Raw genomic sequence first — 144,179 nt, 5'->3', positions numbered from 1 at the left:
GTGGTGAACAGGTGTCAGTGGAACATCCAGACTATGACAGAGTAGGAAGAAAGGGCTGGTGATTTACTTCCAGAAATTAGCCAGTGAAAACCCTATGGATCAGAACAGAGCACTGTCCAACTCACTGTGGACACATCACCAGGAGGGAACAGTCACTGGAGAAGGTCAGGATGAGGGCACCCTCGGTGAGCTGGACTGGCACAATAGCCACCATGATAGATTCCAACATGTCAGCAATCATGAGGATGATGATGTAGGGCTGGGTGATGTTTCTTCCTATTGTACATAAGGTCACCGTGAGCCAAAGCCAACTCGATGGCAGATATCTACCTGTCTGTCTCTCTGTCTACCTACCTACCTACCTGTCTGTCTGTCTACCTACCTGCCTACCTGCCTGCCTACTTACCTACCTGTCTGTCTACCTACCTACCTACCTCTCTATCTCTATCCATTGATCTATCGATCATATCCATCCATCCATCCATCCATCCATCCATCCATCCATCCATCCATCCATCCATCCATCCATCCCTATCCATTGATCTATCTACCTACCTACCTACTTGCCTGCCTACCTACCTACCTTCCTATCTATCTAAAGCAGCCAATCGTAGTGCCTGGCAAAAAGTAGATAATTTTTGTTCCTGATCTTTTAATAACCTAGTTCCAGAGATGTGAATTGTTCAAAATTGAGTGAATCAATCTCTGATGATTTTTTTTTTTTAGTTGGGGAAAACTAGAATAGTATTTAGCAATTTTGTTTACCTCCAAATTTTAAAGCCCTTCATAAATGGATATCTGTTTCACATATGCGGATTTCAACTTCCTTTTAAATACTTAGATATAAATTTCAATGAAATAATATCATTTAGATGGACTCCAACTATTAAACTCTCTTGTTTTTTTTTCTTAAACCTTTTTTAAAGAAATACACGCCTCAAATTTTTTGAACAGTAGAAAAGCAGGTATGATCGTAAGGAGGCGTCCCTACCACACAACCCTCCGTCTGGTTGCCCTCTCAGAAGCAGTCACTGCTACCAGGACCTACCTTTTGAATAAGTCTAACTTGGCTGCTTTTGTCCCTCCCAGTTATAATGTTTAAAACGCCTGCTTCTCTTTCCCTCCAGCTTGGTGATAGGTTCAGTTCTCTGCAGGTGCTAGTCCTGTTCCTGTGTGTGCTGACACAGCTGTTTACTTGGCCCAGGAAAGAGGATCAAGCCTGGAGACTGTGAGAGGATCTATAATAGCAAGCAGGGTCATCAATTAATACATTTTAGTATATACCAAAAAAAAAAAAAAAAAATCCTGATGTGAGGTAAGCAAAGAGATGGGTCAAGAACAGGCAGGGGTGAGGTACAGAACAGTGAATGGATGCTCTCAGAGGGCAGAGGCTGAGGGTTGCTAACCAAGAGGAACTTATGCTTCCTGAATGGGCCAAGAGAATAGTCAGCACATGCACTGAACTGCCATTAACTCTCCACTGTTTCGTAAGTTGTTCAGAATATCGGAGAATCTTAGAGACAGAACGTTAGATACAGGTCATCCAACTGATCTCATTCCTGCTGCTCCTCATTTGGCCAATATGGCTCTATCAAAGTGGTCAAACTTACCAAATAAAAACCCCCCAAAAAAGGAAACCCATTGCCATTGAGTGGATTGCGACTCATGGTGATCCCACCTGTCACAGAGTAGAACTGCTTGATAGAGTTTTCTTGGCTGTCATCTCTACAGAAGCAGATCGCCAGGCCTTTCTCCTGTGGCACCATTGGGTGGGTTTGAACCATCAACCTTTAGGTTAGTAGTTTGAACACAAATCATTTGTGCCACCCAGGGACCTTATCAAATAAAAGAATAAGCTAATATCAAAATTTAGTTCAAATATCACCTGCAATAATCAAATTCCTTGCTTCATGCCAGTGATCTCCCTCTGAAATTCCATAGAATATCATTTGTACCTTGCTCGTGGCACTTAGTACTTTCTTTCTGGAATCTTTTCTTCCCCCACAGGACATAGTGCAGTGCCTTGCACTGGTAACTCAACAAATATCTCTCAAGGTGTTGTATGTGGCGGCCACGGAAGTGCACCACCCAGATCTTACTTCCAGAGACCCTGCTGTGGGGAGCCTCCAGCTGCCACAACTTCAGATCCAACACCCACTGTAGCATTTACACTAAGGCCATGCTTCCCCCAAGCTGGCTTCAGACAATGAGCATAGCAGGGGTTCTAGAGATGGGCCATTCCTGTTTGACACAACTCCTCTACTGGCCAGCCTTTCACTGGGGACCCCACATCAGCCTGGCTGGACTTCTCAGAACCGCACTGCAGTGTGAGGCTCTTCCTACTCATTCTCCACCTTCTCATTCTCCTTTCACAGGTGTCAGACCTGCACTGTTCTCTGAAGGCTCTCCCTGTCTTTCCGTGTTCCCTCCCCTTGATCCTTCACAGGCATTTCCCCCAATAATTCTGTTACACATTTCATCCCTTCTTTACATCTGCTTCTCAAAGTACCTGAACTGACACAGTATATAAATAAATGGATGGATAATGAATGAATGAATAAAATACAAATGCTGAGAAGGGATTAAAACATGGCAACTCTTAGTCTATACAGAGTTCAAATTAGAAAACTGTGACCCCATGCAGGTGGGCTGGTGGCCACAGGACTTGGTGAGCACTAATTCTTTCATGTAAATAAATAACAATTTTAAAGGAGCACATTCTTCTCTGGTGGCCACAGGTTGGCGCTGCAGCACACAACCTGGCCACCAGAGGTGGGCCTGGATTCAGCACCATTTGCCCAAGGGTTGAGTGCCTTTGTGTGGGGCACAAACTACATGGCTGTGCACATTGTCCCTGGGCTAGAAGTTACATCCATAATGTTACCAGAAAGTTCTAGAAACTTTGAAGTACCCCCAAAGTTTTGAGCTTTAAAGGCAATTTTAGAGGAAAGAAAGGAAGATGATACCCACTTACACAACATTCCTTTTTAATCACAGAGCTAGTGCCCCTAGGATTGATAAAAGCGGAAAATACAAACAGGTTGAAGAGAGTTTTAGAAACCTGCCTATGCTAAGGGCCATTCCTCCCTGTGCTCCTCCAGTACCTTGTACTCACCCCTCTGGGGCATTCATGCCACAGTGCTATTGACTGGCCCAGCGGTAGCCTCCTACAGGGCAGACGTTGGGCCATATTTGTCATTTTTAATATAATTTTAAGATGCATACAATAATCCCCCAGCTTTTCATTTTGGAAAAATTTCAAGTGGAAAAAAAACAGTGCAATGAACGCTGTTACACTCGGTACCAGGTCAGGACCTACTGGAGCCTGAAGGGAAAGGAAAAATCAGTAATATCCTGTCTTCATTTACAATTTTTATATATTTTTTAAAAATATTGTTCTATTGTGGTAGGTATCTAGGTGACAAAACACTTGCCATTTCAACCATCTTTAAATGTAGAGTTCAGTTACAGTAACTGTGTTTGCCATATTGTTTCTCTGACACCTTTATTTGTTCTCAAATATTTCGTGACCCATTTTTTTTTTAATTGTACTTTAGATGAAGGTTTACACAACTAGTTTCTCATTAAACAGTTAGAACACATATTGTTTTATGACATTGGTTAACAACCCCACGACATGTCAACGCTCTCCCTTCTCAACAGCTTTCCTGTTCCCTCCTGCCTTCTAGTCCTTGCCCCTGGGCTGGTGTGCCCCGTTAGTCTTGTTTTGTCTTATGGGCCTGTCCAATCTTTGGCTGAAGGGTGAACCTCAGGAGTGACTTCATTACTGAGCTGAAAGGGTGTCCAGGGGTCATACTCTCAGGGTTTCTCCAGTCTCTGTTAGGCCAGCAAGTCTGGTCTTTCTTTTTGAGTTAGAATTCTGTTCTACATATTTCTCCAGCTCTGTCCGGGACCCTCTATTGTGATCCCTGTCACAGCAGTTAGTGGTGGTAGCTAGGCACCATCTAGCTGTACTGGACTCTCAGTCTGGTGGAGGCCATGGTAGATGTGGTCCTTAGTCCACTTTGGACTAATCTTTCCCTTGTATCTTTAGTTTCTTCATTCTTCCTTGCACCAGAAGGGGTGAGACCAGTGGAGTATCCTAGATGGCTACTCACAGGCTTTTAAGACCCTAGATACTACTCACCAAAGTAGAATGTGGAACATTTTCTTTATAAACTGTTATGCCAATTGAGCTAGATGTTGCCTGAGACCATATTTCCATGACTCTTAAGGTGTTAACAGAAGCTCAGTGTCCCCTAAGCATTGTGACTTCCTTTTGCTCTTCCTCACGCCTGCCCCTGGCAACCACTAAAAAAATTTGGTCTCTATATATACTTACCTATACATTTCATGTAAGTGGGACCATACAGTATTTGTTCTTTTGTGACGGTCTCTTTTCACTCAGAATAATGTTTTCAAGGTTCATCCATGGTGCAGCACGTAACAGGAAAAATTTGGGTATTTTAGGTGTTTTATCACTATGAATTTTTTGCATTAACTTTGATTTTTTTTTTTTTTTTTAAAGATTGAATTAAAATATTTTCCTTGCCTACTGAGTTTTTAGGAGCTTTGGTGGCACAATGGTTAAGCGGGGCTTTGGTGGCACAGTGGTTAAGCGGAGCTTTGGTGGCACAGTGGTTAAGCATACAGCTGCTAACCCAAAGGTTGGCAGTTCGAACCTACCCAGCAGCTCAGTGGGAGAAAGACCTGGAGATCTACTGTCATAAATATCATTGTTGTTGTTAGGTGCCGTCGAACTGCTTCTGACTCACAGCTACTCCATGTGCAACAGAATAAAACACTGCCTGATCCCGCACCATCCTCACAGTTGTTGCTACGTTTGAGTCCATCGCTGCAGCCACTGTGTCAGCCCATCTTGTTGAGGGTCTTCCTCTTTTCGCTGACCTTCTACTTTACCAAGCATGATGTCCTTCTCCGCGGACTGATTCCTTCTGATAAAATGTCCACAGTACATGAGACGAAGTCTCGCCACCCTCTCTTCCAAGGAGCATTCTGACTGTACTTCTTCCAAGACAGAGCTGTTCATTCTTCTGGAATTCCATGGTGTATTCAATATTCTTTACCGACACCATAATTCAAATTCATCAATTCTTTTTTGGTTTTCCTTATTCGTTGTCCAGCTTTTGCATGCATATGAGGTGACTGAAAATACCATGGCTTGGGTCGGGTGCACTTTGGCCCTCAAATGACATCTTTGCTTTTTAACACCTTAAAGAGGTCTTTTGCAGAAGATTTGCCCAATACAATGCATCATTTGATTTTTTTACTGCTCCTTCCATGGGTGTCGATTATGGATCCAAGTAAAATGAAATCCTTGACAACTTCAATATTTTCTCTTTTTATCATGATGTTGCTCATTGGTCCAGCTGTGAGGATTTTGTTTTCTTTATGTTGAGGTGTAATCCATACTGAAGGCTGTGGTCTTGGTTGTTCTCAGGAAGTGCTTCAGACCCTCTTCACTTTCAGCAAGCAAGGTTGTGTCATCTGTATAACGCAGGCTGTTAGTGAATCTTCCTCCAAACCTGATGGCTCGTTCTTCATATAGCCCAGCTTCTCAGGTTATTTGCTCAGCATACAGATTGAATGCACACCTTTCTTGATAAACAGAGAAAAATCAAATGACATATTGCATTGGGCAAATCTGCTGCTAAAGGCCTCTTTAAAGTGTTAAAAAGCAAAAATGTCATTTTGAGGACTAAGGTGCACCTGACCCAAGCCATAATATTTTCAGTCATCTGTATCCAAAAGCTGGACAATGAATAAGGAAGACCAAAGAAGAACTGATGCATTTGAATTACGGTGCTGGCAAAGAATGTTGACTATACCATGGACTGCCAGAAGAATGAACAGATTTGTCTTGGAAGAAGTACATCCAGAATGCTCCTTGGAAGCGAGGATGGTGAGACTTCATCTCACATATTTTGGTCATGTTATCAGAAGGGATCAGTTCCTGGAGAAAGATATCATTCTTGGTAAGTAGAAGGTCAGTGAAAAAGAGGAAGACTTTCAATGAGATAGATTGACACAGTGGCTGCAACAATGGCCTCAAACGTAGCAACAATTGTGAGGATGGTGCAGGACTGGGCAGTGTTTCATTCTGTTGTATATGGGGTTCCTATGAGTCAAAATCGACTTGATGGCACCTAACAACAGCATACAGTCTGTATTCAAATTTCCAAAATTATTATAAAATCGTCTAATACTTTTTTAAATCCAGGATCACATCAACGATCATGCATTGCCTTTTGTAAACATATCCGTTTAATCTTCATTCTAGAACAATCCTCATCTCCCAATTTTCATGGTCTTTCATGATACTGACAATTTTTAAGAGTTCAACCCAACTGTCTAGTAGAATGTTTCACCATCTGGATTTGTCTTGTTGTTTCCTCATGATTAAATTCAGATGAAATATTTTCAACAATGGTACAATAAAGGTGATACATACTGCCTTAAAAACTTCCTCTACTCAAGAAATTACGCTGTCAAATATCTGTTCAATCTATTTAACTGTAAGGACCGGGCCAACCTTTAGTATTTCCGTAATCCAGCAGCCAGCCTGGAGGCTTACGTGCCATACAGGAACTATTGCTATTTAACAACAAACCAAACACAATAAGGTGATATAACACTTCTTAAAGTTCAAGAAATATTTTCCAAAATAAAACAACAAGAAATAAACTACAGTTCTTCAAAAAACATCTCAAGAAAATGGCTCACACAATTGTGGAGGCTGACAAATTCCAAATTCGTGGATCAGATGAGGCTTCTCCCAACCCATGTGGCTGCAGGAGCTGATGAACCCAAACTGGCAGGTCAGACCACAGGCTGCTGGCCCACAAGGCTGCAAAAGCTGGCGAATCAGGTCAGACAATAGGCCGCAGGCCCATGGGGCTGTGGAGGCCAGCGAATCCCAGAATCAGCAGGTCAGATGGTACACTGCTGGCTCAAGTTCCAAGAACCAGAGATTAGATGATCATGAACTGGACGCAGGATCCAGATGCAGAGAGAGAGAGCCCTACCAGGACACACATACCTTAGATGCAGGCCACATCCCAGGGAAGGGCGTGACTTGAGTAAGGGTGGGACTTGAGTCACACCCTCCTGCAAGGCTGTGACTCAAGATACAACCCACACCAATCCTGACTCGTCAACATGTAGAGGTCAGGATTCACAACATGTAAAATGAAGGACAACCATACAATACTGGGAACCATGGCCCAGCCAAGTTGACACATAACCACAACCATCACAGGTTCTACATACCTTATTTGCATATTCTCAACCAATCATTGTGTGTGAGTCACAATGACTTTCATAAACATTTTTCCTGTGGCTGTCTAGAGTCTTCATTGAAATAGTTTCTAAGCAATAAGGAGCCATACTTTTTTGTGAGTGTACGCATCAAGAGGACAAGGTACCAGGCATTGGGATAACTCATGATCTTATTTGGCATAAGATTTGTTGTTGCTCTGGGTAGAAACCTTTATGATTCCTGGAGCAGAGGCTGCAGGCTGTCCACCACGACTCACTGATTCCTTCTTCTACAGCAGTAGAAATGAGCTGGAGCAACAAGATAGAAAGAACCTGAGTCCCTAATGATCCATGGAGCAGAAGTGCCCTGTCAGTCTGGTCTGCTTTCTCAGGACCATTATACGAGAGAAAAAGAAATCTCCATTTATAAACCACTGGATGGGAGGGAGCCCTGGTGGCACAGTGGTTAAAGCGCTCAGCTGCTAACCTAAAGGTCAGTGGTTTGAACCCACCAGTTGCTCCGCAGGAGAAAGATGTGGCAGCTTGCTTGTGTAAAGATTACAGCCTTGGAAACCCTATGGGGCAATTCTACTCTGTTCTTTAGGGTCGATATGAGTTGGAATCAACTCAGTAGCAGTGGGTGTTTAGTTTTGGTATGGAGCAGGCTGGGGGGACATAACTCTGTTACAATAGGTTAAGCTTTACCCTAATACAACTCCCTCCTAAACCTGATAACATCACTGAGCCAGGCACCATATTAAGAAATCTCTCTCTATATTTTTATATATGCACAGATATTTTTATCCCCATTTTATAGATGTGGAAACTAAGGGTCAGGGAGTTTAAGTGTCTTGCCCAAGGTCACATTTAGAAAATGGTAGTGCCAATAGTTGAACTCCCACATTCCTGGTTTCAAAGCCCATGTACTTTCTACAAGATCACACACCACTGCTCCCCAGCCCTCTGCTCTGTTCAGAATGACTGTTCCTTTGTGAAAGCCTGAGGGCTGGCTGACTTTGGATGAGCGTATTGCCATCTGTGCCTGCTGTAGTGTTTTCCAGGTCCATGCTCCCCTGCTCCACCCCGAGTCTTTCGAACCAGCCATCTCTCTCCTTGGCTGCCTCCATTCTGGCGGGATGCTCAGGTGTGATCCACTGCTTTGACCCCACAGACTGTCCTCTCAAGCTGTTTTGCCCTCCCAGGGTGCCTCTTCCACTTAAAGCCAGGGAGGTTTCAGTAAGTGGTTTCAGGATGTTTTCCCATTGCACCTCCTGATGGCCTCCCTAGTGCTCCTTGTATTTCACTGCAGGGGCTCAATTAGGGGGAACTGGTTCTGGGAGCAAGATGTTCTAAATGCACTGTGCTTGTAAGCTGCACTCTGGGAGTGTTTTAGCTCTCAGCTCTCATCCCACAGCCCTGGGTGCTTATTTCCCCCAGGAAAGAACGGGTGCTGTCTTTCATCCCAGCATGGCTGTGACTCGCTCCTTCCCTAGCCCCTCACCTCCGTTCTCTCCCCTTGCATTCCTCCTCTGGCAAAGACGATAACAGCCGTGCTGAGGTAGACACAGGGCAGCCAGGGTCAGGCTGGTCATCTTCACGTGGGCATGGAAGAGCCAGCTGCAAGGCACCGTGGGGAGAGGGAGGAAGTCAAATAGCTCTGAAACAAATGAACGCGCCTTGTGTTCCTGATTTCTGCGACTGAGGGCAGAGGTTATCTGCCATCTAACCCCAGCAGCCTGTCTCCAACTACTGACAAAATCGCAGTGATGTTTCAAGGAAACACAACCTCAGAAGGGCTGCTCCCCGAAATAAATGCTTGACAAATACCCTAAACTTCCCTTGTAGAGCGTGAAGCTGAAGAGAAACACAGGCGATGTCATCGCAAAGTGTATGTATAATAAAATGTCTCTAAATGACAGTGTTTTAATTATCTCAGTATTCAAACCGCTTATGCTTTTCTTTACATTTTCATACCATCTGTTAATTACCTTTTCTCCCCTTCACCTTGGGATGAAACATCGCCAAAACCATTCACTTATCACCTTGGGGTATTTGTCACTGTTCCCTTAAATCGGGAGTCAGCAAACTACTGCCCATGTGCCACACTTGGCCTGTCACCTGTCTTGGTATGGGCTGCAAGCTAAGAAAGGGTTTTATATGTTTAAATATGTTTATATGTTTGAAAGGCTAAAAAGAGAAAATGAAGAAGAATGTGTTTTGTGGCATGTGACAATTTTATGAAATTATATTTTCAGTGTCCATAAATAAAGTTTCATTGGAACACAACCACGCTAGTTTGTTTGTGTATTGTCGTTGGCTGCTTTCACACTACAAAGGCAGAGTTGAGTAGTTGTAACAGAGACCATACGGCCTGCAAAGCTGAAAATATTTACTGCCTGGCCTGTTATCAGTTAGCCAGCCCCTTCCTTAAACCTGTTCCCAGAAAATAGGCTCCAGAGAAGTGCTTGGTGTGCCTTATTTTCACTTGACTATAATAGGCTATGGAGCCCTGGTGGTGCAGTGCTTAAAAGCTCAGGCTGCTAAACAAAAGGTTGGCAGTTCAAATCCACCAGCTGCTTCTTGCAAACACTATAGGACAAATAGGGTCATTATGAGTCAGACTCGACAGCACACAACAACAACATAATAAGCTATAGGATCTCTGTGAGTCGGGATTGACTCAACGGCAACAGGTTTGGTTTTTTGTTTTTGTTTTTTTAATAATAAGCTAGGGAGAACTTTAAGAGTAAGAAAAGTCAATACGCTTGCTTTCCATAGTTAAGGGTTTTAGTTCAGGAATGTTCCACGTCTCCTCCCCTTGTTCGCTGTAAGAGGGACCCTAGGCCAGTCAGAGCCCTGAATAGAGGACTTTCCTGCTGAGACGTCCGCTGCTGGGATGCCTCACTCATTGGGCTTGTCTTGCATTGCACCCAGACACCCAGGGTCAGCTACTCCAGGTGTGGTCTGAGGACGAGCAGCATCCATAGCACCTGGGAGCTTGTTAGGAAGGCAGCATCTCAGGCCCCACCTGAGAACCCCTGAACCAGAATCTGCATTTCAGCCAGATCCCCAGCTGATCCATCTCCACATGAAAGTTTGAGAAGCACTCAGCTGGGACAGTGGCGGTGCTTTCTGAGCCCCGTTATATTCACAATGTTCAGGGAAAGGTTTCCTTTCCTCAGCACTTAATTTTCTGCAGACCAGCTGCTGCTTTCAAGAGCTCCATGGAAACTTGAGGAGGTCCGCAATGACCACCTTTTGACACTTCACAGTCTCTTTGAAGTTCTATCATCCCTTAGCTTCTGTGACCCCATCCTCTCCTGGTTTTCTCCCTTCTTCTCTGGTTGACACTTAGCCTCTTTTGCAGGCTCCTTGCCCCCTGCATGGTCCTTAGTTTCTCGGTTCTAGGTTCTCTTCTCCCTCTGCATGCTTTCCTTGGGCAATCTCACCCGCTCTCATGGCTTCTGCTACCATCTACACGCCCATAAACCCGTATCTGTTATAGCCAAGTCTTTGTTTTTCCTGCTGAGAGTCCTCTCCGGGCATCAGAAACTTGCATCCCACCACTTATAGTACATATGCACTAACCCGAAAAGCAAACCCATTGCCGTCAGGTCGATTCCAACTCATGGTGACTGTACGGGACCTAGTAGAACTGCCTCATAAGGTTTCCAAGGAGTGACTGCTGAATTTGAGCTATTGACCTTTTGGTTAGCAGTCCAGCTCTTAACCGCTGCGCCACCAGGGCTCCACATTTGCACCGACAACCTGATATATACAAACCTGAATTCCCATTCTCCCCAACCCACACCTGCTCTTCTTGCTGAACTCCTAACCAAAGGTTGATAGTTCAAATTCACTGGCCACTCCTTGGAAAGTGGGCAGCTGTCTCCCAACCACCCAAGTTCCACCGGCAGGTAAAATCCTTGACTCTTCTTAGCCACCACAAACAATAATAATAGCACACATTTATGCTGAGCATTATTACCCACTGCTACGTTATTAGGAACACTTTATATTAATTACGTCTTATCTTCACAACAGGGGTCCCTCGGCAGCGCAAATGGTTAAGCGTTCTACTACTAGCCAGAAGGTTGCTGGCTTGAACCCACCCAGACGCACCTCAGAAGACAGAACTGGCAATCAGCTTCTGAAAGGTGCCAGCTTGGAAAACCCTATGGAGCAGTTTTACTCTGTACATGTGGGGTAGCATGACTCAGAATTGACTCGACAGCAACTAACAACGACAACAATAATCTTCACAACAATCATATTGAGTACATGATATATATAGATATTCCTTTAATACAGGTAAGGAGCCCAGGAAACTGAGGCCAAAAAGCTTCTATCTGTACATGTGATGCCATATTTTTAAGAAAAGTGATGTCCGTCTGCAGAGAGAAACAGCATGATGCAAAGGTAGATCTGACTGGCGTTTATGGAGCAAGTGGGTGAAGATCTCTGGATGGCTGTGCCCCAGTGTGCATCACCACAGACATGAAGGGAGAAAGTTTCCAGCACACACAGACAAGTCACGTTAACTATGTTTTCCACATCAAATGAAGACATGGGCTGGCCAAAGTGTTTATCTGCCTATAGGTACACCTTAGTGGCCTGACATATTTACTGATGATCTCTTTCTTAACTGAAGAGAACAGTGGCAAATGCCTGATCTGTAGATTTTAGAGATTAGACCTTTGTTGGATACATAAAAGCCAAAACTTTTTTCCCAGTCTGTAGGTACTCTTTTTACTCTTTTGGTGAAGTCTTCTGATGAGCATGTTTAATTTTTAGAAGATTCCTCTTATCTAGCTTATCTTCTGGAGTTTGTGTGTTGTTCCTTCTGGTTTATAGCCTGTTCATGCTGTGTATTAGGGCCTCTAGCATTGATCCTATTTTTTCTTCTATGATCTTTATAGTTTTTGGTTTTATATTTAGGCCTCTGATCCACTTTGAATTAGTTTTTGTGCATGGTGTGAGGTATGCATCCTGTTGCATTTTTTTACAGATGGACATCCAGTTTTGCCAGCACCATTTGTTAAAAAGAATGTCTTTTTCCCATTTGATGGACTTTGGGCCCTTGTCAAAGATCAGGTGACTGTAGGTAGATGGTTTTATATCTGGGTTCTCAATTCTGCTCCACTGGTCAATGTATCTGTTGTTGTACCAGTACCAGTACCAGGCTGTTTTGACTATCGTAGCTGTATAGTAGGTTCTGAGGTCAGGTAGTGTGAGTTCTCCTACTTTATTCTTCATCTTCAATAGTGCTTTACTTATCCAGGGCCTCTTCCCTTTCCATATAAAGTTAATGATTAGTTTTTCTATTTCTTTAAAGAATGTTATTGGTATTTGGATTGGGATTGCATTGTGTTTGTAAATCGCTTTGGGTAGAACTGTCATTTTTCCAACGTTGAGTCTACCTACCCATGAGCATGGTATGTTTTTCCATTTATGTAGATCTCTTTCAGTTTCCTGCAGTAGCGTTTTGTAGTTTTCTTTTTATGGGTCTTTTACATCCCTTGTTAGATTTAGTCCTAAGTATTTTATTTTTGGGGGGGAATCTTCCTATATTTTACTGTTTTGTTTAACTTAGAGTCAGTGTCTGTTGCTTACTACCAAAGAACCACAATAGAGAGACAGGTAAGTTTTCTTACCACCATTTTATAGATCCAAGGAGACCAAATATAGGAGGAATTATGTGACCCACTGGAAACTGTACAGCTGGTGAACAGCAGAGCTGAAATTTGAATGCAGGTGTTTTGGTGACAGGTTCTTTGCTACTTTCTAAACATTATGCTCCCTCCAGAACAGACCAAACTGAGCAAAGGGCGTACACTGTGCAGTGCTTTAAAGAAATGCTTCCCCTCATGATGCATTTTTGGTCTTTATTACTAAAAATATGACACATGATTATTCTCAAATGTGATTCCTCAAAATGGCACATATTCAATCTAAAGAAATGGTGAGTGCACACACTTATACAAAATATTTGAAATGACAGAGCTGTTTATTATCTTGAGCATTGTGCTCCCACATTAAAGGTCTTTCACCATTCAGCTTCCTAACTGATTTCTTAAATTTCCTTCTCTGTCCCATGTCTCACCCACTTCACTTAGCTCTTTGATGATTCCTTTTTGTTCCTTCATCCATTCCTGTTCTCCTTGTTCCTCTGCAGAGCGTTCCCTGTCTGCTCCACCAGCTGCTCTCTCCTGTAAGTCTCCTTAAAATTTTATACCATATTTCACAAGAGTGAGCATGACCTTTGAGGAAAGAAAAAAATGTATTTTTTTTTTTTTTATAGGATCAAAAGGAAACCAGGAGACTTGAAGTCAGTATCTTCAGGTCCACATGATCCCTTTATCTTCCTGTATATCTACAGCCAGGAAGCCAAATCAAGCCACATCCTTTAATTTACGGATCCTCTCTGTTTGCCCTTGAGCTACAATGGTATAGTTAAGCAGTTGCCACAGTGACCCACAGATCCCCAATGCCTGTAAAGTAGAAAATACCTGCTATCTAGCTCTTTTACTGAGCAGTTTGCTAGCCCTTGCTCTAAAGTTGCCCTTTTAACTTTGTTTTGTTCATATTACTTTGACTCTCATTTTCACTAGAAAATTTTATTAATTTTCCAACAGCATTTAATATGGCAGACATACATGGAGCATACATTTCAAAAGGTACTAAATATCGAGATCCCATGATCCGCTTTATTCTTCCTGTGAGAGCCACTCTGCCCACACTTGGCAGAGGCCATAATGGCCTGAGAGTTTACATCATCCCACATGGCCCTGAGGCAATGACTGACAAATTGTGAGATGTCACTTATGCTCCTGAATACCCCTATAGGATCAGCTGAAGTTTTTGTGGGACTGCCTAAAATCACACCCTTGCTTGGCTGCTTCTCCTCCCCTTCTTTCCCCCACTTCCTTACTAGTTTCTTCTGGAAGAATTTCCTAACTAAATCCCTTGCACAGGAATCAGCCTTTAAGGGCCTGCTTCTGGGGAACCTCCACAAGATAAAAGTCTGCACAGCCTTTGTTCCTCAGCCCCAGAGATAATCACCCTTACTGCTTTTCATACATCCTGAGGAATACAATCACACTCACTGTACCAGATACATTATGCTTTAAAAAAAAAGGAAAAGGAACTATGATCAAAGACAAAAAAGGACTTAGTGAGGGCACTGGCTGCCCTCTTGAACGGAGGGGTCTTCGGGCAGTGTCTTCAGTTGAGAGCCAGATTGAATTTTTGATTCATGGACCTCTTTGGCTGTTTGTGGTAGGCAGGATTCTAAGCTAGCTCCCGAGATTCCCACCTGCTGGTAGGCACAGTCTGTATAATCCCTGTTTCTCAAAGGTGGGCAAAACCTGTGAACGTGATGGGCTATAACTGTGATGGGATTTCACAGATGTAATTATAATGATTTAACCTAGTCAAATGGGAGATCATCCCGGGTGGGCCTGTCCTCGTCAGTGAAGCCCCTTAAGATAGGCTTTGAAGGAGGAGAGGAACTCTCCTCCTGGCCCTGACAAAGTAGCGGCCATGTTGTGAGAGGGTCCGTGAAGGTCATGTGGCAAGAAACTGCAGGATACCTCCAGATGCTGAGATCGGCCTCTGGCTAACAGCCAGCCGGGAAATGGAACCTTAGTCCTACAAGCGGAAACTTGGTGGCGTAGTGGTTAAGTGCTACGGCTGCTAACCAAAGGGTCAGCAGTTTGAATCCGCCAGGCGCTCACTGGAAACTCTATGGGGCAGTTCCACTCTGTCCTATAGGGTCGCTATGAGTCAGAATCGACTCGACGGCACTGGGGTTTTTTTGGAACATATTTCTGCCGACAACCATGGGAGCCCAGAAGAGAACCCTGAGCTCCAGAAAGGAATGTAGCCTGATCAATACCTTAATGACAGCCTTGTGAGACCCTGGTCGGATGACCCGGATAAGCTATGTCCAGATTATCTTTCTGGTAACCTAGTCCTTAAGCTTTTTTTTTTTCTTTGACTTTACGAACTACCCCACAGCCTTCCTACATTTACCCAAGGAAACTGGAAGATAAAATATGTATTGTTTTAAGCCACTGAAAGTGTGGCAATTTGCTATGCAGCAACAGGAAACTAATACACTGTGAAATGGGTTTCAGGGAATTTGTGACCTCTCTAAAGCTGCTCATCAAAAGGCCAGCAGTTCGAATCCACCAGCTGCTCCTTGGAAACCCTGTGGGGCAGTTCTACTCTGTCCTGTAGAGTCTCTATGATTTGGAAACGACTCGATGGTAATGTTTTTTTTTTTTTTAATTTAAAGCTGTAGGCAACATTTGTGTGTGTGTAATGGGGTAAACCCAAACCAAACCCGTTGCCATCTAGTCGATTCCGACTCATAGCGACCCTATGGGATAGAGTAGAGCTGCCCGTAGAGTTTCTAAGGAGTGGCTGGTGGATTTGAACTGCTGACCCTTTGGTTAGCAGCCACAGCTCTTAACCACGAGGCCACCAGGTGCTGGGGTATGTGCATATTTTTCTTATTTTGAAGAAGATGCTATGCTTTCGTGTGATTCTCTGAAAAGTATGTGCCCAAAATGAGGAGACACACTTCCCTGGAGATTATTCTCGGACATGAGCTAGAGTTGGACAAGGAAGAGAAACACAGCAGTGATACAGTGGTCACTGGGTGGAGGTCAACTCAGGACAGGTTTTGTTTTTCTTTCTGAAAACACTGCAAACAGTGCAGCAACTGGGCCAGGGGAACAAAGCAGGGGAAAGCTTGCATGCATACACACTCTCACTACTTCAAGTTGCCAGGAAACATAACACCAAGATCACAGGACTGCAGTCGAGCATTGCTGGGCTTAGAAAATACCATGTTTCTTCCTTCTGGCACAATGGTCTTGGTATTATCAACCTAATAAAAATTCCTCACATTTCTTGAGAGGTTCCTTCTCTTTGTCTTAATTGATACGGTTAAGAGAAAATAAATTACATGAACTGATTATTTTTACCCTATTGTAAACGATAAATTGATCTAATTACTATCCAACTTCAATCACAGTGGGATAAACAAGATTATCATATTTATGCTGACATATTAGAGACAAGGTTTATTTGTCTTTCTTTTCCAGAGGAGGCGTTTTTCCTTTTTGGAACTAGAGGGGTACACAAAGCCAACGAAGCCTAATCGCCCCACCAGTCCTAATTATATCCCTACTCTTCTATATTTTTTGAATGTGATCAGGGAAATGGATGGACAAGGTGTCACTAAGTAAAACCAAACAAGGTTATAGAAAGAGGAATAGAGTTTATAGGGACTCTGTGCTGAGAACAGAAAGAAATCAAGCAAAATTAAAAGAAATCTGATCTATAAATTAGAGGTTTTTTAGTTTTTCACTCCATCAATAGTATTTTAATTTACTTGAAAAAGATGTAAAATTGTTCATAATTAGGAGACACAAATTAGATGTTCAGATTTAATAAGAAAGCTATGGATTTGTCAATATTTATTTTTATATTTGCTAATATGTACTATTAATTAGAATGTGCTTTAAATTGGAGGATTCCAACGTGGTATATCAGAAGGCCAAGGTTCCCTGAGGCACATCCAGGAGGCTCTTAAATGGATACAGGGAATCAGGAAACTGATGTGTTAACTGGTGTTTTATGATGACGAGGCCATCTGTAGGAGTGTTATGGATTGAACTGTGTCCCCCTAAAATGTGTGTGGAATTCTTGGCCCTTGTATCTGTGGAAATACTGGCTTTCTTTTGTTATGCTAATAAGATCACACCAGAGTAGATCCGAAACCTAATCTCTTCTGAGTTATAAAAAGACCAGAAAGATACAGAGACACACAAAGGGGAAGAGGGGTGCCATGTGATTGTCATCTACAAGCCAAGGATGGCCGAGGAACCAAGGAACACCTGGCGCTACTGACAAGGAAGGATTTGACGTGGCCAAGACCCTGATTTGGATTCTGAGCCTCCAGAACTGTGAGAAAGTAAATTTCTGTTCTTTAAAGCCACCCACTTGTGGTATTTCTGTTATGGCAGTGCTAGGTAACTAAGACAAGTGGGAACATGGCTCCCGAGGCCTCTGACAACTCTGATATTTCATGTTTATTTATACATAACAGGTAAGAGGAGGAAGAAGACAGTTAGTGGGATATGCCATAGCAGGCTATACCTTTTCTAGAGTGAGCGAAATAAGGCAAAGGCTATCCAGAATGTGGAACAATGGTGTTTTCTTGTAATTCCAACCTCAAGGTGTGGCCTTTTCCCAAGATACCTGATCTGAGTGTCTGCTTTATCCTGATCCAGCTATATAAAACTATGCACTTGTGTATTTACAAAATGAACCCTGTTTTGCCCCTGATAATTTCTTTCTCAAAGACAGAGCACCATGAGTGCAGTGGGAATATTTTAGTGTCAAGTTCTGATTTGCTGCTTTGCTTGTCAACCTTTATTAAGCTTGGAGTGTTACACGGCAACTAGGAACAAGCTAACTCATCTCTAGAACCGCTAATGATTCTTCTCTCTTTCACCCTGCTTTCAGAAGGTCCTCATTAGTGGAAAAGATGTCTTCTAAGCAACCAGGAGGGGAATGATGAGTGGCAAGAGGACCAGAAAGTGATGAAAATACGTACTCAAGATCTCCTTTCCTCTCTTTTGAAGCTCCAGGTTTGGAGCACTGCCACTGTTGGAGAAAGACGGATTAGGCAGTTCCTGAAGTCTCTGTTTGCTGTTCTTGTGAATCTCCTCTTCTTAGAATTCCAAGCATAAAATTATAGACCTTAGGATCTATCTAAAGGGCACAATCTATTCTGGGCAGTTTTCACGTATCATTACCCGCTGAACAATACCAATTCTATAATAGCAGTCAGGGTCTGAGACTTGAATCACACATTTCAACTGCATAGTAGAGTAGGTAGTCAAAGATATTCTGGAAAGTACCCTGGTTCATTTCTGAGAAGAGGTGGGATGGCCATCTCTTCAAGTACTTGCCCTTGGTAAGTTCTTCAAGTTTCACAAAGAATGTTAACACGGCCTCCTATTAAGTAATATTAAGCATCCTTTTGGCACTTGCCAGGTAATATTATCTCAAATTCACTATTCCTCAGAATTTGTCAAAGGCTCTGGTTCAAGATGGTAGAATCCACACATCCAACAAACACCATCCCTCTTCTAATTCTTCAGATCTCATTGAGATGACAGAATGTGAAAAAAGGAACCCATAGCAGCCAAGAGAATGGAAAAGATAGGGATGGGGGCGGGGGTTTCATCAATGAATGAGAGACACGCCTTTGAAAATGCGAAGCATATGGGATACTGATGGATCATCCAGCAGAGGAGGTCAGAGGTCAGAGTAAAGGTACAAAATGGCAGAAGTGGCAGTGGGAGCCGATTTTCCAGCAGAACATTAGTGAGGCTTTGGGCTCAAGCGTAGAGTGAAGGTGCCAAGTGCAGCAGAAAATGGACTGATAATTAAGATTTTTAGAGAGGGTTAGGAAGATATGGCATCTATAAATGCAGAGAATACTAAAGAATAAAAAAACTCTGGAAATTAAAACCTATAATTGAAGAAATAAATCAATAAACATGCTAAGAAAATAAGTAAGAATGTAGAGCAAAATTACAAAAATGATGGAAAATTATGGTGGTGGTGGTGGTAGGAGTTTGCAAAGAAATCAAGACATCTTCACCGTGTTAAAGAAAGATAAGTTTTCAGAATGTAAGGGTCCTCTGAGTACCTAGAAGAAAACAGAAAAGGCCTGTACCCAGTCACACACAGAATTTTAGTAAGCTAAGGATCTTTTTTTTTTTTTTTTTGAGGATCTAAAGACTATTCTTTAGATAATGCAAATGATTATGAAGACGGCTCAGAACCAGGGCAACGTTTCATTCTGTTGTACATGCGGTCGCCATGAGCTGGTGCCAAGTCCATGGCAACTAACAACAAAAACTTAAAGACTACGCTAACGGTGGAAACCCGGGTGGTGCAGCGGTTAAGAGTTCGGCTGCTAACCAAAATGCTGGCAGTTCGAATCCACCGGCCACTCCTTGGAAGGCCGATGGGCTGTTCTACTCTGTCCTATAGGGTTGCTGTGAGTCGAAATCAACTCGACGGCAACAGGTTTGGTTAGTTTTTATTCTAACAGCTGTCAGTGAAAAAAAAAAACAGGTCATCTACAAAAGGATGAGAACGAGATTGATATCGGACTTCCTATCGACTACCCTGAATGCTAGAAGATAATCAGAGCAACTACCTTAAAATGCTGAGGAAAAATAAATCCAATCTAGAATTTTATGTGTGGGCAAATGATAAATCAAGTCTGGAGTGGAATAAAGGCATTTTCAGACATTCAGTAACTCTAAACATTTATTTCTCATGCACTATTTCTGAGGAAGTCATCTGAACAGTAAAATGGGAGTGAAAAACAATGAAGCAGGTAGATGGTGGAGACCCCAGACCCTGTAGAGTGCTTCTATCCAAGAAAGTACTAAAGAGAAATTCCAGGGGAGACTGTGCAGAAGGCTATGAGCATAACAGGTCCCTATTATAGGCCAAAGGGTCAAAGAAGGGGTGTTACTGGGAGGAAAGTAGATTCAATAGTGGGCATGAGTCTCATGCTGGAAAATTTAGAGAAAGACAAGAAGGCACATCAATTAAGAAGGAAATTAGAAGCCTCAGGCAAAACAAAACAGTGTTTGGAAGTCTTGATCAGCAAGGTGCTCTCTTTTATTATACACAAAAACAAGACAAGCTTAGTCTAAAAACAAAAAAATTAAATCAGTGAGAGGAGACAGTAGGATAACAGAAGATCGAGGTGGACTGTTATGAGAGGATCCATGAATGTATTGGAGTCCTAAAAACCCTGTGGGAAAGAAGGTCCAGGTGAGGCTGACCTACACACCTCTCCTGGCTGGGTGGTTATAACCTTGTCCCGTAAAAAGAATGAGGATAGCTCTACATACATTTGGGGTGGTGGTATATCAGGTATCACTAGCTCTGTTTTTGAGGAGAAGTTTAAGAGGGACTTATGCAGTGGCCAAAGGGTTTGGATTATTAAAAAGGGAATTGTTACTGAATTTTTTGGCCTCAGAAATATCTGGGCATTGCAGAACCTACTGCCTTTCACGGGAATACAACTCAACCTTAGTGCTTCCATGAGGCTTTCTTATCTGTTTTACCAGATGGCTACTCCACAAGTGCCATGGATTGAACTGCACCACACTGCCCCCAAAGTTACGTTGAAGTCTTGACCCCTGTACCTATAAACATGGCCCTGTTAGTAAATAGGGGTCTTCTTTTGTTAATGAGGCCATACTGGAGTAGGGTGGCTCCTAAACTAACCCCTTCTGAGCAGCATCTCATAAAGAAAGCAGGATAGACAGAGACACGCCAGGGGAAGCTGCCATGTGAAGATGGCGGCAGATGAATCTACAAGCCCAGGAATGCCTGGGATTGCCAGCAGTCACCAGAGGCCCACAGAAGGAATCAACATGGCTGAGACCCTGATTTGGACTTACTGCCTCTAGAACTGTGAGAAAATAAATTTTATTCTTTAAAGCTACCCACTTGTGGTATATTTTGTTAGGGCAGCACTAGGTAACTGAGACGGTATGGGCGTAAATGAGACAGTGATGGTGATCACTTCACTGCCTATTGGTGCCACCAAGGGCGAGGAGGAGTAAGGGGGAAGAGTCTGAACACTGTACAGAAAAGTCACAGTTCAAACCTGAAGCAAAAAAACAAACATGTGGCATGATTCTGAACATCCGAGCATGGTGAGGAGACCTCCGTCCCACGGGTGCTTCTCGAGCAGTGGCTCAGAGGTAGCCACACAAAACCCAGAAACAAAAAGCTGTAATCTGATTTTACTTCTGGGTCTTGGATTGAACAGTATTTACAAGGTCAATACTTTTTATTGCTTTTAACATTTTAGAGTCAAACTATAGACAAAAGAAGAAGAATTGCAGTTAACTATTAACCAGAGTGTGACCATTATGAATTATTAAAAAAATCAAAAACAAAACCCAAACCTGTTGCCATTAAGTCAGTTCAGACTTATAGAGACCTTAGAGGTTTCCAAGGAGCATCTGGTTGACTTGAACTGCGACCTTTTGGTTAGCAGCCGAGCTATTAACCGCTGCGCCACCAGGGTTTCCTCATCAACTGTGACAAAGTGAAAATACAGCAGACAGAAGAGAGGTGCAAGGGAGTGAGGAGAGGTGAGGGAAAGCCAAGAGGGGAGGCACAGCAGACATCGAGATGCTCTCAAGGGTCTGAAGCATATTGTTTAATATAACAAGACAACCTGTTGCTGTCGAGTGGATTCCAAACTCCTAGTGACCCTATAGGACAGAGCAGAACTTCCCCATAGGTTTTCCAAGGAGCACCTGGTGGATCTGAACTGCTGACCTTTTGGTTAGCGGCCTAGTTCTTAACCGCTACACCACCAGGGTTTCCCAACATAACAAGACTGGAGCTAAAATAAGGAGCACTGGATAGCACAGTGGTTAAGCACTCGGCTGCTAACTGGAAAGGTCGGTGGTTCCAACCCATTAGTTGTTCCCTGGGAGAAAAGACCTGGCAATCTGTTCTTATAAAAATTACAGCCTAGGAAACCCTATGGAACAGCTCTACTTTGTCCTGTAGGGTCGCTAGGAGTCAGAGTAGACTCAACAGCACACAAAAGCTAAAATAATTGTAAAATATCGGGGGATGGACAGTAGTAGTTACGATTAAAGCCTCACCCTGCAGAGAAGGAACTCAATGGATACACTATTCAGCCATGGAGGCAGCCATCAGAAGCATTAAAAATATTAATTTCTAAATGCAGCTTCTCTACGTAGAGTCTGGAAGCAGGGGTAAGACGGGAAAATTTTTTAATACAACCCTCATGTACTTTTTTTGTTTTAAAACCATGTACTTGTATCACTTTGAATCACTGGGATAAAAATAAAGAAAAGACGAAGAGGGTTCACTGGGTAGAGGTGGGTAGAGTAAGGGGAGAAAGGATTAATAAAAAGCTATTTTTTTTATCTTGGGTGAGGAGTATTCAAGACAAACTGGTTGAAGGATACACAGGTGTAGATCAGCACAGGGCTGGACGGTGCTGGGCCCCCACTGGACTTTGCAGCTTCGCTTTCATTGATCTGCCTTTACGCACATGCCAGGGCCCTGGTGGTGCAGTGGTTAAACATTTGGCCGGTAACCAAAAGGTCAGTTTGAATCCATGAGGTGCTCCTTGGAAACCCTATGGGGAAGCTCTACTCTGTTCTATAGGGTCACTATGAGTCAATACTTGACAGCAACGGGTTTTTTTCGGGGGAGGGCGGGGAAGGTTTAGGTACATGCCAACACCTGAGCGCTGAGGATCAGTGTTATGAAAAAGGGCCCCACAAACCACCTTCAGCCATATAAGGCTATTCATTAGATCGACTGCCATCTTCTTGGGCAATAGCTATTTGGTCTTAGCACCAAGAACAGCTGTACTTCTTATTAGCAATTGGCTGTTCTTTATTTTAAGGACATTGTGTTCAGCTAACTGACTGAATTTCTCTTCCTGCTTTGGTTTTGATAGTTGAGATGTTGGGAGGCCATTTTAAGACTTTTGGCTTTTACTCTCTGGTAGGAAGACATGGAGGGTTTTGAGGAGACATACCAGCTTATATTTACCGGATCACTCTGGTTGCAGTGTTGAGACAGTCTCTAGAGGAAAGAATCTACCCACCCATGTATACTAAGGTTATTTTAAACTTTTACAAAAATTAGGATACTTTTTCCACTTTACAATTTATCGTAAACATCTTTCCATGGCAATATCTCATTTATTTTAAAAATAGCACCTTACTGCCTTATTGTATTTTGTGAAAATTTTGTAATTTGTTTAACCTCCGAGGTTAAACATTTAGGTGGTTTGTGTTATTATTTTCTACACTAACAATGCGACCAGAAGCCCCTCTGTGCATGTACATTTGTCAGAGTATTTCCTCAGGATAAAAATCTTAAAAGTTGAACTGACGGGCTAAAGAGTACGCAAATTTAGAAATTTTCACAGACAGAGCCAATGCCCTCCTAAAAAGGTGTACCGATGAACAGTGTTTTCAAAACACACTGAGAGTAGAAACTGGGGGCTGCTTCCAAGATGAAAAGAAAAGTCAAACAGGAAAAACAATTTTTATTCTCAAAGTAGAGAAGAGGAAAAAAAGAAGAAATTCAACTATAATCAAAGTACTTAAACCAGAACATTTTAATTTCCGTAAAGCACTATTAAAATATAAACGTTCTGATATGAGGTGATTTAAAACTTTACAAAAATATAACAGCCTCAAGCTATACAGTTTATTCAATTTAACAGAGTGTCCATTTTCAATTTTTACAGGAATTAGAAAAACAGATTCTCTATGTAGCAATTCAAGACATATACAGCTACCCATAACTGAAAAATTTTTCATTTTTACCCAATTTTTTCATTTTAGGTCTCAGATGACACCTGACCACTGTGTAGAAACACATGACTAAATAATACAGTACACATGTCTTCAAAGTTCACAGGTTTTGCAGTGCAGAGAAAAAAACAGGGAATGTCATCCTCTTTATATACAGGAATTAAGTCTCAGCTCCTTCGTATTTTCTTGTTAAAGTTTAACTCTTCTTAGATACACTGATTTTATTCACTGTTTCTCTGGGGAAGAATATGTGTAACCCAGTAATTAAAGAAAGTTGAGATTACTCTGACATGATCTGGAAAGCAAAAAAAAAAAATAATCATAAATTACGAGTTTGCTATTTTTTTTTAGATGTTAGCCTTCGGGCCAGCCCAAAGTAAACCTTTGAAATAATCATCTAATAAAATGTAGCTCTGGTAAAAAAAGGATGTTGGTGGTGACTTACCAGACTAGTGAGCCTTACGTTATATACAAGTATGGCAACAGAGAAGGATAAGTTCTGAATATTTGCTATCGCCTCTTTATGAGTCCTACGTCTCCCGTGAGGCCTGAACTTCACAGAATCAGAGTGCAAATACTGCCAGTGTATAATCTGGTTTGAAAGAAAACCATGTACAAACTGAAATTAAATGCAAATTGAAGGCTACCTCGAAGATGAGCTAGAAAAATTGGAAGTGAAAAGTGATGCCTAAGTGGTACAATAAACTGATTACGCAGCATTCCAACGTCACGCAAGCTGACGCTACGCCAGGAGCAGCCAAACGCCAAGTATCAATTGACAGCCTTCAACATCACCTGCCAACCCTTCTATTGTTTCATGGGAGAATTACAGCCCTGAATAAAGATTAACCTCAAATGTCAGGCTTTATATAACTTGTAAAGGCACTATTCAAATCCTGTCACGTAGAATTCAGTTTATAATGGACTTCTACTTCTAAAGTTATTAATCACAGAGAGCACGCACTAAGTTCTAAGGGAAAAGGGCAAAATCGATCGGCAACCTTTCCGAGTCAACTTCAGATCCTAGGATTGTCCCCAGGGAATTCGTCTACTGCTGCTGATGCTAGAGGCCTGACTGGCTGCCAACTCCTGGGCTCTAAGCCACTGATGGGAGCCTCCAGGCTGGGTCTACAGACCTGGGGAACAGCGAGGAGAGGCCTGACTGGCTGCCAACTCCTGGGCTTTAAGCCACCGATAGGAGCCTCTAGGCTGGGTCTACAGACCTGGGGAACAGTGAGGAGAGGCCTGACCGGCTACCAACTCCTGGGCTCTAAGCCACCGATGGGATCCTCCAGGCTGGGTCTACAGACCTGGGGAGCAACGAGGAGAGGCCTGACCAGCTGCCAACTCCTGGGCTCTAAGCTGCTGACGGGAGCCTCCAGGCTGGGTCTACAGACCTGGGGAACAGCGAGGAGAGGCCTGACCGGCTGCCAACTCCTGGGCTCTAAGCCGCCGATGGGAGCCTGGGGGATCCAAAGAGAAGTGGACCTCTAAGATTCTTCTAAAGTAGACTCTATTCTGCCCCAAGGAAGTTACCTAACCTCAGTAACCCTCTGTTTCCTCAACATGTGGACAATAAAAACTTAATTTATATATCAAACCAAAACTAAATCCATTGCAGTCCAGTCAATTCCTATTCATGGCGAACCCATGTGTTACCGAATAGAACTGCTCCATTGGGTTTTCTTGGCTGTAATCTTTATGGAAGTAGACCACCAGGCCTTTTTCTCCATGGTGCCACCGGGTGGGTTCAAACCACCAACTTCTTGGTTAATAGGCAAATGCAAACCATTTGTGCCACCCAGGATTAAATGAGGAAATAGGTACAGTACCCTCACAGTCTGTGGAGCATGATAAAAATGAAATAAATGGGAGCTACGATTATGATGGAGCCCCGGTGGTTAATAGCTCAGGCTGCTAACCAAAGGTCAGCAGTTCAAATCCACCAGCTGCTCTTTGGGAACCCTATGGGGGCAGTTCTACTCTGTCCTATAGGGTCCCTGTGAGTTGAAATCGACTCATCTGCAAGGGGTTGGTTTTCTAGGGGCCCTGGTGACACAGTGGTTAAGCGCTGGGGTGCTAACCAAAAGGTTGGCTGTTTGAAGCTGCTCCTTGGAAACTCTACGGGGCAGTTCTACTCTGTCCTACAGGGTCACTATGAGTCGGAATTGACTCAATGGCAATGGACTTTTTTGTATTATTATGATAGCACATATATATATCATAAAAAAAAATTTTTTTTATCATATAAGATATAAATGTGAGATCATTTCAATTTACTGAGTGCCAGCTGTGTCCCAACAGTATAAAAAGACATGAATTTAACTTTTGAAAAGGCTATCTATATTCTAGTCAAACGAAACGTCTATGATTCAGGAAAAATAATTGTTCCATCAGCGAAGAAGATAAAGGAATTACAACTGGTAGAAAAAACCCTACACCTAATTTTAAAATGTTATTATTTTCATGCTCATCCTACAGAGATGAGAGATACATTGACTAAATTTTATTAACTAGTCTTATGAAAGAGAAAACTCAATTTCAGAAAGCTCTTTAAGCGAAACTGGCATAAGATATATCTAATAACTGAAAGTATGCCTTTGCCATTTCTAAAATATTGTTTTACAGAATAACTTCACGTAGGAAAACTTTCACTGTGCATCCTATATGCACTAAAAGGGTATTCATTTATACAGAAAATTGCTTCATATATAAATTTTAGTTCTATCAGCTGTTAAAGTAGTTGTGGTCAGAACCAGTCCAATGATTTTAACATATGAAACCGAGGGAGCATTTTTGCTAAACTCCCAACAGTGGCCAAATATTCTCTTGACGCATTTCAGAACTCTAGCGTAAGAAAAGTCTTGAGCATGAGGGACACAATACAAATATTTTCTAATTAAAGTTTTTAAATGATTTTTTCATCTTTCATAAAAATCTTGTATTAGTTTAGCTTACTGGATTTTGCACAATTTGGGGTAAAAGTCTATTACAGAGGTCTAAATTTGTTAAATATTTAATACAATTTGGCCTCTCAACTGACAGAAACTAACAGGTGCTGGATCACTAGAGTAAAATGATCTTTTAGAGTAACTTATTCATATGTTAATTACATATTAATATAAACACAAAAAGCTCCAACTACTGTTTTCAACAGAGGGACGTGGCTTCAGCAGTTCTCCCACCTCTGTGACAGCGTCAGTTTCTCCTTCTCACAGGCTCTGTGCCATCTGCAACCAAAAGTGCTGCCATCTTGCCCATCTTAAACATAAAACCTCTTGACCCCACCTCTTCCTCCAGCCTCATTTGTCATCTTCTCTCATGGTAAACATTCTTGAAAGCATTATCGTTACTCAGTCTCCAGTTTCTCCACTCTTATTCTCTCTTGCACCCACTCCAAGAAAACTTTTACTTCTTCTTGTCCACCCCCGCCAACACTACTATCAAGGCGACCAATGGCTTTCGCAATTCTAAATCTCTTCCTAGGTATCTATCAAACAAGCATCTCAAACTTAACCTATCCCAAGCTGAGTTCCTAATATGTCTCTTCTCCCCAAAATCTGCTCCCTCTAGCAGTCTTTCCTGCCTCATAATTGGATACTTGATTCTTCCAATTGCTCAGGCCAAAGATGTGTCTCTTTCTCTTACATCCTACATTTGGTCTGTGAGAAAATCCTACTGAATCTACCTACAAAATATTGACAGTACTTCACCATCCTGGTCTCAGCTACAATTACTGTTACCCCTTACTGGTCGCTGCTTCAATCCACTCTCAACACAATGGCCAAAAAGGTTCTGCAAAGTGCAGTCAGATCATGTTGCCCTTCCACTCTAAGCCTTCCAGTAATTTCCCATTCTCTTAGAGCAAAAGCCAACAAACTTACCACGACCTCTGGGGCCCGACATGACACGATCCCCCTGTCACCTCTCTCTCTTCATCTGCTGCTCTACGCCCCATTTCACTCTGCTCCAACCAAGCTGGTCTCCTCAGGTGCCTCACAGTAGACATCTCCTTTCGACTCCTTCAACAGACTAGACGCATCTGCACTTGGCTGCAAGAATATCCTCCTTCCCTATTTATCGCTATCAAATATACTACACCTTTTGTTTGTGTATCTTGCTTATTTTCTGTCTCCCCCACTAGCACGTAAGCACCAAAATGCAGGATCTTCATCTACCTGGCTCACTGATACTATCTCTATGACCCACGACGGTGCCTGGCATCAGGAGGATGAACAGTAAATATCTCCTTAACAAATAATTAACATACCTGTGAGGCAGTCTCTCCTGGTTATCCCAACCTACAATGACCTCTTCCACTTAAGAATCAAAGTACTTATTATCTATACCATTCACCTACTAAATAAGAGCAATGTATTATAATTGCTTTATTGTTATTTAACTTTAATTTCTTTTTGGCTTTTGTTTTTTCATACATTAGTCTTGACTTCAGCTGTACTGTAAGGTTTTTGAGAATGGACACTATGCATTTTATTTATTTTGAGATTCCCTCAAAGTAATCTGCAGAGTACCTTTCATGCATACATTTAACCGAGTTTGTCAAGTGCCTGTTCTGGTCAGGCTCAGTGTCCTGCAAACAGTGGTGTAGAGGTGAAGCAGTTCTCCAGAAAAAGCCTTGATTTTCTGTGTTGGCAGATTTTCATGGTCTAAATACTCCCACCATGGCCCGTTTCCAGCCACCAATGTGATGTCACTGAACATGGAGCTGGGAAGACATGAGCAGTATGGGCTAGTGGCTGGCTCCAGCACAGTACTGTTTGCACAGAATGGGCACCCAACAAAGGTTGAGTAAGTAAACAAAATAAAAATCATCATAATAATTCAACTGTCTATCTGTAGGGGTTCAATAAGTCATACCAAGACGCCTGGAGACAGAAAAAAATGTACGCTCTACCAATCCAGCACAGGAGAAGAAAAAAGGGGGAAGAAATTAATTTTCTTGTTTCCATTTAAACTTATGGAAATTTGGCCCTGAGAGTTGATAGCTTGGGAGGCTGGAAAATTAGTTTGTACATATATTTCTGCATCTAGTATGTGATATATTTTTATATCAAGCAGAGACACAAGAAACAGATTCCTCTGGGGGACCCTACTCTTCCAAGCCATATGCGCAGCGTTATATTTTCTGACTCATTACTGTCTGGGTAAAGCGTCAGTGGCTCAGAGGCTAACCGTGACGAGAGTACCTCAAGCAGTAACGTACACACCGGGAGGCATCACGCACTGTTCTGGGAACATGTCCAGGGCGCTCTTCAATCCTTCAGTATCTTGCAGAAGTAACAGCGTTTTCATGTGATCCAGAATGAACACATCTGAGGGCGACAGGCTGTGAGATTCAAGACGTTTAAATAGCTCTTCCGTGGTTTCCATAAAGACAGCTGACTCGGAATCTTTGGAGAGACCTAAACAAAGTCAATATTATTATAAATAAAAATGTTAGGTTTTTTTTTTTTTTTATAAACTAAAGATAAGCTTTCCTCTCTTAAGGAAAGCTTCAAACACGTTTCTACTGAGAATGAGATGTTTGGGTTATACAAAGCTACAAGAGATAATCGGAAGAGGACAAAAAATAATAAAAAAAAAACACTACTTGTTGAATGACATGCAAACCTGATTAACCGTTCACATGTAGGAATATTTCTGATCTTTTAAAACACTTTCCCAAATATAACATGCAGCTAAAACCTAAGAACGGCAGCAGGACATATTTAGGTCATATATCTAAAAAAATTTAAAAAAGGGCTAAGGCTACTAGGTGTTTAGGATAAATCAAGGGGAACCTATAAAACGGGGATACTGGCTTCTGTTGTTTCTATTGAAAGATCAACCAGCCATCTTATTGTTGCTCCTGTAAAAATAATGTTTTTTCCTTTGGCTGCTTTTTAAGATTTTTATTATTGGTTTAATTCTTCAATGTTTCATCTTTTTTCCTCCAAGTTCTCCCTACTTTCTTGAATATTTTAATTACAGCTATTTTAAGTTCCTTGTCTGATAACTTCAATATTTTCTAAAAACCCAAATCCAAACCCATGCTGTTGAGTCAATTCCAACTCATAGAGACCCTATAGGACAGAGTAGAACTGCCCCGAGAGTTGCCAAGGCTGTAAACCTTTTTGGAGGCAGACTGCCACATCTTTCTCCCTTGTAGTGGCAGCTGGTGAGTTTGAACCACTGATCTTTTGGTTGGCAGCTGAGCACCAGCTGGGCTCCGTAATATTGTCTATGGCTGTGGTATATTTCTGCTTTTTTTTCTTCTTGGTATCTGGCTATACAGTCCTATCTCTTGACGTGCCTGGTAAATTTTTATTGACTGTGTATGAAAAGGACACCCTGGTGGCATAGTGGTTAAGAGCCATGGCTGCTAACCAAAAGATCGGCAGTTTGAATCCACCAGGCACTCCTTGGAAACCATATGGGGCAGTTCTACTCTGTCCTATAGAGTTGCTATGAGTTGGAATCAACTTGATGTCAATGGGTTTGGTTTTTGGGTTCATGTATGAAAAACTGTAGAAGTCTTCAATGATGATATTTTCCTCTAAAGAGGGTTTACCCTTTCTTCTGGAAGGCAAACACAGTGGGAATTAATCACCTTAATCCATTCAGGGACTGAGCTCACTAGAGGCTGGGTTGCATGTTTGGCAATGAATATCTACCTCTGGTTTGTCTTAGATTCTAGGATGAGGCCCCTAGGTATTCCACTCGAGGGTCTGGGTTAATTCTAGTCTCTTCAACACCTCAATACGGCCAGAGGTGTCATCCGAATATTTGTTAAGTATCTTTTCAATTTACTAATACCAACTGCTAATCAACATGTAAAAGAGGAAAGAGTTAAAGTCACTTGTGGCCATCTTCTCAGTAAAACTGATCTATTAATAAGGGTAGTTTTGTATCATTGTTTAATTACCTCCCAAATGATTATAAAGCCTGTATTTCTCAATTTATTCATAAGAAGACTGTCAAATTACCTAGTGAAATCTGGAGATGCTAAACTTGAATTTACCAGCAATGTCATTAAAATAGAAAAAGAGTTAATCTTGAGTGCCTTTGTTCCTGGCATGGAGCCCTGGTAGCACAGTGGTTAAGAGCTACGGCTGCTAACCAAAAGGTCGGCAGTTCAAATCCACCAGCTGTTCCTTGCAAACTCTATGGGGCAGTTCTACTCTGTCCCGTAGGGTCACTATGAGTTGTAATCAACTCAGTGGCAATGGGTTTGGTTTGGATAGCAGAGGAAAAATAAAAGCAGGTTTATTCTCACAAAAGATAAGTCCTTCAATTTGTATTGAGTTTTATTAAAGCCTGACCTAAGGATTAGAAAGAAGTACTAACCAGGAACCAGTATGGTTACATCAAGAGCAAAAAAAAAAAACCAAACCTGTTGCCATGGAGTCAATTCCGACTCACAGTGACCCTGTAAGACAGAGTAGAGCTGCCCCATAGGGTTTCCAAGGAGTGGCTGTTGGATTCAGACTGCTGACCTTTTGGTTAGCAGCTGACCTCTTAATCACAAGACCACCAGGGCTCCTCATCTACTATAGCAATACAAATAACAGTCACTCAAAAACGCTCATGGAAAAATCTTAAATCAGTATGTTACATGTTAAAGAGTACAATACAACATGTCCTAAAGGAAATAACTGCATTTCTTTTACTTCTTAGCTTATGAAAATGAAATGAGTTTATCAAAGCCTCAGATGTGTAATTATCTTTCACACAGAAATAGAGCCCAGAATACCAGCATATCCCAACACATGATTTTAGAGAAATAAGTTGATCATGAGACCAACCCACAGTTGAAGTCATAATTTTACTGAGGTTGGCTATATTCTATTTCTTTCGATAAGCACTATGTAATGTGCTAGTCTAGATCTTTGGTAGAAAGAATTCAAACATTCTGATTTTTATCTCTGAACTAATTATTTATTTTCAATATTTTAATACATTTTATAGCTTAAACATTAAACATTTTACTTTTTTCCCAAAATTTCAAGATAATATTCAAAAGAAAAATTAAGGAAAAAAGCATACCATCATAAAGATAAATTTCACGCGTTGACTTCAAAAAATTTAGGATACTATCTGCCTTTTCGTTGGTACTTTTAACACCTTCCTCATTGATGCCTTTAACATCTTCCGCGTTGGTGTCTTTAATGTCTTCCTCTTTCTCGTTGGTGTCTTTAACATCTTCCTCATTGGTGTCTCTAATGTCATGCTCATTGGTGTCTTTAACACCTTCCTCATCAGTATTTCTTAATTCTTCTTGTTCACTGTTGCTCTCCTCAGGCTGGTATGTGAAATTGATGCCAGAAGCTTTTGTTAGTAAGCCAGCTGCTTTCTTCTTTTTAATTTGCTGTTTCTTTTTCAGTTTCCTTTTTTTATTTTTGCTTATTGTGGTGCCATCTGTGTGCTGTGGCTGTAATTGCTCTTGTAAAAGACTCTGCTGTTCCTCTAATTCTGCTTGTTCTACATGGACATTATTGGGATTTTTAAAATTTTTCTTTGACTTATGCTTTCTAATTCTTTTTCTCTTTGGTTGATCATGAGGACCCTCATCTATAAAAGAAAAATAAAATGCAGCAAGTTTCGGTAAAATGGAACCATAACAGACATGATAGGTTAAGTAAAATTTCTATTAGGATCTTGTATTTCCAGTAGAAAACAAATTTAAAATATTTACTTCAAGGATTCTCAACCTTAGCTCACACTAATTACACTATCAAAGACCCCGGGAATAACCATAATATAAATTAGCAGTCTACTTTTTTTCCAAGAAAGGCACGTATAGCAACACCACATTTTTACACAAATAACAAGCATCTTCTACATTTGTTTGCCAACTGGGTCCTCCCCCGACAAGGTATTTTTATTTATTTGTTTTTAGTTTAACAACACTTTTTCATTATTGTGCTTTAGATGAAGGTTTACAGAACCAGCTTCTCACTGAACAGTCAGTACACACACTGTTCTGTGACGTTGGCTGCCAACCCCACGACGTGTCAGCACTCTCCCTTCTCAACCTTGGGTTCCCTATTACCGGCTTCCTTGCCCCCTTCTGCCTTCTTGTCCTTGCCCCTGGGCTAGTGTGTCCCTTTAGTCTCATTTTGATTTACGGGCCTGTCTAATCTTGGGCTGAAGGGTGAACCTTAAGAGTGACTTCATTACTGAGCTAAAAGGGTGACCAGGGGCCATACTCTCTGGGTTTTCTCTAGTCTCTGTTGGGTCAGTAATTCTGCTCTTTTTTTGGGAGTTACAATTTTGTTCTACGTTTTTCTCCAGCTCTGCCTGGGACCCTCTATTGCGATCCCTGTCAGAGTAGTCAGTGGTGGTAGTTGGGCACCATCTAGTTGTTCTGGATTCAGTCTCCATGAGGTATTTTTATAAGCATGATATGCTAATTTTTTGTTGCTGTAAAAAAAAAAAAAAATTAGCATAGCATGCTTACAAATATACCTCATGAGGGCATAATATGCAAACAAATGAAGAAGGGGCATGTTATTTGCACAAAAATACAGTATATACACTCACAGTTGTTACACTTTATAATATATGCTGTGTTTTTAAGAATAGAAGAGTTGTTCAAGTTTTATTGGGAGTAAAATTTCATTCCTATGGCTGTGGTAAAAAACAAAAAAAAACAAACATGAATTCTTATGTTTTTCACATCTTATTTTGGTATCTTCTAAGAGTTACTTGTATGAGAATAAAAAAATAATGATGACTGGTCATTTGAATCAACAATAGTTCACATGAAATGAAGATAAAGTTTGGGCTCTAGGTTAGCAGTAGCTGGTATATAAAATGAAATGTTATCAGTGATGTGCTCGTGAAAAGTTAATAACAGCTAATAACTCGGGGAGGCCCTGAGTTGTAGCATTTGTCAATTTCCCTGGTGTAAAAACTCCCACTATGGCTAATTTCAAACAACGGATGTGATTATTACTGAGTGGGAAGAGATACACACAACTGATTCTCCTGAGCTGGCAGGAGTCCGTTCTAGCACATCACTGAAATAGGTGGCCAGGGAGGAGAGAATAGGTAGGAAGCACAGTGGATAAGTCCTGACTCATACGATCAGCCAGAAGTGGCGTATCCAAAACATGAGTCATAAGGAGAAACACCCAGTGCATGAGGTTACTACTGGAATGATGAAGAACGTCTCACATGAGTAACTGGCACCAGGTGGAGCTGGCAGGAGATGGCACATAACACTTGAGGATGGATATGGAGACTGAAAGAAAATAATTATTATAAAAATTGTGCGCTACATCTAACCAGGTCTGCATACCCTTGGTGGTGTGTGCCAGTTAAGAACACAGATGTGGTCTACACCTCATCCTTTTGTGGCATAACACGTGGCTCTCCAGCCTCTGCCTGAATAGACTCAGAACTGCAACGCTTGTTACCATGCCATGAAGTGGTTGCATTCTCAATTTTCAGCTTTGAAGTTCTCGTTAGATTTTTCTGAGCTGCACACTACCACTTATCAAAGATCATTGTGAAAAATCAAGATTAAATGACATATATGAAATTTTTGAAACATGGTATAAAAATAAGACTTTATTTTATTGAATAAAAACTTGTTTCCCTATAGTTTCTGTTCAAGGACTTAAATCTTGTCCTCTGGAATTAGATACAGCATGTCTAGTTTCTCTTCCATGCTGGAGTTCCTCAAGATAGCTTTCATATTTCACCTAAGTTTCCTCAATAGCCTCAACAATGCTTGGCACCACAGAACTCCAGGCAGCCACTGGGTCAAATGTGCCTAAAGCAGGCACATTTCCTGAACAGAGCACCTAGAACACTGTAACTAGAATGTTATAGTGTTCTAGATGCTCTGTTCAGGAAAGCTACCTCTTCCTTTGTTCTAGACACTAAGAGTCACATCATACTCACCTTGCTCTGAAAATACAGTCATCTAAAACACGGAAGTATTTTAACAAGTATTAAACTTCATCTCTCTCATCTGACATAGACACAGCGCACGCACGCACACATACACATACAGGCTTGTTAAGTTAGATACTATGCTTTGGAAATGATGAAAAATCACTGTTTTTTTTTTTTTTTTTAACAAGAGCTCTCATTTTTCTCTTGATACATTTGGCGACCATACCTACAAAACCTATTGCTACCCTGAACTTTGCATGAAACCTACACTACTCTCCATAAAATCATGATACATAAGATTACTGTCTGGTCCATGATTAGTATATTTAATCTCCTCCATCACTGCTGGGTTTTTGAACACAGCATTTTAAATTTTCATTCACAAGTGTTAATAAATGTTAAGGAGTTGGTAAGTATAGCTGACAGACTAATACTGCATGAATGTCTTCCAACAGCTGACCCTTTAGCTGGTCTTTGAAAATACTAATGTTAACAAAATAACCACTGTTGATGAAATTTGCTTTTTTATTTCCCAGGTTCAGTTAAAAAAAAAAAAGAAAGAAAAAATATTTTCTCATTGGTATCTATTCAAAAAGTCTATGCTTGACTTCAATGATATGCAGGAAAGTAAGCCACAGAGTATTTCATGATTCAAAGTAAACCCATCTGGGAAATGATGGTACAGATCGTTGTGGGGAGCAAGGGGACGCACCCTTATTATTTACCAAGAATAATGCACAGAATGCTTCTCTCACGTCTCCTCTGGCTTCTTTATGAGCATCTTCCTTCTCTGTATGCTCTTCCAGTCTATCTAGCTAATTACCAATTTCATACTCTGTGGTTTATCTCCCTTTGTAAGCGGTAAGACTACAATATAAACTGTTCCTCTGTTGAGAATCGTAACAGTATTGATCGGTTTGTTTTTAAAAAAAGACTATAAAATAGTAATTTAAAAAGGCGAGAGTGGTAAAAAGGGGTTATAAAACGATAAATATATCATACCTTTATGTACGTGTGTGTGTTAGTATATGTGTGTATTACTTTTTAAACAAAAATTAAAATACACATTAAAGAATATTTTTAATCCATATCCCATGATGTTAACTGTGGCTATTTTTGGGTGGTTTGAGAGTCACTGGGTGGCGCAAAGGGCTAAGTGCTCAACTACTAGCCAAAAGGTTGGTGGTTCAAACCCACCTAGAGGCACCTCAGAACACAGACCCGGCGATCTGCTTTTGAAAGGCCACAGTCTGAAATCCTATGGACCAATTCCACTCTGCACACATGGCGTTGCTCTGAGTTGGAATCAACGCGAAGACAACTAACAAAAACAAGTATAGGTGTTTTGTTTTTTCCAGTGTACTTTCAGATTTCCAAGTTTAGGGCATTAAGCAGATAGCGCTTTTATAATAAGAAAAAAAAACTTGCTATTTTAAACTTGATGATGAAATTATGACATCTCAAAACTTATGGAAATGTCACTAAATCCTGCTTACGGGGAAATTTATAGTCTTAAATATATCAGGGAAGGAAAAAGGGTAACTATCAATGATGTAAGCACTCATCTCAAAAAGCTAGGAAAAAAAAAATCCAGCAAATTAAACTTAATGAGTAGAAAGACAGACATAACAAACATAAGGACAGGAATAAAGAAAAACAATACAAAAGAGAGGAGTCAACCAGCACTGAAACTTTGAAAAAAGAAAATGAACAAATAACTAATAAGACAGGTTGAGAAAAAAAGAGAGAAGGAATAAATAACCAGTATCAAGAATAAAAAGGGATATACTAATATACATCCTATAGACATTAAAAAGCTAATAAAAGGGTATTATGAACAATTCTATACAAATAAATTTGGTAATTTATATGAAATGGAGAATTCTGAGAAAAGTACAACTTATCAAAACAGACACATGAAGAAACAGAAAATCATAATAGTCCTATATCTATTTAAAACACTGATACTTAAAAATAATCCCGGAAAAGAACTTCAGCCTAGCTGGGTTCACCTGTGACTTGTGCTAAATGTTGAAGGAAAAAACTAACACCCCTCTTACATAAACATTTGCAGAGAATAGAAAAGGCAGTGGCCAGCTCATTTTATGAAGCCAACATAATCTTCACCCCAAGGCTGGACAAGGATAAAAAAGGAGAGCTACAGGCCAATCCCTCTCATAAACAGTGATAAAAAAACTTCTAACAAAAGATTAATACACAAATTTCAGCAATATAAAATATTTAATCAATTTTAACACCAATACATGCTAAAAACTCTCAACAAACTAGAAGGAGGAAAATTCTAAATCTGCTGCAGGATATCTACAAAAAATCAATATGAAAGCTTCTCCTTTGATATCAGGGAAGAAACAGAGATGGCCACTGTCATCACTTCTAGTCACCACTGTACTGGAGGTCCTAGCAGTGCCACAAGGTATGAAAAAGAGATAAAATGTCTAAGAACTGGAAAAAAAAAAAAAGGACTATATAAAAGTAACATTAATCACAGATGGCATACTGGATACACAGAAAATCCAAAAAGAATCTCTAGAAAAACAGGTGAATGGATAAGCAAATACAATGGATTACTACTCAGCAATAAAAAGAGTGAACTATCAATACGCGACGACATGGATGGACCTTAAAATAATTATGCTTAGTGAAAGACAGACAGACCTTCCTCTGAAAAAAGAAGTTGAAATGGTATGATTTTTTATATAAAATTCTAGGAAATGCAAGCTCATCTACAGCGACAGAAACATCAACAGTTGCCTGGACGGGGCAGTGGTGGGAAGGGGGAGGGACTACCAAGAGGCACAAGGAAGCTTTGGGAGGTGGTGAATATATGATTTTGATTGTGATGATGGTTTTATGGGTGTATGCATATGTCAAAAGGATTCTAGTGGTGCAATGGTTCAGTGCTCAGCTGCTAACCAAAAGGTCAGTGGTTCAAACTCACCAGAGGCCTCCTGGGAAAAAAGACCTGGCAACCTGCTCCTGTAAAGATTATAGTCTTGAAAACCCCATGGGGCAGTTTTAACCTGTCTACGGGGTTGCTATAGTTGGAACTGACTCAACAGCACACAACACATGTCAAAACTCATCAGATTTACACTTCAATCAAGTACGGTTTATTGTATGTCAATTATCTCTTCCAAGTTGTTTTTATATAAGAGTGTGTCTTCTAGAGTCAGACTACCCGGGTTTGCCTTGACTCTGCCATCGACCAGCTGTATGAGCTTTGTAGCTCAGTTTTGCCATTTGCAAAGTGGGGATATTAATAATACATCCTTCATAGCGCTATCGCGAAGATCCATGAGTTAATATACACAAAGCACTCAGGACACTGCCTACCACTCAGTAAGGGTGCTGAACTTGCACAATGATGTGGGGCAAGTTTGGTTAGATGGCATTACAGCTGCCTTTATTTCCATTTGTGCACATGTGGTTACTCCCACTCCAAGGTCTTAAAGGTACCAGGTGACCAAGAGTTTCCAATGTTTCTAGAAAATGAAATATAAAGTATCTTATATATCAGCTTACATAGAAAAATAATATACTCTAACCCTGCCTTATTTAAAACATACACCTACAACTGTAGTGAAACACACGACTGTGGGTTACACATATTTAGTCATTGATTAAAAAAAAAAAGATGTATATGAATAATTTTAGCATGAAGGAATGATTCAGCACCAAGGACAAAAGTTTCCATGTGTACTGGAGTTAAGAAAAAACTCTTAGCATAAATGTAAGGGCAATATCCTGGAGAAAAAAAAAAATTAAACACAACTCTAGAGGCGTTTCACAATTTAATTGAGACAAGCAGAGTAAATTTCTGCTGGTGAATTCTATCATAAGCCACAAAACTCATCTATTTTGCAATTACTGAACTTCTGTTTATCCAAACACTCCAGTTTCTTTATGATGTTTTTCATTACATTGCTCTGTTTCTTGCCAAACCAGGAAACATTTAATAAACAAAAGTCACATTTAAATGTGGGTGGCAGGATATCCGTGGTATACCAGTCCCTAATTACTGCTTTCACACATTCGAAGTCTTATCAAAGGGTGTGTTTCTCTGCCAGGCTGGCCATGATCATCTCTCAGATTTATCAAAGAAAAGAGAACCAGAGAGAACGACTTGCCAAAGTCAGAAATTGAAGGATTGTGATACAGTTAAAATTTTTTAAGTTAATCTGATGGCCATTTTCTCTCCCAAACTGTAGGCTTCCACAATGTATAAGGTGTATATAAGAAACCCCTCGCCGTTGAGCCGATTCCGACTCACAGCGGCCCTACAGGATAGAACAGAACTGCCGCACAGGGTTTCCAAGGAGCGGCTGCTGCATTTGAACTGTTGACCTTTTGGTTAGCAGCTGAGCTCTTAACCACCGTGCCACCAGGGCTCCAAATTGTATATAGAACCTTAATAATCACTAAGTTTTGGATTTATATTTCTAATGCCAGTATCTATGTATAAAGTGTTTCTATGTGGGAAAAGAAACTAACCAAGAAAAGCAGTGATCTGGTTCTTTCTTCTTATTTCCCAGTCAAATAACCCTTTCTACTTTTCATCTTCTTATATGCTTTAAGTGTTTCATCATAACCTTTGAGTGGGCCGTTTTGCTCCATTAGCTTGAGAAGGAAGTGAAGTTCTCAGGATTGATTCCTCTGTGGGAAAAGCAGTTTCTAAGAAGGTGTGTGTGTGGGGGGTGGGGTGGGGTGGGGTGGTGGTTATTCTATAACAGGAGGGTGTACCCTGGCCCAAAGTGCTGTCTCAAAACTGTATGCCATGGGCACAGGTGAAGTAGGCAGTAAATGGTCAGGCAGACACCCAGTTCCCATAAAGACAATGGGAAGATATGAAGAAAACATGAAGGTATAGTTTATGGAAGGACACACACTTTGACAATAATAACAGCTGCCACCTGGTTGATGTACTAGAGGTACTGACAACACTGTAGTCCAGACCATTTACTCTAGCTTGGATTAATTTAACAGCCTGAATTATTCTCCTGCCTCTGCCATCTTTACTCCTTCTGAGACACGTACAACTTGGCAGCAGGCATGAGCCTTCTAAAATGCACATCTCTCAAGTTCACTGCCCTGCTTGAAACGCATCAATGGTCAACTACACTCCTTGACGCACAGACTCAGTGCAGCACACCATTCTGGATCTGGTTCCCGCTACTTCTTTGTTCCAGGCATGCTGCTGACCTGCAGCTGTCTCTGCATGTCTACACAGGCTGGACAACCCTACTGCCCGGAACACTCTTCACTCACTTTGGTTCTATGTCTGGCTAACATGCCTCAGGCCTTGGCTCCATTTCATTAAGGGTTTCCTTGCTTTCACTGACCCTTGATTTTACCAGTCATTACATCCTTTTCTTTTCTAGCGATTGGTCTTTTCTGATGATATGTTCAAAGAAAGTGAGCCAAAGTCTCGCCATCCTCGTTTCTAAGGAGCATTCTGGTTGTGACATCTTCTAAGACATTTGTTCATTCTTCTGGCAGTTCACGGCATATTCAATACTCATTGTCAACACCACAATTCAAATGCATCAATCCTTTGATTTTCGTTTTTCACTGTCCAGCGTTCCCATGCATATGAGACAGCTGAAAAGACCATGGCTTAGGTCACCTGCACAATAGCCATCAGAGTGACATCTTTGCTTTTTTAAACTTTAAAGAGTTTTTTTTGTATTCTCTGACTACAAATAAAATTATAATCGATCTTATTTATTTTTACTATAATCGATTCCGACTCATAGTGACCCAACAGGACAGACTAGAACTGCCCCATAGGGTTTCCAAGGAGTGGCTGGTAGATTTGAACTGCCGACCTTTTGGTTAGCAGCTCAGCAATTAACCACTGCGCCAGCACGGCTCCATGTTAGGTAAGTGCGTACTAAACCCTGATCCTAGTCTCCTGTCTGATATGACCATATTGTCAGGTTCCTGTCAGTTTAAGAAGGCTTTTGAGGTAGCTGTTGGTTTGGTTGCCTCTATTTGTCAGGTAGCACCCATAAAATTCACTGTATGCCTAAGTAGAATACAGAGATGCAATGTTACTCATAACAACATAAAGAAAAATGTATTAAAAAGCTTTTAAATTTTATTTAAAGGAATATTTTATAGAAATCCTAGCTTTTTACACGATAGCCTTCAAAGTTGTTGCTTTTCTCTGACTATAAAAAATAGCTTAAGAATTAAAAAAAAAAAAAGTTCCACTTAAAACTACCCAGGCAATTCCCAAATTTAGATAGCACTTATACACTCAGACTCAAGCTACAAGTTACAGGAGTCACCAGTTAAAGACAACATCTCATAAAATGTGTTGTTCCCAATGTGAAAGATACTAACTTGTAAATAAATACATGGTACAAAATGGTTTTTGATTGTAACCCAAAGGCTAAAGTCAAGCGATTTGATTTCTAGGCTGACAAAGTGCATTCACCTGTCTATAGTAACTAAACGATAAAAAGACGTTGGTATTGGGCATGATCAAGTGAATGAGGCTGACTGGCAATATCAATTAATTAAATATACAGTGCCTGTTTATAAAACACATTAGAATGGAAAACCTCATCTTATAAATGATATCAATAATTTCAATTTTTAAAGAAATCTTAGTCTCAAATGACATTGTTGTTGACTTCTTGATGAGTAAATACTGACCTGAGAGACCATTAGAAGGTCCAGAAGATGAAGAGTCACCTCCTACCATTACTTCCCCATTCCCCTAACACAGGAGAAAGGAGAAGATGATCCTTTAGTTAAAGGGCTATGATGTTCATTCATTCCTCAAACATCTGAGTGCCGCGATGAGCCAGGCACCGTGCCAGGTGCTTCACAGGCAGAAGTCTATTAGGCATGGTTGCCGTGCTCACGGAACAGCAGGTGAGACAGATTTTGTTCTGATGAACCGTAGTACAAAGAGTAGGAACTCTGTTGGAGATCTGAATATAGTGTAGTGGGGATGTCAAAGAGGCAGTGACTAAGTCTACCCGGGAAGCGTTGGGGAAGAACTCTTCAAAAGGGGTGACATTTGAGCACTCTTTTACCATTTTCTAAATTCAGATATCATATCATAAAACTCTAGAACTATAATAAGAATGTGAAAATACAAAAAAGAAAGAGAATGATGATAAATGTAGAAAGTTAGAAACGTTAAGGTCACCAGAGATGGTCGTTAAGAAAAATCTGGGGGAAGGTAAAAAACCCTCATTAAGGCAGCCCTGGCGGCTCAGAGTCCGGATTCTCGCCTTCCACGTGGAAGCCTCAGGTTCCGTCCCGGCCAGGGCACCTGATGGGCACCCACCAACCACCTGTCAGTGGAGGCTTGTGCGTTGCTATGACACCGAACAGGTTTCGGCAGAGATTCCTGAGTAATAAGACTAAGACGAAAGGCCTGGCAATCTACGTCTGAAAATGAGCCGATGGGAAAAAGGATCACAATGGTCAGATCCACGACAGACCGTGGGATGGTGCAGGGCTAGGCAGTGCTTCATTCTGTTGTGCCTGGGGTCACCGTAAGTCAGGGGCCCACTTGACAACAGCTAACGACAACCACTACCAAGACTTTCATTATTGGATTCGTTAAATTTCGATTGTTTTATTTCCAATTTGGGTTTAAATAACTCATATTCAATCACTTGTTAATTCATTTATACATATTTCAGTTAATTTCTGTGCAAGTAATAGTATAAGATGCAAAATTAGAGCAACGCTATCTTTTCTAAGTACAGCATTCATATTATCTGAAAACCTTATGGAACTATCTTATGTTAGTATACCCAAACCAAACCCACTGCCACTGAGTCAACTCCGACTCACAGTGACCTTACAGGTCAGAGTAGGACTGCCTCATAGGGTTTCCAAGGCTGGAATCTTTACGGGACCAGACTGCCACATCTTCCTCCTGTGGAGTGGCTGGTGGGTTTGAACCGCCGACCTTTTGGATAGCAGCCAAGTGCTTAACCACTGTGCCACCAGGGCTCCTTCTATTACTGTATCTAATAAAAATCTTCAAAAAATAAAAAATATTCAAAGAGAAATAACCTTGTGTGTGACGCCTATCAGACATATTATTTTAGAAACCTGGAAAATAATTGTTTCATTTTATTGCTAAAATGGAATGGTTACCACGAAATGACCCAGGTTTGACCTTGTATTTATACTACCACTGCAGTCACCCAGAAAAAAGGGTTAGAAGTTTCCTGGAGTCACTAGCTTCCTATGTTTCTGTCCTTCTAATAGGAAGACGATCAGAAGACGGTTCTGTTGACTTAAAAGACCTTCCCATAGTTAAATGACCACAATCTTCAATCTTTCATTAACGTTTGAGTGCCTGGTGTGTGTCACGCAGAGCCTGATGTTGGTGATACAACAGGGTGTGGGGCAAGATCCCTGCCAGTAAGGAGCTTGCCTGGCAGTATGGGCACAGACAGACACGTGGTCACAGTCCACAGTGCTATGAAGGAGGTATGTGGTGGTGCTCTGTGCTACCCAAGGCTGTGGTGGGCAGAACCTGTCAGTACAGAGTTCTCAGAGGTAGTAGTAAGAGTTGAGACCTGAAAAAGGCGAGAATTAGTCAGATGGACAAATCCGGGGAGGGGCTAAGAACACCTTCTAGGCAGAAGGACCAGCATGCAGAGAGAAAGAGGTATACTTTAAGCCTGGGTAAGTCAATAACTTCAGGACTGCTCATTTGAGACCATTTAAGAGCATCTAGGAAATATGCCCAGGTCTAGGACATTACATCTTCACTAGTGTCCATTCCATCATTTGCCTCTAGTGTTCAAAATACACGTTTTCCAAGTCCACGCATACTAATGCTTTTTAAAATTGTCAGTAGGGGTTTTAGAACATTTTTACGTGTTTTTTTCACTTTGGAATTCACTGCTATGACCGACTATGCAGATCATTAAATTACCTGAAAGTGCAGCTATCAAAACAAGAGAATCTTTACACCGGAAACCAAAAATATCCCCTGAAGTCTTGTTCAAACCAAATGATAGTTTAGCTGAACTAGTCAAGGATGTCTGCCTTGAGCGCTGTGTTCTATGAATATCTATCTATCTGGGATCAAATTGATAACAGCAACTCGAAAGATTAGCTAGGAACCTTAGGGGGCAGTGAGTTTACGCTAATAAGCAAGGAAAAATCCAGAAAAGGCGGGGGGGTGGTTGCACAACTCAAAGAACGAAATCAATGTCACTGAATTTGTTGAATTGGTGTTTTCCCTGTGTATATTCTCAACAACAGTATAAATAAAACAAATTATTTAACAAAATCAATTAGAAGCTTATATTATCTTACTAAAGGCACTCCAGAACTTGACAGCATTATTCTTTCTGTCTGCAGGTAAAGATGCTTGTTTAAGTTGTCAGGAGTCAGCAGTCTATCTTGCCGTATGTACAAAAGAGGACCATAGGCCAGGTGCTCCTATGAAGGAGCCCACACGGAAGCCTGCCCTTTTCTATTCCCCATTCATTTCCCAGTGCTACAAGGAACAAGGGAAGAACCTCAGGGTACCATCTTACAAGGACTCCGGACCTCCAAATCTAGGGTAATTTGTGACACAGAGAATTTCAGACTTATCTATTATCCTAGTCTTTCCTTTGACTAATTCAGGAAAGCATCTGAAATGTACACTGGCAAAGTCCAAGTCCACTTAGGGAGCTTAAGAAACTGGCACCACTGAGTATAAATTCTCTGTGTTCACGGAATGAGGGCAACGCTGGACAGCCTGACTGACTGAACAGATGTGGGACTCCCAGACAGGAACACTCAGGGCAACGCTGGACAGCCTGACTGACTGAACAGATGTGGGACTCCCAGACAGGAACACTCACTCCTTTACAGCTGTAAGTCACACAGCTTCCTCCAGAGAGCTACGGTGTCCTCCTCTCTACCTGGGGGCAGATCCCTGGTTTCTGTCAACTGTCTGGCTCCTATTCACTCTCTGATGTGTCTGTGGCCTAAGCGAGCAATGCCGTAAAGTTAAAAAAAAAAAAAAAAAGTCAAGAGTCAGAGGATCTTGGTTTGCATCCCAGTCCCATAATTTATCCTATGACCTTGAACCAGTCACCTGAGTCTCAGCTTTCTTGTCTGCAAAGGAGAACAATCCTGCCCCTATTCACTTCACAGGCTTGCTGAAGGGATCAGATGTGATGATGTTCATGAAAAATATGCAGACTCTAGACCAAAGAACTTGTGTTTTTTAAACATGGCTTTATTCATATCACTCATTAATTCCATTCCCTGAAAAACATAGGCATACGGCAAATCTAGAATCATTGTCCTGTTACCACAGCCCAGAGAGCACCTTGAATATGTAGTACAGATCAAAGGCCTTTAATGACTCTGGTTGCCTCGGAAGAGGAAAACAGTCACAAGAAGTAGAGAGACCCTGACTTGCAAAAATAAGGAAAGATGGTAAACAGGTAAATGGGGCCTGTGATACCCTAATGTGTTCTGCAAGTCACCATAATGACTTGCAGAAATGATTATGCTAACTTGCTTTCTGAATGAGTCCTCTACCCCATAAAATAGCCATGTACATGGATTTGTGAAAATGTTTGTCTTGTATTGGAGTCTGGTGTTGAACGCACTGTATCTGACCCCTGCCGTCCCTAGATGGTCGTTACTACTATCGTCTTCCTCACCATTTCTGTGAGGACTTAGCCCTGCGTGGGTCCCATGGTTTGCTTTTGCTGGATAGGGACATTTACAAACTGGGATTCTACAGGGATATTATCTTTAACACCACTCCATTATTTATTTATGTTAACACACATGTTCATTGCAGTATATGAAGAAAATGAAATTCTGACCAAATATCCTTGTATACTGCCAACATAGATACCTGATATAAGTTAAGGGTTAATTAATTAGGTAATTGGTGGTGTAAATGTTTTGCGTTATGCAGAAAATCTTGGTAGATTGTTACATAAGTATTTACAAGTGTTTAGTGATTCTGGGGTAACTGCTTGGGATTTTTGGATAAGATGGAAACGTATTATTATTTTCCCAATTAATGGCATATACTATCATGCTGTCTTAAAATTTGCCGTCCATCACCTTTTCAAGCACAGATTAGACTTGGACAAGAAGCCATGCCTGTTTTTTAATTCATTTTTAAATTCTAAAGCCTCTCCCCAGGAACTTTCTGCTAATAGGTACTCATCCACCCTGAGATTCCGTTACTTTGCTTCCTCATTTCTCCTTCCCAGAAGAAATGCCTAGGGCAGGGGAGTTCCGATTAATGCCCCTTTATCTTTCTCACTCTCTGCAGCACACTGTTTGTTGGTCTGCAGCAGACTGGTTGTTAACCCAATCACCATTCCCCACCTCCTCCTCCCCTGCCAGCCTGGCACTACAGGGCTGAAAACGCCTGGTAAGGTGCTTGTTTTCCCAGGCTCCCTCAGGAGGCAGCCACAAGAAAAGAGGGAGCCTGAGGAGAAAGCCCTGTTACCAATAACTGAGAGAATATGAGCGATGTCGACCCACCGAACAATTCTTTCAGGCTTGTGGATTAAGTAGCATATATCCTTATGGTTGAGACTGCTGTTAGTCAGGATTCCTGACTCTTGTAGCCAAATGCATCCTGATACTCATCTTGGCTATTTCCACTGTGCACATCCTAAACCAAGGGGCCTTCCCCAGGCCCAGGTCCCTACAGGTATAAGATGATTAGCCTCTCTTTGTCTCTTGGACATTTTAGTCTTATCATCCTCAGCCTCACTCTCCACACAGCTGCTGCAGTGACCCCTTTAAACTACTACCACGACGGTCTCTCTCTCCCATTTTAAACTTCTAAATAGTTTCCCATCAATGAACAACAATCTTTCAGCTAGGCTCTGAAGGACAGATGAGTGGGAGAGAAAAAAAGAGAGGGAGGGGGGAAAAAAGGAAAAAAAAACCTGGCAATCAGTGATCTCAAGTTTTTCTTACCATGGCAGTCAGGCCTCCTGACTCTTGCCCAAGCCCACTTTTCAGCTTCATGTCTTCTTAGCCCTTGCCATGCCTGGACTCAACCTACAATTGCCCTCTACCCCTTCCCCACAATTCTCCATCGCTCTATCTGCCTAGCTCCTAATTAACTTCTTTTTTCCATTCCTTTTTTTCTTTAATTGGAGTATTAATATATATAACAAAACCTTTGCCAATCTAATAATTTTTACATGTATAATTCAGTGTCATTAATTATGTTCTTCATGCTGTGCAATCATTGTCATTACCCTTCACAAAATTCACCACCTCCATTAACATAAACACCACGTCACCTAAGCAGTAGCTCCCTCTCCCCCTCTCCCTCCCAACACTAGTAACCACTGATAAGCTTTGGTTTCTGTATATCTGCCTACTTCATATAAAGAAGATCATACAGTTACTCGTCCTTTTGTGACTGGCTGATTTCACTCAGCATTCTGTTTTCTAGGTTCACCCATATTATGGCATGTATCAGAACTGCATGTCACTTAATGGTTGAGTATATTTCATGGTGTGTATTTATCACATTTTGTTTGTCCATTCATCTGTTGATGGACATTTCAGCTGCTTCCACCTTTTAGATATTGTGAATAGTGCTGCAATGAACATTGGTATACAGTTTTCTGCCTGCATTTCTGTTTTCAAATCTTTTGGGAATATACCTAAGATCAGGACTGCTGGGTCATTTGGTAGTTCTATGCTCAACTTTTTAAGGCACTGCCAAACTCTTTTCCACAGTGCCGGCACCATTTTGCATTCCCGCCAGCAATGGATGAAGTTTCCAATTTCTCCAATACTTGTTTTTTTTTTTTTTTTTAATCATAGCCATGCTAGTGGAGGTGAGAAGACATTGTGGTTTTGTGGTTTCGATTAGCATTTCTCCAATGACTAACGAAGGTTGAGCATCTTTTCATGTGATTGTTGGACATTTGTATATGCTCTTTGGTGAAATGTCTATTCAAATCTTTTGCCCGTTTTTTTAATTGGGTCTTTTCTCTTTTTGTTAAGTTGCAGAATTTTATATATATATACACATACACATATATATATACACACACATATGAAATACAAAATATATAAAACCTTATCAAATATACAAATATATAGTTTCTGAAAATTTTCTCCCAATCTATAGGCTATCTCTTTACTTTGTTGACCAACTTCCATTCACTTTTGATCTTTCAGAAACATGTTATTTCCTGTTTGTTGGTAAAGTATGAGTCCCTCCCAACCATTTCCCTACCATGTTATCTTTTCTCTGTGACTCTTCTATCGGTAGGGGTTTGTGAGGCCCTAATTAACCTTTCAGTGCAGACATTACCCTTTTCTACCTCTCCCTGAGGAGTGCTTTTTTTCTCTTTCACCACCATCAGAATGCCTTTCCTGTGTGCCCGTAATATCCCACACCTTCCTCTATCTCCAAACTTCTGCCTTATTCTATAACTGTCCGTTTTTCCCACTAAATTACAAGTATCTTGAAGTCAAGGACTGTGTGTTAACCTCCTTGTACTTCTACTACCTATCACAAGCATCTGACATGATCAGGATGACCATGTAATTCATCGTTCAAACTGGAGAATGTCATATTGATAGTGAATACTTTTTAGGGTGAAAGACAGGGAAAGTGCATTGCTTATGGGTATAAAACCGGAGTATCTACACATTCTGGTTTTACACCCATAAGCACTGCTTCTTTCACTCTCAAAAGTGTTCACTATCTGTCATGGATTGAATTGTGTCCCCCAAAAATATATGTGTCAACTTGGTTAGGCCATGATTCCAAGAATTGTGTGTTTGTCCTCCATTTTGTGATTGTAATTTTATGTTGAGAGGATTAGGGTGGGACTCTAACACCACCCTTACTCAGGTCACCTCCTTGTTCCAGTGTAAAGGGAGTTTCCCTGGGGTGTGGCCTGCACCACCTTTTATCTCTTGAGAGATAAAAGGAAAGGGAAGCAAGCAGAGAGTTGGGGACCTTATATCACCAAGAAAGCAGCACCAGGAGCAGAGCGTACCCTTTAGACCCAGGGTCCCTGCACTTGAGAAGCTCCTCGACCATGGGAAGATTGAGGACAAGGACCTTCCCCTGGAGCTGACGCCTTGAATTTGGACTTTCAGCCTATTGTGAGAAAACAAATTTCTCTTTGTTGAAGCCACCCACTTGTGGTATTTGTTATGGTTGCCCTAGATGACTAAGACACTATCAATATGACATTTTCCATTTGAAAAATAAACTGCATGGTCACCCTAATGAATGAATGAATGATTCTACCACTAACATGAAGTTTAATCACTTTGAGTCTTGGTTTCATGACCTATGACATGCAAATAAAATCTGCCTTTCCTACCTCACAACTTTCTGTGAAAATCAGGTTCCACAGAGTACGCTGTAGTGGACCTGGAGTCACTAACGTTTATATCCTGGAGCCTACCTAGAGCAGTGTCTGGTACACAGAATTGAGCTCAAATACAGTGACAGTCACTTGGCTCTGCTAGACAAAAGGCTTGCTCCACTCTTCTCTGCCATTCTAGTCTACCTTGATGTTGGAATAAGAGAATATTCTATGATAAAAATAACCAGTTACTAGCCCTTGAAAGAACAAAAGGCCCAAACTTTTGCATGTTTTCATGGCTAGACATGTATAACCTTCTGACCGCTTCCTAAATCTTGCCAATAGGTTCTAGCAGACATTAAAGACAAAAAAAAGGTAATTAACACTGACAATTTTGCAGATGTTCCCCCTTCCAACTTAGAATATAATCAGTGTCTTATTAAGCCAAATTCTCACTTCTGGAGCTGTTATTGCTAGCTCCATCCAGTAAGCCCCCAACTCATGGGAACTACATGCACATTGGAATGAAACACTGCCCAGGACTGCAACATCCCTGTGGCCAGCTGCACATCAGGACCACTGTGATCCATAGGGTTTTCAAAGTCTGACTTTCTGAGGTCGACCACCAGGCCATTCTTCCTAGTCCATCTTAGTGTGGAGGCTCCACTGAAACCTGTTCAACATCATTACAACACACAAGCCTCCAGTGACAGACGGATGGGGACTGCACATGAGGTGCACTGGCTGGGAGTCAAACACGGGTCTTTGGCACGGAAGGCAAGGCTCCTACCACTGAACCAGCGATGCCTCATGATGGGAGTAAAGAAGATGGTATTAAGTCTTCAGGCCTATCATGTACTTCACTTCAGCCCAGAATATCAGGCAGAAAACAACAATAAAAGCTTTATTTAAACGACTTTGAAACCTTCTGGCCCTGAAAAAAAAGCCTATTTTACAGTGTAAAGTACCTCAAATACAATACTAATTTTCTGTGACTTTTTTTTTCCTTATCATTAACTAAAGAATCTGGAGTGCATCTCCTTAAAGTGATTTTCTCCAAATTTCAGAACCTCCACACACTCTAGAAACGTCAAGTCTTCAGCAGAATATCAAAAAGCCCATCATCTGAGTTTCTTCATATTCACAAGCACAATAAAAGCTATAAGAAAATTTATATTAGGGAACTAGAAGCTTGTCTATTTATAATCTAAGACGCACGCTAATTTTGAAAAGCTGCCATCCCCAAAACATACCTTTTAGACATGCTAATTTTAAAAATAATCACAGTTTGTCAAAATTCTCTCAGCTACTATTTGGCACCTACATTCTGATGAACCACTGTAGATACCAAAAATAGCCATAGTCTTCAAATTATTCCAATTCTCACAGGCTGTACCATGTTAGATTAAAATAAAATAAGTTATGTATTTTAATGTAACATGTAATTGACCAATTGTCCATCAGTTTGTTCACTGTGGTGACTTGTGTGTTGCTGGGATGCTGGAAGCTCTGCCACCAGTATTTCAAATACCAGCAGGGTCACCCTTGGTGGACAGGTTTCAGCTGTGCTTCCAGGCTAAAACAGACTAGGAAAAAGGACCTGGCAGTCTACTTCTGAAAAAATTGGCCAGTGAAAATCTTATGAATAGCAGCAAAATATTCTCACACATAATGCCTGAAGAAAAGTCCCTAAGGTTGGAAGGCACTCAAAATATGACTGGGAAAGAGTTGCCTTCCTCAAAGTAAAGTTGACCTTAATGACATGGATGGAATCAAGCTTTCTGTACCTTAATTTGCTGATGTGACATGACTTAAAATGAGAAGAAACAGCTGCAAACATTTATTAATAATTGGAAAGCAGAATGTATGTAGTATGAACCTAGGAAAATTGGAAGTTGTAAAAAATGAAATGGACCATATACACATCGATATCCTAGGCATTTGTGAGCTGAAATGGACTGGTATTGGCCATTTTGAATTGGACAATCATATGGTCTACTATGCCAGGAATGACAAATTGAAGAGAAATGACATCGTGTTCATTGTCAAAAAGAACATTTCAAGATCCTTTCTGAAGTACAACACTGTCAGTGATAGGATAATATCCACACATCTGCAAGGAAGGCCAGTTAATATGACTATTATTCAAATTTAAAAACCAACCACTAAGGCCAAAGATGAAGAAAGTAAAGATTTTTACTCACTTCTACAGTCTGAAATTGACCAAACATACAATCAAGATGCATTGATAATTATTGGTAAATGGAAATATGAAAGTTGGAAACAAAGAAGAAGGATTGGTAGTTGGAAAATTTGGCCTTGATGATAGAAACAATGCCGGAGATCAAATAATAGAATTTTGCAAGGCCAACAACTTCTTCATTGCAAATACCTTTTCCAATAACATAAACAATGACTATACACATGGACCTTGCCAAATAGAATACACAGGAATCAAATCGATTACATCTGTGGAAAGAGACGATGGAGAAGCTCAATATCGTCAGCCAGAACAAAGCCAGAGGCTGACTGCGGAACAGACGATCAATTGCTCATATGCAAGTTCAAACTGAAGCTGAAGAAAATTATAACAAGTTCTCGAAAGCCAAAGCACAACCTTGCGTATATCTCACCTGAATTTGGAATAGCAGTGAACCCACGACCAGATGAGTTATGGGATGACATCAAGGACATCGTGCCTGAAGACAGGAAAGGAAGACCAAAATGGATGCCAGAAGAGACTCTGAAACTTGCTCTTGAACATAGAGCAGCAAAAGCAAATGGAAGAAATGATGAAGTAAAAGAGCTGAACAGAAGATTTCAAAGGGCAGCTCTAGAAGACTAAGTGTTATAATGACATGTGCGAAGACCTGTAGTTAAAAAACCAAAATGGAAGAACACACTCAGCATATCTCAAGCTCAAAGAACTGAAGAAAAAATTCAAATCTCAAGTTGAAATACTGAAATATTCTACGGACAAAATATTGAATGATGCAGGAAGCATCAAAAGAAGATGGAAGGAATACAAAGAGTCACTGTAACAAAAAGAACTGATCAATGTTCAATCCATTTGAGGAGGCAGCATATGATCAAGAACTGATGGTACTAAGGGAAGACGTCCAAGTTACACTGAAGGTACTGGCAAAAAACGAGGCTCTAGGAATTGACATCATACTAACTGAGATGTTTCAACAAGTGGATGCAGTCCTGGAGGTGTTCATTTGTCTATGCCGAGAAATCTGTAAGACAGCTAGCTACCTGGCCAATCAACTGGAAGAGATTCATATTTGCGCCCATTCCAAAGAAAGGTGATTCAATAACGCAGAAAGTATCAAACAATATCATTAACATCACACACAAGTAAAATTTTGCTGAAGGTAATTCAAAACTGGTTACAATAGTATATTGACAGAAAACTGCCAGAAATTCAAGCTGGATTCAGAAGAGGATGTGGAATGAGGGATATCATTGCCATTATCAGATGGCTCTTGGCTGAAAGCAGAGAATGCCGAAAAGCAGAAAGATATTTACTTGTGTTTTATTGACTATGGAAAGGCATTTGACTGTGTGGATCATAACAAATTATGGATAATATTGTGAAAAATGGGAGTGCCACAACACTTAATTGTGCTCATGAGCAATCTGTACATAGACCAGGAGGCAGCTGGGGATGCTGCATGATTTAAAATCAGGAAAGGTGTGCATCACAGTTGTATCCTTTCACCATACTTATTCAATCTGTATGCTGAACAAATAACATGAGAAGCTGAATTATATGAAAAAGAACAATCAGGACTGGAGGAAGACTCATTAACAACCTGCGATATGCAGATGATACAACCTGCCTTGCTGAAAGTGAAGATGACCTGAAGTACTTACTGATGGAGATCAATGACTACAGTCTTCAGTTTGGATTACGCCTCAACATAAAACAAGAGTCCTCACAACTGGACCAATAAGTAACATCATGATAAACAGAAAAATATTGAAGTTTCAAGGATTTCATTTTACTTGAATCCACAATCAATGCCCATGGAAGCAGCAGTCAAGAAATCAAATGATGTATTGCATTGGGCAAATCTGCTGCAAAAGTCCTCTTTAAAGTGTTAAAAAGCAAAGATGTCACTTTGAGAACTAAGGTGTGCCTAACACAAGCCATGATATTTTCAACTGCCTCATATGCATGCAAAACCTGGACAATGAAAATGGAAGACCAAAGAACTGACCCATTCAAATTGTAGTGTTGGCAAGGAATACTGAATATACCAGGGACTGCCAGAAAAACAAACAAATCTGTCTTGGAAGAAGTACAGCCAGAACGCTTCTTAGAAGCGAGGATGGCGAGATTTCGTCTCATGTACTTTGTACGTGTCACCAGGAGGGACCAGTCCCTGGAGAAAAACATCATGCTTGATACAGTAGAGGGTCAGCAAAAGAGAGGAAGATCTTCGGTGAGATGGACTGACTCAGTGGCTGCAACTATGAGCTCAAGCATAGCAACAATTGTGCAGATGGTGCAGGACTGGGCTGTTTCATTCCATTGTACACAGTGTTGCTATGAGTTGGAACCAACTCTATGGCACCTAACAACAACAATAACAAGATTTTTAAAGGAAATATGAGTTTTATTCTAGATTCACAGCTGAGGCTACAAAATAGTTGTGCCTAATAATGACCCTCAAGCTATCAAGTTTCTTCTGTAGCCTAAATAAAAAGCAGTCAGTGCAACATTTAGTTTTGATCTAAACAATATATATGAAAGAAAATTTTTAAAATACAATAGTATAAGGTGCTTCAAATTACTTTAATAGTGTACTGTTTGTCTAAAATTCAGTAGAGTATGTTGTAATAACACATACTGATTTTACACAGCAAATTAAATACTTGGGTGTCATAGATGTGGACAAATACAGCCCTGGTGAGAGAAGCACGAGTAGGCTACACAGAGGTCTTAGATCAAGGTCACATGAAGTCTTGGGAAGTTTTAGATTGGCACGGGGAGGGAGCCACTGTTGCAGAAGGTGGGAGGTGGTGGGATATGGACTGGAAAAACATGGTCGCTGTCTCCAGTATCAGACGACCTACCATATGGAAGACTAATTATTTTGTTTGATTTGGCCTTTGCAAATAAAACTTGGACCAAGTGGTACAAGTAAAAGGGAAAAGGATGTAGCTTAAACTAATTTTTAGGACAGAATTTTCTAACATAGTGACTCAAAAATGAAATTAGCTGCCTCTGGAGATAGGAGTTCCTTGTCATATGAGCAGATCAACTACTTAGCAAAGATGTCAGGGTTCATCTGAGTAAAAAGGACTTTAAAAGTTCCCTATAACTGTAATATTCGCTTTTCAAAAAAAAAATTGCATGATTCTTAATATCTAGAGCAATAGTTTTAAAAGACAGCAGGAGAAGAGGCTGTAACAAAAATACAGCAGTTTTGTCCCACTGCTTTGCTTAAGTTACAAGATTAATTCAGCTTTTAATTAAAAATAACACTGAAAGAATATATGGGACATTAATGTTATCAAAAGGGGGGTTGAGTTAAAACACAACAATGTAGATACAGAAATTTTTATGATCCTAAATTTGGATGCTTGACAGTAATCAGATATCATCTAAAGAAAGACTGATGAGCAAAGATCGTCTTCTCTATTGTCAAATATCTATTTTATGAGGACATAATAACTTTGTGGTGAATATATACATTACCTGATAATCTTCAACAGAACGAGTTCGGAAGACGTTTTTACTTTTCATTGCTATTTGGGTCTTGAAAATTGACTTAGTGGGATAATAATTAGGTAGTGCCTCGCCCATAAAAATACTTGATGTATATTTTTCAAAACAATTCACATATACCCAGTTCTAAAATAACTTCCAATAAAATGATCAACAAAATGCTGAAAAATTTATAAGTAATTTAATAAGTGGTTTAAAATAGGGCAATAAAATGCTAAACTTCCTTAAATAAAATGTTAAAACCATGAAGCAAGTCATTATATTAAAATTAAAATTCGATGAAAGGGAAAGTTTCTAGTTTAAAAACCAGGACAGCTAGGAAGGTCACTGAAACAGTATAAATCATAAAAAGACATGCTAAAATTCTTCAGTAAATACAAAGCTACAAATGGTTCAAATAAAGTAAATATATCCTGAATGAAAATGAAAGAGTGAAGAAAGCTACGGCAAAACCATACAGGTGGTATGCATGCGTGTCAGATAAAATTCTTCACTTTATTTCTTGATTTCAGGAGTCCTTTTCTGAGTTGAAGAATGAAGCAAGATAAGCCACCTCTCATCAAAATAAAGGGAGCATGATGTTTAACTAAGAGAGCCAGTGAGTTCAACAACAGGCCAAAAACAGGACCTAAATTAGTAGACATAAACGTGTTCAGGCAAAGGGCATTGGCTAGAGAAGATGGCAGAACCAGGGCAAATATATAAAAATTCTAAACTGAAAATACTTCTTGTCCAATCCACAGAATACCATGCATGACTCAGTCCATGTATGCATGCTGATAACACTATTGTATGGTAGTAGGTTGTTCATACTTGTGGAGTTTAGGATCAGACCACTGGTGGCTTTTTAGCTGTACCTTCCCCGAGAGTTGCTCAGGGCTCTTGGTCTCAACACTGCACAGGAATTCCAAGATTTAATACTTTTTGATTGTTTGAACCCATTCTTTTATTAGGATGTCACTGGGTTTTATAACACTTTTTTAGACTGCTTGATAAATAATTAGGCATAACTAAAATTAATCTGGATATGTTCCCAGTATTAGATGGTAGACTGTCAGATGGCATTTTTTGTGTCTTATTCATGGGAATCGACAGAACGAATTAATTAAGCTGAAGAAACTCTCATGATCTAAAGCCCTTTTAAGGCGACATTATTTGTTCATTGACTCTCATGTCACATTTTTACCTTTCTTAGATATGACTGACAGTAGTTACTACAGGAAAATTTAACTCTCCTATTTTTTTTTAAGTTTTCATAGTGACCCTGTGAGTCGGAATCGACTTGATGGCACTGGGTTTTTGGGTTGGCTAAGTTTCTGTTAGCTGGCTATCTTCTCACACATACTATGGAAGCCAGCTACTTAGAGATTATTTCTCTAATGGGAAAAATTTTCACAATTGTTTCCTAAGTACAACATCTTGATGTCATTTAGCTTGAATTTCTAGTTAACTTAGATGCAGACTGGCTCAAAATTTCTTTTGAAAGATAGTAAATGTATGTTAACGAGATATGACATGTATCAACACAATCAATACAACTCCCCCCAAACAAACAAACAAAAAATTGTTGACCTTGAGTTGATTCCTACTCATAGTGACCCTACACGACAGAGTAGAACTGCCCCATAGAGTTTTCAAGGAGCGGCTGGCGGATTTGAACTGCTGACCTTTCGGTTAGCAGACGAGCTCTTAACTACTACACCACAAGGGTTCCCCATTTATTATTTTCTTTTCTATTAAGTATTAACATTTCCTACAAAACCTGTAGCCTGTGTCTCTTAGGTAATGGCTACACATATATGAACATAATTATTATTATTATTTTTATCTTCAGCAAGATTTATTTTGCTTTAGTCAAGCAAAAGGAGTCAGCAGGGGACTAAGCCTCTCCAAAAGGCTGATTTGAAAAGGGAAGCAAGGCTAGGACTTACATGGGTTGGGTGGAGACAATAGAATATTGAATATTTAGTGGGCTTCTTTCAAGGGGCAGGTACTTCTCAGAATGGTGGTGCATGTTAATTAGGTTGTGCGTGCATCCGGAATCCCAGGAACATAATTATTTTTTAAAAGTGTACAATGTAGCTGGGTTACATGCTGAGCTCTTAGTAAAGTAAAATGATACATAAAATACAGAGGAATCATGGAGTCCAGACTTTCTGGACCATGGAAGCTGGACGAACCCCCAAAACTATTGCCCCAGGATAATCTTTAAACCTTAAATCAAAAATATTCCTAAAGTTTTCTTAAAACCAAATGATAGTTTAGGTTAACCAGTAAAGAATGTCATCCTTCAGTACTGAGCTCTTTCAAGATGTACCTATATGGGATCAAACTGACAACAGCAACCTTATAGACAGGAAACTTAAGGAGTAGTGAGCTTATGTAAATGGGGGAGAAACAACTCAAAAAGGAGGGTGAGAATGGTTGCACAACTCGAAGGGTGTAATCAATGTCACTTAATTGTACATGTAGAAACTGTTGAAATTGTGCATGTTCTGCTGTATATATTCCCAACAAAAAAATAAATTACAAAAAAAAAGTGAAATGATAAATTTGATCTCTCACAAAATATTTTAGCCTGAACATGCCAGACCTTTACATGATTATTCGTCTCTCTGCCTAAAATTAAATCGTTCCTCCTGTTTACCAATTTTTTTCTTACCTTTCAAGCACCAGCTAAGTCTTTATAAAACTGCCCAAATTTCTCAAAGTTAGTTACTCTACTTTTTTGCTCCCACAACACTTATAACACTATGAGTCAAAATCAACTTGACGACAATGGGTTTAGGTGAGGCAAGGAGCCGTGGTGGCACAAGGGTTAAGCACTGGGCTGCAAACCGAAAGGCTGGCAGTTTGAACCCACCCAGTGCCTCCGCGGGACAAAGACCTGGTGATCTGCTCCCATAAATATTACAGCCTAGAAACCCATTGGGATAATTCTACTCTGTCATATGGGGTCGCTATGAGTCAAAATCAACTCAACGGCACCTAACGACAACCGGTGGTGCAAAGGGTTTATGCGGGACTGCTAGCCTGAAGGGAGCGGTTCGAGCCCACCCAGCGGTGCCATATGAGAAAAGGTCTGGGGATCTACTTCATTAAGATTACAGCAAAAAAAAAAAAAAAAAAAAACCCTTTGGAGAATTTCTACTCGACCACACGGGGTCACCACAAGTTGGAATTGACTTGATGGCAACTAACAATAACAAGTACTTAATTATAAAATTTGTTATTATATTTATCCCACTGACTAACCTATAAGCCCTATATGAGTAAGAATCATATTATAGTCACTTTTGTATCTCCAGTGTCTGACATACCAGGCTCTTCAATAAATAGCTCATATTTCAGATATAACCATGCTACAGAAATAGACAATGCAATTAAAGGGCAGAACTTCTTGTGCTCTGAAAGTCACAATAAAAAGCTGTTTATCTTCTCCACAAACATGAACAAGCTGTCTTTTGGAGCTGAGAGCAGTAGCTGTATGTCGTCCACTAAACCCACTGAACATCAGAGTTACTCCTTGGTACCACTACCATCAAAAAGGCACTCACTTAGTCAGGGTTTCTCCGTCCAAATCAGTTTGATTATGGTGAATTTTGGTATGAAATCTGGGTCTCCTTAACTTTTTTTTTAAAAAAGGAATCCCTTGAACTATCAATAAATTAATCTAAGTCACTCAGTCAATAGGTCGATACATTGGCTTCTACAACCCAACACAAAACATCAAGAGTCTCAAGGCTGATCTTTGGGAACCTGGTGGCCTTAGGCATTCCATAAAGAAACCAAGTTAGAAGATGAGAGCCATCTGGTGGAACTGGAGTGTAAAGTCACCTTTTATCAGAACGGTCAACCAACAACTGGAAGCAGAAGAAACATCAACTTGGTTCATTCGTGGCCAACTACAAGTTCACAATGACTACTTTTAGAGAAAGCAGTGCTTCTTGTGTTTTGATTACCTTGAGATTAAGACTTTGACTACCAGAATGCAATGGAATTTATATACCAAATTGACAGAATTCTCCTACTAACCGTTATCTTAGGGTATACCAGTTGTCATATGCGGTCAAGTCAATTCTGAATCACAGTGATCCATAGGCTTTCCTAGGCTGTAATCTTAACAGGAGCAGATCACTAGGTCTTTTCTCCCATGGAGCCACTGGGTAGGTTCAAACTGTTGACCTTTCAGTTGGCAATTGAGCACTCAACCATTGTGCCACTAGGGCTCCTTAGGTACACTACAATCTTCTAAAAATCCCTAATTCTATCCTCCTATTTATCTTTATACGCTGTCCGTCCATAGGCTGATCATAATAGCCACACAAACTTGCCCCAGGTTTGAAAGTACTTTTCATTCTCTATTTCATATGAATAAGACCACTTGTAAAAATAAGAATTCTTGTGAAGAATTTGTACAAAATACATGTGAAACTACATGCAACCAAATTTGTATGCATGTGGAGTATGAGAGAATATGTAAGTCTGGACGAACAAATGCTCACGTTCTTCTGTTTTACAAAATGAGAATCTTTGGAGTAAGCTGTAGGGGTCCCGGAAAGGTACCAATCGGTTCAGAGTTAAACAGTACACTCTTTGAGAACACAGTCTGCATCTTTTGCTTCCCCTAAATACATCACAAAGTTTTTAGAATGGTGTTTTGCACATGGGGGATATTTATCAATGAACATTTTCACTGTGACTATTACACGTTAGGAAGTAGAGCTACAATGGAGAAACTGATAGATGTGGACCTGGTCCTCATGAAGTTTATAGTTTAATGGGTTAACGTACAGTCGAGTCTGTAGACAATATTTACTGAATGAAAGATTGGGCTCTGGGCTTGCTTTACCTTTGTTCCTTTCACATTTTTTTCATCTAAGTTTTTCACTCTTTTTTGGTTTTCTCTCCTCCTTGCTCTTCTACTTCTTTCTTTCTCGTTTATCCTCGTCTCCTGGGGAATACACTATTTGTTAAGGAATTTGCTCACTGTTTGACAACAGATATTAATTAGTGTTAAGCATACAACTTTCCCTGGTCTGTTAGCTGTGAGGCCATAACAGACTCTACATCACACATTAGTTATCTGACCAGGTTAAAGGATGGAAGATCTATGTTAGAATTAAAACTGTTCTAATGAATCATTTTTATCTGCTATTTTTTTGTTTGCTTGTTTTACAGGAAAATTAGTCAAGGAAATCTAAATGCACTGAAGCTTAAAACTAGCAGAGAATTTAAAAAACCATCTAGTTCAAATACCAAATTTTACAGATTAGAAAACAGAGACCCAGATGGGTCAGGAGACTGGCAGATCAAATAACGAGGATGGAATAAAACTCAGGTTCCCAGAGTGCCTACATATTATTCCTTCCATTTCACTATCCCACTATTAAAAAAACCAAAAAACCAAACCCAGTGCCAAAGAGTTGATTCCGACTCATAGCGACCCTACATTAGCCACCAGGATTTTTCCTCTTGCCCAGTGACTGATTATTCAACCAATTATTAAAAGATACGCACATAGGCATGATCATAGCATCGAGTGATTATGTACATGGAAGGCTCTGAAAACTATGAGGTGTTATATAAATGTAAGTTAGTCTTTCTGGACATGGCCTTGCACAATTTCAGACTCAAAAACTAACTTAGCAACCGTGTAGCTCGGGGCTTTTAAAACGGTGCCACAGAGAAAGCCACAGGGTACTAACGCCCGAAAGGGCTAATTCTCATTACTTTAGTAAGATATCTCTGTACCATTTTAGCATTTTTTTTTTCATGCTTGGTGCTTTGACATTTCATGAGAATACATCTGAACGTGGGTCTTTTTTTCATTATTGTAGTGGGTACTATGTTAGTCTTTCTAGATTTGTGTCTGTCTTTAGCTCTAGGAGACTCTCATGTTATTTCTTAGCTAATTTCTTACATTCTTTTCTCAGTTGTCTCCTTCAAGAACGTCTATTCAGTTGAATCAACATTAATCAGTATCTAATAATATTATTCATAATTCACTCTATTGTTGTAATACATTCATTTAAAGCTAACATAAAGGTTAACCAAAACCTAAATATGTCTCTAACCCAAATTTCTTATGAATACGTACCAACAATGGTTTAGGAATTAAGTTTCAATAAAATAAATGTTACCTTGAACAGATGAGTTTTTTTTTTTTAAGTAGGCTAAAAAGCTGTGTAGATTCCACCAGTGAGTAATTTCAAAATTAATATTCCGATATTCTATACGCATATAATCCTCAATCGATGACATAACTACGGTTATGCTAGCTTACTTAATTGAGACAGAGGAATCCAGAGTACCAGATATAAATGGTAATAAGATGACCAAGGGGAAAAAAAAACACAACCATACAAAACAACCCCAGCCTTTCAGAAGTAACCAGGAGCCTTTTTAGACAACTAAGCATGCATGGACCCCTTTCCACGTCTAGCTTTTTATTTCAACTTGCTGACAGAGGCACAGCAGCTGAAGCAAATCATCTAAATGAGAATTCTTATAGAACATCAAGAAAAATACCAGCAGTTCAAAATGACTGCAGGCTCCAATATCACTCACAACCATCCTCAACCTGTGAGGAAGAAAGGCTTTCATAGAATTAAACGTTTTAAGTCTCATTTCAATAAATCAGTCCTAACAAGAATAAAAAACTCTGGCACTCAGTCTCTCTTGCGTGAGTGTCACAGACATTTTAAAGTCTAAGACCCTTAAAGAAACGTGATGTGTATGGACTATGACCTGTCATTGGCTGATGAAAGGTGGAAGAGAAAACCTCTGAGCTCTATCTTGACTCTGGTTGCATTTTGTGATAATTGCACCTTATTAGGCAAATGGGCTGGAATGCCAAGCTATGCATTACCATAATCACTCTAGAATGACTCAAAGAAGTCATGGACCAGGATTTCTTCAGCAAAAAGCTGAACAGCAGCAAAGACGGTGCCACTAAGACCTGAAAATCACCTTCATTAAAGCTAAGGGCTCACTCTGTCAAAACACATTTAAAAAACGAATAGTCAACTCACGCTGAATCCGTATCGGAACTGTGTATTCAGTTCATGCTTCCAAAAGCCACGAAGTAATAACTATTTCAATTTGTGCTTGCTATTAGAGAATAATAATTATAACTGCTTACCATAAAAATGACTTGATTTTAATGGCTTTGCAGCTTGATCCAAGTATAAAAACCATGTAAATATACCCCTTGTGATTATGTACTAGGGAAGAGAATTGACATTGGCCTTATAGGCTGTTTTTATAAATAATTATTTGACTCAATTCACCAAATATTGACCAAAGACTTAACTATAACAAGGCACTGGGCTAGGTGCCTCAGGGAACAAAAAGTTGGCAATGTCTTACATTTGCACAAGCTTTGCAATAAGGCCAATTTGATCAGCACAACAAACATGTAAGTTTGTTAGGTAGGCCAGAATCATTATTCCCATCAGGTGGATAAGAAAACTGAGTTTTAAAGAAATTGAGAGGAGCCACCTACACAGTAAATGTCTAAGTCTGCAAATCCAGTGTCCTTTACACTAACATGTTGCTGTTTGGCAAGTCGAAACCGACTTGTCAAAGAGTTGGGCAAAAATCAAGAAATGGTTTACGAAAGTTGAGAATTCAAGAGGGAAAGATGTAGAGGAAAAGGAGAAAGACCTTTCCACAGATGGAACATCAAGTAAAGGAACACGGGTGAACAAGTAGAGTGTGATCTGGGATTTGTAAGTTGTCCAGTTTGGCTGGATCAAGGGGTAAGCATGCAAAGGTAGACTGCAGCGTACTATGGTGACTGAGGAATCTTCTTAAGTCAGTAAATAAAGAGGAAGGGCTGCAGGTTTTAAGAAGACCTCTCAGTGAGCATTTACTGAGTGATGTGTTGCTATATGTTTGGAGGACTAACTTGGTAACAACTGTGAACGGCCAGGATTGGCACTGAGTGACCCTTGGCCCAGGAATTGGTCAGCAGGCTACTTCACTAGGCCTGGGGAAGCTGTGACGAGAGCAAATAATAAATTCACAGGAACTGCAATGAAAGGTATTTGGGGTGATAAAAGAAGTTGAAAGAAAGTGTCCTAACCAAAAGCAGGATGACACTGGCTGGGGCTGGGCATCAAAGAAGACAATGCAAGCAGGGATTGGCTGTTCGAGGGATAAAGGGGAAGTGTTAATTTGTGTTCCCCAAAAAGATAAGTTCAAGCCCAAACCCTGGAACCTGTGAATGTGAAGATGTTTGGAAATAGCATCTTCGCAGATGTAATTAGTTAACATGAAGTCACAGTGGAGTGGGATCGGCCCTAATCCAGGATGAGTGGGGTCCTGATAAAAGAGAAGAGACACAGAGATAGACACATAGGGAGGAATACCATGTGAGGACAGAGGCCAAGAATGGAGAGATGCAAGCCAAGGGAAGCTGAGGATTGTGGGAAGCTAGGAGACAGGCATGGAGCAGACTTTCCTTTGGAGCCCTCCAGAAAGATCTAACCTTGGTGACACCTTGATTTCAGACTCCTAGCCTCCAGAACTGTGAGAAAAAACTACTGCTGTTTGAAGCCACCCTGTTTGTGGTTCATTGTTATGGCAGGCCCAGGAGACGAATGCAGGGAGGCTCACAGAACAAAGAGCACCTGCTAATTAGAAAGGGTAATTCCTCCTCAGCGTCTCACAACACAGTCTTGCGCAGGGATAGGATTCTCCAACCCTCCTCCCTCTGCCCCATCACAACCGAGCCAGCTGCACTCATTCTGTGAAATGCAGAACTGACTAGAAAACAAAAATCCTGCTGCCTGTGTTACAAACAGCAATACGGAAAACCCTACACCGGACTCTACTTTTGACTATGAGGGAGAAAATTACCGGAGAAACGGAAGCAACAAGAACCTTGAAAATGGGAGGCCACTTTAACTTAGACAGGAAAACTTGTCATACACTTTAGAGACAGTTGGAAAAAAAAAAAAAAAAAAAAAGTTGAATTAGATTTCCAAGACAAAATTTGAAAAAGGTAACACAGCTTTAAGAAAACTCTCAAAACACATTCTAAGAATACCAGAGCAAATAACTCCAGTGAGGAACAAGCCAAATAACGAGCAACAGAAAATGTAAAAAAAAAAAAAACAAAAAACTGAAAATAGCTTTATGAAACACTTTTTAGTCATTGAAATTGTAAATATGAAAACTCATATTCAGGATTGTTAGCACTCAGCCAGCAGCAAAATTGTTATTAAAAAAAAAAAAAGTGGGTACCATCACGAAATAAACAGATAAACTCTGGAAAAGTCATCAAGAAATGTAAGTAGTTATGTGTGTATTTTATTGTTAAGTTATTTAAGTGTTAAATATATTTTATCATTATAAAAAATACACAAAATAGGATGGAATAAGGGATGTGTAACCGAAAGGGGAACAGGAAAGGCTAACAACAGTCTGACGGGCAATGACACAAATGCTGGAGACATAGCTGGCTTTCAGTGAGAGGTCAGGCAACGTTTCTCATACTATACATACAAGTAGAATAAAAAAAATTGAGTGTAGATTACATGTAGCTTTAAGAATTCTCTAGAAGAGAACTGTCCGATGCAACAATATCAGCCTAAAGAGAGATGGTGACTATGGGAGAGAGAACTAGTATTCAGAATGAGGGACGTGACTGCCTGCTCGTCAGACCATACTCGGGAAATTCTGCTGAGTAATGAAACCCAAAGTTCAGTGGCCATATTGGGACAAGAACAAGAAAGTAAAGATTGTGAGGACTGGGTTTTGGCATGGTCCATGCACCTTTCTGTCTGGTGACAAGCGCACTCGTATAATGTTGAAGAAGAATGGGGAAGAGAAGTGAAACAGGTTGGTACAAAGCTTCAGGAAGCTTTCGGGTGGACCTACACGCTGAATGAACACCTATGTTTACAGCACTAAGTCAAGAATAAAGAGAACTGTGAGTTCAGAGACTTCTGTCCAAGGTTTTGTTATAACAGAGAAAAGCTGAAAACGATCCAAATGATGAATATCAAGGAAATGCATAAACAAACTATGGTACAGTAACTTTATGGAGGTTGTTTCTTATTGTTACTGATATTATAAACACGAAAACTAGAAAACCATGTAATTCCAAATCATTAGCTTTCATCAAACTTTGGTGCCGTCATGAAATAACGCAGAAATCAATACTGGAAAAGGTCACAGAGAAATGTAAATAGTTATCTAAGATACCAAAACTGATCGATTCATAGAGTGGTAAACTTGGCAATTACTCAAGATGATAGAGCACTTCTGAAAAGACAAAACAGATAAAAGAACTGGGGGGACAGCTCAGATTTCTCCAACACAGGCAGCCCGCACTTTGCAGGATACCACGTTAACTAAAACTTTTGCCTGCTGGGACAGGGTCTTATCCTTCGCCTGCTTCTGTGATACCTGAATGTTCCCCTGGAGAAGGTTTACAACTCCGTGACGGTGTTCTTTGGCTGTCCTGTTACCTGGGACGTGATACTGCCATCTACCAAATGTCCTATCAGAAAGCCCTGCCCAGGGAAGAGTGCCCCAAATGTCAATAGGGCGGTTGTTAAAAAATGTGGGTCTAGAAAGATTAATGAAAAGGAGAGTTAAGAAAAAGACGAGGTGTAAATGGGAATTTAATCTATTATAAAGGCGTTTTTTTAAATCAGTGAGATTAATAGATACATGTTGAATTAAAAAAGGCAGATCAATGAAAAACAAACAAAAAAGATGGATTTATACCTTGTTCTAACAAGATGTATTTCAGATTGGTCAAATATTTCATGTCAAAAATATAAAAATAAGGAACCAAAAAAGGATGCTTTCATATGTTTATTGTTAGAGTTGTTGCTATTTCTTCTTTCAGAAATTGCCATTTCTGTTTTGCTCAAGAGGAGCTCTGGTGGCACAGTGGTTAAAACACTCGGTTGCTAACCAAAAGCTCTGAGGTTGGAGCCCATTAGCCGCTTCTCAGGAGAAAGATGTGGCTTCTGTAAAGAATTACAGCCTCTGGGGCAGTTGTACTCTGTCCTGTGGGGTTGCTATGAGTCGGAATCGACTCAACAGCAACGGGTTTTGCTCATTCCACGGGGGCGACGGTTTCTTCTTATTGATTTTTAATAGCTTGTCATATTTTAAGAAAATTAACTTTTATCTTCCATGCAATGTGCAAATATCATTTTCCATTTTCTTCGTCTTTTAACTTTCTTTATAGCGCCCTTTGCCATAAAGAAATTTTAAATGTGGTTATAATCAAATCTGTCAGTTAAGCTATTAGGCTTAGAAAGAAATTAACCTAACGCACAATTTTCTAACATAAGAGATATGTTGTCCAAAAAATGGGCAAAAATTAAAAAGACTGAAAATGCCCAGACTATGGAGGGCAGGGAATTTTCTTGGATTGCCTGTAAAAATATAAATTGGAACAGCTATTCGGACAGACAGTTTGGTAATATGTCTCAAAATTTAGGAAATATATATACTCTTGGGCTTAATACTTCCACTTCTAAGAATCTATCTTCAGGACATCAGCAGGCTGTTGCAAAGGTACCAATGTATGTACAAAGGCATTAAATGCAGCACATGGAGACCTTCTGAAGGTCTATCAGTCAGCGGGGAGGGCAGGCTAGTTATATAAACCCAGGCACATTCATAAAACAGCTTTCCCCTACTGTAAGAAATCATTAGCAATCTATCTCTATAAACTGAAAAGGGGAAAACCTCCACAATACATGGAGGGCAAAAAGCAGCTTATGGTACAGTACACACAGTATGGCACAGTTTACATAAAGCTGCATGTATACATGTAATCTATGTGGGGAGAAGTCTTGAGAGATATTTACTAAAAGGTCTCTGGCTGATTAGTAGCTTCATGCGATGTTTTCCTTCCTGCGTGTCTCTGATATGAGTTTTCTATAACAAGTATTTTTACAGTCAAGAAACACAAAATTCTCATTTTGGAAAAAAAAATATCAAAGATCAGAGTATACAGAAAAGGAAGGACTATTTTTTTTTTTTTTAATAGATTGCCTGTTTTTTTTAGTACATAAAAACTAGGGCTCCCCTTTGTAAAATTCCTATGTAGAGGCTCCAGGATTTAATATTTCGCGAATGGTAAGCAGGCACTTGTACTCTTTTCACGATGAAAAAAGGGACTGTTTTCCTAGCTGGTGAGGTCACTGGTATGAATGGGTAAGATGAAGAAGGCCATTGCTGAATGAGTAAGCCAGCATCTGGGGCTCTGGCAAACAGGGCTCCATTCACTTTCCTTCAAATGACAAGTGCTTGCTAATAAGGGAAGGGAAGAACATTTAAAATCGAAAGAGGGAAACAAAAGAAGGTGGCTAATAAGAATATTTAGTTTAATTAATGGAGAAAAAAGAGGTTAAACCGTAGAAAGTAAATTCCCAACTAGTTAAATGGACTTCAGACAATCATGGATCAAGGTCACCTGTATTTTCAATAATGCATATGCAAGGCATTAGGCCCAGGAGTCACTTGAGGGTGGGTTCACTGCAGAGCTAAAACTGAAATTATAAGACCAGAGTTATACCCCTGTTTCTAAGGAGATGGGGCGGGGGGTGGCGGTTATTAAGGCTTGTTGCTATCTGTTGTAAAGCTGAATTCTTGGTTCCGCTACTCAAATGTGTTTTTAAAATGTGGGGCAAGAAGGAAGCAGCATGAAGGCTGGCACTTGAGGTATAAAAGATGTAAATCTGAAAGACTACTTTGTTGTAAAATTAATACAATATAAGGCCAACTGAACCACAGTGCATTCACGCTGGGAGGGACGATAAAACAATGAAGGTCCATACAGCTTAAAATTAGGACTTGCTGGAGAAGACTAGAAATTTGTAAGATATACGTGAAGAGAAATTTGATTTAGAACTTAAAGGACACTGGTTACTTGACTGACATACGATAGTTTCAAACAAAAAGAAAGTTTTTACAAAATACAGAACTCTCAACAATGGAAATGCAGTGTTAATTCGGTTTTCAATGTTGGCCTCCCTCATCTGACTCATAGTGGTACTTTAAGTATAAAACACTACAAAGTCCATCAGTCTTGGAAAGGGATCTCAAGTGTTGGTGTGTGGGAATGGATAGGTTAATTCTGTGTAGGATGTGAGTAAGCGAAATCTTCTGATAAACTCTGTTGTAGAACACAGGAATGTGAGGCACAGAGGGCAAACCAGTGATAGTCTGTGGTGTGACCGAAATTTTATTAAACTGAAGGCGAAAGGAATTAACTTTTAAAGTTCAATATAGATGGCTTGGGAAGGGAGTTCAAGTCTTGTTGTTAGACCCTAGTAGAACGATCTGCCACAATTAAATTCAGAAGCGACATCTCTGAATGAAACGCAAATTCATTAATTAATAATTGGAGATTATCATACAATTCTTGGACTACTGTTTTAGATTTGTTTGGCTTCGGGTATTTACAAAAGAGTTCCAAAAGCCTTTATTCTAAATTGTTAAATTAAGTTATTATTATGTTTTTTTTTTAGCTCTCACTATAGGATGAGTTGAATCGACTCCATGGCAACAGGTTTTTTTTTTTTTTTTTTTGGTATGTATCAGGCAAAAAAAAAAAAAAAAAATTTTTTTTTATCAGGCAACGTGCTAGGATGAGGCCACTGCAAAGAAGACTGGAAAACAGTAGGGGAAACAGTACATGCCTGAGACCAAGATCTGTTATGCCACCTGCTTACTGGACACCTTCACCTCCATGTTGTGAGAGTACCTCACGCTCAATATCTATTCACATACCTCAAGACCAACAGACCAACCAACAAAAAAGGGGAAAAACTCATAAAACAACTATGATCTTTCTCTATTCCCTCTCTCATCTACTGGTATCATCATCTCACATAATGAAGAGAGTTAAAAGCCTTGGTATCATCCTTAACTCTTTTTTCCTTCAACTTACATTGGCAAAATGTCACCAAACTTGATTAGTTACGCCTCAGACACATCTTCAGACCAGTTCTCTGTTCCCTCTATCACTTACCTCAGTTCAGGGCACTTGCCATAGTCTAACCGGTTGTCTTCTCCCCACTTGATGCCCTCTCTCATTTACTATGCCTCCAGACTTATGTGTCTAAGCCACAAATCTGATCATGCTACTCCCTGAATTCACAGTTGGGCATGGTTCGACTACATGACAAAGTCCAAGCTTCTTTGTCTAAAGCCCTTCACACTCTGGTACCAAATTACTTGCCACCAGCTCACCTATCCCCAGTAATATGTTCAGCCCCCACTAGGCTAAGCAAGAATGGCTTGCCACTCTGGAACATGACATGTTTTTTTCTTTTATTTTGTGTCTTGAAAGCCCTAACCTGAACCAGTTCTATTACCCTTTTCCACCTGTTGACCTGCTTCAAGATCAAGTCATTACAGCACTATTCACAATAGCCCAAGGTGGAAACAACCCAAGAATCCTCAACAGATGAGTGGATAAAGAAAATGTGGTAATTACAAAAAATGAAATGTTATTCAGTCATAAAAATGAATAAAATTCTAATACACGTTACAACAGGAATGAACTTCTACAACATTAAGCTAAGTGAAATAAACCACTCACAAAAGAACAAATATTATGATTCCATTTATGTGAAATATCTAGAACAGGCAAATTTATAGAGACAGAAAGTAGATGAGTGGTTACCAGAAGCTAGGGGGAGGAGGCGGGAGAGTTATTGCTCAATGGGTCAGAGTTTCTGTTTGGCGTGATTAAAAAAATTTTGGAAATAGATGGTAAGGAGCCCTGACAGTGCAATGTTTAAGCACTTGGCTGCTAACAAAAAGGTTGGAGGTGTGAACCCACGCAGTGACTCTGCGGGAGGAAGGCCTGGTGATCTGCTGTCATGAAGATTACAACCAAGAAAACTATGGGGCAGTTTTGCTCCGTCACATGGACCACTACGAGTCAGAGTCGACTCAACAGTACCCAACAACATCACAACAGTTGTACAACATTGTGAATGTAATTAATGCCACTGAATTGTACTCTTAAAGGGTCTCTGAAGATGTGAAGTTAACATGAGGTAATGCTGGAATAGGGCTGGTCCTTATCCCATCCTTATAAAAGAAAGCAGACACAGACGCAAAGAGGAAAGATGGCTGTGTGAAGATGTATCTCCAAGTCAAGGAATGCCTAGGATTGCCAGGAGCCAACAGAAGCCAGGAGAGAGGCACGGAACAGCTTTTCCCCCTGAGTCCTCAGAAGGAATCAACACAGCTAATAAGTAAAATTCAGACTCCTAGCTTCCAGAACCATGAGCCAATACATTTCTGTTCTTAGAAGTCACCCAGTTCATGGTGGTGTTTTGTTAATCACAGCCCTGGGAAACTAACACAACTCTCAAATATTGGTTGACTCTCTCCACATCTCTTATTCACACCTGAGTGGACTGTTGACAAGAGCCTGACAGAAAACTAACATGTAAGCTCTGGGACCACCTACTAACCCACTGCCCTCAAGTCAATTCTGACTCATAGCGACCCCGTAGGACAGAGGAGAACTGCCCCCACGGGGTGTCCAAGGCTGTAATCTTTCCGGAAGCAGACCACCATACCCTTCTCCTGCAGAGCAGCTGGTGGGTTTGAACTGCTGATCTTTCAGTGAGCAGCCAAGTGCTTTAATCACTATGCCACCAGGGCTCCAGTTTTTGGTCAGTGTATAGTATTTAAACATTTTTTTTTTTATGTTGGGGATGCTATATGTATTTACTTCTAAAAGTTAAAGGGCTCAACTTGGTTCTTGTCTAGCTGCTCAGGGACAAACGTTTGGTCTCTGTGGGAAGAGTATGACATTTTCTAATTAACTTAAGTATTTCAACTAGTAGTCAACTGAAGGCTCAGGATCTTGTAACATAAGTCATGCAAAAGATGACTGTGATCTGGTATATTCTGAAGACAAACATTACTTATTATCCCAATTGCCACAGAGGAATATTAATACTATCATAATAGACTGTGTAGCTTCACGTAGGGTAGCATCTCATAGATGTGCCAAGATAGTGAGCAAAAAATTGTTTCTGCCAGATAAATGAGTTAACATGCTAAATAAGGTTGTTTAGCATTTTCCACTGAAAGTCTGCCAAAAGGATGGTTTTCTTCTGGCACAATATGTATTCGGTTGTTCTATCGGTGACAGGCCAAAGGTTTACTGGCTTCTCGAGAACAGTATGTAACACCGTATCAACAACACAAAGGGGAATGCTTGTAATTTCTAAGGCAGGAAGGAAGATGCATTCTTTTTTATCTAAAGCTGTACCAAGTTATTTAAATCCATCAGACATAAGCGGGGAGAGGTTCTAGAATAAAAATAAAGTCTATTATTACGTCATTTAAGATTGAGATTGAAGTTTAACAACACGACCTCCTTCTCCTACCGCTACTTCTAACCTAAAAAAAAAAAAACAAAAAACCTAGTCCTAACAAAATTGAAGCCTAAGGAATTCAAGGTCTGCATCTGTTAGACTCAGGGACTCCGCTCCAGAGAGATTGATTACCCAAAGGATGAAACCGAGACAGAACAGACAGAGTGAAACAAATGACTGATACTTAGGTTTATCACCTGATTTCCTTCAAGTCTGTCCCGATTTCTGGGGAATATTCCTGACTTCATAACAAATAGGCTCGGGTCCTGAAACAAACTAATTGACATAGTTTATAAACATTCGAGTTTCATTTTTTTTTTTTTTTTTACAAGGAACTGTGTCAGGTACAGAGGACAAGTGGATCAAGGGCCTGGCCCTATAAGGTAGCTTAGGGCAGACAGATAAGCAAGCAGGTACTTCCAGTAAGTGCTACTTATGGGAGTGCATGCAGGAGGGATACCTGACCCCCCACTAGGGGGCTCACAGAAGGCTTCAGAAGTAACAGAGAAGCTGAGACTCCAAGGGCGCTGAGTAATCATTAATACAGACGTTGGTTTGCACACCGTACCTGCCACCTACTACTTGGATGATTTGGGGCAAGTTAGTAATTGTTCTGAGTCTTGGTTTCTTTATTCACAAATGGGGCTAAAGACCATATAATAGGGTTGTGCTGAGGCTTAAATGAAAATGGATATGAAGCAGCCAGTACAGTAAAAAAAAAAAAATTTTTTTTTTTTTTTTTAATACTAAATGGTAGTAAACAAAAACCTTAATCAATACTTTTCTTCTGTGGTTATACACAAGTTACTATTTAATTGATTTACTGGTTGTAGGTATTCAAAATGGAAGTATTAATAACGCAACTTTTTCTTCTTTTCCAACTTTAGTTCTCCTGTTCTTTTTGCTTAAAATTGCAGTGGAAAGAATTTAAAATCTCTTTCCCTCTCACTCATTTCACTTCTCTTACACCTTGTTTTCATACCCACCCTTCGGGGCAATCAAGAGGAGACAGGAGAGGGCATGGACTTATGAACAGGTAGGTAACTGCTCCTCTGACTTCAAGATCCTAACAGACTTTCTTCCTCATTCCTACAGCCAGAGTGTGGGACCCGGAGGGCAGTTACAGGGGAACAAGGAAACGTGGTGGAAGAGGAATGCTGGAGGTGCTGGTGGTTCGAGTCTTCGTTTGACCCCATCGCCACCAACTGAACGCAGTGCTGCTTCATCAGAATGTTCTCTCACTTCAGAGGATGAGAGTAGGAAGCCCGTGTAAATAGTATCTGATTAATGCATTCTGTTTTCTAACTTTACCGTTTCAAATGCCTTAAAGGACGCACTGCATGAGGTCTGCACTGGGGGAAAAAAATATTCAAATAAACAGTTAAAAAAAAAAATTGAAACATTGGGAGATGAAGTTAGAAGTGTTCAAAGTTTAAAGATACTGCCTTCCTGAATTTGAATAATAAGTCATCTGTAGCTCTTCCGAAAAACTGGGTTAATGTTTTAGGTTAGCATTAACTTACAAAATAGAATTAAAAGAGCCTCTTGAAGGAACTGCTTCTGAAAAGCAGAGATAAGCCATTTAGTCACTGACTGATGTAGAATGGTCCAGCAACAGGAAGATAGGATGAAATATCCCGTTGTAGAAAGATAGTCTAGGAACGGTGCCAGAATCACTGCGGATAAACAAACACTGAGTTCAGAGCTGGAAGTCAGTAGACGAGGTGTTGGCATTCAGACATGAGGTTAAGGAAAAGTCAAGAGTCAGAGTTGACAGAACAAGGTGTAGGGAGTCAGAATGGATCATAAACATACAAATCTTAGGGTATTAAGTAACAGAGAAGGTCCTGCCCCCTACTGCTGCAATGTCCAAGTCCGTGAGTTGGTCCCAAGACAGTTTCCTTATTTTATTTTCTCACTCTCTCTCCTTTGAGGGAAAACAGGGCTGGTCAATCTACTCCCTGGCGGCAACCATCACCCAATGTTTCTATCACCTTTCCTAAACACCTGCCTCTGACCAAAGAAGGTAACGCATTTAAGGTTCTCTCAGTGTTTACTGCTACGAGGGAACAGAGGAAATAATAAATTAACAGGGAATTTTTACCTAAGAAATAACTTATAAAAATATAACTTACAATAAAAGTTGTAATCAAAATTTATTGCGTAAGTTACCCAAGCCAGGCTACCAATACAATTTAAATGCAATGAATCCTAATCTTACTCAACTCCCCTTTTCTTTCGCTATGTAGTTTTTGGCAGTTCTTGTTTAATTGTTTGTTTAGAGAAACCAGGCTTTGCTCTACCCAGTCTTCAGTGGTTAGAGCAGTAGCTGGCACCAGGGCCCTTCTGTTCTCCCACCCCGCCACAGCACTGGGACCTACGGAATCAGACAACAGAGACTACTGCAGGGATATGGGAGTCCTGGTGGTGCAGTGGTTAAGCATTTGGCTGCTAACCAAAAGGTTAGCTGTTTAAACCAACCAGCCATTCCCTGGAAACGCTATGGGGCAGATCCATTCTGTCCTATAGGGTCACTATGAGTCGGAATTGACTCAACCACAATGGGTTGGTTGGTTGACGGGGATATGAGGACACATAATCTTCCAGAGACTAATGTTTATAAGAGAAACATTTGGTACAAATACCTTTCCACTTCCTATAATGACATCACTCTAGCTTAGTCTCTGATATAATCACTTTGGGAAGTGGCATTTGGTCACGGGAGGGACAAGGTGAGGTTTTCTCAAGGAGGATGCCTCGCATAGACCTTCCTGTACTGACATCATCAACAGAGCTAACTGGATGCAAGAGCACGTGAAAGAGTTCAACACATTTTCTTAACCGAATGTAGTAAGTACAAGATGAGGCATATTCACTAAAACAATTCATCTTCATCAGAACATAATTAAACTCTCTAGTTAAATAATTGATTTATATAATAACTGCATTTCAAACGGGGCTTGAAAACATGAATAAATTTCAACCGGGCTCGAAAACTTGGATTATTCATTAAGTACCCTATTTTTGGTTTTATGGTTTCTGACCCTTTAATTAGAAAGCCAGAAAGGTCAACGTTCTAGAAAATCATATTCTCTGGATATTAAAATTAATTAAATTTTATCGCACACAGCTTCATGGTTTATACTAGCTGCAAATCATCTAGATAAAATTTGTATTTAAAAATTCTAAATTCCTCTTAAAGAAGTTTCTCCAGTGATCATTTTAAAGGGAGAAAACAACCACCTCACTTTTCAAGGTAAAAATTTAACATGCAACATCAGGACCTCCATCCTTAATAGTACGTAATTGTATTATCTCTTCTCTCTTCTCTGACTGCCTTGTTTTCTTCATTCATAAGACATTCAACAACAAAAGCAAGTCTAATAATTCCATGTTTTTCCCAAAAGACATGATGAGCTATTTCCATGATTACAAAATTGTTACAGAATCTCAGAAATTTTGAAAATTTGGGAGGAAAAAAATAGTTCTAAACCAAGAAAACTACTATCAACATTCTGATGTATTTAATTCCAGGTTTCTTCTAACGCTTTCATAAATATGACTATAATCATATTCTAACTTTCTATCCCCCACTCTAAGTATTTTTTCCGTTACTGCAACTTTTTGCACACTCATATTTTTAGTGACTGTAAAATTTCTAACAGTCCATTGTGTGGTTATACAATGATATGCTTACCCATAGCCTTCTAATTATAAACTCAAACAAAGCTGATTTATAATACTGAAAAATTAAAAAAACAATGCTTTATCTGCAAAGATGTGCACCTTCCCTCGCCACCCCCGGAGGGCCAGATTCTTACCTTCTACGTCAGCCCTGCTGGACGAGCTCTCAGAATCCGTGCGACTGTTCAGCTCTGGCAGACACGGAATATAGCCCTCAGGAGGCAGGCTCACTGCACACAGTCGTCTTTCAGTCTGGATCTTAGTGCCGCCATCTGTGAGGGATCAACTTGGAGACATTATATAATGCAGTCAGACATTTATTTGCCTTAGTATCGTTTCTCCAACCAAGTTCATTGAAGACATGAAATCAGATAGCTCAGTGGAACCTAACCATGGTTATAAATGCTGATTTTAATAAGCCAAGTGTTTTTCCAGAAGATCAAGTCACCTATATATCCACTCAGGAAAAACAAGGGATTTATAATTATTTAAACCCCTATTTAGCTACTTATTATGTAAACCTTTGTGTTTTTATTATATAAGAGCATGTCTAACTCATGAGTAGAAAGCAAAAATAAAAACATCCCATATTAACACACCTCTCATTATCACAACATGGATCCCCTAATATTTTTGTGCATGGTCTTCTGAAATTTTCTCCATATATACCAACAACGTGTGTACCCAGTGTATACACAGGTACACACATACACATGCCCCAATGGGATCATGCTATACATATTTTATTGTTATATATTTGTTTTAGCCATCTAGTGCTGCTATAAGAAAAATACCACAAGTGGATGGCGTTAACAGAGAGAAATTTATTTCTTCACAGTAAAGTAGGCTAAAAGTCCAAACTCAAGCTGTCAGTTCCACAGGAAGGCTTTCTCTCTCCTTGGCCTTCTCATCAATTCTCCCCTGGACTAGGAGCTTCTCCGTGCAGGGACCCCGGGTCTAAAGGACGCGCTCTGCTCCTGGCACTGCTTTCTTGGTCGTATGAGGTCCCCACTCTCTGCCTGCTTCCCTTTATCTCTTGTAAGATAAAAGGTGGTGCAGACCACACCCTGGGGAAACTCCCTTTGCATTGGATCAGGGATGTGACCTGAGCAAGGGTGTTACATCCCACCCTAGCCCTCTTTAACATAAAATTACAACCACAAAATGGAGGACAATCATACAATACTGGGAATCACGGCCTAACCAAGTTGACACATATTTTGGGGGGGGGGGCAATTAATTCAATACATGACATACATTTCTGTGTACAACATAATAAGGTATTTAATTTGAATATGTTAAACTAATATATTAAGATACAAGTCCACATACTATTTCAATGGTTATATAATATTCCATGTTATTGGTGAATTATAATTTAATCACTCTCAAAAATATTGCACATGGAGGTTGTCATGGATTGAATTGTGTCCCCCAAAAATATGTGTATCAGTTTGGCTGCAACTGTCCAACATTTTGCCATCTGATGTGATTTTCCTATGTGTTGTAAATCCTACCTCTGTGATGTTCATGAGGTGGGACAGGTGGCAGTTAGTAAGGCAGGACTCAACCTACAAAATTGGATTGTGTCTTGAGCCAATCACTTTTGGGAGAGAAAAGAGAGGTGTGAGCAGAGAGATAGGGGGACCTCATTCCACCAAGAAAGCAGTGCCAGGAGCAGAGCGCATCCTTTGGACTTTGGTTCCTGTGCTGAGAAGCTCCCAGACCAAGGGAAAATTGATGACAAGGACCTTCCTCCAGAGCTGACAGAGAGAGAAAGCCATCCCCTGGTGCTGATGCCCTAAATTTGGGCTTTCAGCCTACTTTACTGTGAGGAAATAAATTACCCTTTGTTAAAGCCATCCACCTGTGGTATTTCTGTTACAGCAGCACTAGATGTCTAAGACAGGTTTGGTTTCTAAATTTTCACCTTTACAAACAGTTGCTATGACCATCCTTGTTGCATATAATTGTACATACTTGGCCATTTTGTTTCTTAGCATAAATTTGTGGAAATGCAATGTTTGGTTCGAAGGTATGCACCTTTTGCTGGCTTTTGATATACATTGTCTAGAAAGATAACTGTAAGAGAGCTGATTTCATCTATGCTCTTTTCAACATTGGTAACATCAATCTTCTAAATCTCTGTATCTTCATATAAGATATGGAAAAGTGACTCCCTTGTATATGGCAAACACACGTGAATATGGCAAACACACGTGAATATCCCAAGTAGTCTTCACATAAAAACGAATATTTGATTTTAAAAACAATCACAATGACAAATATTGCACAAAAATACTAATACATAACAATGTTTTGTTTCAAGACATTCAAATGCAAAAACCTTGAAACGTTTTCAAATTCCTTTGCCATCAATATATTTTACTTTCTTGAAGCTAAGACGCAAGGATTCTAGCTCCTGAGTTAATCGGATTCACCACAGTTGATTAACTACCGTGTCACTCTCTGCTGGAGTCAAGGACGGAATGGGGGTATGCTTCTAAGTATACTATCCCCCACTGGTAACGTCAACGTTTGATCATTTTTCACAGAATAATTTTGGAAGCTTTTAATCAGCTAAATCTTTCTTAATAAGAAAGTTGAATAGAACTTAGAAATGTCATTGTTCATTTAATTATTAGGACGAATACAGGAGGAATCACGGAAGTGAAATACGAGATGACTCATACAATGAAAAATAATGACACATCGAAGAAAAACGAGTTCAAAAATCTAATATGCTAGGGGAACGATCCTCCTATGTTAAGCAACCACATGCTGACTTTTAAGGCTGAGCTTTTAAACTATAAATGACAATACTGTTATGATGAAAGATTTTAAGCAAGGCATTAGAATATTCCCTTGGGCCTCAGTTTGCTTATCTGTCAATTACCATAATTGACAGATAAGCTGTAATAAAAGCTTCCACTTCTAATTCTTTATTCTTCTGGGTAAAATATGGTCACTGTGATGACATTTACCCTTTTTACAAGCCAGACGTTATATTCACTGCTGAGGCGGTAAGCAAGGAGAAGATCAATTATACTTTACTGAGCAGCCAGTAGCCATATACTTCCATATGGTTTTCTCCTCCACTTGACACATATAGCGCACGGCGTTTATTAGCCCCAGAAGCTAAATTAGAGTTCCCCTGGGACATCTTATCTCCCGATGTGAGAGTTCAAGATATAGAGATGGCACATCAGAATCCCACCTTCCTTGCTGATGAAAGCCCTAGAAAAATATAGAGGGAAACTGTCCATGTTTGAAATTCCTAAGTATAAGAAGAAGCGGTACAATTTAATTAGCTCTAGCTGGTTGATTAGTTTAAATGCATGCTCCTGAATTTTTACTATATTTCTGGTAGTGGTATTTGTTTTGTAGGATACTGTCATTCAAGCTTGATTTAATTCTTCAATCTCATCTGGAACTACCATCCACTGAGTCTATCACCTTTTCACTGTCCTTAGGCCTGATGGTCTCCTATACGGTCTTTCTCAGTTTAAATTGCGTGGTCCTTCATCACGATCACTCCTTTGTATCTGCCTATAGCTCTCTGGCCCTTTTCTCCCCCTCTGTTATACTCACTGGCAAAATCCCAACCAGGTTATACTGAACACTCTACCTCTTCTGGGTACTCCTGGACAGCTGAATGGCTATGGAAAAACATAACCACGTTGACTGTTCTCACCTCAAATGCAGGACTACTCATCTCAAATGGGTACTCGGTGCTGCCTACAAATCTTAACATTCTCCCAGTCTCTCTCTCCTAGCAATGATCATATACCTCCTCCTTTCTCTTCTAATGGTCCTTCACTATGAAAATAACCAAGAGTAGGATAGAGTTCCGCAGGCTCCTATCACCACCTCTACTATAACCAGAATCTTCAGATACTGCCTTGCCTACAAATTTTACCTACTGGCCAAGACTAACCCCTTCATTCTTGTACTCATCCTCTCTCACCTAGGCAAAGACATAGCTCTGGCAATTTTCTCCTCTCCCTCTGGCATTATCAATTTTTCACCTCTACCTTGTCACCTTGTCATTCTCAATAATATACAAACATGCTGTTATCTCTCCCATCTTAAAAGGCTTTTGTTTCCACACTCCCTCAACCACCACCTGATCAATATGCACCATTTGCCAGCAAAGCTGCCTGTACTCACTGTCCCTAATTCTTCTAATCGTCTGCTTTTGAACCCAGCCAATTACTCTCTTATTAAGTCTTACAATGACTTCCAAGTTTTGCTAAACATACAAAAAATATTACTTCTTTATTATAGTCAATAGTTAATTAATTATCCATTTTTTAAATCCATTTCCGGGCTCCCTGCTGTTTCCAATACCCCATGCCTCCCTCTCTCGGTTCACTTTTGTTTTTTGCTAAGTACATGGTTCTTTCAGTGAAAACATGTGGTGGTTAAAATCTCTTGGGCTTTGTAGGTTTGAAAATATATTTATTTGGCATCTTTTTAAAGATTATAGTTATCAATTTAGTTAATAGGTAAAAAATAATAATAATAATTTTTTAAATTTTATTTTATAGTTACACAGCTCAACGGGTACAAAAGTATATACAGTGAAAATCTCCTTGCACTTCTGCACCCCAGTCACTCAGCTTCCCTTCCAGGAGGCAACTAATGTTATCATTGTGTGTGTGTGTGTGTGTGTGTGTGTGTGTGTGTATTCTTCCAGAGCTACTTGTATATATACAAACAAATATACATATATTATTCCTTTTTCTCCTCTTCTTCGTACTAACGAATCCAGCAGCAAACAGCGTCTCTCGCTTTTTTTCACTTAATGATACATCTTTGCACCCATGCCAGTAACACATCAAGTTCCTCACTCCTTTTGATAAACCCACCAGCCAGTGCCATTGAGTCGATTCTGATACATAGCGAGCCTACAGGACAGAGTAGAACTGCCCCATAGAGCTTCCAAGGAGTGCCTGGCGGATTTAAACTGCTGACCTTCGGTTAGCAGCTGTAGCACTTAACCACTACGCCACCAGGGTTTCCTATCGTGCGCATAATTCCAACAGGCAAATGTACCATAATTTATTTAACTCATCTCCTCTTAAAAAAATTTACACTTTTTTCAATCTCATTACTCTGAACAACGCTACAATGAATAACCTTGAACACGTCATTTTCCACAAATGTTAAGTTAATCTACAGGAACAATTGCTAGAGGTAGAATTGCTGGGTCTAAGATGTGCGTGTATTTGTAACTTTGATATATGTTATCCGACTGCCCTTCCTAGACAACGTACCAATTTATCCTTCAACTACACGTAAGCGCCTGCTCCCTGCTCCTGACAGTGTACTGACAAAATTTTCTGATCTATGACCATTGGACAGATTTAAGGTATCTCAGAGTATCTTCTGATTTGTCTTTCTCTTGTTAGCAGTGAGTTGAGCATCACTTTTTTGTGTTGGTTTGTTCACGATGGGAGAGCCACTTGTTTACCCTTTCTGTGAACCGCCCCTCACTCTCCTTTGCTCATTTCTCTTTTGGGCTCTTCATCATTTATTAATACTTCAGCTCTTTGGATATTAAGAAGGGAACCTTCGTCAGGACTAGGAATTGCAATAGTTTTTTCCAGTTTATTATTTGTCTTTTAACTTTGGTAATTTTTTTTTTTTTTTTTTTTGCCTTGTGGAATTTAAAATATCATAAGGTATAATTATCAATATTTTCTTTTATGCCTCTGTATGTGTATGAAACTTCAGAGGGGAAAAGTTCTCCCATGGTTTCTTTTGGTTTCAATTTTTTAGACTGAAATACTGGCTCCATTTGGAATTTAGCCAAATTTGCAATTTTTCAGGTAAATTTCAGTCCTAACTTATTTTGTTTCCAGGTAGCTATGCAGTTGCCCTCAGCACAACTCAAAGATTTCCCCCTTTGTTCTCGCTCACTGATTTGCCCCCTTACTCTTCAATATCAGCTTGACTGCATGTAAAATTCCAGATTAGCCCTGTCTGATGGGGCAGTTCTACCCTGTCCTATAGGGTCACTATGAGTCGGAATCGACTTGACGGTAACGGGTTTGGTTTGGTTTTTTAATATAGCTTGCTGTGATTACGGAAATATTCTATATCTGTGTGTCCAATACACTAGCCACAACCTTGTGTGGTTAATAAGCACTTGAAACGTGGCTAATGTGATCAGAGAACTGAAATTTTAATTTTAATTAATAAAACTTTATATCTACACATGGACAGTGGCTACCTTACTGGACGTCACAGTTCTAGATCACCAGTTAATTTTTCTCAGCATGTGGCAAGATCTTATTCCATGGTCTTATGTTCTCTACAGTTGAATACGACAAGCCTAGTTAGTCTAAGGGTTACTTCTTAGGCAGTTTGTTTTCTCTGTGGTAACTTCTTACCCTCGTGTTTAAGCGTGGATTTGCTTTTATTTATCCTGTTGACTACTCAGAGTGTGCTTCTGGTCTAACGGCTCTTTTTTCTGGAAAATTCTCAACACATCTTTCACACTTGCCTCAAAGCTCAAATATGCTTTCACTTTCTACACACATTCTTCGAATCTCTGTGCCAGATTCTGAGTGAGCATTCTTCAGTACAACCCTCAATTCACAAACGTTCTGTAACTTCAGGTCCAGCCTACGGATACTCACGTTTCATCAATATTGTGTTTTTACTTCCAAGACTGAGGTGTTTCTTTTCCACGTCCACTTGTTTATTTCATTTTGGTCTGTTTCAAGATTCTTTTCTAATGTAAATTATGCCCTTATTAATTTCCTACACAACTCAAGGTATTTAAAGGTGCCTTTTCTTAGAAAACGGAAGGAGCTCCAACTCAGCTGCTCAACCCAGAAACCAGGAAGTAACCCATGACTAATCCTTCTCCTTTACCTGCATCTACAACACATCAGTTGTTGTTGTTGCTGTGTGTCACTGAGTTGATTTCGACCCATAGCAACCCTAGATTATTATTATTATTATTGCCCCCTAGGGTTTCCTAGGCTGTAATCTTTATGGGACCAGATTGCCAGGTCTTTTCTCCTGTGCGGCAGCTGGTGCTTCCAATAGCTGACCTCAGTTAGCAGTTGAGTGCTTAATCACTGCACCACCGGGCTCCTATACGTGTCTAAGATGCTCTCTTCAGCAGGCTCCTTTTCATCCTTTAGGTTCCAGCTTCCGTGACTTCTCAGTGCTCACACAATTTAAACAAGGCCTCTGTGACACCCCCATACCTCCATTATTCAGTATCAGCATATTTTCAGCAAATAGCTACACCCCCACCATTTGCTGAGCACCACTGTATCTTCTTCATAGTTTGCAGTTGTTTACTTGTTCACATGTCTCATTGTGTCACCAGCTAGAATGGGAACCGAATGATAGCAGGAAGTTTCGTTTCACTATCCTATAATCAGGACTTCTCAGTGGCTGGCCAACAACAGGGATTCACTGTATTCACTACATAAATCAGCAACAGAGCCATTATTCCCAGATTAGCTTTCATAATGTTGTGATAGATCAGATCCCCAGTGATCCTTAGCGATACTACAGCTCTAGTTAAACGGCTTACATTTTATAAACCAGAGCCTGAGGCATCAATTTGGAAAGGCAAAAACGGTATAGCGGTTACAAGATTAAACTAAGTTGTACAATCGAACCTGGATTCAATTCTCAGTTCACCCTACTAACTAGTCCTACAGCCTAAGCCTCAGAGTCTTCATGTATGGAAATAAGTAACTACCTTCTAGGACTGTTTTTATGACTTAACGAAATAATCCACATGAGGCAACTGGCACAGTACCTAAAAAGACTGTGAACGGAACTAACACTAGTATCAGCAATAAAGATGCAGCATCCCAAGGGACAAAATTCTGGAAGAAACTTACTGCTAAGACTGTGTGAAGTCACTTCAGAATGGCAGTCTCTAGTATCTGTTTGGTTATGCCCACCCTCTAACTCTTTCCTCAGACCCGGGATGGGCAGCAAAGGCAGAGTTTACTAAATTCATCGTGATGGGATCAGATGTTTTAAGTTCCCTTCTGTTTCAGCCACTGTGCAAGATACTAGGGATGTTGTAACAAACAAGACAGACAGCTCCCATCTCCAGAGACCTTACATCATGAAAAAATAGAATATAATGTGATACTTATGAAAGCTTACTCAAAGACTTATGAATGAAATAATTAAGGTAATATGATAGAATATAACTAGTGGAGGAAACCAAAGAAATTGAAAGGGAGACTTGATATTATAAAGATATCAGTCCTCCCCAAATTCAGCTAGCAACTAAATGTAGTTCCAACTAAAATCCCTAAAGGGTACATATTATACTTATGGACACAATACATATGTAGTAAGAGAATGAATGAACACAGACTGGAGTATACAGATGTCATATTCCATGTACACCTCTGCACATTATTTTTTTCACTTGCCATTAGTGATTATATATGTAGAACTAAATCATTGCTTTAAGCAGCTTATACTACCCTCTTAAACAGAAACCCTGGTGGCGTAGTAGTTAAGAGCTAAGGCTGCTAACCAAAAAGCTGGCAGTTCAAATCCACTAGGCGCTCCTTGGAAACTCTGTGGAGCAGTTCTACTCTGTCCTATAGGGTCACTATGAGTCGGAATCGACTGTTTTATCTGTTTGATAAAAACAGCTCTGGATTTTGCAATCCAGCATCTTAAAAAGAACATCAACAAGCTTTAAAAAAGTTAAACGCAATGAGAAAACTTTTAAAAATCCAAACTATTTAAGCAAGAGAGAGTAATTTCTCACAATTTCATCACCACTCTCAACAACTGAATTTTTTTCTCTATGCATTTAAATACTTTTAACTAAATTTCAATCAAATTTCTCATATGATTGTAGTACTTTTTTCTCATTATTAAGAGCAATATTCATGTATTACTGTCATTAGGTGCTGTTGTGTTGGTTCTGACTCACAACAACCCTACGTACAACAGAATGAAACACTGCCTGATCCTGTGCCATCCTTATAGTCGTTGTTATGCTTGGGCGCACCATTGCAGCCACTGTGTCAATCCACCTCACTGAGGGTCTTCCTTTCTTTCGCTAACCCTCTACTTTACCAAGCATGATGTCCTTCTCCAGGGACTGGTCCCTCCTGATAACACGTCCAGAGTATGTGAGATGAAGTCTCGCCAAACTCCCTTCCAAGGAGCATTCTGGCTGTACTTCTTGCAAGACAGGTTTGTTCATTCTTCTGGCAGTACATAGTTGTCTTAGTCATCTAGTGCTGCTGTAACAGAAATAACACAAGTGGGTGGCTTTAACAAAGGGAAATTTATTTCTTCACAGTGAAGCAGGCTAGAAGTCCAAATTCAGGGCATCGGCTCCAGGGGAAGGCTTTCTCTCTGTTGGCTCTGGAGGAAGGTCCTTCTCATCAATCTTCCCCTGGACTAGAAGCTTCTCCGAGCAGGGGCCGTGGGTCCAAAGGACACGCTCTGCTCCGGGTGCTGCTTTCTTGGTGGTATGAAAATCCTCTGGTCTCTCTGCTTGCTTCTCTCTTCTATATCTCAAAAGTGACTGGCTCAAGACACAATCCAATGCTGTAGATTGAGTCCTGCCTCATTAACATAACTGCTGCCTATCTCCCCTCATTAACATCACAGAGGCAAGATTTTACAACACACAGGAAAATCACATCAGACGACAAAATGGCAGACAATCACACAATACTGGGAATCACGGCCCAGCCAAACTGATACACATACTTTTGGGGAACACAATTCAATCCATGACAAGAGTATATTCAATATCCTTCACCAACACCACAATTCTTCTTCAGTCTTCCTTACTCACTGTCCAGCTTTCACATGCGTACGAAGCAACTGAAAATACCATGGCTTGGTTTTTTCCCTCATTATCAAGGGCAATATCTGTACACATTTGCAATACTCTTCATTCTTTAATAGCATGATTTGAATAGCTGGATAGCATTCCATCTTTTAAATGTATCACCGTTCATTTAGCCAACTTCAACTGCTAAATATTCAGACTTCTAACTTTCAGCTATTATAAAATAACCATATGTCAGCTTATGTCCTCCTACTTCTTGGAGAATGAAAGAAACTTGGCTCGGACTCCCAATTACATGACCCGCAACAGTCCAAAGGCCTCCTACGGTTTTTCCGAATACTTGAGATGATACTTCATCATCGTCTGCTCAGTCCCCGGCTCTGTCTGTGCACGCTGTTTCTCTTATTCCTTGTCAATCCAGACACAAAACGCAGCTGCTTCTTTCCTACAGCTAATCCACTCACCCCAAAAACCTTGAGAGTTGCCTAATTTTAATGAAGATTGCAGAGAAGGGGGCCAAGGGGGCTAGACCATGTTCTGCACAATCTTTGCCATTTGGATATTCCCCGCCCCATCCTCTTGCATCTCACGTGGTGCAGGTTTGCCCCCTTAGGAAAGTCTGGGGGCCTGCCAACATCGTTGCCCTCAGCTGCTCACACAGGCTATTATGAGGAGTTATCACCACAGCAGTAAAGAAGATAGAACCTTCTTTGAGAAAGGATCAGACTCAGGATATGCTTGTGGGTTGTGTATTGGGTCTGAGAGAAAGTGTAGGGAAGGATGATTACTGCTTTGGGTCTGAGCAACTGGGAGTCACTGTTTAGTGAGATGTGCAGGAGTTCTGTCTTAGAGACCTGGGGTTTAAGGTGCCTAGTGGACGTCTAAGTGGAGGAGACTGGCAGGCAGTTGTCCATACAATACTCTGTGAGCTACCTTAGGGTGAGAATCTCTAAGCTTGGGGATAGGTCTAGGTTGGAAAAACAAATCTGGGAGCTAAGAGTATGTATGTACGCATGCATGTATGTACGTATGTGTGTATGTATCTACCTATCTACCTACCTACCTATGTGGAAACTTAAGCCAGTATCTATCTATCTACCTGCCTGTCTGTCTGCCTGTCTATCTGCCTACCTGTCTCTCTGGAAATTTAAGCCATGAGTTTGGATAAAATTACCTAGGAAGTGGGTGTAGATAAGAGAACACTGAGCAATGAGTTTTGGGGCACTCCAGCATTCACAGGCTGTGGGTATGAGTCATCTTAGTGCACAGAGGAAAGCTACTAGGTCAAAGAATAAAAAAGTTTAATATCTGAATACGTACTATAAAACTGCCCTCCAGAAAGGATGTGCTATGTGACATTCCTACCAGCAAATTATGAGTATTCATTTTCCAGAATTCTCGATGACAAGGTAGTATACATACTTCTTAAAAATGCTCTGCCACTTTGGTAAGCAGGAAGCAGTGTTTTATGGTTGTCTTTATCAGGATATTTATAATTATTAGAGAGGTTCTCAGTGATCTTTTTGTTTGAGGGACAGCAAGGTTCAAGCACAGTTGCCCTGTAGAATCCTAAATTTCGGCTAAAAGCTTACATTCATATTCTGTTCCAGTCTACAATACTTTAATGTTAAATATTTTAGTTTAATTATTCTCAGGAAAAAAAAAAAGGAAAAATCATTCCCTACCTCCACGGGTGAAGTGGCAAAATGCTACTGCAGGGAGTATGGATCCCATGAGACAGGGCTGAATTGAAGAAAGTTGATACCATGTAACACATTCTGGGTCATGACAATTTTTTTTCTGTCTTGGTATCACAATATTTCAAGAAATTAGATCTACGTGAATATGTTGACACAAATCACAGTCGTGTCTTTTGAAGTACTTTCTGAGCTACATCACAGTAAAAATCTCCAAGGAGATCTGCCATGACGGCTGCCCAGAGGGGGCACGATACAACGTTTCCAGTCTTCTTCTGTTGACAATGGAGCCCTGGTGGTACAGTGGTTAAGAGCTCAGCTGCAAACCAAAAGGTCAGCAGTTCAAATCTACCAGCTGCTCCTTGGAAACCCTATGCGGCAACTCTACTTTATCCTACAGGGTCACTATGAGTCGGAATCGATATAATTGCAACCAGTTTGGTTTTGAGGTTTCTGGTGACAATGGCTAAGCAAATGTTCTCATTATAGGTCAAACTGTTTATGCCCACGGCCAACTGATGGAACCCGTAATCCTCTTGTTGGTCCACCTCTTTATCTTCTCAAGGATCTGTTTATCAGAACATGCTTTCAGTATAGAAGAATAATTGTTTTTACTTTCCCTCTGATTTTCATCATATTTGAATGAATCCCAGCATCCAACATCTCAGCCAAAAAAACAACAAAAAAAAAAACTCACACTCCCAATGATCAATTCTCATTATCCAGCTTTCAAACTACAATTTCATTACAGCCATTTTATGTGCAATAAAAAGTTTCACTGCCTTGTAGTTTCTAATTGAAAGTGCTTAGCCTTGGAAAAATATCTGCCAAACTGGACAGGTTTGTGAGCCACTTTTTATTTAAATGATGAGCAATTAATCTATTTACCGCATCCAGGATTTTATCCTCTCATAGAAACTTTTCCCATCTTTACTTCCCATTTTTTCTACCAGCTTCATCACATTAAGTTGGCATAGAGCACAGCTAGCTTTTAAAGGCACTTCCTTTTCTGTAGCATTATTTCCTAAAAGCACAAATATTCAAACATCCAAAATGTCCATTTTTGAAAAACAAAATTTACTTTTGCTATTTCACTGAACATTAATAAGAAAGTTAAGATGTAAACACTGGGGGCTAGACACAAGGGAATGGATTACTTCCGGGGCCTGACGCCAACTACCATTTCTTTTGCTGTTCCTTTCACAATGAATTTCATCCATAAACACTTAACTAGTGAGTCATATTCTTGATAAAATACTAATATATTAGAGACTTCCACTTCTGGTTAGAAGGCAGATGAGATAATCTGACAAACCTCTCCTGCAAAGCACCTAGAAAGGCCTGATAAAACGTAGCAAACATTCTTGAAATGCATAGCTGAGCTCTGGAAACAAGGACAATCCCTGGAGGCCATAATTGAAGGAGGAAAAGAAATCCCAAGAACAAGCTCACATGTACCATGCAATACCATGCAACATCACAGAAGATGTTAATTCTCCCCCAAATAAACCTACAAACATGATACAAGTGCAAACCACCTTTGAAGAGAATTTTTTGTGTGCAACCTAATTTTAAAATGCACACGGAAAAGCAACGGGCCAAGAACAAACTGAAGAATAAACAGAATGGGTTTGGTCTACCAGATATTAACACATTACAAGCCAGAGTAACTGGATAACGTGTGCTAGCAGAGGGACAGTCACAGAGCGACCAACGGATCAAACGGGAGGGCACAGAAACATACACAGACTTACATGGGAACCTGTTCTATTACGTGGTCGTAGATAAATGGTGCTGAGAAAACTGGATACTCATATGGGGAAAAATGAAATTAGATCATGAACTCATTCTATACACAAAAATCTGGAAGAAGGAAGAAAAAAATCTAAATGGGAAAGGCATATCTTGGAAGAATATTTAAAATTTCTTTGCTATTAGGGCAGAGAAATGTTTCTTCAATAAGACACAAAACGTATAAACCGTAAAGGCCAATAAATCTAATATTAAAATTAACTTCTGAACAATAGAAGATATTACTGTTTTTAAAAAACATACATACATATACACATATGTACATATACGCACACATACGCACGAAGTGTAAGGCTGGTGACTACCAAATTCTGGGGAATGATACTAGTTTCAAAGGTTTGTCATACAAAGTATCAGACATTGGATGGCTTAAAACAAGAGGAATTTATTCTTTCACAGATCTGGAGGCTAGACGTCCAAACTCAAGGTGTTGATAGCGCCATGTTCTCTCTGAAGGTTGTAAAGGAGGAATCTTTCCTTGCCTCTTCAAGCTCCTGGTAGTCCCAAGCATTCTTTGGCTTGTGGCGGCCTAACTCCAGTCTCTGCCTCCATCTTCACATGGCTGTCTTCCCTCTGTGTCCACGTCCTTGGGTCCCTTCTCTTCTTTCCAAGAGGACGCCATATTGGATCACGGCTTACCCTACTACTACTGAGCCTTGATGCAGACTGCCATTTCCTTCGCTGTTCCTTTCACGTTGCTTTTCACGTGAGTATGACCTCATGATAACCAATAACATCTGCAAAATGCTATTTCCACATATGGTCATATTCACAGGTGCTGGGGGTTGGGACTTCAACACATCTTTTTCAGGGGAAAGACAAATTCAACCCATAACAGGTGGGAACTGGAAAGGGCATTAAAGGCTTCACTTACATTGGCATCATATTTCTTAAACAAGGTTTTAAAGAAGTATGGAAAAAGGTTAAGATCTAAAAGAGTTGGGGAAGGGAGATTGAAAGACATCTGTCATACTTTCAAAGTTTCACTGTAAAATATTTGGGCTTCAGTTGAAAATTGTCTGCAGTGTTTTTGTTTTTGTTTTTAACCAAAAAGAACACTTCAGCATTTTCGGACACCTCTATTATATTCATAGATGTCCCTCCACTTATGAGTTTTCATGGATCTGTAAAAGCCACACACGCAGCAGTGTAAAACCAGCTCAGCTACGCCCACCATCGACAGACGGCACCGGCGACTCCGCGCCCAGCTCGGCCCGCCACCGACAGACGGCCCCCGCGACTCCGCGCCCGGCTCGGCCCGCCGCCCACAGACGGCCATCGGCGACTCCGCGCCCGGCTCGGCCCGCCACCGACAGACGGCGCCGGCGACTCCGCGCCCGGCTCGGCCCGCCGCCGACAGACGGCGCCCGCGACTCCGCGCCCGGCTCGGCCCGCCGCCGACAGACGGCGCCCGCGACTCCGCGCCCGGCTCGGCCCGCCGCCCACAGACGGCCATCGGCGACTCCGCGCCCGGCTCGGCCCGCCGCCGACAGACGGCGCCCGCGACTCCGCGCCCGGCTCGGCCCGCCGCCGACAGACGGCGCCGGCGACTCCGCGCCCGGCTCGGCCCGCCGCCGACAGACGGCGCCGGCGACTCCGCGCCCGGCTCGGCCCGCCGGCGACAGACGGCCATCGGCGACTCCGTGCCCGGCTCGGCCCGCCGCCGACAGATGACCCCTGCGACTCCGCGCCCGGCTCGGCCCGCCGCCGACAGACGGCCATCAGCGACTCCGCGCCCGGCTCGGCCCGCCGCCGACAGACGGCGCCCGCGACTCCGCGCCCGGCTCGGCCCGCCGCCGACAGACGGCGCCCGCGACTTCGCGCCCGGCTCGGCCCGCCGCCCACAGACGGCCATCGGCGACTCCGCGCCCGGCTCGGCCCGCCGCCGACAGACGGCGCCGGCGACTCCGCGCCCGGCTCGGCCCGCCGCCGACAGACGGCGCCGGCGACTCCGCGCCCGGCTCGGCCCGCCGCCGACAGACGGCCATCGGCGACTCCGTGCCCGGCTCGGCCCGCCGCCGACAGACGACCCCTGCGACTCCGCGCCCGGCTCGGCCCGCCGCCGACAGACGGCCATCGGCGACCCCGCGCCCGGCTCGGCCCGCCGCCGACAGACGGCGCCGGCGACCCCGCGCCCGGCTCGGCCCGCCGCCGACAGACGGCGCCGGCGACCCCGCGCCCGGCTCGGCCCGCCGCCGACAGACGGCCATCGGCGACTCCGTGCCCGGCTCGGCCCGCCGCCAACAGACGACCCCTGCGACTCCGCGCCCGGCTCGGCCCGCCGCCGACAGACGGCCATCGGCGACTCCGCGCCCGGCTCGGCCCGCCGCCGACAGACGGCCATCGGCGACTCCGTGCCCGGCTCGGCCCGCCGCCGACAGACGACCCCTGCGACTCCGCGCCCGGCTCGGCCCGCCGCCCACAGACGGCCATCGGCGACTCCGCGCCCGGCTCGGCCCGCCGCCAACAGACGGCGCCGGCGACCCCGCGCCCGGCTCGGCCCGCCGCCGACAGACGGCGCCGGCGACCCCGCGCCCGGCTCGGCCCGCCGCCGACAGACGGCGCCGGCGACCCCGCGCCCGGCTCGGCCCGCCGCCGACAGACGGCGCCCGCGACCCCGCGCCCGGCTCGGCCCGCCGCCGACAGACGGCGCCCGCGACCCCGCGCCCGGCTCGGCCCGCCGCCGACAGACGGCGCCCGCGACCCCGCGCCCGGCTCGGCCCGCCGCCGACAGACGGCGCCGGCGACCCCGCGCCCGGCTCGGCCCACCGCCGACAGACGGCCATCGGCGACTCCGCGCCCGGCTCGGCCCGCCGCCGACGGACGGCCATCGGCGACTCCGCGCCCGGCTCGGCCCGCCGCCGACAGACAGCGCCGGCGACTCCGCGCCCGGCTCGGCCCGCCACCGACAGACGGCACCCGCGACTCCGCGCCCGGCTCCGCCCACCACTGACAGACGGCACCCGCGACTCCGCGTCCATGTCGGCCCACCACCGACACACGGCACCGACGACTCCGCGCCCGGCTCGGACCGCCGCCGACAGACGGCCATCGGCGACTCCGCGCCCGGCTCGGCCCGCCGCCGACAGACGGCCATCGGCGACTCCGCGCCCGGCTCGGCCCGCCGCCGACAGACGGCCATCGGCGACTCCGCGCCCGGCTCGGACCGCCGCCGACAGACGGCCATCGGCGACTCCGCGCCCGGCTCGGCCCGCCGCCGACAGACGGCACCCGCGACTCCGTGTCCATGTCGGCCCACCACCGACAGACGGCCATCGGCGACTCCGCGCCCGGCTCCGCCCACCACCGAGAGACGGCACCCGCGACTCCGCGTCCATGTCGGCCCACCACCGACAGACGGCACCCGCGACTCCGTGTCCATGTCGGCCCACCACCGACACACGGCACCCGCGACTCCGCGTCCATGTCGGCCCACCACCGACAGACGGCACCCGCGACTCCGTGTCCATGTCGGCCCACCACCGACAGACGGCCATCGGCGACTCCGCGCCCGGCTCCGCCCACCACCGACAGACGGCACCCGCGACTCCGCGTCCATGTCGGCCCACCACCGACACACGGCACCCGCGACTCCGCGTCCATGTCGGCCCACCACCGACAGACGGCACCCGCGACTCCGTGTCCATGTCGGCCCACCACCGACAGACGGCCATCGGCGACTCCGCGCCCGGCTCCGCCCACCACCGACAGACGGCACCCGCGACTCCGCGTCCATGTCGGCCCACCACCGACAGACGGCACCCGCGACTCCGTGTCCATGTCGGCCCACCACCGACAGACGGCCATCGGCGACTCCGCGCCCGGCTCCGCCCACCACCGACAGACGGCACCCGCGACTCCGCGTCCATGTCGGCCCACCACCGACAGACGGCACCCGCGACTCCGTGTCCATGTCGGCCCACCACCGACAGACGGCGCCCGCGACTCCGTGTCCATGTCGGCCCACCACCGACACACGGCACCCGCGACTCCGTGTCCATGTCGGCCCACCACCGACACACGGCACCCGCGACTCCGTGTCCATGTCGGCCCACCACCGACAGACGGCCATCGGCGACTCCGCGCCCGGCTCCGCCCACCACCGACAGACGGCACCCGCGACTCCGCGTCCATGTCGGCCCACCACCGACAGACGGCACCCGCGACTCCGTGTCCATGTCGGCCCACCACCGACAGACGGCCATCGGCGACTCCGCGCCCGGCTCCGCCCACCACCGACAGACGGCACCCGCGACTCCGCGTCCATGTCGGCCCACCACCGACAGACGGCCATCGGCGACTCCGCGCCCGGCTCCGCCCACCACCGACAGACGGCGCCCGCGACTCCGTGTCCATGTCGGCCCACCACCGACAGACGGCCATCGGCGACTCCGCGCCCGGCTCCGCCCACCACCGACAGACGGCACCCGCGACTCCGCGTCCATGTCGGCCCACCACCGACAGACGGCACCCGCGACTCCGTGTCCATGTCGGCCCACCACCGACAGACGGCCATCGGCGACTCCGCGCCCGGCTCCGCCCACCACCGACAGACGGCACCCGCGACTCCGCGTCCATGTCGGCCCACCACCGACAGACGGCACCCGCGACTCCGTGTCCATGTCGGCCCACCACCGACAGACGGCCATCGGCGACTCCGCGCCCGGCTCCGCCCACCACCGACAGACGGCGCCCGCGACTCCGTGTCCATGTCGGCCCACCACCGACAGACGGCCATCGGCGACTCCGCGCCCGGCTCCGCCCACCACCGACAGACGGCGCCCGCGACTCCGTGTCCATGTCGGCCCACCACCGACAGACGGCACCCGCGACTCCGTGTCCATGTCGGCCCACCACCGACAGACGGCCATCGGCGACTCCGCGCCCGGCTCCGCCCACCACCGACAGACGGCACCCGCGACTCCGCGTCCATGTCGGCCCACCACCGACAGACGGCACCCGCGACTCCGTGTCCATGTCGGCCCACCACCGACACACGGCGCCCGCGACTCCGTGTCCATGTCGGCCCACCACCGACAGACGGCCATCGGCGACTCCGCGCCCGGCTCCGCCCACCACCGACAGACGGCACCCGCGACTCCGTGTCCATGTCGGCCCACCACCGACACACGGCGCCCGCGACTCCGTGTCCATGTCGGCCCACCACCGACAGACGGCCATCGGCGACTCCGCGCCCGGCTCCGCCCACCACCGACAGACGGCACCCGCGACTCCGCGTCCATGTCGGCCCACCACCGACAGACGGCACCCGCGACTCCGTGTCCATGTCGGCCCACCACCGACAGACGGCACCCGCGACTCCGTGTCCATGTCGGCCCACCACCGACAGACGGCCATCGGCGACTCCGCGCCCGGCTCCGCCCACCACCGACAGACGGCACCCGCGACTCCGCGTCCATGTCGGCCCACCACCGACAGACGGCACCCGCGACTCCGTGTCCATGTCGGCCCACCACCGACAGACGGCACCCGCGACTCCGTGTCCATGTCGGCCCACCACCGACAGACGGCCATCGGCGACTCCGCGCCCGGCTCCGCCCACCACCGACAGACGGCACCCGCGACTCCGCGTCCATGTCGGCCCACCACCGACAGACGGCACCCGCGACTCCGTGTCCATGTCGGCCCACCACCGACAGACGGCCATCGGCGACTCCGCGCCCGGCTCCGCCCACCACCGACAGACGGCACCCGCGACTCCGTGTCCATGTCGGCCCACCACCGACACACGGCGCCCGCGACTCCGTGTCCATGTCGGCCCACCACCGACAGACGGCCATCGGCGACTCCGCGCCCGGCTCCGCCCACCACCGACAGACGGCACCCGCGACTCCGTGTCCATGTCGGCCCACCACCGACAGACGGCACCCGCGACTCCGTGTCCATGTCGGCCCACCACCGACAGACGGCCATCGGCGACTCCGCGCCCGGCTCCGCCCACCACCGACAGACGGCACCCGCGACTCCGTGTCCATGTCGGCCCACCACCGACACACGGCGCCCGCGACTCCGTGTCCATGTCGGCCCACCACCGACAGACGGCCATCGGCGACTCCGCGCCCGGCTCCGCCCACCACCGACAGACGGCACCCGCGACTCCGTGTCCATGTCGGCCCACCACCGACACACGGCGCCCGCGACTCCGTGTCCATGTCGGCCCACCACCGACAGACGGCACCCGCGACTCCGTGTCCATGTCGGCCCACCACCGACAGACGGCCATCGGCGACTCCGCGCCCGGCTCCGCCCACCACCGACAGACGGCACCCGCGACTCCGCGTCCATGTCGGCCCACCACCGACAGACGGCACCCGCGACTCCGTGTCCATGTCGGCCCACCACCGACAGACGGCCATCGGCGACTCCGCGCCCGGCTCCGCCCACCACCGACAGACGGCACCCGCGACTCCGTGTCCATGTCGGCCCACCACCGACAGACGGCCATCGGCGACTCCGCGCCCGGCTCCGCCCACCACCGACAGACGGCACCCGCGACTCCGTGTCCATGTCGGCCCACCACCGACACACGGCGCCCGCGACTCCGTGTCCATGTCGGCCCACCACCGACAGACGGCACCCGCGACTCCATGTCCATGTCGGCCCACCACCGACAGACGGCCATCGGCGACTCCGCGCCCGGCTCCGCCCACCACCGACAGACGGCACCCGCGACTCCGCGTCCATGTCGGCCCACCACCGACAGACGGCACCCGCGACTCCGTGTCCATGTCGGCCCACCACCGACAGACGGCCATCGGCGACTCCGCGCCCGGCTCCGCCCACCACCGACAGACGGCACCCGCGACTCCGTGTCCATGTCGGCCCACCACCGACACACGGCGCCCGCGACTCCGTGTCCATGTCGGCCCACCACCGACAGACGGCCATCGGCGACTCCGCGCCCGGCTCCGCCCACCACCGACAGACGGCACCCGCGACTCCGTGTCCATGTCGGCCCACCACCGACAGACGGCACCCGCGACTCCGTGTCCATGTCGGCCCACCACCGACAGACGGCCATCGGCGACTCCGCGCCCGGCTCCGCCCACCACCGACAGACGGCACCCGCGACTCCGTGTCCATGTCGGCCCACCACCGACACACGGCGCCCGCGACTCCGTGTCCATGTCGGCCCACCACCGACAGACGGCCATCGGCGACTCCGCGCCCGGCTCCGCCCACCACCGACAGACGGCACCCGCGACTCCGTGTCCATGTCGGCCCACCACCGACAGACGGCACCCGCGACTCCGTGTCCATGTCGGCCCACCACCGACAGACGGCCATCGGCGACTCCGCGCCCGGCTCCGCCCACCACCGACAGACGGCACCCGCGACTCCGCGTCCATGTCGGCCCACCACCGACAGACGGCACCCGCGACTCCGTGTCCATGTCGGCCCACCACCGACAGACGGCCATCGGCGACTCCGCGCCCGGCTCCGCCCACCACCGACAGACGGCACCCGCGACTCCGTGTCCATGTCGGCCCACCACCGACAGACGGCCATCGGCGACTCCGCGCCCGGCTCCGCCCACCACCGACAGACGGCACCCGCGACTCCGTGTCCATGTCGGCCCACCACCGACACACGGCGCCCGCGACTCCGTGTCCATGTCGGCCCACCACCGACAGACGGCACCCGCGACTCCATGTCCATGTCGGCCCACCACCGACAGACGGCCATCGGCGACTCCGCGCCCGGCTCCGCCCACCACCGACAGACGGCACCCGCGACTCCGCGTCCATGTCGGCCCACCACCGACAGACGGCACCCGCGACTCCGTGTCCATGTCGGCCCACCACCGACAGACGGCCATCGGCGACTCCGCGCCCGGCTCCGCCCACCACCGACAGACGGCACCCGCGACTCCGTGTCCATGTCGGCCCACCACCGACACACGGCGCCCGCGACTCCGTGTCCATGTCGGCCCACCACCGACAGACGGCCATCGGCGACTCCGCGCCCGGCTCCGCCCACCACCGACAGACGGCACCCGCGACTCCGTGTCCATGTCGGCCCACCACCGACAGACGGCACCCGCGACTCCGTGTCCATGTCGGCCCACCACCGACAGACGGCCATCGGCGACTCCGCGCCCGGCTCCGCCCACCACCGACAGACGGCACCCGCGACTCCGTGTCCATGTCGGCCCACCACCGACACACGGCGCCCGCGACTCCGTGTCCATGTCGGCCCACCACCGACAGACGGCCATCGGCGACTCCGCGCCCGGCTCCGCCCACCACCGACAGACGGCACCCGCGACTCCGTGTCCATGTCGGCCCACCACCGACAGACGGCACCCGCGACTCCGTGTCCATGTCGGCCCACCACCGACAGACGGCCATCGGCGACTCCGCGCCCGGCTCCGCCCACCACCGACAGACGGCACCCGCGACTCCGCGTCCATGTCGGCCCACCACCGACAGACGGCCATCGGCGACTCCGCGCCCGGCTCCGCCCACCACCGACAGACGGCACCCGCGACTCCGCGTCCATGTCGGCCCACCACCGACAGATGGCACCCGCGACTCCGTGTCCATGTCGGCCCACCACCGACAGACGGCCATCGGCGACTCCGCGCCCGGCTCCGCCCACCACCGACAGACGGCACCCGCGACTCCGCGTCCATGTCGGCCCACCACCGACAGACGGCCATCGGCGACTCCGCGCCCGGCTCCGCCCACCACCGACAGACGGCACCCGCGACTCCGCGTCCATGTCGGCCCACCACCGACAGACGGCGCCCGCGACTCCGTGTCCATGTCGGCCCACCACCGACAGACGGCCATCGGCGACTCCGCGCCCGGCTCCGCCCACCACCGACAGACGGCACCCGCGACTCCGTGTCCATGTCGGCCCACCACCGACAGACGGCCATCGGCGACTCCGCGCCCGGCTCCGCCCACCACCGACAGACGGCACCCGCGACTCCGTGTCCATGTCGGCCCACCACCGACAGACGGCCATCGGCGACTCCGCGCCCGGCTCCGCCCACCACCGACAGACGGCACCCGCGACTCCGCGTCCATGTCGGCCCACCACCGACAGACGGCACCCGCGACTCCGTGTCCATGTCGGCCCACCACCGACAGACGGCACCCGCGACTCCGCGTCCATGTCGGCCCACCACCGACAGACGGCACCCGCGACTCCGTGTCCATGTCGGCCCACCACCGACAGACGGCACCCGCGACTCCGTGTCCATGTCGGCCCACCACCGACAGACGGCCATCGGCGACTCCGCGCCCGGCTCCGCCCACCACCGACAGACGGCACCCGCGACTCCGCGTCCATGTCGGCCCACCACCGACAGACGGCACCCGCGACTCCGCGTCCATGTCGGCCCACCACCGACAGACGGCACCCGCGACTCCGCGTCCATGTCGGCCCACCACCGACAGACGGCACCCGCGACTCCGCGTCCATGTCGGCCCACCACCGACAGACGGCACCCGCGACTCCGCGTCCATGTCGGCCCACCACCGACAGACGGCACCCGCGACTCCGCGTCCATGTCGGCCCACCACCGACAGACGGCACCCGCGACTCCGCGTCCATGTCGGCCCACCACCGACAGACGGCACCCGCGACTCCGTGTCCATGTCGGCCCACCACCGACAGACGGCACCCGCGACTCCGCGTCCATGTCGGCCCACCACCGACAGACGGCACCCGCGACTCCGTGTCCATGTCGGCCCACCACCGACAGACGGCACCCGCGACTCCGCGTCCATGTCGGCCCACCACCGACAGACGGCACCCGCGACTCCGTGTCCATGTCGGCCCACCACCGACAGACGGCACCCGCGACTCCGTGTCCATGTCGGCCCACCACCGACAGACGGCCATCGGCGACTCCGCGCCCGGCTCCGCCCACCACCGACAGACGGCACCCGCGACTCCGCGTCCATGTCGGCCCACCACCGACAGACGGCACCCGCGACTCCGTGTCCATGTCGGCCCACCACCGACAGACGGCACCCGCGACTCCGCGTCCATGTCGGCCCACCACCGACAGACGGCACCCGCGACTCCGTGTCCATGTCGGCCCACCACCGACAGACGGCACCCGCGACTCCGTGTCCATGTCGGCCCACCACCGACAGACGGCCATCGGCGACTCCGCGCCCGGCTCCGCCCACCACCGACAGACGGCACCCGCGACTCCGTGTCCATGTCGGCCCACCACCGACAGACGGCCATCGGCGACTCCGCGCCCGGCTCCGCCCACCACCGACAGACGGCACCCGCGACTCCGCGTCCATGTCGGCCCACCACCGACAGACGGCACCCGCGACTCCGTGTCCATGTCGGCCCACCACCGACAGACGGCCATCGGCGACTCCGCGCCCGGCTCCGCCCACCACCGACAGACGGCACCCGCGACTCCGCGTCCATGTCGGCCCACCACCGACACACGGCGCCCGCGACTCCGTGTCCATGTCGGCCCACCACCGACAGACGGCCATCGGCGACTCCGCGCCCGGCTCCGCCCACCACCGACAGACGGCGCCCGCGACTCCGTGTCCATGTCGGCCCACCACCGACACACGGCACCCGCGACTCCGTGTCCATGTCGGCCCACCACCGACAGACGGCCATCGGCGACTCCGCGCCCGGCTCGGCCCGCCACCGACAGACGGCGCCGGCGACTCTGCACCTCCATTTGCTAGTCCAGTGGTTTTCACTTTTCTTGCATACATACCCCCACAAGTGTTGAAAAGGGGCCGTATAAAAGATCTTTATGCTGCATTGTCAATAAATACTTAAAAATAAACTTGCAGCATCTCTCTTTCATAAGTAAATACCGAAGCAAATTAATATGTACCTTAGCTCAGTCAGAAATTTTACATCATTCTTTTTTTCTCTCTGAAGTCTAACTTGTCTCTAATTTTACCCTAGTAAAATGCCTTTTATCATAGCGTTCCTACAGGACAGAGTAGAATGGCCCATCGTGTTTCCAAGGAAGTACATCTTTACGGGACTGCCACATCTTTTTCCCGCAGAGCAGCGGGTGGGTTCAAACTGTCAACGTCTGGGTAAGTAGCCTAGTGCTTAGCCACTGTGCCACCTGAGTCGCTGAGTTGGAATCATCTCCCAGGCAATGGGTCTTTTTGGGGGTTTATAATGACTTTATCATATATTTCTCAAACAAATTTTATTTAAAAAAATTTCCACGATGTTAAATGTAATTTTTTCTAGATTACAATTTAGTAGTATGCAATTGATAAAAATAACAATTATTAATTTTGATAATTATTCAATACAAAGGGTAAAATTTTACTGGAAATGAATCTGAATGAGAGGAAAAGAATTTGGGCTTTTCTTCCCAATTGTGGCGGAATATTTATTATTGCTATAAGACATGGTTCTGCATGAATTCTCTTCCTATTTTTCATTTTTACAGAAGTAATTGCTGAGACACTTTGATCACATAAATAAGTAGATGACAGCGCAAGGGATTTTTTTTTAATAGCAATGTCACTTGATTCACTGAATTCCCTCTGCGTTACATGCCAGAAATCAGAGAAATCCATCATCGCAAATTATTTTTAATGATCTGTCAGCTGATAACTCAATTAGTTCCTTCAATTTTGCTGGAAGAAATGTAAACCATTTGACTTGCAAAGGGATTTGCTACTTAGTCACCAGAACAAGTCACTTTCTCTCCATGAGACCAGGATTCCCAAGAGTCCCTTTTTTGGCTATCCCAAAGGGGTTTCCATATCCAGGAGCAAGGACCTCAGAAGGACTGGAATAAATGAGAGGTAAGCCCTTCTTACATAAAGTGGGAGAATTAAGAGTTACAAAAGGGAAATGAGGTCAGAACGCCAACAAGACCCTTAGACAGATTCTGAAGAAAATCCAATTTAGGGAAGAGTTAAAGAGGTCCTTTTCACAGGAAGCTTCAGGGCTCCTCATTTGCATGCGCCCCTCCAAGCCCCCTACTTCTGTATTCACAAATCTTTTCTTTTTTTCCTTTAAGAAGGTCTCCAGAATTGTATAAAGCTTCAAAATCCACAAAACCTGAGCTCACTCCTAAAAGAACATTATGGAAACCAAAGATCTAGGAATCAATTCCTCCAGAACTGTCTGTCCTCACACATTCCTTGAAAATCTGCAGCAGCAGGTTACTGAATCACCAGTTAGTGATTGCAGGGGTCAGGCACCGTCCCCAGTGAGTGATTGCAGGGGTCAGGCGCCGTCCCCAGTGAGTGATTGCAGGGGTCAGGCGCCGTCCCCAGTGAGTGATTGCAGGGGTCAGGCGCCGTCCCCAGTGAGTGATTTCAGGGGTCAGGCGCCGTCCCCAGTGAGTGATTTCAGGGGTCAGGCGCCGTCCCCAGTGAGTGATTTCAGGGGTCAGGCGCCGTCCCCAGTGAGTGATTTCAGGGGTCAGGCACCGTCCCCAGTTAGTGGATTTCAGGGGTAAGGCACCTTCCCACTTTCTTCCACGGTGTTGGTGCTATCCTGCTATCTGACTCTCCGTTTGTGATCTTTTTTTCTCTCTGGATGTTTGCAGTCTCCTTTGCCCCTTATTTTGAGACATTGTCATTTAATGTCGGTCTAGAGGGCAGTGGTGATTTAGTGGTAGAATTAAAAAAAGTCAGCAGTTGGAATCCACCAGCTGCTCCTTGGAAACCCTATGGGGCAGTTCTATTCTGTCCTATAGGGGTGTTATGAGCTGGAATTGACTTGACGGCAATGGGTTTGGTTTCAGTTTTCTCCCGCAAAAACAGTGGGTCTTTGGGACCTGGGTGCAGGACAGTTTCCAGTCTTTTCCCCAGGAGCTTAAGGCTTTCACTTTCTATGAGAAGAGGGGCAGGGGATCAGGCATCCCTCCCCGAGATAGCCTACCTTTCCCTACACGCTTACCTCACTGAGAGGGCTCTTATCTGGTGTCCTGTCCAGACCTCATCTTTCTCGGAATTATCTAGCAGATGCCCACAGAAAAGAGCTTGTGAGAGAGCACAGCCTCCCCTACTGGGATCTCACCTGACAGCCCACACTCCGTTCTTCATAATTCACTGTAACTTTAGCTGATTTCTCCTTACCAGCTTCTGTGGTGGCCGCCTATTCTTCCCAGGCTCTGCAAACAGTCTGTGTATCCCACCTCTCCTTGGAGAGGCTTTGTTGTTCTTTAAAATTCAGTTCACTCAGTTGCTTTGTGACGCTGGCTCTCTGATGAGTTCAAGAAACCTTAATGTTTTGTAGATTATTCAGCTTTATCTCATTGCAGGAATGAGAACACATTCTCTTGCAATTTTCTACATCCCATGCATTGTCTGTTCCTTTTATAGTATCCTGATTTCTCTTAGATATTTAATGACAAGGTTTTTTTGGAAAGGAAGAGAGATAGCTATTGTCATTTGCAGACTGTTATGGATTGAATTGTGTCCCCCGCCTCCCCCAAAAGATATGCCATCCTTGTACCTGTGAATGTAACCTTGTTTGGATATAGGGTCTTTCTCTGAAGATGTTATTAGTTAAAGAGGTCAGACCAAGTTGAGGGTAGATCCTAACCTATAAAAGAGGAGAATAGACACAGGCACAGAGTCAGACGGGGCGGGGGGAAGACTGCATGTAAACATACACCTACAAGCCAAGGAACTCTGAGAAATGGCTGGGGCTGCAAGAAGCTGGGAGAGATGGGGAGCGGGGTCGGGGGGGCCTTCTCTTAGAGTTGACAGAAAGTGCACAGCCCTGCTGACATACTGAACTTGAACTTCTAGCCTTCAGAACTGTGAGACAATATGTTTTTATTCTTTAAAGCCACCCACTTTGTGGTACTTTGTTACAGTAGTCCCAGGAAACTAAGACACAGACAACTGTGAACATAACAAGATCCAGGAGATTATATAAATGATTAGAACAAATCAGTACATTTAGCAAAGTACCAAGACTATGTCAACATGCAAAAATCAGTTGTGTTTTCTAAATACAGCAGCAAACAACTGGAAAATAACAAAACCATTTACAATAACATTAAATTAAAAAAAAGCTACAGATCTAACGGACCCCTTGTGGCGCAGTGGTTAAGAGTTATGACTGCTAACTAAAAGGTTAGCAGTTTGAATCTACCGGCTGCTTCTTGAAAACCCTATTAGGCAGTTCTACTCTGTCCTATAAGGTCGCTATGAGTAGGAACTGACTCGACGGCAATGGGTTTGAGTTTAGTTTTGGTTTTATAGATCTAATAAAAGATCTCCACACTGAAAGCTATAAAACAGTGCTGAGAGAAATTAAGGAAGGCCTATTAAATAGAGATATGCCATATTCATGCAACAGAAGACTCAATATTGTTAAAATGTCTATTGTTATTAAGTTGATACGTAAATTCAACAGAATCTATGCCCAAATTCCAGCATGCTATTTTGCACAAATATTTTGTTGTTCCATACTTTGCTAACACTGGCATTGTCAGAATTTTTAATTTTAGACATTCTATTGGGTGCAAGGAAACCCTTGGGGTGTAGTGGTTAAGAGCCATGGCTGCTAACCAAAGGGTTGGCAGTTCGAATCCACCAGGCGCTCCTTGGAAGCTCTATGGGGCAGTTCTACCCTGCACTATAGAGTCGCTATGAGTCGGAATCGACTCGACGGCACTGGGTTTGGTTTTTTTTTTTTTTTTTGGTTTATTGGGTGCAAAGTGGTATTTCAATATGGTTTTAAGTTGCATTTCTCTTAACGATCAGGGATGTTGACCAGCTTTTCATGTACCTTTTGGGTGTTTGTGTATATTCTTACGTGAAGTATTTATTCAAATCTTTTCCCCACTGTGAATGAGTGATCTTATTAAAGGTTCTTAGTACATTGTGGACACAAGTCGCTTGTTAGATATGGTCAGTTGATTTCTGACAGAGGTGTCAAGTCAATTCAATGGGGAAAGACCAGTCTTTTTAGCAAATGCACTGGAGTAACTGGATGTCAATATAGAAAACTATGAGTCCCAAAGCATATCTCACTTCATAATCAAAAACCGATTCAAGGTGGAACATAGAACCCAGAGCAACAAATAAAACCCAGAACAATATGACTCCCTAGGGAGAAATACAGGAGAATATTTTCATGACTGTGCGGTAAAGATCTCTTGAAAAGGGCACAAAAAGCACAAAGCATAATGAAAAAAAATTAATAAACTGAACTTCATTAAAATTAAAATTTTCTATTCTTCAAGATACTCTATCGAAAAACAAACAATCACAGAAGACTGGGGAAATTAGTCATGTTAATTGTATGACAAAGGAATTGTGTTCAGAATACACAAAAAACTACTACAGAGCAACAATAAAAAGACAAATAATCCAATTTTCAAAAACAGGCAAAAGATTTGAATAGTTACTAAAAGAAGATATACTAATGGCCAGTAAGCACAAATGAAAACATGATCAAAAGCCTTAGTCAATAAGGAAATGCAAATTAAAATCGATGTAAATACTATTTCACATGTACTAGAATGGTTACAATAATAAAATAAAAAGACTCAAGACATCAAATGTTGGCAAAGACGTGAAGTAACTCTCATCACACGTTGCTGGTGGGACTGTAAAATCGTACAACCTCTTCAGAGAATTGCTTGGTAACTTCGTAAAAGTTAAACACATACCTGCCCTAAAACAAACAAGCCCACTGCCGTCGAGCTGATCCTGACTCGGGGCGACCCTGACTCGGGGCGATCCTGACTCGGGGTGACCCCGGACGTCATGGCAGAACCGAGTTCCGATGGGTTCCCGTGGCGGTGATTCTTCCAGAAGCAGATCACCGGGACCTTCTCCCATGGTAACGCTGGGTGGGTCAGAACCACTCAGCCTTTCAGCTGGCAGGCTTAGTAGGCAAGCGCAAGCCATCTGTGCCAACCACATACACTCTATGTCCCATTAATTTATACTCCCCTAAGTATACACGCAAAGGTATGAGAACATGTCCACAAAAAAAATAAATAAAAATAAAAGAGTACTGCACAAGAATATTCATAGCAGCCTTATTCTTAATGGCTCCAAAGTGGAAATAACCCAAATGTCCATCAACAGTAGAGTAGATAAATTATCGTGTATCATTACAACGCAATACTTCTCCTTAATAAAATGGAGCAAACTACTGATGTGCAACAACACAAATAAATTTCAAACATTATGTTAAAGAAAAGAGGCTATATACAGAAAATAGCACGTACTGGAGGATTCCACTTAGATGAAATTCAAACACAGGCAAAACTAACCTTTGGTGACAGACACATGATAATGGTTTCAAGAAGGGTAGGGAGAGTGGGCAGCTGATTGGCACGACTGGAGGGGGCCAGGGAATATGGACATGGTGCACATCTTATTTTGCGTAATGGTTATACCAGTGTATCCAACTATCACCCATGAAATGATAAAACCCTCAAAAACACGTGCACCTCTGTTCGTTGTCTAAAACCATGTGAAATGATGCTACTTGGTTGTGCTCATCCACATTCTGTTTGACCAGAACACCCAACGCACTGCAGCCCTCTCTGAGCGGTGGAGACAGTTCTGAAAGGAGAGAGAAGTATGAAGCTCACTGCAGAGGAAGGAAGAAACGGGAATCCTGCCGCCTTCCCAGGTCCCAGTGTGAGGCCCTTCCTGAGGCACAGCCTGTTTCCTATCCTTGTCACATTCTATCTTTGTGACAAATTCTCTCTTTCTTTTTAGCTAGGGCCAAGTGGTTTCAGCTACCTATAGCCGAAGAGTCTAAATTGTCAATGGCATGTGGATTTACTGCTTGTCTGCTGTCACAACTCAAAGACGTATGACATGCTAGGATAGACATTTAAAGCTTACAAACCGTACACGTGGGAGCAGATCACTGAGGAAACCTGGAGAGATGGCAGCACACACACCCTCGTTCTGACTGGAGTCCCCTCCGTGTCCTCTTACTCTGCACTGTCCTTACACTAGTCCTCCAGGATATGCCCTGGATGCTGTTGGGTTCCCTGCTGTTCACAGTTCCTGCTTTTTTACCCACACTTGGACACTGGTGTTAACTTTGATGCACAAAACCACAAGCAATTTTGCCGCACAGAACGTGGCTTCCACCAGCATTAGCAAAACCCTATGTTGTGCTGATCACAGCTCAGGCTCTTAAGTTTGACGCCCTCCTGCTAACTCCTAGACTCCTTTGAAAGAAAATTCTGACTAGATAAAAAGCTGTATTTACAGTCTGTAATCTTTTTATTCACTCATACGCATTTCTTTGATAAAACCAACTTCTAAACCTTTAAAACTAGTCTTTTTTAAATATAATAAACACATTCTGAAATCAAGCTTACATCAATATTTTGATTTTTAATTCAATGTCTTTATACCAAATAACATCTTCCCAACGCCCACTGACATGAAATGACTGAACACTAGAGCTTTTGTGGAAGAGATCACCCAAAGGATTATGAATAGCTTTGAAGAAAGTTAAGAGATTTGTTAAGAATCAAAATGGATTCATTCATTTTAAAAGTTAAAATCAACTTGAAAAAAAAAATCACTCCTTCATGGCTTAAGCTTGTCATTTGTCATTATTACATTCGCATATAACTTATTTTAGTAAAATATGAATAATTTAAAGAATTGTCCCTTAACTGTATTCAGAAAAATGAGGTATTAAATTGTTTATTTTTAAATAGTGATACAAAAAATAAAAAGTTAACTTTTTAGGCAAAAAAAAAAGTATGTGTAACAGAGGGACTATATATTACATAAAAGAAGCAGTACTTTGTTATTTATCTTCTAAGGTAAAATTCTATTTGATACATTGGCCTAGAATTTGTAGATGTTAATTTCAGCCTTAGAAATGATCCATCCATGCATAAAGCTTCAACTGTCCCACCTCACCTTGTCTTCCTATCACCAAATACATTATCGTTGAATAATCACTATTAAAACTTTTTAAGTTGGAGGAGGGAGGAAAAAGCAAATAGATTCTAAAACAATTTTTTTTTTTTTTTAAGTAGGGTGTCGGTTCAATAAAATTCAGAGAGAAAAACACAAAACCTTAAGGATGGCATGCTTATCACATAGTAATGCTCTAATGGAAACCCTGGTGGCATAGTAGTTAAATGCTATGGCTGCTAACCAAAAGGTCAGCAGTTTGAATCTACCAGGTCCTCCTTGGAAACCCTATGGGGCAGTCCTACTCTGTCCTATAGGGTTGCTGTGAGTCGGAATCAACTCCACGGCAACGGGTTTGGTTTTAGTTTAACACAAAGCATTCTCTTCACATGACCTGCCCCCCCCCCTTTTTTTTTTAATATTCTTATACTCATTGAAAAAACAAGTAAATTTCTAATAGGTAGAACAGGTATATTCCATGAAAAATAAAAGTTCATTTAACATCAGTCATTTATCTTCTGTATTAATTCAGGCAATCCGAATTCTATCCTGACGTTCTGTTGGAATCGGCACCAGAAGAGAAACAGCTGAGAGTAAGGTGTGCTTGCCTATGGCAGCCTTGAGGCGGGATGCTATACTGGGAGCTTAGGGCTTCCTGAAAACATTAAGGCATTTGAAAAGTATACAGAATGGGAACATGAAAAACAGTGCTCTGTCCTGTATGAAAAGCGTGCTTTGTGTGACCCTACATTTAGGAGAGGTGCAAGAAAATTTCCCCTCCTCGCTTGTGATATATGCACCTGGTACCAGAATCCAGAATTGTGCCCATCAGCAATCCACTCTATTGTAGGTTCAGTAGGTTTCTGTGGGCTTGCCTGGAAACCTAATCACTGTGTATTAACACTATTTCTGTGGTAAAACGTGTTCCAAGTAAATGGAGACCTGACCTGCAGGGCAGGAAGCAGATTTGTGGGCTGACTGAGCCCGCTTGCTGAGATCCAGTTGAGGAAGCGTTATAAGATATGTGAATAAATGGGAATTAAGTTGTCTCTTGTGACGAGGTTATTCAGCTGGGCCAGCAGAAGAAAGAACGAGTCCTTCGGGAACAGAATCACATAGAGAACAAATGTCTAATGAAAGGATATCGTTAAAGAGATACGGAAACGATTCCAACAAAGGATATTCAGCGATCCAAGTTATTTACTTATCTATGTGGACAGTAACAGTTTCCAGCCAGTCGCTGTGGCCTTATGTACCTGTCTCTCCACACAGTGGTCTCTCACTTTGTTGATATGGCTACACTGCCAGAGAACTGGAGTTAGCGAACCTTTCGCTGCAGGCAGTAACTGCTCAAGTGATCTTGGCAAAGGCCATCACTGGGATGGACACCCACCAAAGACTTACTGGTAAGTGAGAGTAACAAAGAGAAGGACATCAGGGGCCTTTCCCTCAGTGACACAAGATGAATGAAGGGTCAAAGTCATCCAAGGATCAGTACAGCTGAGCATGACAGTGACAGAAGAAGTACATATTCTCATCACAGCAAAACCAAGGACTGGCTGAACCAATACCCCCACTCCTCAGCCTGAACTTCAAGTCCAAAAAAAAAAAAATTAAAGATGAACTCGAAACAAAAAATAATACTTTCATCTAGTCTTTGGTTGGGAAATATTTATATTGGCTTCTTTCCCCACCCAGGTTAAATTTTTCATTCACCAGCTCTGTCCCTCCTGCCACGCGGCAATCCTGCTGTCAAGAACTTTTCAAAACTGAGTCACCAAATAAGAGCCTGGAGGCTCGTAGTGTGTCTTCTCCAGTGTAAATATAGATTCCTGAAGTTAAAATGAGTATCTGTAATGCGCTGCTACCTGCGAACAACATTACCTGTCAAAGGCTGAACTCTCTTGAGTTTTGCTTTCTCAGGTGTCACCTTTTCAGGTGGTTTTTCTGAGATCAAAGTTGCCGTTGCAATCTTTTCTTGACCACTTGGAACATCAGGAAAAAGTTTCTTCAGCACTTTTCCAACAAACACTATAAAGACAAGCAATTAACAAAAGAAAAGAAAGGGATGACTTGTGGCAGTTTTATTTAAATAATACATGGCTTCTTAATTTAAAACAAAGGCAAAACCATATCCTAACATCACCAGCCTTACGACCAAGCCGCTGGGGCCCCATCTGGGGGACTGTGCCTCAGAGGGCCCACCTGGCTCACTTCCAGCTGAGCCTCTCCCCTGGGACAAGTGAGCAGGGTTTCCACCTGTGCGTGCACAAGGGACCGGGAGCCACCAGTGGGACGAGGAGGGGGCAGAGCTGCATCCTTGTGAAGGTCAGTGTAGGAGTTTGTATTTTTGCTTATGTGTAATTCGATTTTCCTCCCAATTGCTCTTTTTTCTTATTGAATTTCTATGTAAAGTATAGGCTGTGAACCAAACTCAGAGTTCAGGGGGATGAAGTCTCGGGTACTAAGTGTGCTTTTGGAGAAGGTAGGTCCAAGGTGCAGTTCACACAGAAAATCCCAAACACAGGCCCGAGAAAGCCGTTATCACTGGAAAGACGTAAAGGAAAAGTACACTGCCCCTGCTCCCGACAACTCTAGAGAAGAGTCCCATTTGTACCTCCTTCCTGTTTAAAATGAATACACTAACAGCCACAATTAAGGAAACAATTCTGGTATTGCTAAAATGGTTTTAACATGTATGTGGAGATTTTTCACTTTAGTTTACATCCTGGTTTAACTAGAGGAAAAAAAAGCTGTCAATGAATAAATATTTCCATGCTGATTTAAGTGCCATTATCCTACACGACTTAAAACTCAATTTACCAGCACATCTTGCAAGGATCACTGAATCCCAAAGCCTTTTTGATCTCTGTAGTTTTTCCTACCGTATTGATTAGTCTGCTCTATCGACAGCAGTATGATTGCTGTAAGTGGCTTCACCTGGTCTAGAGGTTTAAGCCAAGCGGTTCCTTGCTTGGGGCAAGAGTCATCAAGACTTGAGTGGTTAAGGCCATGCCAAGAGACCATGCACAAGCTTCAAAGGCCTTTAAGGAAATCTTTTTGCAGGTCACTTTTTTCTGAGAGTTAGTTCCAAGCCAGACCGTGAACTTGTCTCCGACATTAGTGTCTCCAAGATCCCACTCTGGTTATTAACTCTGATTAGGCTCTGCTGTTGTTGTTGTTAGGTGCCATCAAGTCAGTTCTGGCTCATAGTGACCCCATGCACAACAGAACCAACCACTGCCCAGTCCTGCACCATCCTCACAATCATTGCTTTGTTTGAGCCCACTGTTCCAACCACTGTGTTAATCCATCTTGTTGAGAGTTTTCCTCTTCTTCACTGACCGTCTACTTTACCAAGCATGATGTCCTTCTCCAGGGACTGGTCCTTGCTGACGATATGTCCAAAGTACATGAGATAATGTCTCACCATCCGTGCTTCCAAGGAGCATTGCAACTGTACTTCTTCCCAGGCAGACTTGTTTGTTCTTCTGGCAGTCCATCATATATTCAATATTCTTTGCCAATAGCATAATTCAAAGGTGTCTATTCTTCTTTGGTCTTCTTTATTTATTGTCCAGCTTTTGCAAGCATATGAGATGACTGAAAATACCATTACTTTTTTTTTTTTTTTTTGGGTCAGAGGCACCTTAGTTCTCAAAATGACATCTCTGCTTTTTAACACTTGAAGGAGGTCTTTTGCAGCAGATTTGCCCAGTGCCCATTTACTTACTGATCCAAGTAAAATGAAATCCTTGACAACTTCAATCTTTTTTCCAATTATCATGACGTTGCTTACTGGTCCAGTTGTGAGGATTTTTGTTTTCTTTACGTTGAAGTATAACCTGTACTGAAGGCTGTGTTCTTTGATCTTCATCAGTAAGTGCCTCAAGTCCTCCTCACTGTCAGCAAGCAACATTGTGACATTTGCATAACGCACGTTGTTAATGAGTCTTCCTCCAATCCTGCTGCCTCATTCTTTTTCATATAGTTCAGCTTTTCGGATTATTTGCTCAGCATACAGACTGAATAGGCTCTAGATACTGTAAACTTAACCTCATGTGGCATTAATCACAGTCCTAAGATCTAGACCTGACACTCTGGGCTCATGAGAAGCCCTATTTCACTAGGAAAAAACTCCTTTCTACCCCCACCCTAGGTCTCCCATGTAGGCAAAAACAAAACAAAACAAAACTCAAAACTCACAACACTCAGGTTCTAAAAGCAGAGACCTGTTTGTTAGGGATAGACTTAATAAGAAATCACCGGGGTCCCAGAGTGGGCTATATTCATCGCCCAGGCATTATCCCATGGGATGACTGCCAACTGATAAGAAGGACCTCTCAGGCTGCAGTGTGGCTGATCCTGGGACCCGTGCTATGGGTTCTGAGATTCCTATTTTAGGGAAAGCTGAGAAGAATCGAGATGCAGAACAGCATCCACACAAATACTCTGCTGTGGCCCCTAGCCAGTTACCAAGGCTCACTCGTTTCCTCATCCAAAGTATCCAGCTGCCTCCAGGCTGCTATAGCAGAGGAAGTGCTGTCTCCTAACTGGCTTATTTTATTTTTATTTTTTAAACTAAATCTATGGCATTAAATGCAAAGGCCTGCTACTTCTTGTTTCAGCTGCTTTATTTTACTAAGTGAAGCAAAGTTTTCTATCACTAAGACAAAAGAAGTTCCGTAGCGAATACAATATTCTACATCCTTCATGACTTAAAACTGTCCAAATCAACTCTCAAAGTTTATTCCCTTTTCTTAAGGTGAGAAAATCATGACAATATTCTTTAAGAAATCCCTCTGTGTGTTGGAAAGGGACTGAGCTCAAAGCTGGATTAAACTGGGTTAAACTGTAGTTCTGCCACTTGTTTAAATTATGTTACCTTCCTGAGCCTCAGTTTTTTCATCGATAAAATAGGCAAAAATAATGCATAAACAGTGACGTTGCAAGACTAAATAAACACGCGTGTAACATATTTGGCTAGCACAAATCACACATTAGCTGTGTCTTGGCTTCTGAGACAATCCCTTTCCCCTCATCTGGCTTTTCTCTTGGGCTCACTCCCTTCGTCATCTCAGCCTGTAAGTACTGGGGTTTTCTTGGGTCCTGCCTACGTACTTTTCTCCTTATTCTATATATTGTTAGGTTGATCTCCATTTCCTCACAGAGTCTCAACAATACACTAAAAGGCTGTAATCTTCTATACCCAGTATGAGTTCTAGACACCTGTTTCCAACAACTTGACAGATACCTCCACCTTGATTTCCTTTTACCAGTTTAAAAAAAAAAAAAGGAAACCAACCAGTTGCCTTTGAGTCGATCCTGACTCATGCTGACTCCACAGGGTTTTCAGTGGTCCATTTTTTGGAAGTAGATCGCCAACTCTTTCTTCCGAGGTGCATCTGGACGGACTGAGCACCTTGCAGTTTAACAGTTCAAAAAACTGAACCCATTTTTTCTACTTCAAACCTGGTACTCCCCCTCTTTCAGTCACCATCTTGGTTAACAGCATCACTGGCTACTCAGTCCCCTGGGCTAGAAACCTTCATCTTCTCTGACTCCATCCTCTTCCTCACCCCTCCCATCCATAATACTCACCAAGTTCCAACACTCTACAACTAGGCTCCATTCTGTCCATCACTATTCTTGCCACACTGTTTCGGTTCAGGCCCTCATTATTGCTGTCTTGACTATTCCAAAAAACTAACTAGGCTCTCTCTTGATCAGCCTGTGTATAACCTGCCACCCACAATGCCTACAGTTGCCTTTTTTTTTTTTTTGAATTTTTCATCTTGAAATTAGACTTAAGAGTGGTGAAAACAGCAGAGTTCTTTTATGCCTGTCACCCAGCTTCCCCTAATGTTAACATCTTACATAATCATATTACCAAAAAAAAAAAAAAAAGCCAACTAAGCCCATTGCTGTTGAGTCGATTCTGATTCATAACAATCCTGTAAGACAGAGTAGATCTGCCCCATAGGGTTTCCATGGAGCGGCTGGTGGACTGGAACTGCCGACCTTTGGGTTACCAGCCACGCTCTTAACCACTGCACCAGCATGGCTCTACAATCACAGTACAGTTGTTAAAAATGAGCGAATTAACGTTGGTACAAGACTGTTAGCTAAAGAAAAAATAGCTAAACTACAGGTTTTATTCAGATTTCACCAGTCTTTCCACTGATGTCCTTTATCTGCTCCAGAATCCAGTCCATGATCCCACACTGCATTTAGCTGTCATGTCTCCGTAGTCTCCTACCATTTGTGACGGTTCCTCAGTATTTGTTTTTCATGACCTTGATACTTTTTTTTTTTTTTTGGTTTGACAGATTTTTTTTTTTTTAAATTTTTATTAAGCTTCAAGTGAACATTTACCATTCCAATCAGTCTGTCACATGTAGGTTTACATACATCATATTCCCTTCTCCCACTTGCTCTCCCCCTATTGAGTCAGCCCTTTCAGTCTCTCGTTTCGTGCCAATTTTGCCATCTTCCCTCTCTATCTTCTCATCCCCCCTCCAGTCAAGAGTTGCCAACACACTCTCCAGTGTCCACCTGATTTAATTAGCTCACTCTTCATCAGCATCTCTCTCCCCCTCACTGACCAGTCCTTTTCATGCCTGATGATTTGTCTTCGGGGATGGTTCCTGTCCTGTGCCATCAGAAGTTCTGGGGAGCATTGTCTCTGGGATTCCTCTAGTCGCAGTCAGACCATTAGGTATGGTCTTTTTATGAGAATTTGGGGTCTGTATCCCATTGGTCTCCTGCTCCCTCAGGAGTTGTCTGTTGTGCTCCCTGACAGGGCAGACATCGATTGTGGCCGGGCACCAACTAGTTCTTCTGGTCTCAGGATAATGTAGGTCTCTGGTTCATGTGGCCCTTTCTGTCTCTTGGGTTCTTAGTTGTCGTGTGACCTTGGTGTTCTTCCTTTGCCTTTGCTCCAGGTGGGTTGAGACCAATTGATGTATCTTAGATGGCCGCTTGTTGGCATTTAGGACCCCAGGCGCCACAATTCAAAGTGGGATGCAGAATGTTTTCATAATAGAATTATTTTGCCCATTGACTTAGAAGTCCCCTCAAACCAAGTCCCCCAGACCCCAGCCCCTGCTCCGCTGACCTTTGAAGCTTTCATTTTATCCCGGAAACCTCTTTGCTTTTAGTCCAGTCCAATTAGGCTGACCTTCCTTGTATTGAGTGTTGTCTTTCCCTTCACCCAAAGCAGTTCTTCTCTACTGATTGATCAATGAAAAGCCCTCTCCCTCCCTCCCTCCCTCCCTCCCCCCTTTGTAACCACAAAAGTATGTGTTCTTCTCCGTTTTTTCTATTTCTCAAGATCTTATAATAGTGGTCTTACACAATATTTGTCCTTTTGCCTCTGACTCATTTCGCTCAGCATAATGCCTTCCAGATTCCTCCATGATATGAACTGTTTCAGAGATTCGTCACTGTTCTTTATCGATGCGTAGTATTCCATTGTGTGAATATACCACAATTTATTTACCCATTCATCCGTTGACGGACATCTTGGTTGCTTCCAGCTTTTTGCTATTGTAAACAGAGCCGCAATAAACATGGGTGTGCATATATCTGTTTGTGTGAAGGCTCTTGTATCTCTAGGGTATATTCCTAGGAGTGGGATTTCTGGGTTGTATGGTAGTTCTATTTCTAACTGTGTAAGATAACGCCAGATGGATTTCCAAAGTGGTTGTACCATTTTACAATCCCACCAGCAGTGTATGAGAGTTCCAATCTCTCCACAGCCTCTCCAACATTTATTATTTTGTGTTCTTTGGATTAATGCCAGTCTAGTTGGTGTGAGATGGAATCTCATCGTAGTTTTAATTTGCATTTCTCTAATGGCTAATGATCGGGAGCATTTTCTCATGTGTCTGTTGGCTGCCTGAATATCTTCTTTAGTGAAATGTGTGTTCATATCCTTTGCCCACTTCTTGATTGGGTTGTTTGTCTTTTTGTGGTTGAGTTTTGACAGAATCATGTAGATTTTAGAGATCAGGCGCTGGTCTGAAATGTCATAGCTGAATATTCTTTCCCAGCCTGTAGGTGGTCTTTTTACTCTTTTGGTGAAGTCTTCAGATGAGCATAGGTGTTTGATTTTTAGGAGCTCCCAGTTACCTGGTTTCTCTTCATCATTTTTGGTAATGTTTTGTATTCTGTTTATGCCCTGTATTAGGGCTCCTAGGGTTCAACCTATTTTTTCTTCCATGATCTTTATCGTTTTAGTCTTTATGTTTAGGTCTTTGATCCACTTGGAGTTAGTTTTTGTGCAGTGTGAGGTATGGGTCCTGTTTCATTCTTTTGCAAATGGATATCCAGGTATGCCAGCACCATTTGTTAAAAAGACTATCATTTCCCCAATTGACTGACACTGGTCCTTTGTCAAATATCAGCTGCTCATACATGCATGGATTTATATCTGGGTTCTCAATTCTGTTCCATTGGTCTATGTGCCTGTTGTTGTACCAGTACTGGGCTGTTTTGACTACTGTAGCTGTACAATAGGTTCTGAAATCAGGTAGAGTGAGGCCTCCCACTTTCTTCTTCTTTTTCAGTAACGTTTTGCTTATCCGGGGGTTCTTTCTCTTCCATATGAAATTGGTGATTTGTTTCTCTATCCCCTTAAAATATGACATTGGTATTTGGATTGGAAGTGCGTTATATGTATAGATGGCTTTTGGTAGAATAGACATTTTTACTATGTTAAGTCTTCCTATCCATGAGCAAGGTATGTTTTTCCACTTAAGTATGTCCTTTTGAATTTCTTGTAGCAGAGTTTTATAGTTTTCTTTGTATAGGCCTTTTAAATCCTTGGTAAGATTTATTCCTAAGTATTTTATCTTCTTGGGGGCTACTGTGAATGGTATTGATTTGGTTATTTCCTCTTCGGTGTTCTTTTTGTTGATGTAGAGGAATCCAAGTGATTTTTGTATGTTTATTTTATAACTTGAGACTCTTCCAAACTCTTCTATTAGTTTCAGTAGTTTTCTGGAGGATTCCTTTGCAAATAGTGATAGCTTTACTTCCTCCTTGCCAATCTGGATACCCTTTATTTCTTTGTCTAGCCTAATTGCCCTGGCTAGGACTTCAAGTACGATGTTGAATAAGAGCGGTGATAAAGGGCATCCTTGTCTGGTTCCCGTTCTCAAGGGAAATGCTTTCAGGTTCTCTGCATTTAGAGTGATATTGGCTGTTGGCTTTGCATAGATGCCCTTTATTATGTTCAGGAATTTTCCTTCAATTCCTATTTTGGTAAGAGTTTTTATCCTAAATGGTCGTTGAACTTTGTCAAATGCCTTTTCTGCATCTATTGGTAAGATCATGTGGTTTTTATCTTTTGTTTTATTTATGTGATGGATTACATTAATGGTTTTTCTGATATTAAAAAAAATACCTGGTATAAATCCCACTTGATCAGGGTGAATTAGTTTTTTGATGTGTTGTTGGATTCTATTGGCTAGAATTTTGTTGAGGATTTTTGCATCTATGTTCATGAGGGATATAGGTCTAAAATTTTCTTTTTTTGTAATGTCTTTACCTGGTTTTGGTATCAGGGAGATGGTAGCTTCATAGAATGAGTTGGGTAGTATTCCGTCTTTTTCTATGCTTTGAAATACCTTCAGTAGTAATGGTGTTAAGTCTTCTCTGAAGGTTTGGTAGAACTCTGCAGTGAAGCCGCCTGGGCCAGGACTTTTTTTTGTTGGAAGTTTTTTGATTACCGTTTCAATCTCTTTTTTTGTTATGGGTCTATTTAGTTGTTCTACTTCTGAATGTGTTATTTTAGGTAGGTAGTATTGTTCCAAGAATTTATCCATTTCTTCTAGGTTTTCAAATTTGTTAGAGTACAATTCTACGTAGTAATCTGAAATGATTCTTTTAATTTCATTTGGCTCTGTTGTGGTGTGGTCCTTCTCGTTTCTTATTCGGGTTATTTGTTTCCTTTCCTGTTTTTCTTTAGTCAGTCTAGCCAATGGTTTATCAATTTGGTCAATTTTTTCAAAGAACCAGCTTTTGGCTTTGTTAATTCTTTTAATTGTTTTTCTGTTCTCTAATTCATTTAGTTCAGCTCTAATTTTTATTATTTGTTTTCTTCTGGTGCCTGATGGGTTCTTTTGTTGCTCATTTTCTATTTGTTCAAGTTGTCGGGACAGTTCTCCGATTTTGGCTCTTTCTTCTTTTTGTATGTGTGCAATAATCGATATAAATTGGCCTCTGAGCACTGCTTTGGCTGTGTCCCAGAGGTTTTGATAGGAAGTATTTTCATTCTCGTTGCTTTCTAAGAATTTCCTTATTCCCTCCTTGATGTCTTCTATAACCCAGTCTTTTTTCACGAGGGTATTGTTCAGTTTCCAAGTATTTGATTTCTTTTCCCTAGTTTTTCTGTTATTGATTTCTAGCTTCATTGCCTTGTGGTCTGAGAAGATGCTTTGTAATATTTCGATGTTTTGGATTCTGCAAAGATTTTTTTTATGACCTAATATGTGGTCTATTCTAGAGAATGTTCCATGTGCACTAGAAAAGAAAGTATATTTTGCAGCAGTTGGGTGGAGAGTTCTGTATAAGTCAATGAGGTCAAGTTGGTTGATTGTTGTAAGTAGGTCTTCCATGTCTCTATTGAGCTTCTCACTGGATGTCCTGTCCTTCTCCGAAAGTGGTGTGTTGAAGTCTCCTACTATAAATGTGGAGGTGTCTATCTCACTTTTCAATTCTGTTAAAATTTGATTTATGTATCTTGCAGCCCTGTCATTGGGTGCGTAAATATTTAATATGGTTATGTCTTCCTGATCAATTGTCCCTTTTATCATTATATAGTGTCCTTCTTTATCCTTTGTGGTGGATTTAAGTCTAAAGTCTATTTTGTCAGAAATTAATATTGCTACTCCTCTTCTTTTTTGCTTATTATTTGCTTGATATATTTTTTTCCATCCTTTGGGTTTTAGTTTGTTTGTGTCTCTAAGTCTAAGGTGTGTCTCTTGTAGGCAGCATATAGATGGCTCGTGTTTCTTTATCCAGTCCGTGACTCTCTGTCTCTTTATTGGTGCATTTAGTCCATTTTCATTCAGCGTAATTATAGATAAATAAGTTTTTAGTGCTGTCATTTTGATGCCTTTTCATGTGTGTTGTTGTCCATTTCATTTTTCCACATGCTTTTTTGTGCTGAGATGTTTTTCTTAGCAGCTTGTGAGATCCTCATTTTCATAATGGTTAACTTTATGTTTGTTGAGTCGTTACGTTTTTCTTGGCTTTTTTCTTGAGTTATGGAATTGATATTCCTTTTTATGGTTACCTTATTATTTACCCCTATTTTTCTAAGTAAAAACCTAACTTGTATCATTCTATATCGCCTTGTATCACTCTCCATCTGGCAGTTCAATGCCTCCTATATTTAGTCCCTCTTTTTGATTATTGTGATCGTTTATCTATTGATTTCCATGATTTCCTGTTGTGTGTATTATTTTGTTTATTTATTTATTTTTTAGAATTAATCTTAATTTGTTTGTTTTTGTGGTTTCCCTATTTGAGTTGCGTTGATATCAGGACGTTCTGTTTTGTGACCTTGTACTGTGCTGGTACCTGATATTATTGGTCATGCGGCCAAACAATCTCCTTTAGCATTTCCTGCAGTCTTGGTTTAGTTTTTGCAAATTCTCTAAACTTGTGTTTATCTGTAAATATCTTAATTTCTCCTTCATATTTCAGAGAGAGTTTTGCTGGATATATGATCCTTGGTTGGCAGTTTTTCTCCTTCAGTGCTCTGTATACGTCGTCCCATTCCCTTCTTGCCTGCATGGTTTCTGCTGAGTAGTCTGAACTTATTCTTATTGATTCTCCCTTGAAGGAAACCTTTCTTTTCTCCCTGGCTGCTTTTAAAATTTTCTGTTTGTCTTTGGTTTTGGCAAGTTTGATGATGATATGTCTTGGTGTTTTTCTTTTTGGATCAATCTTACATAGGGTTCGATGAGCATCTTGGACAGATGTCCTTTCGTCTTTCATGATGTCAGGGAAGTTTTGTGTCAGGAGTTCTTCAACTATTTTCTCTGTGTTTTCTGTCCCCCCTCCCTGTTCTGGGACTCCAATCGCTCGCAAGTTATCCTTCTTGATAGAGTCCCACATGATTCTTAGGGTTTCTTCATTTTTTTAAATTCTTTTATCTGAGTTTTTTTCAGCTATGTTGGTGTTGATTCCCTGGTCCTCCAGAAGTCCCAGTCTACATTCTAATTGCTCGAGTCTGCTCCTCTGACTTTCTATTGCGTTGTCTAATTCTGTAATTTTATTGTTAATCTTTTGGATTTCTACATGCTGTCTCTCTATGGATTCTTGCAACTTATTAATTTTTCCACTATGTTCTTGAATAATCTTTTTGAGTTCTTCAACAGTTTTATCAGTGTGTTCCTTGGCTTTTTCTGTAGTTATCCTAATTTCATTTGTGCTATCTTTAAGCATTCTGTAAATTAGTTTTTTATATTCTGTATCTGATAATTCCAGGATTGTTATCTTCATTTGGGAAAGATTTTGATTCTTTTGTTTGGGGGGTTGGAGAAGCTGTCATGGTCTGTTTCTTTATGTCGTTTGATATGGACTGCTGTCTCCGAGCCATCACTGGGAAACTAGATTTTCCAGGTAATCAGCTATAAAAAAATGCAGTCAGATCCCTATCTGAATTCTCCCTCTGGCTCAGGGTATTCGGATGTTAATGGAGCCGCCTGGTACGCTGGCTCCTAGTTCTGAAAAAGGTCGCTGTCTGCCCGTATTTGTTCGTTTTCCGTCTCTAAGTCTGTGTTTCTTGTTCAGAGTTCGTAGATTGTTATGTATGTGATCGATTCACTTGTTTTTCCGAGTCTTTGTTGCAAGAGGGATCCGCGGTAGTGTCCACCTAGTCCGCCATCTTGGCCCCCGGTTTAACCGACCTTGATACTTCTGAAGTCAGTTATTTTGTAGAAATATCCTTAACTTGGGTTTCATGTTTTCTTGTGATTAGAAATTACTATTTTTCACAAGAAAACCACAAAAGTGGTGCTGTGTCCTTCTTAATGCCTTATAGCAAGGGTTTCATGATGTCGCTATGACTTATTACTGATGTTAACCTGGATGTTTTGGTCAGGGTGGCGTCTGCTGGGTTTCTCCACTGCAAAGCTACTATTTTTGTCAGTGTGATTAATAAATACCTATGGGGAAATACTTTAAAGTATGCAAACATCCTGTTCTTCCTCAGATTTTCACCTACTAATATTAGCATGAGCCTGGGTGGCACAAAGAGTAAATGGTTGACTACTTGCTGAAAGGTGGGTGGTTTGAACCCATCCAGAGGTGATCAGAACTTGTGATCTGCTTCTGAAAGGTCAAAGCCTTGAAAGCTCCGTGAAGCAGCTCTACTCTGCATGCATGGGGTCGCCATAAGTTGGAATCAACTTGAAGGGGACTAATGACAAGAACATTAGGGTCTATGGTAAGATTCTGCCTACACTGATCATTACTTTGGTGATTTTCTCTTTCCCTAGTTCCTTCTCCATTTTTAACTGGAATTCTTCTACAAAAGGAGTTGTCCCTTTTCCTCCACTCATTCATTTATGTGTCAGTATGGATTCATACTTATTTTAGACCATGGGTTATAATCCAATACTATCGTTATTTATTTAGCTGCCCAAATTCTTCCAGCTTTGGCCATTGGAAGCTCCTTCAGGTTGGTTCCTGTGTTCCATGAACAGTCCCCCATCCTTTTGTGAGCACATGGCTACTTTCTGGCACCACAAGATATCTGAGGATCATCTTGGATAAGCTCTGTTCCAGAACTTGAATGAACCACTTCTCCGAGGAGCCCTTGTATTTGGAAACCAGCATTTGATCACTAGGTATGCTCACTGCTATGGCAGAAGTCTTAAATCAGATCTCTGCTTAAAAACTGACAACTGAGCAGCTGGGGTGGGAGGAACTTCTTGGGTATCCTTGAAGACAAGAAGACATCTCAATAGAAGTGCAGGTAACACAAATAGTAACCTACGCCAGAAGCACTACACCACCTACACCATGCTGATAACCATATAAAGATACATAAGATTATGAACATTATATTCAAAATAACAAACTGAGTTACAACAAACAACATTGAAACAATTTAAGAACGCAGGAAAATAGCCTGTATGTTCAAATTTTTACAATAAATTTAAATGCAAATGCAACGTAAATATAAAACTTTTAGTATTTTATTTAAGTCCCAAGTTATTTTTAGGAGGGTGGGAACGGGGAAGAATCTGTATGTATGCAGATGTGCTAATTCACAAAGGTCAAGAATGTTTGCACAGTTTTCATGGGTCATCAAACGGGAAAGAATTTTTTTCTACTTTTTAAATTGATGATTAAGTATTAATAGTCCAAAAAACTAAAACGAACAGAAAACTATTCATTATCCTAAGCAAAATTGATTTAAATATCATGTAAACCCAAGTGGCTAAAGTGATTTCCACCTTATATTGTTGTTGTTAGCTGCCATCAAGCTAGCCCTCAACTCATCATGTCCCCATGCACAACTGTGACTATAGGGTTTTTTTCATTGGCCGATTTTCTTTTTTTGGCTTTAACATATAGAAATTTATTCTCTCACAGTTTAGGAGGCTAGAAGTCCAAACTCAGGGCTCCATTCCCAGGGGAGGCTTTCTCTCTCTGTCCGCTCTGGGTGAAGGTCCTTGTCACCAATCTTCTCCTGGGTCTAGGAGTTTCTCAGCATCTGGACCCCGGGTCCAAAGGATGCACTCTGCTCCTGGCTCTTCTGTCTTGGTGGTAGGAAGTCCCCCATCCCTGCTTGATTCTTTTATATCTCAAAAGAGACTGACTCAAGATACAATCTAATCCTGTAGATTGTGTCCTTCCTCATTAACATAACTGCCCCTAATCCTGCCTCATTAACATTATAGAGGTAGGATTTACAACACATAGGATAGTTATGTAAGATCACAAAATGGAGGGCAACCACACAAAACTGGAAATCATGGCTTAGTCATTGGCTAATTTTTTGGAAGTAGATGGCCAGGCATTTCTTCTTTGTCTTAGTCTGGAAGCTCTACTGAAGCCTCTTTAACATCACAGCACCACGCAAGACTCCGGTGACAAACAGGTGGTGATTGTACCTGAGTGTACCGGCCCAGAAAAGAACCCGGGCCTCCTGCGTGGAAGGTGAGGACGCTACCACGGAACCACCACGGCTCCTCCAGTGCCAGCTTACACTGTTGTTGCTAGTTGTCGTCAAGTCAATTCCGACTCATGGCTGCCCAATGTAGGCAGAGTAGAACTGCTTCGTAGGGTTTTCAAGGCTGTGACCTTTCGGAAGCAGATCGCCAGGCCTGTCTTCTGAGGCCCTTCTGAGTAGGTTTGAACCGCCAACCTTTCAGCTGGTAGTTGAGTGCTTAACCCTATGCACCACCCAGGGACTCACCATCATCTTCTATGTCATAAAACCTCATACGCAAAAAAACACATCTTTTCCCTACAAGTCCATACACTTCTTGAGGATATCCCTGGCATCTAGCCACTTCTCAACAGCACACGTGTTCTATTTTACGCACTTGTTCCATAGATGTTCACTAAATGAATGAGTTCAAACAGTTCATTCCCACACCTGATATGTGTTATAAAAATCACTACAGAAAAACGAGCATGTGATACACAATTACTCTTTGACAAGTAAGGAATGACTTTGATATTAAATATTAGCAAATGTTCATTTTATGTCATATTATCCATGATCCATGAATTATTTATTAGGTTTATCGTAAAAAGGCACCAGAACAGACTATTTTGAACAGATGTCATTATGGATATTCCATTATGAAGTGGGAGTTTCTGTCTTCAATAAGAATAAAAAAAAAGAAAATATTAACTAATAAATCTTAATCCAATTTAAACCAAATATTCGGACACTAAAAAATAATTTTGCTGACACATATCATGTCTAACACTTTCAGCTACCATAATTTAGAGCATAAAGTCTTTTAAAAATATCTTAAAATAAGTTTTGAAGAGCAAACCTTAAAAAGCAAAATTAAAACACCAATAATTACTTTTTTCAGTAGATAATTTTTCTGTAAATCTAAAACTACTCTAAAGATACAGACAGTACAGAGTCCTCAAATGAATCCCCAGTTTATCCTATTATTAATATCCTAAATTAGTAGCAATTTATTACAATTAATTTGTAGCATTAGTTACACTTATCATAACTATCGGACAAATATTGATACATTATTACTAACTGAAGTCCATCATTCATTCAGATTTTCTTACTGTTTAGCTAACGTCCCGTTTTCTGTTCCATGATCCAATCCGGGATACCATATTATATTTAGCTGTCATGTCTCTTAAGACTCTCTTCGCTGTGACAGTTCCTCAAACTTGTTTTGTTTCTGATGACCTGGACAGTTTCGAGCTGTATTGGTCAGGTACATTGCAGGATGCCCCTCTACAGGTTGTGTCTGATGTTTCTCTCGTGACCAGACTGGGGTTACGGGTTTTTAGGAGGAAGATCATGGAGGTGAAGTGCCATCTTCATCACATCACATCAACAGTACATGCTGTTAACGTTATTTATGACTGTTGATGTTGGCCTTGATCACCTAGCAGAAGCAATGTTTGTCAGGTTTCTCCACTGCAAAGCCACTCCCCCTCCACCATGCCTTGTCATACTGGACTCTTTGGAGGAAAATCACTATGCGCAGCCCACACTTAAGAAGTGGGGAGTTATGCTTCCCCTCCTTTAGGGCAGGACATCTATATAAGTGTCTTAGTCAGGGTTCTCTAGAGAGACAGCATCAGTAATATCTATCTGTCTGTCTATTATCCATCCATCCATCCATGTGGTAAGGATCAGCATGAATCCAATCCCCAAATCTGGAGACTGATCCCAGTCCTCACATCCCCACTCCTCCATCCTCATCACCAGCCACCCCTGCAGCACTCTCTCTCTCTGACCATTACCACAAGAGCTGGGTCACAGCTCACAAGTTAGAAGGACATCATCCCTCAGCTTGCCCGACAGGCAGATACCAGCCACAGGTTTGGAGAGTTCACGAGACACTCCAGCCTTGGGGCCTACTGGCCACAAATTCAGGGCTGGTTTCCCACTACCCTTTCAGGATGCTGGCCACGAGCTGACCTGAGGGCTCCCACTACCCCTTTGGGTTCAATAATTTGCTGGAATGACTCTCAAAACTCACAGAGAGTATACCATACTTAAGCCTATATTATTATAGTCAGAAAGGATACAAATGAAGAGATGCACAGGGTGAGGCCTGGGAGAGCTCCCAAAGTAACGCTTCCACGTCACACTCCTCTCCTGAAGGCAGATGTTCCTGTCAGCCTGTAAGCTCTCTAAGCCTTAGTTTTGGGGGCTTCTATCAGCCAGTTCTGCATGATAGGCTAAATCATGCCTCCTGAGGATAGTTGATATCAGCCTTCCAGCTGAATCTTCTCTAGCCTGGCCAGCCCCTTACTCACCAGCACAAATTCTCAGGTGTGTCCTGGAAGTCCCAGATCAGGGCACCCCCAATTACAAACAAAGAGCTGGGTGATGTGTTCCTTCAACGCAGGTTCAGTGTCACACACCCCAGCACTCTCAAGAGCTCCGAGTTAGCGTGTAACCAAATAAAAACTGCTCATTGGTCAAAACAGAAATTCTAACACCTTCCTGAGAAACTGAAGGCTGGCCTTAAGTTCTCATCCTTCTAACAGTTCATCAGCACGCTCTTTTAGCAGCAAGAGCGAGTTTTAACTTGGAATGTTAGTGTCCATCATAAAGCAATTACTGAAACATAAAAAAGCAAGGGCAGGGATGCATAACACCAACAACAACAATAATAATAAAAAAATAACCTGCAGAAAAACAAATACAATTGCTAAGTAGACCAGGCAATCAGAACTGGGAAACAGCAGACACAATAAAAGGTCAGCATGAAGAGAAAAATCCAATCTAAAATTAACATGTTGAAATACCAAACAGAAACCGTCTCCTTTTCGTAAGGGAATTTAGTTATTTTGATACAACTTTCGAAACGACGGCTACCTAAACTCGCTACTTCAATTTAAAGACGTAAGCCAAGTAAGAATATTTCTGTAAAGTTTTTTTTTTTTAAGAAAGTAGACACTTAGGAAAAACTTAAATATATATACCTAAAAAAGAAATAAAAAACAAAATTCTATTGCTGGTGGTAAAGCTGTTCAATTCTGAGCTCTTCCCCAAAGCAGTTACTTGATTTAAAATCTAACAGTTGAGTATAAAAACGGAAGGTTATGTTCCATTTTTAACAAAGGTGCTAATAGCAGCATTTCAAGGAATTTTTCTTTCTTCTTTTGCAATGGTTGGTGTGACAGCAGGAGCCTAAGAAAGTTGTAAAGCACTTAACCAGCTCCTCCAGGTAACGAAGGCTCACTAAACGAAATGAGAAGGTGCCACGTCTCTTCCAGGACACTTTGCAGCCTGGGTAAGTTTCCCCATCAGAGGAATCTGGGTGTACCTTCCGTTTGAAAAGGTTCTTACGGAAAAAAAAAAAAAAAAAGGATGATAACTTTTTCATCTATATTTCTTTCCGAAAAAAGAAAAAAAAATTGTTTACAGAAACGAAAAATATGTAGTACATATTTATTAAACAACCGTGATCTCCGAGACCACCAAAGAAGTCACCCCATCAATGTCACATGTATTTTTCTCTTCCTTAAAAATTTCACTGATTGCAGAAGTAATGTATTTTCCCCTTGACTTCTGTATGCACACGTGTAGTTTGCTTAAAAAATGGGGTCAAGCTATACATTTCTTTTTACTAAATGTAAACTGTATAAAATGCTTTTTTGTAATAGAAAAAAATGGCAAATTATGTTCATCCCTTTGTAATTCTCTAACTCAAAATTTCAAAACTTTTGTTATCATTTCTAGAAACCTGTGTGTGTTAGAAAAATGTAACTGTAAGAGGAAAAAAGTATGTCTACAGCTAACTTTAGAATATTACGCATGAAATCAGTAAAAACAAAAAAAACTTATTTCTAAAAGTGGATGTTAACGCTAAGCAGTAAAACCGATAGTGTCACAGGCTCACGAGAATTACACTAAAATGAAAGTGACCACAAATATTAATAAATAACTTTTAAAACGTGACTTCTTGATATTTCATTATAAGACTAAAAAAATACAGAAAAAGCAGGTTTATGAGACACCTTTTTTTCAGTTAGTAGACTTATAAATGGAAAAATAATTATCTAGAATTTGAAACAAGAGTTGGCAGGTTTTTTGAAATCACATTTAAAAGAAAAATCTCTACTCAGAATGAGGCAGGTGGGCGTGAGCAGACATTTTCACTATGACCTCTCTAATGATGGCTTATCCTTCTCACCTCAGCCTGTGAATTTTAGAGAAAATCTTCCAAAAACATCACCACTAAATTTAAAAAATAAAATAACTGTTTCAAAGAAAATCATTAAAAAAAACTCCTGTATCTTAGTCCATACTAGCTCGAGTTATTCCACTTGCCATTCATTTCAACAGCCTTTTTAAATTTTCGTAGGATTATCACGTTTCTTGAGTTCTCATTATTTTGAACTTTTCAGTATAAGCTGTTTAAGTGCTTGCTGAACATCTGCTAGCCTAGCCATAGCTTCTCAAAATACGATACTCATTACGTGTGGGTTTCTTTTCCCCCCATTTTATCCCTATAATGAGGCCAGGCATTTAACTCTTCCCTAAAATCCAGGAATAAACTGATAATAGCACTGCATCACTTCACAAGAGAGAAAAGCTGAGTATCGTACGTTAATTCAATGAATGATAGTTTCTTAATGGCTTTCAAAATACAATCATAAACGGGAAAGTAATTAGCTAAGATTTAAATAAGAGTTGGCCAGCTTTCTGAATTAATTAAAAGAAAAACAGCACTCAGAGGAAGACCAGAAATGATACTTAAATGAAATGCTGTTAGACTATTATACCGTGACCAATGGGTCCAATCGGATGTGGGATTCTTACGTAGGTACCACCATACACGCTAAATACGTTCATCCAAAACTTCAGCAGTTAAAACAGAAAAAAAAAAAAAAAAAATCCAAGTAAACTCTGTCCAGTGTTCCTTACAGAGTAATTTTTAGCAGCATTTATCGTATCATAAATCATTCATAAACATTTTAGATTTATCTAAGTCTGTAACAATTTTTTTTATTGTGCTTTAAGTGAAAGTTTACAAATCAAGTCAGTCTCTCATGCAAAAAGTTATACCTACCTTGCTATGTACTCTAGCTGCTCTCCCCCTAATGAGACAGCACATTCCTTCTCTTCTCCCTGTATTCCCCGTGTCCATTTGACCAGCTCCTGCCTCCCTCTTCTTTCTCATTTCCCCTCCAGACAGGAGCTGCACACATAGTCTCATGTGTCATCTACTTGAACCAAGAAGCTCACTCCTCACCAGTATCATTTTCTATCTTATAGTCCAGTCCAAACCCTGTCTGAAGAGTTGGCTTTGGGAGTGGTTCCAGTCTTGGGCTAACAAAGGGTCTCGGGACCATGACCTCCAGGGCCCCGCTAGTCTCAGTCAGGCCATTAAGCCTGGTCTTTTTACAAGAATTTGAGATCTGCATGCCACTGTTGTCCTGCTCCATCAGGGATTCTCTGTATAACAATTTTTAGTAGGGATTGTTAAATATATTCTAACATGGGAGAAGGCAGAAAGTAGTGCAGAAGTACACTACTCCATGCGGGGGAGCTGCCATTAACAGTGATATAACGTTTGGTAAATTGCTAAGCACTCTGAGTTTGTTTTCTTACTAAAGCAGGATTGTTGAGGATGCGAAATGAGACAGGACTAAAAAAAATTCTGAGGTATCATTCAGAAGACAATTCAGAGACTGCTTTCCTGCATTCTGAATAAATAGGATAAACTATAATTTTTCTAGTTCCATTAACATTAGTTTTTCCATTAGACAGATCTTGAATTCACCCCAATGAACATGTGACTGACAACAAGAGATTCTACACCTACGAGAGCCACATTATTTGTATGAATAGGTTCAATTATGAATGGTATCAAGAGAAAAAGACTTGGGAAAACACCTGTTATTTCTGCATCCATTCTTCCATCACCCCTGCTAACTCAGGAGAAGAGGGAACCTACAGTGTTCCCTGAAGTCCCTCCCACCATCAGCTTCTTTAAACTCACCCTACCCTGCTTATTCAAGAATCTTCCTCCCTCAGTCATCAGGGTCCTGTAGTATTTCCCAGGCACTGGCTGTTTCTCTTCTGTCTCCAAAAAAGGCATCCATCTCCCTCATCTTGAATGGTAGTAACAAAAAAGGCTCACATGCTTTGTAGATCTTTCCAGGTATCTGATAGTTTTCTCCTACAGTCACACAAGTGTCCCTCACTGCACCCATTTCACCTACTCACACTGCCTCCTTGCAAGCCAGGAAGGATAATAAATAATGGCTCACATATGATTGTTTAATATGGTTCTAAGAACTTATACACATATATATACACATACATATACACATATACGAAACCCTGGTGGCATAGCGGTTAAGTGCTACGGCTGCTAACCAAAGGGTCGGCAGTTCAAATCTGCCAGGCGCTCCTTGGAAACTCTGTGGGGCAGTTCTACTCTGTCCTATAGGGTCGCTATGAGTCGGAATTGACTCAACAGCATTGGGTTTGGTTTTTTTTTAATACACATATATACTTTTTGGTCATATATATACATACACATATCACTTAATTTCATGCTCAAAACTTTATTGTTATTAACTCCATTTTACCGATGAGGAAACAAATTCTAGGGAATTATATAGTCCATCTCCAAAGCCTGGGTTCTCAATCACTATAAAATACAGCCTCCTGCACTACAGGGTACATTGTCTTTCTGTTGAGATGGACGTCTTCAGATTCTGAAAATCCTCTCAGTGTTAGACCACATCACCAGGGTTCATTACCCTACACCATTTTCTCTGACACATACTAACCAATTCCAATTATTTCCAAATCGACAAGGAAGTTGTCTTTGCAACTGCCTTCAGAGCATTTTCACCTAAACCTTATCTATCCTGTCAAGGCACCAGGTTCAGCTTTTTTTCTTGGCAATTTTTTCTATATGCACCTCTCTTACTCCCTTCTTTTGACGGTCACCTTATTCCAGGTTGTGTTGATCCCCATCTAGAATACCGTGACAACACGCTGGCTAACTTCTTGCCTCTGGACTTGCCCCTTTCCACATTTAGCCTGTCTACTTTCAGATTTATCTTTTTAGAGAAACTAACATCCTGCCCTTGCCTATGCTCAATCAAAATCTACATTTGCGTCTCAATTCCTAACACAATAAACTAAAGCTTTTTTTATAACATACTCTCCTCTTTCACTGGGCCCCAACACAGCTCTCATTTTACCAGCTTCTTCTAAACTCTTTACTCTCATAAATCCAATATTTCTGTCCAGTTGCTCATTCAATAGTACTCACTGAACATCTATTATGTGCCAGGCACTGGGGACATACAAAGCTTGCAAGATAGAAGGGGTGCAGGCAGTGATCTAGTAGCTAAAATACACAGGGCATGCGTGTGATGATGGAGCAGGGACGGTGTGCGGGGAAGCCACCAATCCAGATTCGAAGGCCCTGTGCACTAAGGCACTGAATCTATGGAGACACAGAAGAATACAACATCCAGAGGAATATTTCAGAGGTTATGGGTTCCTGGTAACCAGGTGCTGACCAGTTTGTGTGCTAGAAGTCTCATATATTCCCGCCTGCTGATCATACACATGAGGTTTTCTTTTACTCCTCAAAGGTAGAGAGGATGACCCCCGGGTTGGGTAGGGTGAGCTTATGTAAGAGTTCCCACACTCCTATCAGGGGAGGCAAGATTTATCATTGGGCAACTGCCAAGACGTTACGAGCTAGCGCCTGCCTGTGGTCTGCACCTGCCCTCCTATCTGAGTTATGCCTCTTTCCAAACCATGTGGAACATGGACATTTTCAATTCTTAAGGGTTTCTGAAAATGAAAAGAGCCACCCAACTCCTGTCCCAGAAGAAAAGGGACATAGTAAATCAAAGCAAATATAGAACAAAACATCAAAGTAATATCTGTTGATAAATAAATCTGGGCTTTTCCTCTAAACCAGTAAATGCCTCCTTTTCTAACTGGTCCAGAAACTCAGCAGACATGACCAGGATGAAAACCCTGCCCAATAGCCACCCTGTACCTGGACAACACTAGGAATGTACCTCTGTAAAAAGAAAAAGGGTTTCTCTTTACAATTAAAATGTTTACTAACCAGTACCTTTAGTTGTGAGACTTCAAAAGGAACTGCTGCTGGCAGTGTAAGTTCAAGGGTATAACTGGGCAAACACACACACCCCTACCACGTCCACCACTGTTTCACGAATGCTGGCTGGATTCAGCACCATGGACAGCATCAACAAAAGGGAGTACTTCTTGTTGACCACAATCCACTCCATAAGATGCAAGGCTATAACAGAAGTGGAAAAGGGAAATGGCAAGGTGAAAATGCAATCCAGAATGTACAGAAGTTCACTTGATGTTCAGATTTTATCTAAGGAGAGTCCCTGGAAGCCAAAGATCTTTATGGCACCCATAGCTGTAGTTGGCCTGATTTACTTTTATGCCAGACATATTCTGTTTTCGCATTCTCTTAGTTCTCAGAACTCTCTCTCCAGAGGGATGTGAGGCATGAGTGTTTGCACTCAGCCCACATGGCCTGGGGGGAGGTGCACCCTCGTGAAGACTGAGCCTGCCAGTTCTGCAGGAGGTGGTCACAGTGGGGCAAATTCTTATTAAAATGGCAACTGTCTGCACTATAGCAAACATTCCTCAACCTGACAAACTGCCTGACCAACCCACCCACTCCAGATGCTTTGTGGCGAACTAGATTGGGAACAGGGAGATGAGTTGGGGGAAGGTTTAGCCACTCAAAAGGCAAATCACGGTGGCCTTTACTACAGAAGTGACAGGGGAAAGAGCAAGAGGGTATTTTAAGAGCATTTTCACATGCAGTCACTCATTTAATCCTCACAACACTAAGAAGCTGGTATTATTATTCCCATCTTGATGAGGAATCTTGGGATTAAAAAAAAATGACATGATTGGCCTAAAGTGGTCATGTATGTTGGATGGAGAGAGGGGTGCATTGCTAGACCTCAGGCGTTCTGCTGTGTTCTTTACTTACATCCATCCCTTTAAGCCTCTCTACCCTACAAATTATTTTACAGATAAAGAAGCAGAAAATAAGTAACTTGTCCAGTGCTCGAAGGCATATAGTAATAAGGGCCAGAAATAGGACAGGAACCCATGTTTTCTGACTCCTAGTCTAGAACTTAGACCATGGTTGGGGGCCTCACATTGTTCTCACCCACGCTCTCCTCTCCACTATAACATTTAAGTATTTTCTCTATCTTGACAGTTCAACTAAGTTTTGCCTCTTCCGTGAAATTTCCTGACTTACATACATGGCAGTACATAGCATGAGGAGACAGACAAGAACAAAAGAGCTGCTTTAAACCTTTGAAGAATTATCAGGTGAAGAGGCCCTACATACTCCAGACAACAAAACTGTATTTAGGTAGAGGTAAAAATAAACATATTATGTGATATTATGCTCTTGCTAAAAGAATGTGTCTTAGGCTGGGTTCTCTAAAAGAGCAAAACCAGTGATGTGTATATATAAATATATTCAGAGAGATTTATTTCAAGGAAACGGCTCACACAGTTGTGGAAGCTGGGAAGTCCCAAATCCGTGGGTCAAGTGTCAGGCTGGAGGCTTCTCCTGACTCATGTGGTTGCAGGGGCTGATGAACCCAAAAATCAGCAGACCAGGCAGAAGGCTGTTGGCTCACAGGGTCGCGGGAGCTGGTAAATCCCAAAAACCGCAGGTCAGGCAGCAGGCGGCTGGCTCACCTCCCAAGAACTGGAGGCCAGAGTATGACGAGTGGGATGTAGGACTGAGAGAGAGTGAACTTTGCCAGAACATCCATATATACTGGATGCAGGGCACACTTCCAAGAAAACTCCCCTTTCAACTGGCTGGCTGCTCATACCAGATCAAAGAATGGAGGATGATTACATAGTATCTACCAAACCACTGAGAATCATGGTCTAGCCAAATTGACACATAACCTTAACCATCATAGAAGGTGTTCAGAAAGGCGCTAGAGAACCATCTGTTTGGGATATTGCAGGATTGCTGAACTGGGCAGACATTGGATTAGAGTCATTCATTCCAACAATTAACTGAGTAGCACTGTGCAAGAGACTGGAGTCAGAATGATAACTGCCTTCCTCCAGAAGTACACGATCTATTGAGGGCAGCTGAGCCGCGAAGCAGATACATACCCTTACGTAGTTCCTAATATCCTTCCTAGTTCAAAACACGCGGGCTCTGCTCCAGGCTCCTTTGATCACTGGCTCCTCTGAATGCCTACCACAGTCCCTATTTGATCTAGCATTTAACTATATATCTGAGGGAGCCCTCGTGGAGCAGTGATTAAGAGCTCAGCTGCTAACCAAAAAGGTCGGCAGTTCAAATCCACCAGCTGCTCTTTGGAAACCCTATGGGACAGCTCTACTCTGTCCTATAGGGTCGCTATGAGTCAGCATCGACTTGATGGCAAAGGATTTGGTTTTGCCATGTATCAGATATTCATCCAAACAAACAAACAAAAAAACCAAACCCACTGCCGAAGAGTCGATGCTGACTCATAGCGACCCTACACGACGGAGTAGAACTGCCCCACAGAGTTTCCAAGGAGCGCCTGGTGGATTCAAACTGCCGACCTTTTGGTTAGCAGCCATAGCACTTAACCACTGTGCCACCAGTGTTTCCAGTATTCATCCAATCTCCAAGTAAAATGGAAGCTACCTGAATTGCTACTTAAAATATATCTTTCATATGATTCACTTAAATTGTAGAGAGTACCTCACTGTCAGTGCTGCATGTTAAACTCACAGAGGCTCTTGAAAAGGTCCAGAAGTCATCACCTATTACTGTTCATACATTTTTTCAGTATAAAATGCAGCACTTAAAAAAAAAAAAAGAGTGCTTCTTACTCAATCATGTTGCTTCAGAGACAAAACATTCTTCCCATTAATCCTGGAGAGTTTTTCCACACATTGTGATAGAGGAAATTGTTATATTAGCAGGCTATATTATCTTAGCAGAAGCAACCTACTTTCAGGAAAAAACTTACTTTGGACGGCCAGCCATCCTGCCGTTTCACGTGTTCTTGGTCTGTGACAGACTATCTTTCTTCTGATATAAACAGCATGGCTCCCTTACACGAGTCCTGACCCATTTCTATTATCAGTAATCACTACCCTAACTCAAGGGCTACTCTGAACTACACCAGCAGAGTGTAAGTGCCATGAGGGAAGACAGTTTCGTGTTTTACTTACTGTTTTATTTATTACAGTGTCTGAAGGAGTTGCTGACACTCACTCCCTGGGTGCTCCCTACACATCAGTTGGGTGAATATATGAACAAACGTTCAGAGTTCTGCACATGATTTACTTTACACGAGGCACACCTGCACTCTACAGCATTCTCGTTAATTTCCCTTCCTTAAACACATGTGGCCCAATAGCCTCTTTCCAGTAATTCTGGAGCCCACTGTTCTCTGCAGAGCAGCTAGACTGTGTGCAAAAAGAGAGAATATCAGTGCAAATTAGCACGAAGTCGTCATCTTGTTTACCACCTGTCATACATTTTCCTAATTGTGACAGTCATCACAAGCCACATGATGGAAAAGCTGTTCTAAAGACAGAGAATGGCTCTGCCTCATGCTTCCACAAGTTATAAGTGCTTATAATTTTTGTTCTAACTTAAACCTCCAGATTGTTTCTTAGAGCTCAAGTGTTATCATATTAGAAGTACTCTTCAGGTGATCGTGTTAAGAAGAGATACATAAAACTAATATTTTGTTTCCTAAATACATTTTATACTTTCAGAACTAATCCATCCTTCCAACCACAATGTTCTCAAACAACCTAAACTTTACACAATTTTGCCGCATATCTGATATGAAAAGGATGTTTGCTTCAAGGGAAAATATCTTAATTTAGTGAGTTGAGAAAGGTATTTTAAAATTGACTAGCTGTATTACAATTAATTTTTATTGCATAGCAAAAAACATTTGATTCCAGGGGTTACGCATCACGAAGATATGAGAGACTAAGAGAAAAGCATGAAGAGAAGAACGGAGAAAAGACTGAGGTTGTCAAGGATTTCATTTTACTTGGAGCCACAATCAACACCCATAGAAGTAGCAGTCAAGAAATTAAAAGACACACTGCATTGGGAAAACTGGCTACAAGAGATCTCTTTAAAGTGTTAAAAAGCAAAGACAACCCCTTGAGGACTAAGGTGTGCCCAACCCAAGCCATGGTGCTTTCAATCCCCTTGTAAGCATGTGAAAGCTGGACAATGACTAAGGAAGACCAAAGAAGGATTGACGCCTTTGAATTGTGGTGTTGGTGAAGAATATTGACTATAGCGTGGACTGCCAAAAGAACAAACACATCTGCCTTGGAAGAAGTACAACCAGAATGCTCCTTAGAAGCAAGGATGGCAAGACTTTGTCTCGTACACTTTGGACATGTTTTATCAGGAGGGATCAATCCCTGGAGAAAGACATCATGCTCGGTAAAGTAGAGGGTCAGCAAAAAAGAAGACCCTCAACAAGATGGACTCACACAGTGGCTGCAACACTGGGTTGAAGGAAAGCAACAACTGTGAGCATGGCATAGGTCTGGGCAGTGTTTCACTCTGTTGTGCACAGGGTGGCTATGAGTTGGAACTGACTTGATAGCACCTAGCAACAATAACATGAAGAGAAAAATAGTGGGGTGTGCTATAAAACAAGGAGAAAATGTGATATGAAGTAGTAAGTCCCCCAAATAAAAATGCAGGAAAGCAGGAGATAATTACTGTCAGAGTTACCATGGAAAGTCTGTTCCCAAGAACTTTAAACTTTAATTAATAAGAGCAGGTCAATCCTCTTTCCTTTGGAGGGTTATTTTGAAAAGTAGTTAGGGCACTCATTAAATTTTTTTTTTTAATGCCCATTTTGAAGCCAAACACCTGATTGTCCAGAAATTGTCATTTTCAATCTATGAAATGATTTCTTGTTCAAAGTTATGAAAATCATAACTTACTGGTAATTAAAGGAGGAGTAGAATCCTTTTTTTTTTTTTTTTTTTTAGAATCCTTAGCACAAGGTTTTTCTACAAAAGCAGGCAAAGTTTGGAACTACTTTTTTCTACATAATCTGCCTTACTGAGAAATTAAGTTTCTCTTTTTCCTTTTTTTAAACGAACACTTATTAACTATAGCTGTCACTGAGCATTTCATTTCAAAGGGCAAAAACATGACAATCTGTTTTCAACACAAAGAAGAAGAAGAAAAAAATCATGGCCTGAACTAATCCAAGGAATATGAGGTGCATCTCTACAACCTTCAACTTTTCATTATAATGTTAATGGTTAGGGGAAAAAAAAGAAACCCATTGCCATTGAGTCCACTCAGACTCAAGTTAATGATCCGCAGGAACGATAAGGAGGAGAAAGACAGTTTCTACAGGTTTGTAAGAGAAAGGAGTTCTGCCTGTCTTTTGACATTTCAATTTTAAGACACTATCAGGTTAACCAATTAAATTTATTCTTTCTTTTGATTTTGATAAAAAATACTACTACCAATTAATAACCACTACTTTTTTTTTTACTCTATGAGGCAACTTACCAACATTGCAGGCACATGTTATTATTTCCATTTTACAAAGAAACTGAATCTCAGAGAGTTTTTCTTTTCTTTCATTTCTATCTAAAGTGAAGGGAAAAAAGTTAACCCTTTCATGTTCACCGGTACCTCTAGGGACCAAGTACATCTTCTGCCTCTGGGGTTTATGGGGAAGCTGCTGCCCAAGGAAAGGGCTTTTATGACTGTGTGAAACTGAAGAAACGGGCACAGGGTATTGTATGAGGCATCTGAATTTTTGGTAGGAAAAACAGAAATTTTGAATATTTTCATTCGTTACACATAGTACCAACAGACCCTGGTGGGGACTCTGGTGTATAACTAGTGGTACTTCATAGTACCACTAAACACTTAGGGTAGGCTTGTAGAAGGAGGCAAGAAAAAAAATTCATGCTACTGACCAAAAACTCAGACACAAGGATTCAGCATGCTTCCATTAATGAAAACACACATGGGATCAACAAAAAATTCAAAGCATAAAATAACTGGTTCACGAAAAGGGTTAAAATGCAGACATCATCAGGTTTTAAGTTCTAGGTTCCCGCGGGACGCCATTCACAGAGCAGCAAGGCTTGAAAACTTGTCATGAAGGGGCGCTACAAAGCCTGTATTTACTCATCAAAGAGTATTCTGCAAAGAAAATCGTGTATGCTCCACGGAGCTCTGCTACGTGCATCAGAGAAACTAAGCTTCAAGACAGCTCGCGCTCAGTCCTGAACGTCAGCAGTTCGAATCCACCAGCCGCTCCTTAGAAAACCTACAGGGCTGTTCTACTCTGTAGGGTCACCGTTAGTCGGAATCGAGTCGAGGGCAACAGGTTTGGTTTTTGGTGGCGTCTGCTGGAGCCCTAGTGGCGCAGCGCTTAAAGAGCTCGGCTGCTAGCCTAAAGGTCCGCAGTTCGAACCCACCAGCCGCTGCACAGGAGGAAGATGTGGCAGTCTGCTTCTGTCACGATTACAGCCTTGGGAACCCTAAGGGGCAGCTCTACTCCGTCCTACAGGGTCGCAGGGTTGGTTTTGGGTTCGGCGCCGTCTGCTCCCCTTAGCTCCCTGGAGATCCCGGGATGAGCCTGCGGACCCCCCGAAAACCTGGGCGCGGGAAGGGCGGGCGAACGCCCCCTGCGCCTCTGGGCCCGCAGCCCCCGGGCCCGGTCGTCCGGCGACCCCCTCGGGAACCGAGGGCACGAGGCCTGGCGGGCTGGGCCTGGGAGCCCGAGGGCGGCGGCCCACTCGCCGAGCCACGCGGCGCCACGGGGCCTCGGTCTCAGGGAGGCCAGGAGAAGGAGCCCTGCCCTACCTTGCTTCTTGAGGTCGGACATGGCTCCGGAACCGGGCCGACTCGGTGGGCCGCCCCCGGCTTCGCCCAGACACGCCAACCATCCCCGGAGCGACCCAGCCGGCCCGGCCGCTTCCGGGATTCCGCGCCCCCTAGTCCCCGCCCACAACGCGAGTGCTGCCCAATCCGGATCCGGATTTCTGCTACCCGGCTGTCAATCATCCGCACTACAGCCGTAGATTGGCTTGGAAGTCACCGTCGGTCCGAACCGTAAAACCCCGCCTTCTGGAAGCTCGCTACTGCGCATGCTCAGTTATTTTGCTACAGTGCAGCGGGGAAAAGTTTTGAGATCTGGCTTTCGGGCAAATAAATTAAACCGGAGGGGTCAGTGGGTGGATGTATAAAACGGGTGACATTCAAACTTTCTTTGAAAGCATTTGCCGAGTACACATATTCTGAAACAACAACACGTATCCTTACTACCACTGATTCCCTTCGAATATTCTCTATTCTGTTTGCGCCCTAAGGTTTGGAAAACAGTGGTATAAAGAGAAGACAAGAGAGTGAAAAGGAGTAGGTGCTTGGGCAGGAGATGGCTTAGTACTTACTCAAAACCATTTGTTCTAAAATATTAGCAGAATTTAGGGTGTGAAGAAGACTAAAAAAACTATGGAGAAGAAAACTTGGAAACTTGAGAAAAGAGTTGGAGAGTAAGGACTTGGCACAAGGTCTGTCTTAAACTACTATTTTCCACATACCTGCGGCTCACTCTTATAACGTAGTGTTCCCTTCTCCTTCTCACCTAATCATCTTCTTAGACGAGAAACTCAGAGTCACCAGGAGTTGCTCACCCACAAATCTCCCTCTACGCCACGTGTGTCTTCACTCCTTCCCTTTCTTTCTCCCGTCATAATTCTCTTCTATCCGAGCGACTTTCTTCCACACATAAAAAAAAAAAAAAAGAGACACATACTCGTGCATTATTCCATTGCACCTTCTCTGGAACCTCGATTCACTATTTACCCCTTTTTATTGAATTCATTGCTTTAAAAAAAACATTGACTGTATGTCAGGCACTGTTCTAGATACTGGAGGTACACCGGTGAAAGGTCTAATGAAAGGAGACAAAGAAAATTAAGTAAAAAAATAGTATGCCATATGGCAATGAGTGCTTTGGAGAAACACGAAGCAGGGAAGGGAGTTAGAAAATGGGGAGATGGTGCTGGTGAGGGAAGGCATCATTGAGAAAGTAATTTGAGCACCGACTTGAAGGAAGTGAGGGAGCCAGCCTTAAAGATGTCTAGGAAAAGAGAGTTCAAAGGAGAAGGGACTAGAAATGTTTCAGGAGATTGCCTGGCATATCTGTTTGGGCAATAGCAATCAGGGCAGTGTGACTGGAGTGCAGTGAGCAAGGAGAAGGGTAGTGGAAGAGATGGGAGAGGAAACAAGGAGTCAGACAGGGTTGGGGAAAGATCATGACAGATATTACATTAACCTTGGCTTCTCCAAGGAGTGAGATGGAAAATCATTTGAGGGTGTTGGGAAGACCACTGAAATTACATTTTAAATAAGTCACTTAAGCCACTATCTTAACAATAGACTTTAGTGGGAAGAAGCAGGGAAACAAGTTTAAGTCCACTGCAGTAAGAAAGATGGTGACTAGAATCAGAGTGGTTGCATTAGAGGTTTGGGAAGAGGTAGTCTGATTTTTGATATATTTGAAAATAAAGCCAAAGAGATTTTCTGATTGGTTAAATGCAGGCTGTGAAAGAAAAAGAGAAGCATACAATGGGTCTAAGTTTTTGATCTGAGAAGTGGAAGGCTGGAGTTGCATTAGCGAGATGGAGAAAACTTTGGGAGGATCATCTGTAGTTGGCAATATACAGTCTACACGTTAGGTTTTAGAAACTCGTTAGACATGTGAATGACTTTACAGCTCAGGAGAAAGGTCCAGGACAGAGATACACAGTATATAAAGCTAAGAAACTGTATGAGATCATTAAGAGAATGAGCATAGACAGAGAAGTGGTCCATGGACTCAGCCCTGAGGCACTGTAAGTTTTCAAAAGTGGAGAGATGAGGAAGACCTAGCTACATACGGAACATGAGAAGCAGTGGTCAGTGAGGCACGAGAGAGGAGTGTGCTTTCATGAAGCCAGTCAAAGAAGTGGGGGAGGGAGTGACCATTTGTTCCAAATGATGTTGATAGGTCAAAGGAGGACTAATAATTGACAATTGGATTTGTCAATGTGAGGTCATTAGTGACCTTGATTACAGTAATTTTGTTGATGTGGGACAGGCAACGGCTTGATTGGAACTGAACAGAGAAAACCGCAGAAGAGAAACTGGAGACATTGAGTACAGAGCACTCTTTCCTGGGGCCAGTGAAAAGGGGCAGTAACTGTAGAGAATGTGAGGTCCAAAGAGGGTGTTTTAAGATAGAAAAAAAGAAATGCACATGCAGCATATTTGTATATCAAAGGACTTGAACAAGTTGATATTTAGAAAATCAATAATACAGGAGACAGAGGGGACACAGCTGAAATACGTACGTCCTTGAAGAGGTCGAATTTTCAACGTGTTCTCTACGTCAATATCCCCAGTGGCATTCAAACCTACTCTGGAATTTCTCACCTGAAAGTCAAACTTCTCAGAAACCTTGTATTCTCTTCCAGCCCTATTTTTCTTATCTCTTTAACACTCAAACTTCTTGAAAGAGTTGACTCCAAAGTCTGTCTCCATGTTGACATCTAGAATGGACTCTGAGATCCATCTGGCTTCCGTTTGTACTCCTCCACTTTGACTGCTCCTGCAAAACTCACCAATGACCTCCCTGTCAGCAATTCCAGTGCACTTTTGCCAGTCTTTAAATACTACCAGTGGTCTACCAGAAGCATCGTCCACCCAAGTTCCAGACCACACAAATCCACAGGGGAGATAAATTGGAAGATGCTTTTAAAGGAACACTAAGGAGAAATTAGATTGTTGTCACGTTTCTTTGATTCATCTTTGTATACCCATCGGCATCTAAACTTTGCTTTGAAAATGCACTGGAATTGATTAATATTTGAGCGATAACTTCTATGAAGAAATCTAATGGAGGCAGTGTTTTTGTTTAAAGACCTTGGAATTCTGGAAAAGATTGGTTTATCCCATTCCAAGTATTTTCATCATCTGATTCACTTCTATTCTAACTCCTATCCATTTTTCTGTAAGCTTTCATCTTGGTGTTTTTACTTTGTATAATTGCTTTCGTGTAACTTATCTCATTTTGACTTCACAACAACTCAGCTAGGGATATGAAAAAAATCTATTATTATCTCTGCATTAAAGATTGGCCTAAGGTAACTGCCTGATACAACTAGGAATTAAAAAAAAAAAAAGGGGGTCTCTGAGTATCAGTTACTTTGTTTCCCTGTAGGCCATAATAACTTTGCGTTGCTACCATCAAGTCAGATCTCAGAAGCATATTCCCACCGGACCTATCAAAATATGCCCAGTGTTGCTAAAGTTTCCAGACCGCTACAGATTTTGAACACAACTGATTTAATTTTTCTTCCTTATTTTTTCACTTGGAAACCCTGGTGGCCTAGTGGTTAAGTGCCACAGCTGCTAACCAAAACGTCCGCCAGGCGCTCCTCGGGAACTCCATGGGGGCAGTTCTGCTTTGTCCTATAGGGTCGCTGTGAGTCGGAATGGACTCGACGGCACTGGGTTTGGTTTTTCTGTTTATTCTTTCACTCGGGTCATTTATACGCTGCCAATAGTCACCCCACGAAGGTGGCAGGACCTCACCTAATGGTGCTCACTGCCTTTCAACCCAGGTTTACAGACAAGCAAATAGATAAAATTATATAAATATAATTAATAAAGATAATGCTTTTCATGAGATTAGCGGTCTCCACTGATGGACTCCTTCTTCCCGGGACAGACAGCACCGGCAAATTTCGACCCTTTGGTTAGCAGCCGAAGCACTTAACCACCAGGGTTTCCACGGGAAAGTACGCCCATGGAAATAGCGAGAGTCTCGGTTTTGCAACGCTCACAGTAACAGGATATTTTCCAGCCGCAGCAGTAACCTTGCAGCGAAATTCCCTTGCAAAGAAATACCTTCTCTCGTATCTTCAGTGGTCCTCTCCTCTCTCCGCCAAGTGAGCATCTTGGGTATTGAGCAGACTTTAAATTGTAAATTAATCCCACACATGAATGCGCTAGCGCGTCCTTAGTCCGGAGTGGGCTGGACATTCCCATATGTTGAGGTGTGTGCTTATAGTATTCTAGTGCTAACTTTCCAAAACGCTTTTAAAACCCGTAGCACATGTAGCATTGAAGCTCCGGACCAGTGATGCTGGCATGTTCTCGGGGAGCCGCCTCTTCCCTCTCTGTCCCCGGGTGACCCGTCCCGCTTCCCCGTGCAACAGTTGGTTGGATTGGAAGCGCTGCCGCTTTCCACACGGCGGCTCCTGCAAAAAAGCTTCTCTTTGAACGCTCCTCTGGGGGTTTCCGCACTAGAACCGGGCATGCTCAGTAGCCAAAGCAGGTTGGGGTAGCGAAGCCGCAGCTTTTGCGCTACAGTTTCAAAGCAGCGAGAGGGAATGGCTCCGGACCTTCTCTAGATGGAGCCCGGCGCGGGCCGGCCCCCCCAGTGCGCCGATGCCTCCCCGGGCGCGGGTGTGCGCAGGCGCCGACCGTGAGAACCCGTGCGCCAGGCTCCGAGTGCGGCTTGCACAGCGCGGCGGCGGCGGCGGCAGAGCCGGACGGCGCTCAGCACCTGCACCGCGGCGCCCGAGCGCGAGCCGGAGCCCGAGCCCGAGCCGGAGCGCGAGCCGGAGCCCGAGCGCGAGCCGGAGCCGGAGCCCGTACAGCACGCGGCCGCGCGCCTTTGCCTGCTCGCCTGGCTAGAGGGGTCGCCACCTCGCCATGTCACCCAGCACCTGCTGAAACAGTAGTGCCTGAGAATGTCAGCGCTGAGAAAGGTAAGGACCGCTGGCTCCCGGAGAGGCCCCCGGAACCTGGGGAGAGGGAAGTGTAAGGGCTGCTGAGTGCCGTCGAGGCGGCGCGGGGTCGTGGTGCCGCTGTCGCCGGTGCCTGGGTGACAGTCTAGGGCATGTCGGGGACTTTCTACCGGGAGCAGACATGGTTTGGTGTGGCTTGGGGGCAGTAAAGTCTGCACGACCCGTTGGAAGCCCCTCCGAGGGGAGGCTTCGGCGCGGGGAGCTGGGGGCGGTGTGTGCAGGCTAGGGAGGGAGGTGGGGGCGTCATCTGCCACTTCTGGGGGCGTCGGCGCAGGGCGCCCTGGCCGCTTCGGGGGCGGGCGGTCCACTCTGCCACGCACGAGCTCTCCAGTGCTGGAGTTGGGCCAGGGAGACCCCGGAGCGGCCCGGCAGCGCGGGTCCGCGAACGCCATCCGGGGAGCGCGTCGGCGGCGCGGGGAGCCCCGGGTGCCGGGAGCGAAGCCGCGGGTGCCGGGCAGTGGTGGGACCCCAAAGGCAGCTTGGTGGCCACAGGGAGCCTCGGGAGCCCCGGGAGGACTCAGGCGCTGGGGCCGGGGGCGCACCATCTCCCGCATCGCGCCCGGTTGCGCACTAGCTGGCGGTGCTCGTGGGGGGGGGGGTCTCCTGGACTCTGGGCTCCGGAGGCTGGCGGGAACCGGGCGCGGGGAGCGGGGCGCTGCCCGAGGTGTGAAACCCGCAGCTGTAGCCCGGCGGGTTGGAGGGAACCGGCGGGCAGATGCCAGTAAGGAAGCGCAGCCCGAGGGGTAGTTGGAGAGCGAGGGGTCCTCAAACCTGGCACCGCTGGGGGTGGCCGCGAGGGGATGGGGTGGGGGGCGGCGGTTAGCATTTCCAGAAAAATCCCCTCTCCCAACACGGACCCCCACCCCCACCGCAGGCTGTGCTGAGCAGGGGAAGCGCCGACGGGGACTGGGAAGGAAAGAAACCTGCTGGGAGCCCGGGCTGCGCGTGTGGTCCTGCTGGGGCGGAGGGGAGCGGGGAAGGAGGCGAGTGCTGCCTGGTGGTCGCCTGGGGCGGGGAGGGGGACCTCAGGGGATGCGCGCGGGTGTGCGCCTGGAGGGGGTGGCAGCCGCCCGGCTTTCCAAGTGTGAGCGAGGAGCACGGGGTTTTTTTTAAGGGTGGTTGCTATGCGAGGCGCTACCCAGCGCAGGCTTCTGTAACTAAGCCTCCCCCGGCAGCGGCTGTTGCTGTTCTCTGGGCTTGTTCGCTAACGATTGCAGGAGAAATAATGAGGATGTAATTATTACAGCCCTGGCGCTGTGAGGGGGTGGGGGGCGGAAGGGAAGGTCTCTTGCTATCGCGGGCCAGGTGTGCCTGGTGTGGGGGGCGGCACCTCTTTCCCCTTCTACCCCTCCTTCCTCGCCCGGGATATTCTCTACCGAGGGGGTTCCGAGCACAGCTGGACTTGGGGATCTGGGGAGAGGGTGGGCGGACTCTGGGAGATGGAGTTCGAAGAGGTGGGGAGGGGTGCGGAAAGGCCGAGAGCTTTAGAGAGATCAGGAGAGGTTCGCAGGTAGAGTAGGAGAAAGAGAATACGGTCACGGTGGGGACTAGAGAACGTGTTGGCTGGTTTTATTTGCCATCGGGAACTAAAAGGCATCTTCCTTTTGGCTCTTCCACACTTCTTAGGTAATTTTTATTCCAGCTTCCTGTGCGTTGCGTCTCTCAAATGCATGGCGATTTGGGCAAGGGCTTCGAATTCTAAATTCGTGACTTATCCGTGGCAGCTGTCTTGTATTGATTAAAAATAAAGCGATCGGCAGTGAATTCATCCTCTGTGTTTATTAACTATGCCAGCACGGACTGTGGGTGTTTTTAGAGCTTGAAATACAAAGCATAACTGCTTTTCCTGTCATCTGGGGACTTGGAGGCAGGAGGACTCAGATGAGGTACTTAAGAAAAGGACTTCCTTGAGGAAATACGTCCTTGGTGGCCTTGGATTTTTACTAACAGTAACCAGCTCCCCCTGTATCGTCATGAAACAGTGTATCTGATTGGAACTCATGGACTTTAGTAATGTGTGATTTCAAGAAGATTCTTGTTTCTAGATGAGCTCTGGTGGTGCAGTGGTTAAGCACTGGGCTACTAACGGAAAGGTTATCAGTTCAAACCCATCGATGGTTCTGCTGGAGAAAAGACCTGGCAATCTGCTCATTTAAAGATTTCAGCCTAGGAAACCCTATGGGGCAGTTCTACTCTGTCATGTTAAGGTTGCTATGAGTCCCAGTGACTGGAGGACACACAACAAAAACAAGAACTTGTCTGTAGGTGGTATATTGTATTTGTAATTAGAAGATGACTTGATATGTCACATAGCCTGAGGGAGTCCAGATAGCATATTCAAAAGGATCTCTTTTTCACATGCCTCCAAGGTGACAAAACAGAAACCCTTTAACCCTTTTTGGAAGGAACATCATGTAGAGTTGAGGTTAATGTGCACTACAACTCAGTTTTCATTTTACTTCCCATTCTCTGAGACAGCTAAATAGGTAACCAAGGCAAAAATGGTGAAAGGATGAAAAAATGTTAATTTTGGCAGGTCAGGTTGTTACTCTGGTGTTTAAAAAAATGTCATTAATCAGGATTTTCCAGTAGCCAAATTGTCTTGTGCAGGCGGCTGGGTGACTCACAGCTTTGGCTGTAATAGTAATTGTAGAGTGTATGTACCATTTCCTTTTAGATGGTGTGATTTTTTTTTCATGGCTTGGAAGAGAACAAATTAGAATATTTTATACCCCACATCTGGCAATATGACTAGTAGACTATAGGGAATACTATCTGCTCAAGCACATCTGGGCTGTGAGAATTATGGACCTAATGAAAGACAGTGGTTAGAAGATAGTCCCAGCCTAAATCACATTACCCTTTCCTACTGTCCCTTCAGAAACCATCTCAAATGTCATGAGTTCCGTAACTGTGGGATTTTTTCCTCCCTGATAACCTGTCGAGGGAGTCATACTTTGTGTCTGTGCACTGTTCCTGCCCCTTCAGAACCTCTCCTTCATGTTTCCCTCTGTTCTTGGTTAAGAAGTCAGTAAGTGTGAAATGACTCTATTCATCTATCATGTCAGATTTGCATATTACGTTTGAGGTTAAAGGGTAAGCTTAGTAAACAAAATGAATACTACATGAAATATTTCAA

At 43.2% G+C, this 144,179-nt stretch overlaps 1 protein-coding gene and 1 long non-coding RNA gene across 5 annotated transcripts; both read right to left on the bottom strand.

Annotated features, from left to right (window-relative positions):
- Window positions 1–23,282: 23,282 nt before the first annotated feature.
- Window positions 23,283–136,178, bottom strand: ERICH1 (glutamate rich 1). 4 transcript variants are annotated; one of them, XM_023550384.2, is made up of 6 exons: window positions 136,047–136,178; window positions 107,842–107,988; window positions 74,902–75,036; window positions 31,764–32,288; window positions 28,925–29,140; window positions 23,283–24,012 (listed from the first exon to the last, which is right to left on the bottom strand). In XM_023550384.2, the coding sequence occupies exons 1-5, from the start codon at window positions 136,066–136,068 to the stop codon at window positions 28,926–28,928; spliced, it is 1,044 nt and encodes a 347-aa protein (XP_023406152.1). In that variant the 5' UTR covers window positions 136,069–136,178; the 3' UTR covers window positions 23,283–24,012; window position 28,925. The 4 variants fall into 4 exon arrangements, with proteins under 4 accessions (XP_023406152.1, XP_023406151.1, XP_003411908.1 ...); XM_023550383.2 differs by having other exon boundaries at window positions 23,285–24,012; window positions 28,942–29,140; XM_003411860.4 differs by having other exon boundaries at window positions 23,298–24,012; window positions 28,946–29,140.
- LOC135232921 (uncharacterized) lies at window positions 113,247–135,973 on the bottom strand. Its single transcript, XR_010323537.1, has 3 exons — window positions 130,709–135,973; window positions 129,267–129,455; window positions 113,247–122,576 (listed from the first exon to the last, which is right to left on the bottom strand). It is a non-coding gene; the product is annotated as an uncharacterized LOC135232921 (long non-coding RNA).
- Window positions 136,179–144,179: the final 8,001 nt, after the last annotated feature.

This window comes from Loxodonta africana, chromosome 12, assembly GCF_030014295.1.
Source record: "Loxodonta africana isolate mLoxAfr1 chromosome 12, mLoxAfr1.hap2, whole genome shotgun sequence".
Taxonomy (NCBI): Eukaryota; Metazoa; Chordata; class Mammalia; order Proboscidea; family Elephantidae; genus Loxodonta; species Loxodonta africana.
This window is presented reverse-complemented; position numbering and strand designations above follow the sequence as displayed.

Bases quoted from the DNA above. Each gene is read 5' to 3' on its own strand.
- ERICH1 (XM_003411860.4), bottom strand. From the start codon at position 136,068: ATGTCCGACCTCAAGAAGCAAG. The intron at 32,289-74,901 runs GTAAGAATCTGG...TTTCTTTTATAG, and splicing joins CAGCAGGGCTGACGTAGAAG to ATGAGGGTCCTCATGATCAA. The intron at 24,013-28,945 runs GTGTGTACGTTA...TTTGCTTTCCAG, and splicing joins ACAGTGCGTGATGCCTCCCG to ATCATGTCAGAGTAATCTCA.